Source organism: Rosa chinensis, chromosome 6 (genome assembly GCF_002994745.2).
Source record: "Rosa chinensis cultivar Old Blush chromosome 6, RchiOBHm-V2, whole genome shotgun sequence".
Lineage (NCBI taxonomy): Eukaryota > Viridiplantae > Streptophyta > Magnoliopsida > Rosales > Rosaceae > Rosa > Rosa chinensis.
In genome coordinates this window covers 8,828,885-8,971,713 of record NC_037093.1, presented here as the reverse complement: position 1 = coordinate 8,971,713, position 142,829 = coordinate 8,828,885, and the positions used below count along the sequence as shown (strand labels likewise).

At 39.8% G+C, this 142,829-nt stretch overlaps 11 protein-coding genes and 1 long non-coding RNA gene across 18 annotated transcripts; 8 read left to right on the top strand and 4 right to left on the bottom strand.

Moving 5' to 3' along the window:
- Positions 1-11,666: 11,666 nt before the first annotated feature.
- On the bottom strand, positions 11,667-15,030 carry LOC112172366 (adenylyl-sulfate kinase 3). 2 transcript variants are annotated; one of them, XM_024309677.2, is made up of 8 exons: positions 14,445-15,030; positions 14,213-14,353; positions 13,871-14,020; positions 13,667-13,785; positions 13,487-13,571; positions 12,709-12,755; positions 12,090-12,198; positions 11,667-12,005 (listed from the first exon to the last, which is right to left on the bottom strand). In XM_024309677.2, the coding sequence occupies exons 1-7, from the start codon at positions 14,659-14,661 to the stop codon at positions 12,100-12,102; spliced, it is 858 nt and encodes a 285-aa protein (XP_024165445.1). In that variant the 5' UTR covers positions 14,662-15,030; the 3' UTR covers positions 11,667-12,005; positions 12,090-12,099. The 2 variants fall into 2 exon arrangements, with proteins under 2 accessions (XP_024165445.1, XP_040365755.1); XM_040509821.1 differs by having other exon boundaries at positions 11,667-12,198; positions 14,445-15,027.
- Positions 15,031-34,083: 19,053 nt separating this feature from the next.
- Positions 34,084-36,909, top strand: LOC121050141. 2 transcript variants are annotated; one of them, XR_005802097.1, is made up of 5 exons: positions 34,084-34,358; positions 35,108-35,213; positions 35,359-35,458; positions 36,260-36,338; positions 36,529-36,909. It is a non-coding gene; the product is annotated as an uncharacterized LOC121050141 (long non-coding RNA). The 2 variants fall into 2 exon arrangements; XR_005802096.1 differs by having other exon boundaries at positions 34,087-34,358; positions 36,260-36,909.
- Positions 36,910-52,597: 15,688 nt separating this feature from the next.
- Positions 52,598-57,584, top strand: LOC112172674 (DNA polymerase kappa). The gene is made up of 14 exons (XM_024310112.2): positions 52,598-52,749; positions 52,920-53,092; positions 53,175-53,348; positions 53,458-53,581; positions 53,669-53,769; positions 53,886-53,972; positions 54,461-54,556; positions 54,714-54,834; positions 55,040-55,168; positions 55,674-55,765; positions 55,933-56,044; positions 56,454-56,785; positions 56,948-57,279; positions 57,363-57,584. Exons 1-14 carry the CDS (start codon positions 52,671-52,673, stop codon positions 57,481-57,483), a joined length of 2,073 nt encoding a protein of 690 aa, XP_024165880.1. The 5' UTR covers positions 52,598-52,670; the 3' UTR covers positions 57,484-57,584.
- A 494-nt stretch (positions 57,585-58,078) lies between these two features.
- Positions 58,079-59,465, top strand: LOC112174276. Its single transcript, XM_024312017.2, has 2 exons — positions 58,079-58,635; positions 58,901-59,465. Exons 1-2 carry the CDS (start codon positions 58,147-58,149, stop codon positions 59,069-59,071), a joined length of 660 nt encoding a protein of 219 aa, XP_024167785.1. The 5' UTR covers positions 58,079-58,146; the 3' UTR covers positions 59,072-59,465.
- Positions 59,466-59,510: 45 nt separating this feature from the next.
- LOC112174275 (mitochondrial outer membrane protein porin 2) lies at positions 59,511-61,576 on the bottom strand. 2 transcript variants are annotated; one of them, XM_024312014.2, is made up of 6 exons: positions 61,427-61,576; positions 61,271-61,335; positions 61,079-61,189; positions 60,868-60,957; positions 60,187-60,395; positions 59,511-60,056 (listed from the first exon to the last, which is right to left on the bottom strand). In XM_024312014.2, exons 1-6 carry the CDS (start codon positions 61,506-61,508, stop codon positions 59,750-59,752), a joined length of 864 nt encoding a protein of 287 aa, XP_024167782.1. In that variant the 5' UTR covers positions 61,509-61,576; the 3' UTR covers positions 59,511-59,749. The 2 variants fall into 2 exon arrangements, with proteins under 2 accessions (XP_024167782.1, XP_024167784.1); XM_024312016.2 differs by having other exon boundaries at positions 59,863-60,003.
- An 18,485-nt stretch (positions 61,577-80,061) lies between these two features.
- On the top strand, positions 80,062-81,660 carry LOC112170762. Its single transcript, XM_024308068.1, has one exon. It carries the CDS (start codon positions 80,062-80,064, stop codon positions 81,658-81,660), a length of 1,599 nt encoding a protein of 532 aa, XP_024163836.1.
- Positions 81,661-91,824: 10,164 nt separating this feature from the next.
- LOC112174097 (eukaryotic translation initiation factor 3 subunit A) lies at positions 91,825-94,664 on the top strand. Its single transcript, XM_024311797.2, has 4 exons — positions 91,825-91,997; positions 92,473-92,752; positions 93,515-93,578; positions 93,843-94,664. The coding sequence occupies exons 1-4, from the start codon at positions 91,930-91,932 to the stop codon at positions 94,427-94,429; spliced, it is 999 nt and encodes a 332-aa protein (XP_024167565.2). The 5' UTR covers positions 91,825-91,929; the 3' UTR covers positions 94,430-94,664.
- A 559-nt stretch (positions 94,665-95,223) lies between these two features.
- LOC112172147 (interferon-related developmental regulator 1) lies at positions 95,224-99,097 on the top strand. Of its 3 annotated transcripts, none has more exons than XM_024309361.2 (14): positions 95,224-95,441; positions 95,538-95,878; positions 95,993-96,116; positions 96,206-96,286; positions 96,696-96,885; positions 96,975-97,085; positions 97,296-97,405; positions 97,519-97,777; positions 97,878-97,955; positions 98,050-98,100; positions 98,190-98,279; positions 98,472-98,552; positions 98,658-98,720; positions 98,870-99,097. In XM_024309361.2, the coding sequence occupies exons 2-14, from the start codon at positions 95,794-95,796 to the stop codon at positions 98,894-98,896; spliced, it is 1,350 nt and encodes a 449-aa protein (XP_024165129.1). In that variant the 5' UTR covers positions 95,224-95,441; positions 95,538-95,793; the 3' UTR covers positions 98,897-99,097. The 3 variants fall into 3 exon arrangements, with proteins under 3 accessions (XP_024165129.1, XP_024165128.1, XP_024165126.1); XM_024309360.2 differs by having other exon boundaries at positions 95,225-95,441; positions 95,543-95,878; positions 95,990-96,116; XM_024309358.2 differs by having other exon boundaries at positions 95,225-95,441; positions 95,990-96,116.
- Positions 99,098-100,590: 1,493 nt separating this feature from the next.
- On the bottom strand, positions 100,591-101,904 carry LOC112173814 (eukaryotic peptide chain release factor subunit 1-3). Its single transcript, XM_024311495.2, has one exon. It carries the CDS (start codon positions 101,902-101,904, stop codon positions 100,591-100,593), a length of 1,314 nt encoding a protein of 437 aa, XP_024167263.1.
- Positions 101,905-105,689: 3,785 nt separating this feature from the next.
- On the top strand, positions 105,690-107,228 carry LOC112170761 (F-box/LRR-repeat protein At3g59190-like). The gene has a single exon (XM_024308067.1). The coding sequence runs from the start codon at positions 105,690-105,692 to the stop codon at positions 107,226-107,228; it is 1,539 nt and encodes a 512-aa protein (XP_024163835.1).
- Positions 107,229-108,173: 945 nt separating this feature from the next.
- LOC112172510 (dual-specificity RNA methyltransferase RlmN) lies at positions 108,174-110,891 on the bottom strand. The gene is made up of 7 exons (XM_024309881.2): positions 110,514-110,891; positions 110,310-110,420; positions 110,092-110,226; positions 109,879-109,983; positions 108,979-109,148; positions 108,768-108,867; positions 108,174-108,674 (listed from the first exon to the last, which is right to left on the bottom strand). The coding sequence occupies exons 1-7, from the start codon at positions 110,787-110,789 to the stop codon at positions 108,438-108,440; spliced, it is 1,134 nt and encodes a 377-aa protein (XP_024165649.1). The 5' UTR covers positions 110,790-110,891; the 3' UTR covers positions 108,174-108,437.
- Positions 110,892-123,965: 13,074 nt separating this feature from the next.
- On the top strand, positions 123,966-128,828 carry LOC112170161. Of its 2 annotated transcripts, none has more exons than XM_040507580.1 (7): positions 123,966-124,158; positions 124,239-124,368; positions 125,514-127,236; positions 127,320-127,403; positions 127,500-127,627; positions 127,707-127,952; positions 128,021-128,162. In XM_040507580.1, exons 3-7 carry the CDS (start codon positions 126,735-126,737, stop codon positions 128,033-128,035), a joined length of 975 nt encoding a protein of 324 aa, XP_040363514.1. In that variant the 5' UTR covers positions 123,966-124,158; positions 124,239-124,368; positions 125,514-126,734; the 3' UTR covers positions 128,036-128,162. The 2 variants fall into 2 exon arrangements, with proteins under 2 accessions (XP_040363514.1, XP_024163110.1); XM_024307342.2 differs by having other exon boundaries at positions 123,969-124,158; positions 128,036-128,828.
- The last annotated feature ends 14,001 nt before the right edge of the window (positions 128,829-142,829 follow it).

Here is a 142,829-nt window from a genome sequence, read left to right as displayed (position 1 = left end):
TTTTGCCTCTTCTTTATTTTTTATTAGAAAGGTTGCAAGCTATGTAACCAAAAAGAAAGGTTGCAAGCTATGTTGTCCTTCAAAATTTTTCTCTTCATTCTCTTTCAATATGAATCTACCTATTTCATGAGATACCCTGTTGCATTTTTTACGTTTGTCCTGACATCAGCAGCTTCGCATTCGTCTAGAATGAATCATGCTTGATAGAGTCAGCATGCTTTGGTTTTCCCCACTATGTAGAAGGTTGCAATTTCTTTCTTTCCACTAGGGCCAACAGATGTAAGCAAACTAGCTATAGGTCTTGCGAGTTACGACAGTAGTAATTTTTTTCTTTTCTTAGAGAAATCGATCAAACCTCGATTGTTTTATTTTTTCGGGGGAGGGAAGGGGGGGGGTGAAATTGTCACCCTATTTTTGCAAACCACACCCTTCTCTTCCCTTTAACCTGGAGGCATAGCATTCCAAGAGTTTATCCAATGTACTTAAGTGACATCAAAGAATGGGTTTGTAAATGGGAAATGAAACTAAAAAGCATATTGTCTTTATATTCTCTTAAATTCCTTACAGCGTAAATGCAAAGTTAACTAACGGATCTAGTATTTTCATATTGTTGCTTTTCGACTATGTTCTTTACTTATCTACTATGGGTCTCCCTCATTGATTTGTATTGTGAAGAAGGGACTAAACTGGAGGCCACTAGCATAGAATCGAGAGTTCAACTCCCAAGTGGGGACTTGGAAAGATGGGTCTAGACTGTAGACGGATGGGTCTAGACGGATCCAGAGTTGTTGCTGGATTGTGATAAGATTTTGTTCCTTCCTTGGTTTATAGTTTTTTTTTTTTTTTTAATTTATTTATTTATAAACTTGAATTATAAAAAGGAAAAGCATGTATATTAGAATGTCATACAATAATGTTGCATACTGTATCACACAAAACTAACTAGCCCGCTAGTGCATCACACAAAGAAATAAGCAAGGTCGATAGGAAGCCAGGTTCTTCACAATAGACATCAGTTGACGTTGACGAATCATAGTCATAATGTCATCCTCAGTAATAAGTACCCTCAGCTTGATAAACATATCCCGTTCCAGCCTGAAGAAGTTTTGGTACCCTGCTTTCTCTGTGTCCAGCCATAGCTTGAGAATCTGGATATTCATTAGCCCAGTGCTCTAGCCTGAAGAAGGTTTGGTACCCGGCTTTGCATATGTCCAACCATAGCATGAGTATTTGGATACATATTGCTAGGCCTCATCATTTAGCCCTTCAGCCCTAAACCCGCCCTACCCGACTCTTGCATTAGGGCGGGTCGGCCTTACCCTTTCTCAAATAGGGTAGGGTAAGGGTCATGCAAATGAAACTCGGCCCTACCCTACGGTCCTACCCGTTTGAGCCTGTTAGGGCCAAGCCCGGCCCGACCCTTTAAGCCCTAATAATTTTCTATTTTTTTCTATTTTTTAAATATGTTTCTCTTTAGTCTATAACATACAACTTATCTATTTTTTGTAATTGATTTCCTAGCTTTATTTTCTTTAATTTTTGTTTCCTTTGTTAAACAACAATTAATTTTGGAAGATTTAGAGAGATAGTTAATTGAAGCGGAAATTACTGGTCACACCCTATACTTTGGGTGCGTCGACAGTTTAGTCAATAACATCTTAATTTTAACAGATAACTCTCCAGACATTCAAATTTCACACAATTTGATCCAAAATGACCATTTTACCCCTCACTTCCTTTTTTTTTTGTTCTTTTTTCTGCTTCTCTCTCACTCTGTCTCTTCTCTCGCCAACTCACTGAGCCTCCCCAGTCATCCCGCCGCCAACTTGACGCCGTGGAAGCTCGATCCGACCATTCCATCCTCCATCAGTCCCCCTGTTCCGGCAAAGACACGCCACTCCTCCCTAGATCAGAGCCGGCCAGCCCTCCCTCTCTCTCCTCCAATTCCACTTCGCCCCTCTCGCTCTACCCCTCCAAACCCTAAAATCCCTCCCCACCGGCACCAAGATCCAGACACTCCCCTCCGGCAGCTCTTTCGTCGTCACCTCACCGCCTTCTGGCTGCAGACTCTCGCTCAACGGCGTCAGGGTCACAACCGCCACCTCACCTATCTACGACGACTAGTTCCTTATCATTTTCGGAGTCGAGGACTTATTCGACCCGAGTTTCTATGCTCCCGCCTCGACCAGAATTCTGATCGCGGATCCGATGTCCGGGTCGCTTCGTCGAACGGTACAAGTACGATCGGGTTTCGAACCCTGAAAATCGTACCCGGAACTGCCCGAGGAGGCCGATTGTAGTTACTATCTCAAGACTAGGATTTGTGGGTGCGGCTCGAGGTGTCGGTACAATCACCCCCGTGATCGTATTGCGGTAAATTCTTGTTAAATTACCCTTTTTTTTTCACTGGTTCAATTGCATCTGTTTAAGGCCTGATTAGATTGTTTTCGCCTGATTCTGAATGTGCTTGTTTGGTTTTCTGTTCTATTTTGGTTTGATCTTGTCTGTTAGTATGCAGATTTGATGACGTTTGCTTGTGATATTGATGTAATTTGATCACTGGTTCATTGGATTTTTAACTCATTGTGGGAGAAATGCTTTGAGTTTTTGGGGTTTTTTCTAGGGTGGTTAATAAGATATGTGTTGTTGATGGTTTCGTTTCTTGATCTGCAGCTCATGGGGTTCAAGAACCCTCCGAGTTCGTTGACCGCCTTTACTCCAGTTGACCAGGCGGTGGAGAATCCTCTACTGGACCCGTCGATCTTTCTACGACACTCGTTGATGGGTATCATGAGCATGTCGAAATGCATCTTGGTAAGATGGTTGCCGAGAGAGAGAGAGAGAGAGAGAGAGAGAGAGAGAGAGAGAGAGAGAGAGAGAGAGAGAGAGAGGAGACAGAGTGAGAGAGAAGCAGAAAAAATAACCAAAGAAAAAAAAAATTTAAAAAGTGAGGGGTAAAATGGTCATTTTAGACCAAATTGTGTGAAATTTGAATGTCTGGGCAGTTATCTGTTAAAATTAAGATGTTATGGACTAAACTGTCGACGCATCTAAAGTATAGGGTGTGACCAGTAATTTCCCCTTGATTGAATATAACCATCTTAACTAATATTTATAAATGTTATAACTTATAAGTTAATTCCAATATATATATTTATATTAAATATGATCAACAAAAAATAATGAGTCTTATATTACATATATAACCATTGAGCCACATTTTGAGATAAAAAATAAAAGTAATATATTTCTTTTTGTTAAACAAATTAAGACATTTTTAGGTCAATTTCGGCCCTATTTGGCCCTATTAGGAAGGCCGGCCCTTTCGGCCCTAGTGGCTCAGCTCTTTCGGGCAGGTAAGGGTTAGCTTATTTAAGCCCCGGCCCGACCCTATCTGGCCGTAAATTTTGTTGACTTTGACTAGGCCCCGCGCGGCCCTACCCTAAGCCCTAAAATTTAGGGTAGGGCCGGCCCTAGCCCGGCCCATGATGACCCCTACATACTGCCAGGTCCAGCCAGAATAGGATAGTGACCAGCATACTGTTGTGAATATTGATACATGTTGCCCCATTGCCATTTATGAAATTAGTGTAGGGGAGAATCCTATCGGGCCCAAATGAACAAGATGGGACAGGATTTTGCTGAGAGGCAGCAACAGGAACCAGGGAGGAGTGGTTTGGAATACAACCCACATTTGCCATCGTTGCAACGAGAGAGGCAGTTGCCCTTCCAAAAAGAGAATTGGGTAGTAACTCTCCTGGTTCTAGGGTAATGCCCTTGCTTGCTTTTGGGGATTTCATTCTATAATCTGTAAAAGTATTGCCATCTTGTATCGGATCCCCCACCAAGGCACCAAGCATACAGCCTGACACGCTTTCGAGATCTCCGGCCATATCGATTGGTATCAAATTCAAGTAAGCGAAAACCCAGGATCTTGAAATCCATGGTCTTGGAGTCCGGCGATAGACAATATTCAAATGTCACTACAGCACTACTCATCTTGTCCATATATGTATAGATAGAATCCTAAGAACCACAATCTTGTGTTAATATCATAAATTTGCTGAGAACAAAGCATATGATTCGACCTCCAAGATGGACAACACTGTACTTGTCTACTGGAAGAAATTCAGGAGGCAACTGAACTTGAAATTCAGGAGGAAGAACAAGGAGAGATGCAATATGTGTCCAAGAATAGTCATTTTTGGACATAAGATGGACTCCTATGGTTAAATTGCGGATCTAGTCACTGGCATCATCACAGGCTTCATAACCAAACAAAATGTAGTTGTCGCAGTGGTCATGGTTTTTCAACACTAAAGCTCTGCCAAGGGAGCACGGACAGGGTGTATCGGATTGTTTTGTCCAGCCTCTTGAAGGATAGGCTGCATCAAAGTGGTGTGTGCAGGTATTCGAAGTGGATATAAGGATGGTGGTCTCCACAGTTGCATGAAAGATATCGAAAAATCACGGCCAATTTTTAAGCTCATCAAATGGAGGCTGCGGCAGAGGTCATGACCATGTTTGCTCGGTAAAGTCGAATACCTAAAAAGCCGGTATGTACACCAGCTTTTGGTCTTAGGGCCTTTATGGGGGAATCTTAAAGCATAGAGTTTACCATCCGGCAGAATCATCATCATGGTTTAGAATTTCCCCGTTCTCTTGAGTTTGGGGTTCAGATCCAGACTTGCATCGGTCTAAAACTCAAAAATCTCTTTAGAAACTTGAATGCCTTCCAGACTCCAAAGGTCCTCCGAGAAGTACCAGCCGCCGCCACTGCAGCCTGGTTTATATGGGAGTTTAAGATCCGGGCCGGTGTAAACCACTTGCCATAGTAATGTTTCCAGCTTAGGTTTAGGGTTAGGGTAGGATGAACTGGATGAAATTGAAGAAGAACAAGTAATAAGATGGCTCAAATTGATGGATTGAACCATCCTTTCGTGTCGATTTATCGGTCTTCTTTACCTAGAAACACATGTATAGGCTGGGCATCTCCTTTAACCTGCTGCTACCTCCTGCCGCAATCGGAATCTTACTCTTCACATCCATGCCTTTCTTGTCCATATATGTTATAGCTACGTTTGGGGACTCCCGATTTCTGTTGCTGCTCCGCGTTTCGTATGATCTTTTTTATGATAGAGATCTAGGTTACAAACTCTATTATATGAAAGAGCTATTGCAGATCAGCACGAATTCAGTTTTTTCATTCTGGGTAGGTTCTTTTTTAGTCAAAGCTTAATGGCAGTTGTAAATGTAAATTTGTTAAAATAACGGCTTTTTTCTAGCAACTTTATATATATGGCGAATCATTATGTGTTACCATGTTGGGATTATTAATAAAAGGGTTTTATCCATTTACCTTAATTCTAGGAATCTCTTTCCCACTACCCTATTATTTTTTTTAATTTTCTTTTACTCAAAACACTCTAAGGAGGTATTCCTTAATACTCAATTAAAACTTTTTTTTTTAGTTTATTTTTTAGACTATTTTACCCTCACCTTTTTGTTACAATGAGAGAGAGAGAGAAGAGACTTCGTTGGAGTCTCATCACCGGCTGCCGGATTCCGGCCAACTTTCGCCAAAATCAGGTCACTGGCCGCTCCCCAAAGAGGTCGTCAGAGATCTCATAGGTCGCTGGAAATGTTTATTGCTCCCAAATAGACCTATATCACCCCCAATAGACCTTTATTGCCCCCCAATAAAGGGACAATAAACCTCTATTACTCCCCAATAGACCTCTATTGGAGGGCAATAGAAGTTTATGAAACCTTCCTGAAAGTCTCCAAAGAGGTTGTCGGAGATCTTATATGGGGTCGGAGAGTTTTATTGCCCCCCCCCCCCCCCAATAGACTTTTCGGTTGTCAGAACGAGAACTAATCTCTCTAAAATTAGACAAATAAAACTTTGATTAAGAAAAAACACGAGAAAATTAAATCAATTCAAAACATTTATTGCCCTCCAATAGACATTTAACAGACTTCTATTACCCCCAACAGACCTTTATTACTTCCTATTCTTTTCCACATAATATTATTAGTCAGCAATAATGTTGAATGAGTTTTATATTAGCTAAAACTATATTCAAACAGATGCAATTCCTCTTCTCAAAATAATATATATATATATATATAATAAATAACAACAAGGAATTGCCAAAAAACCAGGACAATGATTCTGATTCCGATCCAACACTATGACGCACTCTTCCTCCAATTCAACTCCTCTGGCGACACCAGCACGAGCAACAACGAAGGCCAGACCAGCACGAGCAACTACACTAGCGACAGTAAAGCTGAAGGCCCAGACCACCGCCGTCCCCACAACAACCAGCTCTACTACACCGTTGGCATGACCAAGCTAGATCCTCGTTGTCGAACACACCATTAAGTTCTTCGCCCTCGTCGCCAGGCTCTCCTCACCATCTCCTCCGCCTGCAATACCCTAAAGAGAGAGAGAAGAAGAAATTGGGCGCTGGCAGAGAGAGGGAGGAGAGAGAGAGAAGAAGAGATCGACACTGGAAAGGAGAGAGAAGAAGAGGTCGGCGCCGGAAAAGTAAAGAGAAGAAGAGGTCGGCCCCAGGAAGGAGAGAGAAGAAGGAGTTGGCGCCGGCAGAGAGAGAGAGAGAGAAGAAGAAGAAGTCGGCACAGAGAGAGGGAGGAGAGAGAGCAAGTGAGTGGCAATTTGTAAATTTTAACTTGATAGAACCCAAAATCGTCATTTAACTGTTAAATTGGGTTAGTGGGAATAAAAATCTCTTAGTGGTGTAAGTGGGCTAAATTTATCTCATTTTGGTGCTATGGGTCAAGGACCCTTAATAAAATGATACCGTCTCTAAAGAATGCCTCCAAAAATTAAAATTTTTGCTTGGATGCTCATTAGAAACAGATTGAATACCTTCGTATTATCCTTTTTGCCTAACTGGCATTGAAAATATAGATCGTCTGTTTTTTTTTTTTAAGGGGGCTAGTGCGGCTGCCCTCAAGCCTTGATTAATGAAACTGCAGAATACAAAGGGGGGGGGGACATAGAGCCTAAACCCCAAATTACAATAAACATCGGAAGAACATCTTGAAATAATACCAGAAGTCTCCACAAAATCTATGTATTCTAGCAAGCACCAATTAGCAAAGAGTGCACGATTGGCTACTCTATATGCTTTGACAAAGCGGTGACATACCGGAAAGATAACTATATCACGAAAAAGAATCATTACAAATAATACAACTTTCCCACTATGTTGCCGCACGGAAACAAATCTGGCGATACGTCGTTTCATCCTGCCACTAGGAGGTTGCAACCATTTGACCAAACAAACAGTTCGTTGCCCCCGCTAGGGCAAACAAGGCACACCGAGTGTGCATACCGGGACAAATCCCACATCACCCTACCCAAAAAAGGTAGGGACTTATTACTGGCATAGAGCCACTTCTTACTATAATTAAGTAAAATAAAACAAAACATAAAAATAAAATGGGACAAGGGGCACAGCCCAGGCCCAACTTTCACCAAGCCCAATCCAAGAAAGGTAGTAGGTGCAGCACCACGTCCATCTACGTTGCTCTCTTGTCCTCCCACCACCGGCCGCAACACCAGATCAGAAAACTCCCACCACAAGCAGCGGCACCCAAATAGGAAAAATCTGTCTGACCCAGCCACTCTGCGCTGCGCTCTTGTCCTCCCACCACCGGCCGCAGCACCGAGATCGGAAAAAGCCCACCACCGGCCGCAGCACACAAATCGGAAACAGCCATCTGACCCAGTCACTCTCCTCCACAGATCGTCACCATAACAACCAACCCGATTCAGAAAGCTCCGACCCAATTTGGAGATCTCAGAACCCGATCTCGCTTCCACACCTTCGATCCCACCAGACGGCCTAGTCTCCAATCGACCCTGCTCTGAACCGAGATGGAGTGACACCAGCGTTGCCGGAATTCCACCTAACCACCAATTCCCATTACTGACAAGGGCACCACGCAAACTAGACTGCGAAGCCAACACCATGCCGCCTACACTCCTACTAGGCCGGCTACAACGCTACCAACAACCTGACACAAGGTCCACTCTAGCCCGTCCGACGACGCCGCCGCAAGGGCGTGCCGTCGGACCGGGCATACATTTTTAACGGGAAGGTTTTGAGAGAAAAGGTTTTTCTTTAGGTTTTTCTTTCCTCTCAGTCTTTAGATTGTCTGCTTATGCAATGTGAATTTGCTCATTCAGTTTGGAATTTGGCAATGTCTTCTTCGCCTATTCCTACAGCTTATTCTAGTTCTTTTTTAGCTTGGATTTCTTCTCTGTTTCAAAATCCTAGTATAAACGATGAAGCTATTATTACCTTATCTATTTGGAGCTCGAGAAATATGGTAATCTTTCAGCAATTAACTCCTTCCCTAAGTCAAACCTTTTATGGGATTGCTATGTTAGGAGTGAACTACTGTAAGGCTAACGCTAAATCGTGTAATTCCAAAGTTTTCAAACATTTCCACATTAAATGGAATCCTCCTGATACTAATACAATTAAGATCAATTTTGATGGCTCTGTTAGACAGGGACATGGTTCTATAGGTTTTGTGTTCAGAGATTCAGCTGCTTCAAAAAAGATCGGAGAAGTTTTTGTTTTAGTTACTGAGGCTACAACTTCGAGATATGCTCTCCATGCGGCTTAATTTTACAACTATCAAAGAGTATTTGTGGAAGGTGACTCTAAACTTTTGATCGATTGTCTTTTGAGGAGAACTGCAGTTCCATGGAGAATCAGATCTTTGATCACAAAAATTCAGAAAATAGCTTCTTCCTATGCTTATGTTCGGTGGTAAACCTTGTTGCCGATAAACTAGCAAACTATAATCTAAGAAATTGAAATGTTGCAGTGTGGCATAATTGCCTCTCTTTTTCTGTGTCCCTAGCGTTGCACTTGGATCAGCTGGAATAACTAGGAGTTTCTTGTTGTAGGTTTCGTTCTGTTTTTTCTTTTTGTCATAAAAAAATAAAATAAAATAAATGTGTCTGCCATATTGCAAATAAGGTTTACAAATTCCCATTTACATTTCTGTGCACTTTTTTTTTTCCCTGCGTGCTTGTAGTTGTGAATGATAAGTAAATAAATTAGACTAGTGTTATTGCTGGTCCCTTCTTGGCCTGGTGGCCTTTGCTTTATTTGTGAAGACTACTAGGTCCAAGGATCGACTGGCATCACCAAACAACAAGAACCAAAACAAAACAACAACAGAAATTAGCTAATGAGGTATTCTAAAATACCTCTGTTTTTTACCCTAGCCTCCTTAAGATACCTTGTTTCATTCCCCAGGTTTAGACACAGAGATTTCTGTTCACACTGAGATTTAGTGTTTTTTACCCTAGCCTCCTTAAGATACCTTGTTTCATTCCCCAGGTTTAGACACTGAGATTTCTGTTCACACTGAGATTTAGGCTGACCCGGACATTAGCAGCTTCGTATTCGTCAAGATTCAAGAATGGATTGTGCTTGATAAAGTCGAGCTGCTTTGATTTTCGCCTTTAATATTTATTAGAATGTTGTAATTTATTTCGTTCCACTACGGCCAGCAGATGTAAGCAAACAAGTCTTATACTGTTCCCCAGAGGAATGCTTAATCTCAGGTTTGCTTCTTCATCAGAGAACGAACTTTGTATGCAGCAATCCGACATACCAGCCTAAACCAAAGAATGGTTCCAGTCTAAATATTTGATTGAATACAACGCACTGGAGAGACAATTTTTCTGTCTGTTGGTTTAGGCTTCATAAAATATTTTTTTGCATTTTGGTTCTCAGACAGCCTATAACAATATCACCTGATATTGTTGTTGGACTTGTTGCCGGTCACCATGTGGCTTGGTGGCTTTGAGTATCTCTTAAGTTCATCAGGTCACTGGTTCAACTCGCAGAGAGACAAAGAGAAGCCTGCATTGCATGCACTTAGTACCTCTGTTTTGTCATGCGTTTTTTACTCTAATCTTTTATAACCTATGCTTGTTACCTTTCGGGTTTGTCCAAGTTTCTCTTGCATTACCAATTCTTCTTACAACTGGTACGGAGACAACGAATGTAAGATGAAACCCTCTTTACCAAGAAATTCTCATTCTACCACACGGTTCCAAATATCATCGAACGAAGTAGAAAAATGAATTTAACAATGAAAGGGTTTAGAAACCTCTCCCTTATTAACTAACATTTGCTTTACACATTTTTGGGAATGAAATACGTTTTTGTGTACTTGTAGTCTGGAAGTTATAAGTAGTTCCCAAACCTTTCCCATGTTGGCCTGGTGGCTTTGCTTATATGTGAAATCCAGCTTTTCTTGACGCTATAATATCTAGTATACGTAGACCCTGTCGCCGGTCCCCATGTGGCTTGGTGGCTTTGATTAGCTCTCAAAGTCATCTGGTCACTAGTTCAACTGGCATAGAGAGAGAGAGAGAGAGAGAGAGAGAGTTCCAAGCAGAGAATCACAGTATGATCTATATTGATGAGGTATTCTAAAATACCTCTGTTTTGTTTTGTTTTGCTTCTTCTTTTCTTCTTTGGTGCTTTTAAAGCATAACAAAATTCAATAATTTGCTTCTGCTCCTCATCTCCCATTGCCAGTTGGTTATCAAGTAGACCAGCTCATTAGTAAAACGCTTCTCCAACTAATAGGCTACATTTTATTTTACCTATGCTTGTTCGGAAGACCCATCAAATTTGGATTGAAATAATACTTTTTTTTTCTTATGCCTGTCCTACCTCCGTTCTCTTTGTAACATTCTTTTCATTAAATAAATTTCACTCGCTTGGTCGAATTAAAAAAATAAAAAAATAAAAAATAAAAAATTTAACCTCAAACATGATTAGATTATTCGTCAATGTATGACTTTAGTATTAGTGAGAGAACACCACTAAATAACACGTTACATTTAATGTCGGTCACTCAACAAAATCCAACGCTATTTTAACAGTTCAAGCTCCACTAAGAAAATAAAAACGGCAAGTGCTCGACTTGAAACAAACACATCACACATTTACACATTAATGGATCGAGATTCGACTTCCTAATAACCTCCTGCATTCAACTTGTACTTGAAGTGGGATGAATCTTGCATCATATGCACAGGCTATACTGATTCAAACATAACTGATACAACTGGAGTTGGACAGAACTTCAGGACATTATATATATTCACACAGAGGTAAACCATCACCAGTCCCTTGGTAACCTATTGGCTTTGAGTTATACTCACAATGTCCATCAGGTCCAACCTTAGATTGGCACCATGATCTCTATTTCTCCAAAGGCAAAGGCTGGAATGAAAATGCAAAGATAAATGAGGTATTCTAAAATACCTCTGTTTTGATTCTTACTTCTTTTCTCTTTTCTTTTGTTTAATCAAGTTTTTTGCCCAGCAATTCAAGAAGATATATTCATATAAGAGCTACTCGGTATTGTGAAATAAGAAATACTTGTTACTGACGAAATTGCCATTCTAATATCCACAACATAGTTCCAAATAACATTAATAGAATCAGGAGAAGGAATTTAAGAACGGAAGGGTTTGGAATTTTTCCATTGCTAATTTGCTATACACACTACAGTAGTTGGCTACTTGGTGGAAGAAGAATAATGGAAGTAAGGAACTTAAGAGCAAGACATGAAAGTGATTGACCACTCAATTAAACAATGTTTGCAAGAGTTAGCATAAACTGTATGGAATGATTCGCAAACATGGACGTAAAAAGGTGCCAGAAAAGATCTACAAACTACTATTGATCCTTCAAGTTTGTAAAAAATCTCCAGTTTATTATTTACAACGAGGAGAATGTGGTTCCTAATAACATCAAAATAAATATAATAGGGCTACTTGCTGGACGAAGAATGAAGAGCAAAAGAAAGAGGAGGGATTAATTAATTAACCAGTTAATGCTGTCTGGATTGATACTGCAACAGTTCTCTCAGTTCTGGAAAGGCGCAAAAGCATGACATCCAATCAAACAAGTCATTTTTTTCTCCGTCTGTTAAGATCAACTCCAATAAGGACACCAGAAGCAAGACCCATGCTGCATACATCGTACTTGTGATGGTCAAAGGAAGCATACCAGAAACTTTTTAAGCCTGGAGGAACCCCTTCTCTTCTAAGTAAGAAATCACTTCTTCGGCCATCTCGCATGGGGACGCACATTCTCCTCCTGTATGCCTTAATGCTATCTATCAAAAGAATAAGGAGACAAATTGACATCAGAAAGATTGTCCTTTCATATCATAAATACAACACAGATATCAACCATAGCATATTATAGTTTACTACAGTATAGGAGGCCCAAAACTAATGTTCATGGTTATATCTGACATGTCACCCAAACATACCGTATACATTAATGTTTCAGTCCATTCTGCACCATATTCCTACAGAGACTTGTCATACAAATGCAGTTGAAATGATGCTTGCATGCAATTTAAAGTGAATAATATAAATGCTTCATATCTAAATCATGCAAAGCCTAAATATTGTATACAAAATGTCCAGCATTTTGGTTTGCATGCAGAAGTGCGAATTGGACTTCTGAGGAAAAAAGAAAAAAGAAAAAAAAAAGAAGCTGCAATTTTGCTGCAAATCCTTGGCTCCTTGCTGTAACATCACAAGACTATCAGAGGGCCATTGCCCTGTAGGTGTCCACTTGTGCAAATCTATTCTATTTTTCTCAAAATAAAACATACCTCACAATTTAGTGGCGACTCATATGGATCATCAATCCCAGTGAAACCTGCAGTTTCAGATAGACAGAACATAAGGAATAGCCCATTTTGAACTAAACTTCAAGTAAAAGAATATAAATCTGGAGGAAGATGCAGAAGGAGGGGGTTCCACATAGGATCCACAAAAGTATGTCTAAGTGACAGAAAATATAGCAATGTCTCTAACATTACGTCAACAAAAGGTAGAGACCAGGATTTGCACTTTGCAGTATATAACAAATGGATTACAATATATAAAAACAGTACTTCAGTGCAACACACTGATTGTATGTACATATCCTTATCAATGCTTGCTATTGCATATTTTGAAATGGTAAAATTTCCAGCATAATGGAGAAAACCTTACCAGCACGCAAGACTTTCCCTCAGCACATATTACATATCAATAGTCCTATAGTTTTCAACTTAAAATTGTCCAAGATATAAATCAGTGATGACTAATGAATAATCAGAGACACAGTCAAGGATCCATAATGATATTTCTAAATTTTCTAACTTCAAGAAATATGCATGTCAAAGAACAAATGAAGAAGTTCCAAACACCCACATCTACAGAGCTCCAGACAACAATAACAAAAAGTTAAGAATGTTGCAAAATGATTTTAAACATAGGTAATATATTCATTAACAAGATGCTGCTTGGATCTCACAGAAAGAATTAGAAAAGAAAAGATTGTTGTAGCAGTAGTACCATCCAAGCAGGTGGTTAAAGATTAATATACAAAGCCCATTTTAGTACCTTTGATCTTCCCTGCACGTGCAAGCTTATATAGTCCCTTGGGGTCTCTGGCCTCACAAACATGGAGTGGAATGTCCATGAACACCTATAACACAAGTGCTTCTATTAGTAATTTTATATTTCAGCAAATACATTAGATATATGGACAAAGTTTCGCAGTTAAAGCACCAACTAACCAACCTCAATAAACTCTCCAGCAGGCAATAATGCACGACAGGCATCACGATCCCTTCTATACGGAGAAATCAAGCTAGCAATACAAATGACTCCAGCATCGGCAAACAGCTTTGCCACCTCCCCTGAATAAAATCAAAGCCAGATGCTTTCCTAAGTTACTAAATATTAACGGAAAAAAGAGGGTATACAATGACACATTACACATACCAATCCTCCTTATGTTCTCTGCACGGTCTTCTGCTTTAAAACCAAGGTCACGATTCAAGCCATGCCTGACATTGTCCCCATCTAGAACATAAGCCAGCTTTCCCCTGCGGTACAAGATCCCACTCAAAGCACAAGCCACAGTGCTCTTCCCTATCAAACAACATTTGCAACACACATAATTAGCAGGTAATCAATGGATTATATCATCCTAAATTCACAGTTTTGATAGCATATAGCATATCAAAATCCACTTATTTACACGATTTCGCTTCTCCTCCAATTAACATGCTCCTCATCTATATGGATCGTGAAACTTTTAAAAAATTTAATCAAGAAACTAACCTGATCCACTAAGCCCAGTGATCCATATAACACACCCTTTTTGTTTCAGCATATTTTCCCTATCTTCTTTCTTCACCGAGCACTGGTGCCACTGAATGTTGGTCGAATTTCCAATCGAAGACAACAAGCTCCCATTTTTATCTATTCCATCAATTAAAATTCAAAACTTTACAAAACCCAAATTCAAATAAAGAAAGAAAAAAAAAATAAAACCGCAGAATTCAAAAACTACCTGAATCCCCAGCGTGCCCATTCAAATTCACGGTTCTCGAACCCTCCACATCCATCGCCTTTATCACAAACAAACCCTTCTTCGTCTTCAAGCTATCTCCACAACCGCCGCCGCCGCGAAAGTTCACAAAACCCAGCTTCGAACAAGACGACGACGTTTCGAGCCCTGTGCTCAGCGCAGGCGAGGAAGATGCCCATTGCAACCTGCTGGCATTCATATCTCATAAAACCCAATTCCACAACAATTCCAATAGGGGTGGAAAGAATGACCCAAAAGGATATATATAGATTGGGTTTTTTTGGGAATTTATGTTTTTTGGAGGGAGGAAGAGGAATGGGTGTGTGGCGGTGAGAAAGTTTCGGGGTGTCGGTTCGGAACGGCGTCGTAGAGTGGGAAAAACCAACGGTCACATTCCTCCTTTCAAATAAATAGCTAACATGGGACTTCTGTGAATGGTGCAGATTCCCAGGGATGTCGTGGAAGCGACGTCGTCTGGGCTTGGATGAATAATAAGTGCAAATTTTTTGGGGGTTGGTTTTCTCGTGTTTATTTGATTGATTTCTTGCCTTAGGGACCAAACCACGAAAAATTTATTTCCTTGCGTATGATGGGGTATGGTGATTGATTCTTTCTTTATGAAGAAAACACTGATTAAAATGAGATCTTGGATCATGAATACGGGTTTATCTTTCACAATTTTAGATTATTATTTTTTTTCGATATTTTTGGGATACAAATTTTAGACTATTCAATTATAATTGCATCCATTTCGTTAGCCATGATTTAATAATTGTAATTATTGAATGGTCCCATTAGAGAAAAAGCAAAGTGCAATGCTTTCCAATTTTTCCAAAGTTGTCATGTTGAGATAACTTGACAAAATGGTTTCCCCTTTAGCCCTCTTTAGCTAGTTGGTTCATTACACTTGCCAATTCATCCCAATTCTTAAAGTCAGAGTCAATTGAGATATTGACATGACAAAATGGTTTCCCCTTTAGCCCTAGTTTAGTTAGTTGGTTCATTACACATGCCTAAGCTAAATGAGTAAATTTCACTTTCATATATGTGTGCTTCCACCTAATAATCCACATTTGTTTTGATTGGCTGAGCAAGTGTGGAAAGAAATGTTGATGAGTTTAACATGCAAAAAGATGACTAATAATTTGGTCTAGTGAGGAGTTACATTGGTTAAAGGATTGCTTTACATTGTCATACCACTACTGAGTCATTATAATGTAACAACAAAACCAACCAGACAAATGATGAAGGCTGTTCTTGTGTATATCCAGAGCAACAACCAAAAGAGTTAGAATTAGGCCTTGTCACTATGAGGCGTACGTCATTAGTGATATAGGTGATGTATGATTGTATAAATGCAAAATATGATCGGGTTGGAATCAAGTAAGGATTGTAAATGATCAATTTCTTCGTATGCATTTCATAACTTAGATAAAGGTTAGATGCAACCTTAGTCCTCTAAAATGAGACTGCCATCTTTCAAAAAAAACTATAGGCTAGTCAGAGGCAAAATCCTAAAAATGAAGTGTTACCTTCACACCATGACCATGAAATGAAATTTATACTTTATCAATGCACAAATTGTTAACACATACATTTCTACTAATCCCCATTATTCTTTATACCTAAGGGTTAATGTGTTGTGCCAAACATAACTTGTTTATATTCGTATACTGCTTGCATTGGCGCCTGGAATGATTTGTTCTCAAGTGATGCGATAAAAAACAAAAAAAATTGTACAATTACTTTTCAAATACATATTAGAACAACTAATCATTGCATCCATGCAATAGTTTGTTTTAAGTTTTAACGTTTCAAGTTTAAGTCTTGCATGTCACAAATTGTGTCAAATATGTGGGGTCCTCCCCCACATAAAAGAAAGGGCTAAATACTAGTTAGTACCATGTGGTTTAGGTCCAAAATCAATTCAGTCTCTGGGCTTCTAATTTCATCAAAAACACCCCTGCACTTTCAATTTTGATCTAATAGGTCCAATTCATTAATATTTTGTTATGAGTTTAAGTTATAGTTGGATTATTTGGTAAAAAAAATATTTATTTTTAAGTAGGACTCACTCCTAAATTGACTATGCAAGCCACCTCGACACCACATCATAAAACATAGACCATATATGAGCCACGTTAACAAGTTAAATAACTTCAATTATTGGAAAACTAACAAATTGGACGTATTATATCAAAATTGAAAGTGCAGGGGTGTTTTTGATGAAATTAGAAGTTCAGGGACTTAATTGATTTTGGACCCAAACTACAGGGTAGTAATCAGTAGGGTTAATTACATATAAGTGTATCTTTGAATGTTTTTTTAGCCATAAGGCCACCAACAAGTTTTTTCCCTCATAAGGCCACTAGATTAAAAAAAGTGTTATATTTTAGATATTAAAAACCAACATATTTACATAAATGCCACTAGAGTAAAAAGTCAACAATCATTCTCTCTCTCCTCTCCGGCAAGGTCTCCGGCCAACTCTAGCAGGTCTCCAGTCGACCTCCGGCGAGTCTCCGGCCGACCTCCGGCTAACTCCGGCGAGTCTCCGGCCGACCTCCAGCGACTACAAAAGGCTACTGTCACTAACACCAAAAGCTACTGTCGCCAGCAATAAAAGCTACTATGGTGAGATTTCCGGCAACCTCCGGCGAGGTCACAAAAGCTACTATTACCAATAAAATCTACTATCATTAGTAACAAAAGCTACTCCGGTGAGTTTCCCACGATGTCACAAAAGCTACTGTCACCAGTAACAAAAGCTACACTCTCTAAAACCAAAAGTTACTGTCACAAACACCAAAAGCTACGCTCACCAGCAATAAACGCTACAGTCACCAACACCAGAAAGCTACACTCACCAGTAAGAAAATCTACTCTCACATCACCAAAACTTACTCTCATCAACGCCAAAAGCAATAATCAAATAGAACAAAAGCTACTTTCAGAGACTGAGAAAGCTATTATCAGAGACTTAAGAAAACTACGACAATATAAAGGATACAATAAAAATAAAATGCTACTGGAATCGAGAAAAGAAAACATATTCAATGTTACAAAACGTATGCAGGGTTCAACAATAATGTAACTATATAAAAAGCTACTTCCATACTTGTAAAAAGCCACTATTATAGTTGTAAAAATCTATTACAATAGTTGTATAAAGCTATTGTCAATGTTGTAATGCTACTGTAATTTTTCAATGGTGACGCTCTAAACCCATAGGCATAATTTTGCCCCTTCATCACGAAACTTCATTTCAAACATTTCTTGATTAGCTGAACGATCTCTTGGTCAATGGAGGCTTCAATATTCAAATTCACATGATTTTCGAAATCTACTACTACAAATGCAAAGGGAAGAATTCTGCAAGAATAAAGATACAACAAAATATTAGTATTTGAAATGAAATTAAAAACGGCAATGTATTACTATGTCGCAAACATGACACGCTTTATCAACTAGATAATTAAAAATAAGTAATCTAAATAGCAACGGCCATAGGTACAGAAAGCTACTATAACACAAATACAAATCTATTGGACCAGTTCTAAAAAGCTATAGGTACAGAAAGCTATTATAAAATATGTACAAAGCTACTGCACCAATGAGAAAATGCTACTAACATAAGTACAGAAAACTACTATAGTACATGTACAAAGCTACTGCTAGGGATATTAATTGTAACAAAAACCAGTTGATTATCCATGTTAATAGTGAAACACAAATCTCAAACAAGAAATGCTAGTGATAAGAAATCACAACAGGAAAAAAAAAACTGAATTTCATACAAAATCTTAATTTTCCAATTTGATAAGGTATTGACATAAAACAACTTAAAATCAATCAAAATGAAAATATAAAAGCTACTGACATCAACTTTAAAATATACTAACATAGGTATAGAAAGCTACAATCACTGTAATGGAAAACCACTAGAATAGTTACAGAGAGCTGCTAATTTGAAAATAGAAGCTACTGACATCAGCTTGAAAAAATAATAACATAGACACAAAAAGCTACTATCACTATATTGAAAAACCACTAAACAATTATAAGGAGCTACTAACTTGAAATAATGAAAATGAAAATAGAAGCTACTGACATCATGCTGAAAAGATACTAACATAGACATAAAAAGATACTATCACGATGTTAAAAAGCCGCTATAACAGTTATAGAGGATTACTGTATACTATCACTATACTTAAACCAAGACATTCTCTTCAGGCATCTAGAGATATCCATAGGATTTCCCATGTACAAAGTAAGCCATAAATTCCCCTCATTACAACAAACTAATGGTTCATAAAATTAGACCTAAAACAGGACCAACAAGAATACAAAAAACTACGAACAGTAACAAACTAGAAAAACTCAAATCAATATTCCAATCCTACTTTTCCTGAGGTTACGAAGCACAAAAAGTTTGATAATACACACTAACCATCCATACATAAAAACGCGGTAAACAAAAAGATTAATTAGGTTTTTAACTAAGCAAACAGAGCAATCAATCTATCAACCAGAACCTTACAACAATATAAATCTTGAGCTAACTTTAACTGATTGGTAAATTAGCTAAGCGTAAAATGAAAATATACCTTGAATCTCCGCTAGGTCTCATAAGGCCGAGCTCAACTACCGCCTCGAGGCGATGGAACGTTTTGTTTCGGTCATAGAGATCCTCGAAACCTATCTCCGGTGAAGGATCTGAGAGCAGCAAGAACTATATGTCTCACCTCTTCTCTGTTCATAAATTTCACCAAGATGCAATTGCAGTCACCTCCAATCTGTAATTGCAGCGATCACCAAGGAACATGGAGACGACGGAGCCGAGGAGCACAAGGAAGTAAGGCGAGTCGGCGTAAGGAAGCTCGTCGAACAACCAGGGGGGAGTAGTTGAGGCCTCGCCATCGCCATTAGAGGATAAGAGGAGAGGTTGGGATAAGACTCTGGCTCCGGCAAGAAAGAGAGAGAGAGAGAGAGAGAGAGAGAGAGAGAGAGAAGAAGACAGATAGATCTGTAAAAGAGATAGGTCTGTAATGTAAAGCCGGATGGAATTGGGTTTGTTAGGTGAGAGGGTAAAATTGTCAAAAAATAAATAATTTGGATATGCAAATGGCCTTATATGTACAAAAAACATTAGGTAGCTTTATAGCTAATTAAAGTTTTAAAATGACACTTGTGAGTAATTTTCTATAATCAGTATTTAGCCCTAAAAGAAATGAAACATTAAATTCTTGAGTAGTCTACTTCTCCTTAATTAAAGGAGTAGTCCCATAAATTCATAAGGGATTTACTTGTCTATGAATCGTTTTGTTTCTTTTCTTTTAACAAAAAGAAATAAATTACAAAATATAATCTCTAAAATAACCCAACATCATTTTTTTTTTTTGAAATAAAATAACCCAACATCATTAATTGGTCAAAGTTAAAAGTCAAAGAAACTTGATTAATAAAAATGGAACTAAATCTTCTAAATATCACCAAAAGCAATAACCACATCAGTATTAATTAAGCAAATAAGGGTTAAAGGTTAAATTTTAATAATTCGAGTTTATCCTTTGCTTAGTTAAGGTATAACAAACAGGTAATATAATATATATAAATGGCATGCAAGTCAATTAGTGAGAAAAACTCGCACACCGTTGCCCGTGACACTCTATGGGCCTAATATCAAAACCCTCCACTAGTTGTACTTTCAAGCTCTCACCCAGCCTGATTGTGTTGCTTTTCCTCCTCTTCACATTGGAGCGGGGCATTGGCTATTTGAGTATTTCCTCACTTTATTGTGCCCTTTGGTTCTTTTTTCAGTTTTTTCCTTTTCTTTTTAACTGTAAAACTGAAGTAGAAGATGTATATATCAGTAGTTACTTGACTACCACAAGGTTTGGTACCATCACCAGATCCCGCAGGACTTCCCATATGCCATATCTGGGACCAGATCCAGTACCCACCATGTCAGTGCTTCCAATGGGCGACACTTTGGGTGACGAAGGCCTCAGACCTGCCAAATAGAGCTCATCTAAGTACACACCAGAACCTGCTATAGCCACAAAGGGATGAACTGCATCCCACATCGAATAAAGGGGAAATGCATTTCCCATACTAAGATACATAAGTCAAACTCAACCACCTTCAAAAGGTAATAACTTCTCCTTCATTATTATTATTCTATCAAATTACCAATAGAACATAACTTTATCATCGAAGAGGGATACCTCTAAGACGGTTTATACCTCTGACATTTGTGTATTTCTCCCTGACAGGGTTTCCGAGTTATCTTGGTAACCGCTGGTTGGTATAGCATTCTGTCTGACGACCTCAGAAAAGTCAACGGAAACATTGGCGCCGTCTGTGAGAAACGACTAACTCTACCCAATCAATGGCTAGGCAAGCAGAGGCAGCGAACGCAGGCAAAAGCGTTGCTCGGGCACTAGTATCCTGTCCCGGCGCTTCCATGTTTGAGATACCTAGCACTAGAATTGAAACTCACGGACTAGGAGCCTTGGACTCGGTGACAGGCAACCCATCACTAGTCCCAGATCCTTTAACCTCAGTTTCAGAAATTAAAGCCATGTGCGCAGACGCCATCATCCCCAGGGTAGCTATGACGAACTAATGGCCACCGCTATCCGGCACACACAAGCAAAGTTTGAAACATACTGGGATAACGTGAAACAAGAAAGAAAAAGAAATACAACCACTCCGGCCCTGGTGGCAAGGGACAAACCCAAAATGAGGGAGTGGAGCTAAGACGAGGTCCGGACACCCTATCCAGCAAGTAAGCGAGGCAAGGAGTCCTCGTCCAAGTCTAACGAATACTCAAATAAGTCATACCACCGAGAAGAAAGTCACAACAGCAGTATCCCAAGACCACACAACCACCCAGGTATAAAGTATTCACTGTTATGAACGCTTCGTATGAGAACAGGGTTGAGATACCCAGGCCGCCACCACAAAAATTTTTGAAGAGTAAACTTACCCAGCAAGACACAAGGAGGTTCTGAAGTTTTCACGCTGGACACAATACCAACCTCTGTATGGCTTTGAAAAATACTATTGAGTCACTCATCCAGAATGGCAAACTCCAAAGGTACTTGCCCACTAAAGAGGTAGGTGCTATTGATATATATGGCCAGATTCTCACGATCCACAATATGGGACCAAAAGACCTACAACCCCAAGGAAAGAAGCGGGGTACACGATCCGGCCACGCCAAGGTATTCAACTTCCATAAACCGAGAAAGGAGGGCAATGTATCCCGGTGAAAGTCAATCACTTTCCTAGAAGAGGAGGAAGGGAACCTTAAAATGCCTCACAATGACCCTTTCCTCATCACTCTTCAAATGGATCACTACATCACTTCCCGAGTACTGGTAGATGTCAGTGCGTCAGTCAACGTACTATTTTGTGAAGCATACAAAGTATTGAATAGAGGACGATCAAAGTTGTCACAAGATAACCAGCCTCTAATTAGTTTCTCCAGGGATATCGTTTAGCCATTGGGATTTGACTATCTGTGAATCATGGTGGGGGAAAGCCCAAACTGCTCAACCATTAAAACATAATTCATTGTGGTCGACTGCATTTCATCTTACAACGCTATCCTGGGCCGCCCAGCATTGTGGCGCCTTAAGACTTTCATGGCTAGCCATATGCTAATGATGAAAGTTCCAACCCCAGTAGGAGTAGCAATGATCAGGGGAGACAGGCTATAGCAAGGCAATATTATGCATTAACGGTTTCCCAGGGCAAGGGAAAAACTAAAATGCTATCTGTAATAGCGGAGCCCTCGCCTTTTAACAGATACGAGGACCCTAGGGACGACACTGATATGACGAAGAGCACCCTGGTGCCGTAGAGGATATTGAGGAGGTTGTTCTATCAAAAGAGTACCCGAATAGAACCGTCTGGATCAGTACCAAGTTGACTCAGTCAGTCCGGGATAGCCTTATCTAGTTTCTACGAGCCAACTCATCCTCCTTCGCTTGGTCTTACGAGGACATTCCCGGGATCCCTACAGACATAGCCATGCACAATCTTAGTATCATCCCTTTGTCGAACAGGTAAGACCAAAGAGCAGAGCTTTCAACCAAGACAAGTACAAGGCCATCCAAGCGGAAGTGAAGAAGCTTAAGGCCATCAGATTCATCAAGGAAGTAACATACCCACACTGGCTAGCCAACGTAGTCATATTACCCAAAAAGACAATGGAATCTTCGGGTATGTGTGTCGATTACATAAACCTCAACCAAGCGTTCCCCAAGGACATTTTCCTATTTCCAAGAATCGACCAGCTCATAGATTCCACATCTAGGTACCGTTTACTCAGCTTCATTGATGCTTTTAGTAGGTATAATCAAACAAGGATGAATCTCGCACATGAGGAACACACCTTCTTCACTACTGATAAAGGCCTTTACTGTTATCAGGTCATGCCCTTTAGACAAAAAAAATGTTGGACCACGTATCAAAGACTCGTCAACTCTATGTTTGTAGATGTCATCAGTACCATTATGGAGGTATACGTGGACGAAATGCTAGTCAAGAGTCTCACCACTGACGATCATGTCACAAACCTGGCAATCGTTTTCACCATCATCCTACGCAACGGTATGCGCATGAACCCTAAGAAGTGCATCTTTAGGGTCAAAATAGGGAAGTTCCTTGGCTATATCATCAGGAACAGGTACATCGAGGAGAATCCCGAGAAGGTACAGGAAATTCTAGACATGACATCCCCCATCCTTCGCAACTAGGTACAATCCCTTACAAGTAGGATTGGTGCCCTTTCACGATTTGCCACGAGACTCACAAACAAGTGTGCACCTTTCTTTAAATTGCTGAAGACACAGCACATCGAGTACATCGCCTGAACCGTAGAGCACGAGGCAGCATTCTTGGGTATCAAGGCCTACTTGGCCGCGATACCATTATTATCAAAACCTATTCCCAATGAAATGTTGTACATCTACCTAGCTGCATCTGCGACGACTGTCAGGTCAGCACTCATCAGAAGGGACCCCAACTGTGAGTACCTAGTGTACTATGCAGGCAAGGGCTACACAGGCACAGAATTACGGTACCAGACATAGAGAAGATTACCTTGGCCCTCCTTATCTCAGCCAGAAAACTTAAGCATAGTTTCAGGCACACTTAATCACAGTCTTCACCAACCACCCTTTAAGGCAGGTACTTCAAAAGCCTGAGACCTCGGACAAGCTTGTTAAATGGGCCATCAAATTAGGAGAATTCAATATTCACTACAAGCCCCGGACAACCATCAAGGGCCAGGCAGCAGCGAATTTCATTTTCGAGTTAATCCCTACCCTGGATGTTCCAGCTTAGACCCCGCATAACCCACCGGCTTCAAGCCCCCAACCATCAAGCACCTGGCAGCTCTATGTGGATGGAGTATCAAATAAAAGGACAAGCGGAGCAGATATTTTGCTCATTAGCCCTAACGACCAAATCTACGAATACTCCTTAAAATTTCCATTCAAGGCATCCAACAATGCAATTGAGTATGAGGCACTTATCGTGAGGCTGCAGGTGGCTCGGGAAGTAGGTGTCCAGCACCTCAACATCTTTAGCAACTCCTAGTTAGTCGTAAATCAGGTTAACGGGGACTTTGAGGCCAAGGAGTCCCAAATGTCATCTTACTAGGCCCTGGCCAAGGCATTAGTGCAGCGGTTCACCACATTCATAATTACTCAGGTATCGAGAGCAAAGAATACTAAGGCAAACGTTCTTGCCAAGCTCGCAACAACTCCACCAAGTACTGCCTACGGGACCATGAAGGTGGAAATATTGGACAAGTCGAGCACTTCAAAAACAGTATCCAAGATATTCGCCATCGAGACCACCGAATCATGGATGGATCCAATACTCAAATACATGATCGATCGCCTAACCCCGAAGGACAAAGTCGAGGCTAGGAGGTTACAACCTAGGTCAGGCCGATACACAATCATGAATGGTAAATTGTACAAGAAGGGTCATAACTTCCCCAATATCAAGTGCGTCACAAAGGAAGAGAACCACAGGATCTTCAAGGACATCTATGGAGGTGTGTGTGGTAACCACGGAAGGGCACGATCTCTAGCGCACAAGGCCTTATGCGCCGAGTACTTTTGGTTGACTATGTTAGCGTTGGCTGAAGTTGTATCCAGTTCTTGCCATAAATGCCAGATGTACGCTAACATCCCTAAGGCAAGGCCTATTGCTCTCTCCATTCTACTTGCACCTTAGCCTTTCTGCCAGTTGAGACTGGACCTCATCAGTAAGCTCCCTACAGCAGTAGGACAGTTTAAGTACACCATTGTAGTGGTGGACTACCAAACTAAGTGGGTCGAGGCAAAACCCCTAGTGGCTATCACGATAGACAAAGTCAAAAACTTCTTGTGGAGGAATATCTACAGTCGATTTGGAGTTCCAGACACTATCGTCATGAACAATGGGGCACAATTTGATAATGATGAACTACGGGCATACATTGAGAACATGGACACCAAGATCTTGTATGCCTCACCAGGACATCCACAAATAAATGTCCAGGTGGAGGCTGTCAACAAAATAATCAAGAAAATTCTAAAAAAGAAACTGGAGGATGCCAAAGGACTTTAGGCCTCCAAGCTCCCGAAAAAGTTGAGAGCCATCAGGACAACAACAATAGAAGCCACCGGTGAGACACCTTTCTACAAGGCTTTGAGCACAAAGGCAGTACTCCCTATCGAGACAATTATACAAAGTGGAAGAGTCGAATACTTTGATGAGGGTACTAACACCGAAGGTCACCAACTGGACATAGACTTACTTGCGGAGCGTCGGGATGTGGTGCACATGCATAACCTGACAAACAAGAGGAGAATAACCCGCTACTATGATGCCAAGGTTCAGTCCCGTACACTTAAATTGGGGGACTAGGTCATGAAACAAGTATACCCGGAACCAAGGGGATTGGACGCTTCCTGGGCAGGTCCCTATGAAATCATTGAGGAAGTCGGCCCAGCCACTTTCTACATCCAGGACATGGACGGAGTTAGGTCCCGGCACCCTTGGAATTAATACTCAGTGTCTAAGGTACTATTACAAGTAGCTCCCAGAGCATCTTACCCTACCTTTTCTATCATCTAGCTATGGCAAGCTATCCATCGGATACTTATTTTGTATGGGCCACCATGTGGTATTTGAATGGAAAAATGAATTATTTAGACTATTGCTTACATTTACCTTAGCCACTAGGCATCCCAGATACCATCGGCTATAGTTTTAACTACTTTATTCCAGTAATAAGTACTTAAACATAAAAGGGCAACAAGGTGTAATTGGAAGCAATTTTAATCCCTTTCAACATTCCCATTCAAGTAACAAAAAATTACAGTAATCAACAAAAGCCCGGACTCCCAGGCAAAGGAAATAATTGAAGAGATACCCCAATATCAGCTCAAGGCTATTGTTCAAAATATGGGTAAACACTAAAAAAATAATAATAGTAATAAAAAACAACAACAACAAAGAAAAAATCCTACTCCCAGGCCTCGGTGTGACTCCTGGAGGCATCACCTTTAGCTGCAGCCATTTGGGCTTCATGTTCTTTTTTCTTTTTTTCCAACAACCCCCATTAGAACTTGCCTTCATCCATGTACTCGGTTGCCACCCATTCCCGGTACTTTGTATCACCGCCTTATCCTGGGCAACTATGAGCATGTCTTCCAACTCTGGGGAGCCTTTATACTCCATGATAGCCTCCTAGCGGTCCACGGGAAGACGACCCTCCAAGTACTCCGCCTTGGCTCTCTAGGAGTTGGCTTTCTCCTCTGCTTCCCGAAGAGATTCCAGCTCTTTCTTTAGCCTCTCAACTGTCCCCTCCAGCTCCAAGATCTACTTCTTCATCTCTTCCAGCTCACCCACCTTGGAGGTGAAGGAGTCAACCTTTTATCTCAGGGAGTCCTGCTCCCTCTCCAATTTTTACCTTCCTTTTCATGAAAATACTTCACCTACCCAGACAAGCTGCTTACCTCTTCCTTCAAGTTCATATCTTTTTCACTGGCGTCGATTACGTAAACATTGTATAGTGCTTGTGATATTATCATTAGTAACAGAGGTACGCAAAATTATAAGAGGATGTGAAAATGTGCATATGCGCATCATCGACTCCTACGCTAGACGACGATTCTGTTGGGAAGTATTATCTTTTGCCCGTACCCGATCCAATCAATATCCTTCAGATCCTCGAGCATCGAGCACACAAACTTTTCATCTTCGACCCATACTCATCCAATAGCTACTTAATCGTTTTCTTGGAGATGAGGGGGATAGCAGGACATAGCATACCCAACGATTAAGATAGCTCCGAGATCATATGGTGACTCTTTTGTTGCTTCTTTGAGCCGAAAGGTACCGAAAACATCCTTGCCTGTGTAGGTCACTTCCTCCTTGTTGCCACTCCGATTGAGGTAGTGGTAGTGCCTTTTCCTCTTATCTCTACAATGCATCCCCTCCTCACTCCCCAGGGACCCGTTGAAGCTTGAAGCTAGTTGTTGCCGCCTTTCCCTTATCCCGGTCCATCATCGTAACCACGGTACTCGGACTTTTGCCCCTCTTCACAATGGGAGCATTAGGATCCGGGTCCCCATACCCTTCATCGGGAATCTCCAACATGATTTCTTTGATTTATCGCTTGGTATTCTTCAAGGCCAGATCAACAGCGATGCGGAGGGAATCCTCCCCTTCGTTGATCAGTGCATCCATCAGCTTCTCATCTTGCATCATGTCCACGAGTTTTCCTTTCCGGGGTTTCCTCTTGGGTATTTTAACTGCAAACAAGTTTCTGTTAGCAAAAAAAAAAAATTATATGGCTAGCTCACTGGGTACTCTTCCTATCCCTAACTTGTCAAGTATAAAGAACTAGATGAATCTATAAGAACTCCAATCCTCGGGATTTCTCCTCTTAGCATACACTCTGGCTATCATCATCCTCTCCACTTCGGATAAACTATAGGATAGATCCCCGTTAGCTTGGAACATTCCTGTAAGGTTGTACTTCCTGTTCTTTATCTGCCACCACCCCTCAGCAAGGAAGACTTTGTTCCTTCACTTCTTACTTTGAGAATTGGGCAAGTCAGTTACCAGTGGCTCATAGTCCTCGGCAATAAAACTAACAGTACCATGGCTCAAAGCCTTCTGCGAGTACACCACTCGATACACGGCTCTGAACTCGTTGATTGATGGCCACCCCATATTGCATAGGTCCCATATCATAATCATGGTTAGCATCTATCACCTGTCTCCACATATTTGGAGTCAACTATCCCAGCGACAAGTTCAACATCCGTAGGAGGTACTGCATGCACCTTGGCAATGGTAAGGACAACCCTTGATGCAGCTGATTCTCATGGAAAGCCATCCACCCAGGGGGTGGGTTCGCTGCCAGATCACCGGGACCTAACGGCCTCAACTCCACCTCGTGGGGTATTCCCCATCTACGCCTCATGGATGTTATCTCCTTCATTGTCATACTCCTCACTGGTTCATTGCAGACAGTCCCGTCCACTAGGGTGTATCGGGGTTTGGGCAAGCCTTCGGGTATTGCAACCGTAACCTTATCTCCCCCCCCCCCCTAAGATCCCGAACTCTCTCCACTCTTGGAACCACTTCTGCTCTCAGTACTCACCATACCACTACCAGAAGATACAATATCTTTACCCCTCGAACTCCCCTGTGTAACTATCCTTTCCAAGTATCGATCTATGTCTAATTCAGCCTGCCTTACAGCGGCTTGGTGAGAAGATCCCGCACCCCCAACCTCAGTGTTTGTTCCTGATTCCATTCTAGCCTACAAACACTATCCCGTTGAATTATGCACCGATATTTGAAATCAGAAACAAAGGGCATAGGAGTCAGCCTAAATATCAAGATCGAGGGCTTTACTAAAGTTCGGATCACTCCCCGCTTCAACTTTAAACCCAGAATCCCCAAAAGGAACCCAGAAACCCCAATAAAACCAGAAATCAAGTGAAACCTAAATCGCTATCTAAAACATAGACAAATCCTATTCGAACTTGTTTACCAAATCAAACCTTATCATTGTATAATGCAAAAACAGCAAACACAACAAAGCTAGTACCTAAACCCAGAAACATAAAAACATGTATAGAGACTCATCAAGAAGGGAAGACAGAAACACATACCTAACTAGCACGCTTTGATGATTGCGCTTCCTTTCGTACACCACCTCTCCTAACTCCTGCGACCACACTAGTTAGACACAAACCACGGGTTTGCATAGAAAAGAAGCTAAGAAACAAAGGCAAGAATGACAGAGATGAAAGCAATAGCAAAGAGGAAACACACTATTCTCTTTCTCTCTTAAATTCAAGGAGGGTAAAATCATAACCATTGAAGCTTAAAAGCCCCCAACCGTCAAATTGGGACACATGTCCCACGCACCCTTTCCACTCCTATTACACGAACAGTCAAACAACTGAAAAGATGCGCATTTATTACCACCTCGATAACCGACGCACCACGTGGCTCACATACACACCAAGTGTTAAGCCATCAGGTACAAAAGACTCAAACCCTCATCCAACCCCATCAGGTACAAGAGGTTCAAGCCTTCATTTCAACCCCATACGGGCATAAGAGGCTCAAGCCTCATCAAACCCCATCAGGTACAAGAGGCTCAAGCCCTCATCCAACCTCATCGGGTACAAGAGGCTCAAGCCCTCATCCAACCACATCGAGCACAAGAGGCTCAAACCCTCATCCACCCCATCAGGTATAAGAGGCTCAAGCCTTCATTTTACCCACCGGGTACATATCACTGTAGCTTAGCTACCTGTAGTGACTCGATCAAGATATTCCTTCATCGGGAACTTAGGGAACTCCATATGGGCACAGTATCTACCAAACCTTGTGCCAGAACTTATCAAGTCCCTACCCAAGAAACATCTTAAATAGGAACTTGGGGGACTTGTACATACCAGCAGTTACTTGACTGCCACAAGGTTTGTTACCATCACCAGACCCCGCAAGACTTCCCATATGCCATATCTGGGACCAGGTCCAGTACCCACCATGTTGGTGCCCCCAATGGGCGACACTTTGGGTGACGAAGGCCTCGGGCCTACCGAGTAGAGCTCATCTAAGTATACATCAGAACCTGCTATAAATACAAAGGGATGAACTACATCCCACATCGAATAAAGGGGAAATGTCTTTCCCATACTGAGGTACATAACTCAGACTCAACCACCTTCAAAGGGTAATAACTTTTCCTTCATTACTATTATTCTATCAAATTACCAATAGAACCCAACTTTATCATCGAAGAGGGATAAACCGTCTGGTACGGTTTATACCTCTGACATTTGTGTATTTCTCCTTGACAGGGTCTCAGAGTTGTCTTGGTATCCGCTGGTTGGTATAGCATTCTGTCTGACGACGCAGGAGAAATCAACAGAAACAGAAGACTTAATAGTCTCTCTTTCGTGATTGAAAGATTATGAGTTAATTATTTACCAAAATATATATATATATATATATATATATATATATATATATATTAGTTAACTAAAACATGGCCGGAAGATGTAATAAATCAAGCTGGAAGCATTAATTCCATGTTAAAGTGTGCTTGCTTTGTGTCTTCTGATTCTTTTCCTATGTTCCAAATTTGTTCGAGTGGTACGCTGTGAGCACGATTGCCCAAAGGTTGCATGAGCACCTGAACAGATGAGCTCAGTGGATGGCAACCATATGTGGCGCTCTGGGTTTGCCCAGTTCCTTCATGGGCTTGGTGTGGACGCTTACGAGCCCACTAGGGTATCTTCTCTGCCTTCTGACATCTCCAGCGTCACCACTGGACACTACCACTCTCTTGCCGTCACTTCCCAATGTTATCTTTGGGTCTGGGGCCGAGATCGTGAAACCTAGCTCGGCCGCAGAGGTCCTGCTTGGAAGTAAAGCTACACCAACACATCAACTTTTCATTTTCAGACGCAAATCTATCTAAATATGTACATAACAGAAAAAAGTAACTCAAAATTATGCTCTCCTTCAAGTGGCTGGTGTGAAGTTGATATTTACAGAACAATTAAAATATCGCATTCAGAATAGAAGAAATAAACTTTTGCACTAGTAACAGAGATACACTTGAGCAGAATATCATCCTGAAGTAGAATTCTATAAATTCTCTGATGGTAAAAGAAGAATATAGTGTATTCAAATTACAGAATGAGTTAAAGCACCAACATAATTGTAAGTTATTTATAACAGCAACTGTATATTCCAACCATAGTTGTAAACCCATCGAAACTGTTTGATTCAATCTCAAGTTTGGTAATTTTGAGATAAAATAAGCCGAGAAATGCTAGTAGATGCTATTTCAATGGGAACTTGATGAGTCGATCCGCTTACACGAGAAAGTCAAATTAAGTTCCGTTAGCCTCATCTAAAACCCACAAATCAGTACAATGTACCTGCCATTGGAATCGGTCAAAATGACCTTGGGTAAGCTTCCTTCTCCTTCTGTAACCTTCTCCTTCCGTAACCTTCACTCCAGAGGTAGCACTCTCTTTGTATGAAGTATGAACTGGCCATAGCAATGACAGGCGACGTTTGAAAACAGTACCTGATTAATTTTGAAGTGTTGTGTACGTGAATATTACAGGTTTGGTGAGTGGGGCAATGACAGAAGAATTAACAGACTGATTGAATCGGCGAAGGTTTGGTGGAGTGAGGGTAGGGGGTGAAATGTGCATAGAAGCCACCGCCAATTTTTTTGATGGAGTTTCACTCCCTCCATTTATTATCTTTGCTACTGCTAACTAGACTCTATGGGTGCGCCACAACCCGCCAAAACCCAAAGCATCCAAAATGGAAGTAAATTCGGATATTTTTTTGAGTGGTTCTCCATTTATATCTGCTAGATCAAATTATTATTAACCCCATTTTGAGGCCCAATATAACAGGTTGACCTGATAAGAATATTATTATTATTATTATTTTTTTTAAGAAAATGATAAGCTTGTGTTTTGGGAGGAATATGAGACAGGGAGAACCTTCTTTTTTGTCATTTGACTGAAGACGGCTAGTATCCACAAGGGGTGATAAACAAGTGGCATAACCTGCATCAAAAAAAAAAAAATGCGGCATAACAGGCATATATCCGTGGTGGAATAGTCCCACAGCAAGCTTGCAGGTCGCACACAATAACTTTGACAGTGACAAGACCAGATCAAAAAGTCCATGATCTCCGACCTCAAAGCTCATTCCACTTGGCCTATTAGATGTTTTTTTTTTTAATTTTTTTTTTATGACATATTAGATATTGTTTGCACACGTATAAGTTTCCGACCCCTCTATATAATCCCAAACCTTTCTTTTTTATGCATCTATCTCTGACAAAAAAACTTGTTTTTTCGATCTCTTTCTATTAAGCCCTTATCCAAAAGTCCATGGCTGATTTCCGCCATCAATGGCCATCCTTGGTCTTACCGCCTGAACGTGATAATATCTTCGTCATATTCAACATTGTTCTAGTAGACTTTGCAAGACAAACAGCCCCCTCCACCTTCGCCATTTTCACTTTCATCGTTCCAATACTCCTCACCTTTATCGAGATCAGATTCCCAGCAGCCGGAATACTGTCTTCTCCATTTGAAACCCACCATACCACGTTCATGGTAGCCATGCTCAGCTTACTTGGCTTCTGTTGCTTTGCCATTGGAGCTACTCTAAACTTATTCCCAACTCACGCTAGAAAACTTTGCATGGCTATGAAGTTAACAGCTTCACTCTCAGTGGCTTCACTTGTTTCTCTTCTGCTTCCCAAGCCGTGGGACCACGTGCCGTACTTGACCTACTTCTTGTATAATACACGCCGGTGTCTAGGGTTGGTCATAAATATATTTTTGGCTTATTACCACCACGTTGCGAGTGGATTTGTGCGTACCTTACGCGCGCATCAACAGCAGTTGAGAAGAATGCGCCCACTGTTGCCGCTGACAGTCAATCAGCCCAATGTGTCCAACCAGCCAATTGTGAATCATGGATCGATCACGGAAGTCAGAACCCTCCACTAATTGTTCTTTCGGGCTTTGTTGTGCCCTTTGGTATTTCTTTTTTACCGTAAAGCAGAAGTATGTTAAAGGAAAAACATATTTTGTGCCTTCGTCAAAAGACTGACGGAGAGGAAATTAAGGAATTAACGATTACCATCAATCAGCACAATTATAGATCAATCAGCATTCAATGTATTTAATGTAATTAATATTTCCGTTGTAATTCTATCCCTATATAAAGGGACTATGAAATGAAATGAGTAGACCAATTCCAATTGTCATTTTACTTTAACACGTTATCAGCACGCTCAGTGCTAATAACCAAGAAGAAAACTTAATTTTCTAGTTTCTTTCTTCTTCGCGTCGAAAAAGCCAAAACCCCTAGAAGAAAAAAAAGAACTTTTTCTTCCTTCTTCCTGCCGCCACCAACTAAAAAAAAAAAATTTCAGATCGACCTTGCATCAGACCCGGTCTCAGAAACCAAAACCCATCCTTGCAACCCTCCACAGCCGGCCTCATCCTTCCCGGCCACCTGCGCAGCCCTCCCCATTGTTAAAAAAAAAAAAAATTCAGCCCGGCCAAGACTGGCCCCATCCTCGCTGCCACCTCCCACCAGCTGCTGCGCTGAGCACCATTACATCCCCGGTCTGCAAGCTAGCCTCACAACCCGCCCGCGTCTACACTGCAACAGCAGCACTCTACCTCCAGTTTCCGGCATCGCTGCCTCTAGCCCAGCGCCACCGGCCCCACAGAACCTTCTTCCGCCCTGCACCGCCGGAGCCCGCACGACCTGCAAGCCACCTGCAACACGCTGCCCAGTGCCCCCACATCACCAGCAGCAACCGGATCTGCAGCCCAGCGCCTCGTCCCTCTGCACGCTCCCCAGCGCTTCTGTCCCTTCTGCTGCCAGCCCACATGCACAGCAACACCTCAGCCCAGCCTCCGCCCACTTTTGTCAAAAAACCAGAAGGAAGAAACAGAGAAAAGAAAGAAGGAAAAGACGCGGAGGAGGAAAAAGAAAGGAAAAAAAAAAAAGACTGACCCGGCCAAAGAAAAGATTGGGCCCAAAAAAAAAAAAACAGCAACAGGCCTTGCTGCCCAGACAAAAAAAAAAAAAACAGGCCTGCAACCCAGAGAAAAAAAAGAAGAGAAAAGCAAAGAAAAAAATACAAGGCCTCCTGGCCCACTGCTGAAAAGAGAAAGGGAGAAACCTTAAGTACAAAAACATCGCTACGCACACCTGCATCAACACTCGCGTGTGCTAGGATCGTTTTGTTTTCTCGCAATCAAGTATGTTTTCTTTATTTTGTTTTTATGATTTTAATCAAGCATGTGAATTTTTTTTTTTTTTTTAAGGGAAATGATGGAAAATGTCACATTAGAGTGTGAAATGATAAAAAGGTCACCTAGTTTTCCACTTGATAAAAAGATCCATTATAAATTGTTAGTAATATTAATTTAGTCTTTATGAATAATGAAGTAATGTTAAAAAAGGTCAGTTTTAATTTTTTTGATTCCCATTCTACCCGTAGAACCTAATACACGTTTATAACCGTGCATTCAAAATATGAGAGAGAGAGAAAATCTCTTTTGATCAGATCGATTTGATCGGAGATTCTCTCTCCAAGTTTCTCTCTCCGCCGCAGCTTCCGATTGCGTTTGGTCTCTCTACGATGATCCCATCCTCCAAGTCTCCCTTCAAATCTAACAGTAGCCGATCACCGCCGCGCTTTCCAAGTTCTTCTCCGACGTCCTCCTCAGAACCTCGCCATCGACGTCAGAGACTTCGAGGCTCCGAAACGGCGCAGTTTCGGAGGTTATTCGCTGTATCAGAGTAGAGATTTGGCTTATCAGATTAGAAATTAGGCGATTGTTCATAGCGGCTTTGATTTTGGAATTGAGCTTTGGATGAAACGATTATAGGACTGTTTATGCTATTTTCATTTTTTCTGGATTTGATCCAGAATTATCAAACTCGTGATTTCGATCTAGAATTGTCATGAATTTCTCAAGTATAAATTATAGGTTTATCTATCCACGGTTTTGATCTGTGATTAATTTTGATGTTGAATTTGATAGAAGTTTAGGAATTATGAAATAGGTTAGTTTTTCTTTTCTTCAATTGATGTTCTTTATAGAAATTGTTGTTATTCTTTTGATTGATATAAACTCTGTTGAAATTAGACGATAGATATAGTTCATTGATTATGTTGATTTAGTTGCTACTGAACATTGGAAAAGAATCGGATTGAGATACTAGACAATAATGGAATGTAGAAAGTAGGGAGAATTGAATTTGAGGATAGATGCAATAAGTATTGTAATCATTTGTTTTTCATTTTTGTTAACCTAGTTGTGAAATGAGCCTAAGGGCCTTCTCAGGTCTTAGGTCTCAGGTCTTAAGTTCACTGGTTAGTGAACCAGTGAGAGAATCCATTCTCCAGGTCGAACTCAATACTTCTGCAAAAACTGAGATTTATTACTTGTGTAACTTAAAAAATGAGGTCTTGTTATGTTGTCATGGTCCTGTGATAGATTCTCAAATTTTTATATGTATGCTTGCAGTTCTACTTTCAAAATGGTCGTCCACCACCTAATGGACTTAATAAACAACGTCTTTCCAGAATTGATGAGCTTTTCAGCAGTCATATGAATGGATTGCAAATGCAAGGTAAGATGTGTATCTGATTTGTTATTATGCAGATAAAAGAAACAAAACCTCTCTTTCTATTCTTTGCCAATGCACTTTCCAGAGATTAAGGAATATAAGTTCATTTTTAGTAAGGGGTTTATATTACTTTTTTTTGCTTATGCAGAATTTAAGACGGTTACAAAGGAAGTATGCAAGCTACCAACATTTTTATCTTCTTATCTCTTTAGAGAGATAGATACTGGCTGCAGTGGAATAGTGGCTAGGTATGCAGTTAATGTAATTTAGCATACTAGATACAGGACCTAGTTATTGGGGGATCTGAACTCTACAAATTGAGAAAAAAAAATCTATGAAATGATTGTTCTCATGTGTTTCATATGTGGTCATTATGTACTGCAATTTTGTATGTCCATGTCTATGTATATATATATATATGTGTGTGTGTGTGTGTGTGTGTGTGTGTGTGTGTGTGTGTGTGTTTGTGTGTGTGTGTAGCACTATCTACCCTATCTAGATATAACATTATGTTTTATAGTATAAAATCAATAAGACCATCTATTACTAGATAGCCTATTTTCTGCTAACTTTAAATTGGTTCAGTGCTAAATATTATGTTGCAACAAAGACATGAGATCATTGCAGTGCTCTCTAAACAATATTAGACTAGATATGCAAGAAGGTAAAACCTCTATAACATCTTGTAATATATTTGAGTAGACTCCGACTATAATACAGTTAAGCGTTGATGACTGAACAACTTTGCTTCTTTCACTTTGTGTTATTGTCTTTCAAGAAACTGCTGGTGTTGACATGTTTTCCTAAGTAATTGACAACATACGTCTCATATCCATTACATTTACCAGACTTAAAAGCAAGGATGCAGACAGACTTAGAGATTTCTTTGAGCTGTACTGCACTAGAAATGCAATACAATTATTCTTTTGAACTTATATAGAAACCACTTGTTTACATATATAATTTGTTTCATTGATCGTCACACACATGCAAATAATTGTTTGTTTCAAATCATGGTTTGTGGCTCTTTTACCACATTTCTGTGATAGAAATGCAGATTGTACGCACCAGCCTTGTGCTTGATCAAGGTTTGGAAAATTAAAAGTTGAAAGAAGCAGGGATGTGAAGGTTCAGACTCTTATCTACATTTTCTTGACAAGTTTATCTCTACTCTTTACTGAAGGAAATTGTCCCATTACTTGGTTTTTGAGAAAACTCATCATATCTTATTCCACCATGTAGTACACGTGTATTCCTAAAATTTGCTTTGGTGAATTGAAGTGTTATATTATATGGTCTTTGTTTGTGTTTGTGGTAGAAATTGATGATTTCAGTGGCTTTGGATAGTGATGAGACAATGTTCATGTTTAGAGAAGCCAAGACGTCCTTATGAGAAGGAACATTCGGATGTTGAGCTGAAGCTTGTTGGAGAATATGGGCTTCGGCACAAGAGGGACTTGTGGAGGGTCCAGTATGCTTTGAGCCGCATCCGTAATGCTGCTAGGGAACTTCTTACTTTGGACTAGAAAAATCCTCGCCGTATCTTTAGACCCAGTTGTGGTTATGTTTTATTTGGTTTAATGTGCTTATGGGAGGTTGTCCTAATTGAAAAAAGTGTTGTGGTTGTACTTTGACTAAAATCACTTGAAATCTTCCTGGAATCACAATAAAATCTTCTTACTAATGTTTTGAGCATACAGTTTTGTCTTATGCTTGAATTCATGATAGCTAAATTTATAAGCTATTGATTTTCCTTATTCACACTTAAGATTGTCAATTGTAGCAAGGGTAAACAAGGGTCTTTCCCGCAGAGGACTAAGGTTATAACTACTCAAAACAATGTCACAAAAGTGACCACTGTTCCTAGCGAACAGCAGTCGAAAATCTAATTAAAAACCTAATTTAAACTACTTAGAAAATTACGAAAATTTACAGGGATGTACTAGACACAAAGGGCGTCCAGCACACAAAATTTGGTGATTTTTGGATATTTTTTACTATAAAAATAAAATACATAAAGACAGAGAACAGAAAGAAAAACGAAACTGAAACAGATTTGAGATTGGTTGATATCAAGAGAATAAAGCTAGCTAGGGAAGATGCATCCACCCCCGACAATCACACACAAGACAATTTTTTCAATCCTAATTCAATTAATCTAGATGAAGATGCTCAGGTTGGCTCGGTACGCTTGAACACAACCTATTACCCTTTCTTACTTCGTACGCTAGGCAGGAAGTGCTCTACACCTAGACTATTCCCTAACAATGCAACCTAAAGGTACGCTTATTAGATTAAACATGCAGAGATCATTAAGGTCTAAAAGAGTTTGAGACATCACTAGGCATCGCAATAAACTTAGCGTCTTGCTAAACCTAGGACTTAGTTTACTTGATAGTGAAAACTAACAATTGCTTCTCTAGAAGGTTTGAGGAGTCCAGCTATTGACACAGGCATCAAACAATCAAAGCATTAGAACCCTAACATGCATACTAAGCGTGCACTCAAAGCATACAAGCAAGAATTCATCAATGGAAAAGTAGTAAATAAAAGTCTCATCTTGGATTAACAGAAAATAACATCAAAAATCAAATCATATTGTAGTTCATGTCTAGGGGCTTCAAGCAGCCCCCTAACTAATAAAAACTATCTAAACATAGAAGAAATAAAACTAACTAAAGAAGGGGAGGAAGAAGAAGAGGGCCAGAGCTGCTGCGGATTGATCCCTTTTATATGCTTAGAGGTTAGGAAATCCAAAACCTAAAAGAATTTAGGGTTCACGTGCTTAGGTGGAGTTTTCCTATTGGCGTTTGATGACTCATTCAAACCATTCACATCATGCCATTTGTCCATCATAAGTCGGAATATGAAGCAGAAACTCGTCCTCGGGCTTCTTGGTGTGATTTGGGCCTCGAAACATAAATTCCCGTCCAACCTCAGATTCACGCGCAGCCTGACCTTCTTGTACTAAATCGGCCATAACTTCCTTTAGAAAAATGATATTGATGAGCCGTAAAAATATTTGGATACTAGACATCCAAGGATTTCCACCAATATAAAGATCATTCTCTGGATCGTTCTGAGCTGGTCTCAGTGCTCTGTCGAAGTTAACTGATCTGCACAGGCAGATTTCCCGATTTTGCTTTTCAATCCCTCTTTTACTTCTTTTCTTCTTCTTTACTCCAAGACACCTATAAAACAAATAAACAAAGTAAATAACTAGAATATACACTAAACTAACAAAGAAAGTATGGAGATTAACGCTATTAATATCGCATAAATATGCTCTTATCAATTCATTTTGTCCAAAAAATACATGTGAAGTTCAATTGCAAATTTGCAGCACATGTCACAGACCAAGTCACTGTCAATCCCTGACCAAGTAACTGTTAACCTCAAGTTACCAGCAAAGTCACGGACCATGTCACTGTCAATCTCTGACCAAGTCAGTGTTAACCTCAAGTCACCGGCAAAGTTACTAGCCACGCCACTATTAACCTCAAGTCACTGGCCATGTCACAATCATGAACATGTCACTGTTAATTACATGTCACTAACTAAGTAACTGACCATGTCACTAACCAAGTAACTGTCAGTAGCCAAGTCACAAGTTAATAGCCAAGTCACTGTTAATCACATGTCACTAACTAAGTAACTGTCAGTAGCCAAGTCACTGTTAATCACATGTCACTAACCAAGTAACTGTCAATAGCCAAGTCACTGTTAATCACATGTCACTAACTAAGTAACTGACCATGTCACTAACCAAGTAACTGTCAGTAGCCAAGTCACAAGTTAATAGCCAAGTCACTGTTAATCACATGTCACTAACCAAGTAACTGACCATGTCACTAACCAAGTAACTGTCAGTAGCCAAGTCACAAGTTAATAGCCAAGTCACTGTTAATCACATGTCATTAACTAAGTAACTGACCATGTCACTAACCAAGTAACTGTCAGTAGCCAAGTCACTGACAGTTACTTGAGGTTAACAATGATTTGGCCAGTGACCTCACTTACTAGGAATTTGGCTTAGCCAATGACTTTATTAGCCAGTGACTTGGTCAATGATATGTGTATAACAGTGACGTGGTCAACATGCAATGTGACTTGGTTAGTGACTTAGTTAGTGACGTGTATTACAGTGGCATAACCTAGAAGAAAGCTGTCATCAGTAAATTAAAAGGCATATTGCTTGTAAAGATTAAGAAATCCTCCGTATGGGGACCAAGAATAAGAAATCATTGCCTTCAAACGAATGGTTCATAAACCTTAATGAGAATGACTATAGTGCATAGAGCACATGTAGCATAGACCATTATAAAACTTACATCATTGTACAAATCTTTCAACAAAGCTTCAAGGATAAAAAAAGTGAGATTGCACGGGACGAATATAATCTAGATGCCCGAGAAGAGTAAAAAGACATCTATGCATCTTGTAGTTCCAAACTTTAATCTTGTAATCGTCCCCTGCGAAAACCCAACACAGATCAATTAAAACCTGAACTGTACCATCTACAAGTGAATGATCTTCTATAAAAACAAAATACAGAATTGCAGCATTCAATTAACCATCTAAAAACCATAATAGTTCCTATATATCAACGTGTGATTGAAAGGCTAGCTTTCGTTATATAAAGACAGATACAGAGTTGATCAGTATATCAACTGATGTAGAAAATCTATACATGTAGACCGTCAAGAAATGAAACTATAAGCTTGGTGCAAGTTATAATCAAGTGTCGTCAACAGAGGTCTTATACAACATCATTGCTCTCCAGGATATAGGACAGAGGATCACACAACAAAACCAACTTTTTCTTAAAAGTATAATGTAGTAGATACTGTAAGAAATGCCTATTTGGTTTGATTGAAGTAATACATTGTTCAATAATCTATCGCTAGCTCGAGCAATAGGCTAGGTTGTGGAAGAAATCTAGTTCCATGGAGAACAATGCTTTCTTCTTTGCTGTGGAGCCTCTAAAAGTATTGCATTGGTAGGGTACTAGGGCATTAATGATGACTAATTTAATAGTATGATTATGACATGATTCGTAAGTCACTGCATCTATGGCTCTTCAACTGTCCTAGTTCATTTATATACACGTATATCATTCATTTATATATATATGTATGCCACAATATTCGATCAGTCACAGTCACACGCAGATACCCAAACAGATAGTTCCATATATAGATAAACTATACAATTTAAAGACTAAATTAGTACTTTTGTTGCAGATTTCATAAACTCAATGAGATCCCAGCAAGCAACAAGACATGAGATTCTAAACATTACATAAATGCTTCATCGGTAATCAACATGTATCAAACAAAAGCCTAATAAAAATCCATTCACTTGCACTCTAATCACCCAACTGCACCAAATTTGTAGAAAGCTCAATTATCCAAATCAACTACGCAACACACAAAGCTTCAACCCAACTCTCTAAACACAAAAATTAAGAAATCAAAACAGTAAACAATGGTGTTAGTGTTGAAAATACAAACCTTCCATCGGCTGAGGACTTCGACCAAATCCGTATGCAGCACCAGCACCTCTTCATCCTCTTGCTGAAAGCACAGAGACACAGTCAGAGCTCTGATAGAGCAAAAAAAAACCTAACCCTATCCTACTACTCAATCATAACCTTAGCAAATCGGTACTCTTCAAGTGAGCGAATCACAAAATTGAAGGCATTTTGAGAGCGAATGGGAGGACCGGAACCCTAAGTGATCAGTCATGGATCTAAGGCCGGAGCTGTAGCTATCAGAACAGTCGCCAGTGCCTAGTCCTTGTATTGAAGCAAAGGCAAGTACGCTGATAAGTCGTACGAGCACGACATCATCAAGCTTTGCCGGTACGGCGAGAATTTGACTTTTTTGAAGGGGTAGCTGTGGCCGTTGAGCACCAAAATCGGAGCTCCAATGGATCTGACGTTCCAAACCTTGATCGATTTGTCGACGAAGACGGTGGCGATGACGCAGTCGTCGTACTTGTTCGAATCGCAAGAGAGGATCTCGAACTCGTGCACCGGGATGATGATGGTGGATCTAGGCTCACGCACATCCAAGACGCGTGCGGTATAGTCACCGGAGGCGGAGTAGACGCAGTAGGAGTGCTCCTTGAAGGTGCGGACGGAGGCGGGGTAGAGATAGAGAGAGAGATTGGTTAGGGTCGAGAGTGTTCAGACGAGATTGGATAACGGGAGGGAGAGAGAGCTGCCAGTGGCATCTTTGGTAATTACATTTAATTTTAGTGGCAGGTTATTAAGAGGTGACCTTAATTATCATGGGGACATTTGTGTTATCTGAATTATAATAAAGCACTTCAAAATGACCTCTTTTATTATTAGCCCTTTTTTTTAAGCATGCTTTATACCTTATTGTTTATACATTTATTACATTTTGTTATTGAACATATTTAGTTAGATAATTTTGAACATTTAAAGTATGACTTGTTATTTACGCTTTATATGATTATCTTTAAGCATGATTATATATTTTATTGTTTATATTTTGTTATATATTAATTATGCAATTTTGAAGCATGTTTTGTGAATTATTTACGTTTATATAATTATTCCTAAGCATGCCTTTATATTATGCTATCGTTTGTATTTTATTTTACGCATGATATATTATTACAATTATTATGTGTAACATATATATTTGTGATTTTGAGCATGCCATATAGTTTATTTAATATATGCTATGTTTTTATTATTTATTACGTGCTATGATTATTACTTGTTTAGAATGCTATACAAAAAGAATTGCGTTTTGCCATGATAATGAAAGTTCATGCGCATTATAAATACACCATTACTGTGATAAAGTATTGTCACATAGCATCGAAAAAATGTGACCATTACGAATCTTGGTCTTGAAATCTAATTCATATTTTTGGAAAATAATTCACGTGGATGTCTTTATGATTGCGTAATTTATATCTTCCCTTTTGTTTTATGTAGATGGCTGATCCAACTCGACTTGAGTTTGACATTTTGGACTAAGAAGGACTTGAGTACCATTGTTGGGTTTCCGATATGGAAACTGCCTTTGTGGCAAAAGACTACACTGCCACCATTACTGACCCCAAAGATGATGAACTATCTAATAAGGTGAAAGCAGATGCCTTAATGTTTTTGAGGCGACATATTGATCCTAGCCTACGCTGGGAGTACCTTCAGTTGAAGACACCCAAAGCACTGTGGGATGCCCTTAAAGGACGTTTTGGGAACATTCACGATACTTTGCTCCCAGGACTGGCTGTTCGGTGGAATGGAATCCGCTTGCTTGACTATAAAAAGGTCAATGACTTCAACAAGGATATGTTGCTCTTAAAAGCACGTCTCAATTTCTGTGGAAGGGAAATCACAAAAGATGATATATGATCTACAAGACTCTTACCACCTTTCCTAATTCAACTTTTATACTAGCGAATCAATATCAGTTGGATTATGACAACAAAAGAATCACAACCTTCAATAAGTTGATAAGCCTACTGCAAGTGGCTGAGAAACAAAATGAGATTCTCTTGAATAATAATGCCAGGCCCACTGGGACAAAGAAAATTCCCGAGGCTAATTATGGCAAAATGAAAGGTGGAAATAACTCCAATGCAAGGGGGTTTAGACGTGTTGATCCCTACCCACATAGCAACAATCCACCACATGGAAAGGGACATGGGGATCGTGGAAACAAGATGCAAAAAGAAAGAGTTGACAATGAACCATGCTATAGGTGTGGATTCATTGGGCATTGGTACAAGAACTGCCAAGCAAACAACAGAGTAGCAGCAAATTACAAGAGGTATAGAGAGTCTAAAGAACAAGAGGCTGACTATATGGAAGAAGGAGGTCATGACTTAGACGTCAACCTTACAATTGCAGACTTCAATGGCAAAGAGGAACTTGCTAAGTCAATGGATGCTCTCAATCTTGACTGATCTGTTTTTATTTTCCAAAGACAGTTGTGAAGGCATAATGCCTCACTTTTAATTAGACTATTGTTTGGTCTTAAAGTTTATTTTCAATCATGGATTGATCAATAAGATTTCTGAACAAGACTTTGATTTGATTATCGTTGGCTTATTAATAAATTTCGAATTTTATTTTGAAGCACTAAATTTATTCAAATTTATTTTCTATACACATATTTACATGGTTCGAAATAGCACTATAAAGATGTAAAGCAATACATCTAGAAAAAAGGAAAAATTATTAGAATGAAAATAATACCATTCTACACAAATAGAAATACTCTAAAGAATATGAGTTATATTTTCTAAATACCTCCCATTTATTTGTAGGAATGAATGGAGGAGAACTTGAGTGCTTATGTGGTGACCCGAGATAGGGGTCCCACAGCGCCGCGACCCCAAGCCAATGAGAAACCGACACGTCGCTAACGACATCCCGATAACTCATCAACCCGAAATCACAAGGCCTTTTGAGTTTAGGTTGTTGGTTTACAAAACACTTTCTTGGACAAATGTCTCAAAACATTCTAGCAACCGAACAACAAATTTTCAAAAGCGGAATTTGAAATGGGCTAAGAGTTTTGGGCTTGCAATCGGAGCCCAATTTGGAGAATAAAACAATTCACTAAATAACTACAAGCATGGGAGACGCGCCCCAGGGTTACGGGTCTCCCGGAATTTGTGTAAGCGAGTAGGAAATAAATAAATAAATAAATAAATAAATAAGTGACTTCAAAATCCGATAATAGACCCGAAACCGTACTTTGGTAAAGACAAAGAGGAATGCGCCAAGCCGGACCATGTGCCTCTCCTATACGCTTCCCGACCACATGCTCAAAACCTGCACACTGTTGTAGGGGTGAGCTTTCGTCCTCGCATGCCCAGTAAGGGCCGACCCAACCATGCTAGGTTTGAAAATAATAATATACTTGAAAATATTTACTACATAATATTGTGCACGTTTATCGAAAATACTTTTAAAAATAGGCAACCACAAACATTTATTTCTTTTATAAAGCATATGCAGTATGCTTCACACAATTTGGAGCTCCGAGATACTTACCTGCCGGCCAATATAAATCAAATCGGTGACCGACCTGGTTCGTCATCCTTCGAGAACCGGCCAACTACTCTGTAGTACTTCCGACTACAAGTAGCGAAAGTGTCCATTTCCTGGCCCTGAGTCTCCTATGACTGGTTCACTGTCTGTACTCACTCTTCCTCGACAAACATAGGAGCATGGCCCCCTCCGGAGGTTCACGGTTATCGACACCGTGGGATTCCTAGGAATCTACGCGTCTAGGTCCCATTCACTTTCAGGTCACAAGTATAAACATACAAGGGTACATTATCTCAACATGCAAGTCTAGCCTCGGTTTTCGCAATTAGCAATTATCAGTTCTGAAAACACATGTATCACGAGGCATCGACTAATGAACAACCCAAAAACGTACTTGCAGGCAACATATTAATATACTAGAGCATTCCACATATAGAAAAGCCTCTAACAAGGAAGGGACAGCTCACCCTACATGGAATTGGAGTGCTCGCACAAACTTAGTTTCGTTTCCGACTTTCAATACTCCTTCCAATTTCATGGGCACACGCTCGAGTCCTTTATAATAAAAATTAAACCAATAAGTAACTTGACATCATTAACTTAATCAATCGAGCACCCAAGGCATTCACTTAATTTCTTTAAAGTCCATTGAATTAACCTTTAACAAATAAAACTATTAACCATTCCCAAATAGTTCAAATGATACGGCTTTTGAACTATTTAGGATATGGTGATTATGCTTCTTTCCATAGTATAGTCCGCATTAATTATTCGATGCCATTGTCTAGCATTTCTTTCTTGAGCAACAAATATATTTACCATTCCTAAATAATCCAAGTGATATTACATTTGAATCATTTAGGATATGGTCATTATACTTGGCACTTTGACCTTTATTTGTTTAGTGTTTTACTTTAAGGAAACAAACGATAATTATCATTCCCAAATAACTTCGTCACACTTTAAGTCATTCCGGGATATGATAAGATTAGGATTGTTCCAACTGTAACTTGTCTAATTAATTTTTAACTTGAACAAACACAATCCTCCATTCTCAATCGCCAATTTCTTTAAGTATTTGGCCAAACCACCGATTTCATCCTCAAGTGACATTTCAACATTCTGTACCAAATTCATCTTTTTAATTCACAAAATCACTTCTTGTTTTCACTATAACCACAACCTCAATCAGTACAAACAACACATGCCAAAAACATATCCAAATACCCAAACCCTTACCATTCTTCTTTTCCAGCTTGGAAATTAAATCGTCACTGCTGCAATCCATCGTTCACCACTGTTTTAACACCTATCGAGCATAACAAAATTAACAACCCATCTCTTCACCAACACTTCTATTCAAAACAGAACCTATGAGTACTCCTTACCCTTTTTCAGTCTCAATGAAAACTGACACACTAGCTTCTTCCTTTCCAAAACTCCAGAAATGCAGAAATCCATAAACCTCACGTAATTCAAATAAACGACAGAATTATGATCCTTAACTCAATTCTTAACCAAATTCATATGCAAGACAGAGTTCATGGTCCTTACCTCCATCCATTCTCTATGAACTGACCCAATAGTTCCTCTTCTCCAGAACTCCAAAAACGCAGAACTTAACAATCCTCATACTCCAAATTAAACAACAAGTTAGTAGGGCTCACTCTACTCAAACCAGAAGCTCCAGCTAAGAGAAATCAGGAAATTAGCTAATCGAGAAGACCTAACGTTTCCGGCGACTGTGAGCGACGGAGCTACGGTGGTCCACACACCAGCAGTAGCTCAGGTCGGAATCGGGGGTTCAAAATTTGGGGTGCTTGGGAGGTCGTGAAGCGAGGATTGTATCCATGTGAGTGTTATAGCTCGATTCAGACCGAAAATTGAAGAACAAAGAACCGCAGATCCTCGTCTCCGGCGATGGCTCTTACAGTGGTCTTCCGGCGTCGGTTGGGGAAGTTGCTTTTGGGTTTTGATCTCCGTAGTCCACTGAGTTGAGCGGTGATGGTGGTGTGGCAAGGTGGTAGCCGGGATTCGAAAGGAGGTAGCGATAGTGGCGTCGTGGTTCGGAGGATCGCAGGTGGAGGCCGGAGTCTATGCATGTCGATGGTGAGGCTTGGGCTTGGGTCGGATTTGGATGCTGGATCGATTAGGGGTAGCCGTGTGGTGAGATGGTGGCCGGACGCTGTGTTTCCGGTGGTTGCAGAAGGAAGATGAGAAAGAGATGGGTCGGGGAGAGAGAAGAGAGGTACGGCCGAGAGGGGAAGATAGAGTTTGGAGATTTTGGGGTCTCACAATCCCTTTTATTCATAGCCCATACGAAAAGTCCGTTTTGCCCTTGCGATGAATTACGGAATTCTCCTTGCTGATTCCTTTCGGTTTTGGGTTCATAGCTTTTCTTTCACTGGTTTTTCGTCGGAAACTTTCTAAGTTAGTTCTCGACCTCGTCCTAAACCTAAAACTCGATTTCGTTAGAACTAAAAATTAAAATCGTCACTACAAGTCTACAACTCAATTCGCCTTCCTTTCAAATTTGCTTCAATGAACTTTAGTAACCTTCTAGGCCCATATGAAAGAAATCTCGGCCCAAACCTAAATCATAAGGCCCAATAAGTGGTCTTGACACCAAAAACTATTTCCAAAGTCAATTCCTTAACTTGTATCACCTTGCGAAAATCTTATTGGCGAAAAAAAATTAGCTTTTAAAATTAAACAAAATTTTCGGGGGCTCACAGCTTAGATGATAGTGGGACTACCCACACAATATTAAGAAATAGGCAATTATTCATTGAACTAATAGCCTATAATTCGTCTGTGACTACGATGATTGGATTATCACAACTAATAAAAGGGCGAGGAGTTGCCAAATTTTTGCTGCCTAATGGCACAACATTTAAAGTCACAGACGCTCTATATGCACCAAGAGCTAATCGAACCTTGTTAAAGTTTCAAAGCTATTTGTGCCAATGGTTATCATGTGAAAACACACCGTGAAAATGGAACTGAATACCTTGATATTACATCTAATGATTGTGGAAGGAAATGCATCTTAGAGAAACTTATGAGTCAATCTAGTGGAATGTACCTCCCTACGATTCGGATTATTGAATCCTATATTGTCACCAACAATGAAATGTGGGACACTGACTCATACAGGCTTTTGCATGACCGCCTATGGCACTGAGGTAGTAACATGATGATCCGTATTTTTAAAGAACTCACACGGGCATCCCTTCTTTCGAGCGAAAAATGGGAGAAAAATCCGCCACACTGCAAGGTGTCGGTTCTAGTATTGCTCAAATGCAGTCATTGCCTTCTGAAGGACCAGAAGCACTACCTCTCTCCCATTATGCCTCATTGACTATTTCAAAGGCACATCACTCGTTTTGCAAAGCCTGCTCTTTAGCAAAAACAGGATCGAGACCTTCCTATGCTAAAGGTACAAAACAAAACATTCCATTCTTACAAAGGATACAAAGAAATGTCTGTGGATCTATCCATCCAGAATGCGGACCATTCAAGTACTTTATGGTTCTGGTGGATGCTTCGACAATCTGGTCACATGTCGTTTTATTGTCCACAAGAAATGCTGCAATACTCCTAGCACAGATTATACGTTTAAGGGCTCACCACCCTGATCACCCTATCAAGTCTATAAGGCTTAATAATGCTAGAGAGTTTACATCAAAAGCATTTGATGATTATTGCATATCTATTTGGATTGATGTAGAGCATCCTATACCTTATGTGCATATACAAAATGGTCTCGCAGAAGCCACCATCAAAAGGCTACAGATGGTGGCTAGCCTTTTGACGGTGGCTAGGGCATTGGTTATGCGCACCAACCTGCCTATATCTGCATGGGGTTATGCAATATTGCACACAGCTTTACTTATTTGTTTCAGACCCACAACTAGCCAACCATTTTCTGCGTACCAGTTGGTAACTAGATATGAGCCTGACATTTCATACTTACGCATATTTGGTTGAGCAGTATATGTGCCTATTGCGCTCCCACAACGCACTACAATGGGTCCTCAGAGATGATTAAGTATTTATGTTGGATACGAATCCCCAACAATTATCTGCTAATTGGAACCCTTGACAGGTGATCTCTTTACCGCTAGATTTGCGGATTGTCACTTTAATGAGACAGTCTTCTCGTCGTTAGGGGGAGATAGGAAAAAGGATTTTCCAAGGGAACGACAGGAATTGTCGTGGTTTGTCCCCAATCTGTCTCATTTTGATCCCCACACTTCACAAAGTGAAAGTGAAAGTGAAAAGAATAATCGATCTTCAGAACGTAGCAGATTCGATGCCTGATGCATTTACTGATATCGTAAAAGTGACGAGATCACATAGACCAGCTGCAAATGTGCCTGCAAGGTTAGAAGTCCCCAACAAGGGGCACAGTGCCGCAGATAGAGGCACTGCAACCACACTTAGTGGAGGTGTGGTTGAGGCCGTGGCTCCCCAAGGAAGAGAGGGAGGTCACTTGGTTCGAATGACACTCACCTAAGGAAGAAGAGGGTGAGTAAGGCACAAACCAATCATCAATGTATAGAATCCCTCTCATGAGATTGTCTCTGATTATAGTTATGTCCATGAATCAATACTGGAAGACGCTCCGATGTTTGAAATGATTCCAGAGAACAAAGAAATCTCAAAGGATTATGAGAGTGCTTATGAGTTGATAGAAAGATCTTCCATACACATTGATGATATATACTGTTGCTCAAGGAATCATAGAGCACGATGATATCGAACCACGCTTTGTTGAAAAATGTCAACAAAGAGCAGATTGGCCTCAATGGAAAGAATCAATCCAGGTAGAATTAGATTCTCTGACAAAGAGACAAGTATTTGGTCAGATAGTGCTAACCCTACCAAGTGTAAAGCCTGTAGGACATAAAAGAGTCTTTGTCAGAAAGCGTAATGAGAATAATGAAGTCCTGAGGTACAAGGCTCGCCTTGTGGCGCAAGGTTTCTCACAACGCTCTGGAATTGACTACGAGGAGACATACTCTCCCGTAATGGACATTATAACGTTCCGCTACTTAGTTAGCTTAGTAATTTCTGAAGGACTGGAAATGCAGCTCATGGATGTGGTTATTGCATATCTCTATGGGAATCTAGATTCAGAGATATACATGAAAAGTGCCTGATGGCCTTGCATTACCCAAGTCAATTGACTCTAAACCACAAAGTGCGTTTGCAATTAAGTTGAAACACTCACTTTACGGATTGAACAATCCGAGCGGATGTGGTATACCCGTCTAAGTGAGTACTTGATTGGAAAGGGATATAAGAACGATGAAGTATGCCCCTGCGTATTCATAAAGAAAACAAGTTCCGGATTTGCAATTGTAGCTGTATATGTCGATGATATGAACATAATAGGTACTCTTGATGAAATAAGAGAAACCGCGAGCTACTTGAAATCCGAATTTGAGATGAAGGATCTTAGGAAAACTCAATTCTATCTAGGCCTTGAACTAGAACACCGAGTTTGTGGAATACTAATCTACCAGTCTGCGTATGTCCAAAAGTCAGGCGATATAACATGGACAAAACGCATCCTGCTAGCACTCCCATGATCGGTCGAAGCTTGGATGCAAGGAAAGATCCATTTCGTCCAAAGGAAGATGACGAAGAGGTGTTGGGAGCTAAAATTCCCTATCTAAGTGCAATAGGCGCATTATTGTACCTAGCCTAATGTACTCGACTAGACATTGCATTCTCAATGAACTTGTTAGCTAGAGTTAGCTCAGCGCTAACGCAGCGTCACTGGAATAGTATTAAGAACATTTTCGATACCTAAAAGGAACCATTGCCTTGGGATTGTTCTTTCCCTACAGAAAGACAAGAGGGACCGCATATGGAACTGCAATCCCTAAAGGAAACGTTGATGGCGAAAACGCCACTCACTACACAAAAACGCCAAACTACGTTTTGGTCGGTTTTGCTGATACTGTATACGTTTCTGACCCACATAAAGATCGTTCCCAAACTGGTTATGTATTTACCAATGGGAACACAGCGATATCTTGGAGATATACCAAGCAAACCCTTGTGGCTACCTCCTCGAACCACTCAGAGATCATTGCTCTACTTGAGATGGTTCGTGAGTGTATATGGTTAAGAGGTATCATTACACATATTCGAGGGACTAGTGGTTTGAGTTCTACCACTGAAGAGCCTACTTGCATTTATGAAGATAATGCAGCTTGCATCGAACAGATAAAGCTAAGATATATCAAGGGGATAATACAAAACACATATGGCCAAAATTTTCCCACAATCAGCAACAACAAACCCTCCTCAAGATTCGAGTGAATCAAGTAAGGTCTGAGGAGAATGTGGCAGATTTGTTCACCAAATCACTACCTAAGGCCATAGTTGAGAAACATGTGAAAAGCATAGGAATGCGAAGACTTTCCAAGCTCACTTGATTAATGTAAAGATCAGGGGGAGGTGTAGACGTCAGGGGGAGTCTAACACACACATGTCATTCTCAAATGTAGAAGGTGCGTTGTGCTCTTTTCCTTCAACCAAGTTTTATTTTTGTCCCACATAGTTTTTATTGTTACTTGGCAAGATTTTTAGTGAGGCAACAACTTATGCACCATTTCGTCTTTGACTTGGCACAAGGGGGAATGTTAAAGGAAAAACATATTATATGCCTTCTTCAAAGCGACTGACGGAGAGGGAATCAAGGAATCAGTGATTACCATCAATCAGCACAATTATAGATCAATCAGCATTCAATGTATTTAATGTAATTAATATTTCCGTTGTAATTCTATCCTTATATAAAGGGACTATGAAATGAAATGAGTAGACCAATTCCAATTGTCATTTTACTTTAACAAAGTAGACGATTATGATCAGTCTAATGGTGTATGACTATTATGAGTCTCTCATTCGTTATTGGAAGATTATGATTTAATTATTAGCTAAAAAACAATATTACGAGTTAACTAAAACAAGGCCAATTGATGTAATATAATAAGTCGGAAGCATTCCATGTTGAAGTGTGCTTGCTTTGTGTCTTCTGATTCTTTTTCTATGTTCTAAATATGTTCAAGTGGTAAGCTATTATGTCTGTATGAGAGGCCTAAAGCATAACTTATACCTGAACAATTCATTTGCTATGTATCTTTCAAATAACAAAATGATTTTGTTTGAAATGGAGAGGCCTAAAGCATTACTTATACCTAAACAGTTCATTTGTTATATGTCTTTCAAATAACAAAATGATTTTGTTTGAAATGATGATTTAGAAAATGGATGCTTTAAATTATAACACAACATTATGTAATGAAAAATATCGAGTTTGGATAGAGTACAAACTTTGAGTTTGGCTAACTGTAATGTTGTTCACTGGATCAGACCTGGCCCAATATTATCAATGACCTGGCGTGAAAGCCCAGGGTCAATCTGAGAAATCTGTAGCATTTATCAACAAGAAGAAGAAGAACACAAACTTAGACCATATGAACAGAGTGCAGATTATTCCCAATATACTACCATTGAACTGATTCTCTATGGAGGCATCTTCATCTTCTTGCAAACCTGCCATGCCTGTTACGGTGACTGAGCAAAACAACAACGGACGGGTGTCAGACGAGACGTAAAGCGATGGAGAGTGCTAGCTAGTGTTTGCTCCATTCTATTTAGTTTTGAATTAGAGTTAGTAATTGGGTCAAGTCAAGTTCATTCAGTGTTCAATTAGAGTCAGTTCAGTAGTTAGATCAAGTGAGGTTTCTCCGTCCTCTACATATCCGTATTTGATTTTGTAATGGGTCATGTTCTAGGATTTGATATGCTTGTCGTTTGTAATCGATTTTGACCACAAAATCATATGAAATTTCTATTTACATTCAATTTATATTTTCTTTCCCTCAATTATATGCAATTTGTGTTTAGTATTTCCTCAATCTGGATTTAGACGCTGTTTTTGTGGTGGCTTTCGAAATCTGCCACGTCGAAACCCATCCACATGCAATCACGGTAATCAATTGCAAGAAGGTAAGCTAGCTCCGGGTTCTCTCCCTCACCCCATCAAATTCAATTTGTCTGTGTGTCCGATTTCTCATCTTTTTATAGATCAAAATGCATCAATTGTGTTTTTTTTTTTTTTGGTTGAACAACCAATCATGTCAATTTTTTTTTTTTTTTTAATTTTCTGGTCTGAACCAATCATTTCACTTCGGCTCCAATTAATATGTAAAATACGAATTTTTTTTTCTCATTTTCAAGTATTGTTGTGGACCTCTGATTACAGGTCATTGGGCCAGCCCAATTCTAAATTCAATTCATTTTTGCTTACAAGTTACAACCCCATTCTAGTCAGTATTCACATTTCCCTCTTCTTCTTCCAGGTTCAGATTTTGGAGCGAAAAAGATTCCACATGGCCAATTCAGAAACCGCCGGCGACGCCGCTCGGCCGTGGCAGTCCTACACCACCGTCTACACCAATGCCAAAGCCGGTACGTATTTAATCTTCTCGGTCCACTATCACAACCAAAAATGGTTGAAAAACTCTACCTTTGTCTCCAAAAATTAGGGTTTGAAATCGAATTCCACGAAATGGAATCTAATTCCCATATCTGACTGATCACTAATCGAGTCTTGTTCCATTGAAATTCGAAATTTTCAGGTATGGAAGGCGTGGATAAAGAGAAGGTTCAGAGAGTAGTGTATGAAATGAGCAAAGGGTCGGAGTATTTTAAGAACGAGGAGCGCAAGGAGGCTTTGATTAAGGAGAAGATAGAGAACATGCGTGCTCGGGGTGCAAAGCTCACCGCCGCAGATTTGGCTCACTATCAGAAGGTAGATATTCAATGTCCACCGATTTTGTTTTGTGATTTGGGAAAATTGGGATTGGTTTTTATGGTAAAGGTGGTGAGTTTAGGTTGCTGATAAGAGAGTTGTGGAGTTAGAAGCAATGCGTGACCTGTCGAGGGTTTGGATACATGTGGATATGGATGCTTTCTATGCAGCTGTTGAGACTTTAAGTGAGCCGTCGTTGAAGGGAAAGCCCATGGCTGTTGGTGGTATGTCTATGATCTCGACTGCTAATTATGAGGTACAAATTAATACCTTTGTGCGATCAAAATTGGATGTCATATTGGAAACTGTTGTCTTATGTTTACCTTACGAGTGCATATTGGGAATGTGGTTTGGCCGCTTTGTAGGCAAGGAGATTTGGGGTTCGAGCTGCAATGCCTGGCTTCATTGCTCGTAAATTATGTCCGGAGTTAGTTTTTGTTCCAACAGATTTCAAGAAGTACACTTATTACAGTGATTTAACTAGAAAAGGTAGGTCTTGTGTTTAAATGCAGATCTTTAGTGAATACTCTTTTTGGCAACTGCTTATCTCTAATTGTAACTTCCTGTTTTTCTTAGTGTTTCGGAAGTATGATCCTAACTTCCTGGCTGCTAGTTTAGACGAAGCGTACCTTGATGTTACTGAGGTTTGCAAAGAAAAGGGCACTACTGGGGAAGAAGTGAGTATATATGGCCTAGACATGTGATATCACATTGCTTATACCCTACTTGGATTCACATTGCCCTTTGTAAAGTGTGGTGTTAAATCTCATTTGTAAACTTACCCTCCTTGAAGATTGCCAAAGAACTCAGAGATGGTGTTAATGAAGAGACTGGTCTAACATGTAGCGCTGGAGTAGCACCAAACCGTCTACTTGCTAAGGTATTCTGAAAAAAATTGTTGAATAATATTACGTTGATATGCATCAGCATATTGTCAATGTGGCATACTAGTTCAGTTCTCTTTACTGACAAAAAATATGTGGAAGGTTATCTCATGTTGTCCAGTTGAGTATATGATGTCAATTTAAATGCAAGTTCCCATTATTAGGGGACAATAAATTTCACGCATGATGAAAAAGATAGAGAAATTCTGCTTGTTTTGAGAGTTAGCTACTGGTAACTGACGTTTGCAAAGAGAAGGGCACTATTGATGAAAAAATACACATATATAACTGTCAATTGCCTCGATCTATGATATCACATTGCTTTACTTGTTTAGCAGTGACATTGAACTTTTTTCTTTACTTTTCATGTTTAGGGGTTAGATATTATCAGTACTTTTTTTTTTTTTTTTGGGGCTAAAACTATCTGTGCAAAATTTGATTGAGACGATTTGTTGAGAAAACCTCTTCATATTATATTCCTCAGGTTTGTTCAGATATAAACAAGCCGAATGGACAGTTTATTTTACCAAGCAATCGAATGGCTGTGATGACATTTATATCCTCACTTCCTGTACGAAAGGTATATCTAACTTTTATGCATCATTGCAGCATAAATATTACCACTTCGATCTTTACTTGAACAATAATGTTTTCCAGAATAGCACATTTATATTCCGTTGAAGTCGGTTATACAGTATACATTTTGAAAAAAATGCTGAATGCAAAGTCTTATACAGATTGGGGGGATTGGAAAAGTCACCGAACATATTTTAAGGGATGCTCTTGGAATTAGTACTTGCGAGGAGATTCTGCAAAAGAGCAGTTATATCTGTGCACTATTTTCTCATTCTACGGCAGGTTTTCATTATACCATTCATCTCTTTATAATTATATATATATAAACTTGTCCAAGTATATTGTACTCACCAACCTTAGACCTGTTATATATCTAATTTTCTGCCTCCTTCCTTCGTATCTCTTCATGAGTTCACCTTTGAAAATACCACAGTAGTTCCTTTGCATATCCTATGATTGTAGCTCATTGTCTGCCCTTCCATTGCAGATTTTTTCCTCTCTGTGGGACTTGCCATCGGGAGGACAGGTACTCCTGAAGTCAGATTGAGGAAAAGTATAAGTAACGAGAGGACATTTTCAGCCACAGGGGATGAAACATTTCTCTATTGTAAATTAGGTATATACTTGTATGATCCTATGCTATGTTTGTTACTTTATCGTCAATGTGATCTCATGTTCTCTTGATTTTCACCTTCTAGAATTGGAGATTACCTGTATGTAATTTATAAGTAGATTAATTATATGCATTATTATGCTATAAATTCTGGGCCTAATCCTATCCTCACTAAAGAATGTATCATCTGCTGATTTATTCTTCACCAGATTCCCAGAGTATATATTCCAAGATCTGTGGTTGACTGTCTCAAAGTTCTAATGTATTCAATTGGGAAGAAAAATAATGTTGAATTTAGTGTTAGTAATCAAATCTTGAGCTCAGACCAAAGAAAAAATAAAAGAAAATCAAGTCTTGGGCTGAACTCTACCTAGCCTTAGCCCTATGCCACACGTATGTAATGAAATTTATGTTCATAGTATTTGGATTATAGCTTATACATGTGTGCTTTTGATATTCAAAATATTGAGAATTAATTGAATAACAGAGGTGTATTTTATGCCTGCAGCTGAGATCGCAGAGATGCTATCTACTGACTTGCAAAAGGAGGGCCTTTTTGGGCGTACATTGACTCTTAAACTCAAAACCGCATCTTTTGAGGTACTTCTGAAGTTCTGATGCTTTACTCCAGTATTTATCCCACTGATAGGGCTACTTTAACATAATATGTGCACAATTTTGTAAGCTTTGACTCCTCTTTTCATTTTTAGGTGCCATCATTGATTTGATTTTTATGCTGCAAAGTCTAATGAGTTTACAATTGATAGGTTCGCACCAGAGCTGTGACTTCTCAAAAATATGTATGCTCGACTGAGGATATATTGAAGCATGCTTCCAAGTTGCTTAAAGCTGAACTTCCTGTTTCTATAAGGCTGATAGGTAGAGTATTCTGAATTACATGTAGGCAGAGTAGTTCTCTTATTTTTGCATGCTTAACATTAGATTCACGCCAAGCCATTTGATTGCCAAACACCCTTGCATTCATTCTGAAACTTGAAAATCGAACGGCTCAAACATAAATTTGTATGTTATGTCACCTTTTGCTATGCTTATGAGACAAATTCTTATGTATAAGCATGCAAGCAAGTTTAAATTTATTATAACTTCACTCAGGCGACCTATCAATGATCAAACTTGAGGATTTGCAATTTTTCATATCAACCCTCTCCGCATTTGCTCATTCTGGATTTCAATCATCCCTATCCATATAATGATTGTATTTTAAGAGTGCCTAACTCGATATTATGGCTAAGAGTATAACAAAAGTTATGTTGTCATCTTTTATCAGGTTTGCGGGTGTCTCATTTTGATGAAGAAAAGGGTGGTCCATCAGATCCCACACAAAAATCTCTCACCGACTATCTTTTATCAGGAGATGCTTCAAGGAAAACTATGGGTGATCAAATCTCCTTGGACTCGGACAATATTGATCATCGCTTCATACACGGTGAAGAATGCTGTTTATTTATAGAAACCCATGAAACATATCCATGTGATCATGGAGATTCTTTAGATGGCAATGCTTGTTCAAATGCTGATGACCGTAAGTCTATTTTGGTCAACACTTCTGAAGAAAAGGAAAAACATGATGAATCCAGGGGTAATGCAAGTGCTGAAAAGGTATGTATCTTGACAAAGGCATGCTAATGATTGATTTTCTACCAATATTTAAGAGAAGCAAGAGACATCACTCAGTTCCCTAAAAATTAAAAAAGCAATTATAGTTTTAACTTTTAAGGTGCATGACTCATTCACTATGCATGGAACTTTTCACATGTTCAGATGAATTCAAATGACATACAGACTGGGGAAAATGTACAAAACAGAGTTTCACCATTGTTGAGAGTAGGTTATTCTTTTCATGGGAACTCCGAGGGCAGTAGCATAGAAAGAGCAAATAGTGCAACTAGCAGTCTTCAGGATTTTCCAATTCCTTCATCTCATCAGGAAGAGTTGCTTTTGTGGGTGGATGACTACAAGTGCTCGATATGTGGAATAGAAGTGCCACCAGATTTTGTTGAAGAACGGCAAGAACACTTTGATTTTCATCTTGCCGAGAAGCTTCAAAACGATGAATCTGGCATTAACCTAAGAACTTCCATGCCAAAGCAGAGGTACATTGCATTTTCATTTGGTGCTATTAGTATTTGGTTATACGAATTGAACCTATGTGATCTAATGGATTTGTATTTCTCAGAACTGTAAACAAGAATCACGATTTGAGCAGAAGGAAACACAAAAAGCATAAATCATCTCCAAAAGAAAGCAAACACATACCTATTGATGTGTTCTTTGTTAAGAGCAGTCAGAACTTCTAAGACTCTATTTTATTTGTTACCGTCTTGTATACATATCTGTAAATAACTAAATATGTGAGAATGTGATTTTGTTTGTAATAATGGATTATTTATGCTTAATAAAGTTGTATTTCTTTAATTTGAACACTATTGTTAATACTTTAGAGCATCTCTATCAGACTAGCTAAATTCAATTTTTAGCTATATATAACTATTTTAAAAGCAAAAATCAACTCCAATAGACTAGTTATAGTCAAGTTAAATTTAACTTTAGCTAAAATGGCTAGCTATATTTAGTTAGAGAATCTTGCATAGCTAAAGCAAAAATTATATTTCTCTCTCCTCTTTTGTCCACATATCAGTTTACGATTCGATAAAATTTAGTATATTATTTATAAATAGCTATTACCGCTGGAGTAACATTGTTAAATTGGTTATATTTCACATCTTTAGCTAAATTTAACTAAAAAGTAATTCATACTGTTGGAGATGCTCTAAGGGGTCAAATGGTCATGACCCAGCTACACATGCAAGTTAGTGGTATTGCCACGTGGACTTATCTAAACAGTGGATCTGTGATTAGTTTTGAAGTGTCCCAGCAAAAGCATACCTCTTTATGCTTCTGAATCCGCGTCCTTCCTCAAGTGTTCCACTTTACAAGAAAACCCAGATAAGGAGGCAAAAATGGAACTAGCCTCAATGGCTGCAAGTTCCAACTTCTCCATACTGAACCCCAGAAACCCATATAGAACCCAAATTGCTTCTTCATCACTGCACCCATCAATCCAGAATAGCACCACCCCAGTTCAGAATAAAAAGGAGGATAGCATTGAAGTTACTATGCCAACCATGTCTGAGATATTGGACTCATCGAGGTCCCAGAAGCTTGACCTTAAGCTTCAAACTCTAGGACCCTTTTTCAGAATCACAGCCAAAAGCTTGGAAACAGAGAAAGAGCTCGGCAGGGCTGAGGGGTTCATAAGGGTATGGCTAAGCGGGAGAATTCTTCACTTGGATTCAATCAAGTTGCGAAGAGAGACGATTGGAATGGAGAAGTCAATCTTTGGCATTGGTTTGTTCATTGGAGCTGTTGCAATTAGACATGGCTATGATTGTGGTTGCGACAAAGCTGAGTTGCTGGCTATCAATGACTCTGACAAATACCATCACAAGGTTATTATTCTTTGGCTTTGTTATCGTGGTTCTCTAGTATATGAAAACTATAGCCTAGTCTGATTTAGAGGACAGGTAGTCTATGGTTGAGGTTGGTTTCTCAGAGCTAAAGCTTCTTTTGAGAAGTAGTTTCTGAAAGGTTTTTGGTTGGTGTTTTGACTTGTGAGTATAAGATGTTTGATTAACTTGCATTCAAGTCTGCATTTCCACAGGACTGCTTTGTTTGTTGCTGAATCTGAACTTGGCTGTGGTTTTTTGTTTTCAGCTTGTTAGGTTCTATTCAAGAATTGGATTCAAAGCTGTGTATGAAGTAACTGGTTCAACATTTGGGGACCTTGCCCACATGTTGGTCTGGGGAGGAGTTGGGACAAGAATGGATGCCAAAGTTGAAGCACTTCTGATAAAATGGTGCAGCAGGTTCAAATCTCGACAGTGATTTGACTATCATCCATTGATTGAATGTTTCTAATGACCAAAATCCATCAATTTTTGTGCTGGAGATCTGAGAATAGAAAGCAATTTTCTGGTGCTGGTGCATCCATCTAAAGCAGAAGCACTGCTTTAGACTTCTGGCTTCTGTGTAGCTTAACTAGGTGAGAAGATATTCATGTTTCAATAGGTGATTTCTCTTTATTTAATTCTAGAATGAAACTACAAAGAAATTGTATAGTGCAAGACTGCAGGTTGAACCCAAGATACTTAGACCAAAAATGAGGGTACAAGTAGTTCCAAGCCATTAGATAAAATCTGATGGAAGATGTAACAATAGTTGATAGTTGATTCATTGTAAGTGAAGTTCTCTTTCATATAAAAGGGTTTACAATTGTGGGGTCGAAATTCCTCTTCTGGGAAGTTTCAGCTACTAGGCCACTAGATCATACAAATTGCATTCATTGACAGTAGTAAAGTGAATGTCTACAACTTTCTCAATTATATCAAGAGTAGGAAAGCTGATGAATCGTCAACTTTTTCATCTTACAAATTCATCTAGAACTAAGTATTTGTATCTGTGACAACATCTAATGACCTCATATCTCATAGCAAGCAACAAGATATCAGTTAGGAACTAAGATTTCCATTAGTGGCATGTACATGTCGCCAATTTAGAAAGTTTTCAGAGATCAATAGCAAGTTCCAGACCAATTTTAGGACTCCTGTCAACTGCCTTGGTGTTGAACTCTCCAGAGATAGACAAGCATGACTTGGGTCTGAAATTGTACCTTAGGTTAGTTCTTAACCTCCCTCGATCATCGAGTCTAGCCTTCACTGCTGTATGACTATCAACAGCACATGATCCTCCAACGGTTAAGGTGCTTCTCTTTGTTGAGAGTTCTTGAGTGAACTGTACCACTGCTGCATTCCTCTTCTCTGGATCAAGATAATGAACATATGATGCATTTAGCAAGTCACCTTTGTTTTCCCTAAAATTTTCACAAATAGCTTATTATTGTTGAGAGTTGATAGTACATGTAGTTCATCAAAACTTCATATCCATCTTTGTAGTTGTAGTTTTGAAAAACGTGATGGTAGTTTCAAAATGAAAAGACCTACAGAATTATTGAAGCATTGCAATTGAGACCCTTCATGTTAATGCCTGCGCTGCACTTGGAGAAACATCTAGAAGTAGTCATGAACTCTGCCTCCATGCCAAGGGCAACACTTGAAGAACCAACAGCAGCTGAAAATTTGATTGCAGGATACTGGTTCAGAGAAACAGACATGGCTAGAGCAGCATATTCTCGGAGACATTGAAATTTGAGCTGAAATCGAGATGGACTAGTTACTGGTCTATTGCCACTGTTCTCAAGCAGGATCAGAAAAGGGTTACTGGTCTAATTTGATAAAAGTCTTGTGACAGAACTTATCCTCACAAAATCGGCCTATTGGAAAAGGGGTTCTCAGGCCCTTATACACTTACACATTCCAACGGTACCCTGGTGATGATGCAGGACTATACTAACACTCAGGTTCTTACAGGAAGAAGTCCTAAATTGGAACTAAAATTTTTACTCTATTTGAACATTCTCATTACTAGTTGGAATCAGCCAACGTATGATAGGTTTTTAAAAGTTGTTCATGTCACTGGTAAACCTATGCATCCTTAAATGTAATAAGATATGGAATGAGATGATGAGTATATGTGATCTTTCTTCCAATATGATACTACCCTACTACTTTTGACAACCTTTTGGACAGGTAAGGTAATGAAGCAACAAGTGAGGTCAGTTATACCTTGCTAGATTTGTAATCAGGGAAGCTCAATGAAGCTGTAGTCTTTGTGCCTGAAAGAAACTTCTCACTTACAGTGAAGTTTGCTGCAATCTGTCATGTCAAGAAGACATGAATAAGAATGCTGCACACAATTAAAGACTGCAGAGCTTTAACTTCTGAGCTAACACTAACACTGTAAAAGAATATTAATTCATAATAGAGACAAACCCACTTTTAAATCCTTGTCAACTCCAACTCTAAAGGTTGCATTTTTATATGGGTATGCTCCTACCACACCTGCAGTTGTGTGTCTTCCATTACTTGCAATGGTTGAAGTAAGGTCCTGCAAAATGAATTCAACCCAGAAATTACTCAATTTTGATTTAATCCTTAAGAGGGTGTGAGATCAATTATAAGAACATACCAGTAGATCTTTGTGGGTTGTGAAGCTAAATATCTGGCCTCTGTAGTAACCCTTTGTAAGCAACTCTACACAACCAGATAATTCAGCTTAGGACATGCCCATGAACAAAAGGAAAAGCAAAATGGGTCATATATTTCTAGGTAAAGAACTGGTAACCTGTAGATTTGTGAGCAAACTCGGAGAAAAATAGAGGTTGCTTGTGATTGTGCTTGTGTTTTTTATGATTAGACTTGCCCATAAATCCTTTGCGGAGACACCAATGGAGCCTTAGCAGAGAGACGACCCTAGGGAAACTGATCTAATACAATTTTGTTGACGAACCATGGAGACTTGGTCTATATAATATAGTTTTGTTAAGGTTGGTATTTCCCTTGCAACTTAAGTTTGATCAGAGTCAACAAGTCAAAGTCAAACTCTGACATTGTGCCCCTCATGCTTTTTCTCCTCGTCTTGTCCGCCTTAGTCTAATTTTTTTGTACATTTGTAAGTTTTAGTTGTTAAATTAGAAAAATGATGTTAACGGAAAGGTCAATCTACCGTCTGAAATGAGTTAACATTTTTTCGCAACTATTGGAACATATTGTTAGGGAAATTAATCCCTCCGCCACGCAAGTGTTAGAACTAGAGATAGAAAGAAGAAATAACCAAGTCAAGATGACAACAAGATTTAACGAAGTTCGGCCAATATCCTTGCCTACGTCCTCGGAGAGTTTCACCTTCACTAATGAGAGAATTACCCAAGTACAAGATTACACCGCTCAAGTTTATGCCCAACCCAAGCCCTTGTATCCAATAGGATACCCCTTGTACACCCTCTCTCAACTTAGAAGATCACTCTACCCCAAGAGTTATTCACACTCTTGAACACAACTCACTCACTACTGGAATTCTATTCATAGACATCACATCATTTAAATCGGTCAGACTTGCACATGATGTAAAAAATTCAGTTAACATCGTTTTAGAAAAATACCGATTTAAATGTATACCATTAACATCGGTTCTTAAAATGACCGGTGTTAAAAGTTTTGTTTTAAAATTTGTGGGAACCTCATTTTTGGTGGACGTGCTAACTGTTTTAGTGAATTCAAGGACCCGGGTACTAAAACTTAAAATTTTCACACTTAGAAAAAAAAAAAAAGCACCCGGCCCGACCCCAAAACTAAAACACAAACCCTAAGCGGCTAAGCTCAGTGTCGACTCTGAACCTCCATTCTGAACCCATACTCGAGGTCCTCCCAAAACTCAACCCTAAGCTCAGTCGAACTCGCGGCCATTGTTACCCTCGTCGATCGCCTCCTTCATCCAATCCTTCATCTTATGCGCCTCCCACTACGACGATGACGTTCGCTGCTGCCCTCCCCCTGCCAAACCCAGAATGTCGAGGGCGACCAAGCATTGTGCTCGAAGGAGGACAAGGACATCATCCAGGCTTTTCTAAAAGGCGTCGTTCCGTCTTAGTCTCTCGAATCGAAGCTCGGCGACTGCAAGAAATCGGCAGCGATATGCCCACGCGTTTCCATAACAAGTTTCGGATTTTATCGAGGTTCATGTTGGACATGATCTTCATTAGAAGCCCTTAAAGAGTTAAGGGAAACCGCTGAACACTTGAAATCCGAGTTTGAGATGAAGGATTTTGGGAGAACACGATTATGTCTCGGTTTGGAACTTGAGCATCGTGTTGATAGATGCTTAGGCATTTTGACAAAGTCAAGCCTTCAATCACCCCTATGATCGTCCGTAGTCTTGATCCTGAAAATGATCTTCTCCGTCCAAAGGATGATGACGAAGATGTGCTAGAGGCAAAAGTTTCATACTTAAGTACAATAGGCGCATTATTGTACTCACCCCAATGCACAAGACCAGACATCTCATATGTTCTGAACTTGTTAGCTAGATATAACTTTGCGCCAACGCGATGCCATTGGATTGGTGTAATATATATCCTTCGATACTTGAGATGTACGATTGATATAGGTTTGTTATACCCCTACAGAGAGACGATAGATTCGGACCCATCACACACCAGGAACGCCGCCAACACTGGCCTACGTCCACTATCCCCATCCCAAAACGACATGTGTTTTGGAAGGTTTTGCTGATATTAGGTATCTCTCTGACCCACACAAAGGTCATTCACAGACTGGTTAAGTGTTCACCATGGGTAAAGACCGTGATATCTTGGAGGTCTACAGAACAAACCCTAGTCGCTATATCTTCGTACAATGTAGAAATCATTGCTCTTCACAAAGTGGTTCGTGAATGTATATAGATTGGATCCATAAGTACGCATGTTCGAACAATTATGGTTTAAAGTCTACCACAGATGAGCCTACGAGCATTTAGGATAATGTTGCTTGTTTTGAACAAATGAATCAAGGCTATATCAAAAGCGACAACATCAAGGATAATTAGCAACAACAGACTCTCCTCAAGATCAAAGTGAACTAGGTTCAATCTGAGGACAGTGTGGCAAACTTGCTCACTAAGTCATTGCCCAACTTCCACTTTCGAGAAACATGTTGGTAGCATCATTTGCGGAAGTTATCCGAACTCCCATGACCGTAGTCATCAGGGGGAGATGCAGACATCAGGGGGAGATGTCTACATGTATAGTACTCTCGAAACATGAAGGGTGTGTTGTGCTCTTTTTCCCCTTCGACCGAGGTTATTTTTGTCCCACTGGGTTTTTGTTACTCGGCAAGGTTTTTAATGAGGCAACGAGAGGAGCACCACGTTTGGGCGACACAAGGGGGAGCGTTTAAGTAAATCCAGAATATGTGTCTGGCTCAAACTCTAGGTTACTTAACCTAGTTGTAATAGGGTTTTGAATTAGAGATATTTCGGAGATATTCATAGATATCCGATTAATTGTACGATTATCTTTCCTTGTACAACTCTGATTCTATGTCTTGTATCCTCTATATAAAGAGGCCACTATTATCAATGAAAGCATAACTCGATTCTCTCCCAATTCAGTTTTCCTTAAACAGTTAAAGAACTTAAATTTTCTTGAGTCGCAATTGAATCTTATTCTGCTAAACTTAAGACATTGAAAAGACAGTAGCATGATAAAACCGCCCACGCTACATGCCGCAAGAGTACTCTACCGCAAACATGGATAGATGAGCTTGTCATTACTGTACCTAAACCCTAATCTAAGATAATGAGACCAAAAGTTAGATCCGAGATCATCGCACACTGCTATAGGACCTTTGCCCTAGTACCATGGTTAGCAAACCATCGCCCATAAAAGCCGTTGCCGTAAAACCTTCGCAAGGAAGAACCTTGCACACCAAGTGGAAATTCTCTGGGACATTCAAATCAAACTCGAATGGAACTGTAGATCTTGAAGCGTGCATGGTATCAGGCCTATAGGCCTCGTTTTAATCATGAATATAAGATTGCTTTACGAGATCCTATTACAAGTGTTATGGAGGTTTTTGAGGCCAATTCTCACAAATGGCGCATGGAATCACTGAGCTAGGTTTGTATGCATATAACAATGTAGATTACATTAATCTCTCCTTCGGGATAGAGGGTGGGACTTGTTCCCTACATCGTTTGCCTCCAAGGAGCTAATATCGCCTAATCCCTTATTCATTAAAAAAAAAAAACATCCTTTTGTTTCTGGTGGTGAACATATCAAAAAAATTCTCATGTTTTACGCCCTTTGTAATTTATATATTATTTACCTGATATGCTGGTTTGCTTGTCGGCCAGAAAGACCTTGTGAATGCCTTATGACTTTTAGTTAATAGTACCATTATTTCCTTGATATGCTGGTCTTTCTGGCTTGCCGGCCAGAAAGACCTTGTGAATGCCTTATGACTTTTAGTTAATAGTACCATATTTGTCTTACAGGTTGGTGATTTGAGGAGGAACACCCGGAGCTTGTACTTACTGAGAAGGAATTGGAGGCATTATACGTCCGCAGCCTAGATAAGGTTGAGCCCAGGAGTTTTAGCCTCAACCTATTAGCTAGGGCAATGATCTATCAATCCTACAAGTAAGTATAAAGGCATATGTTAAAGTTTTGTACATGAGGCTAGGGGTCATCATTTGGCCCTTCAGCCCTAAGCCCGACCCGGCCCGACCCTTTCTAAAATAGGGTAGGGTATGGGCCATGAAAATGAAGCCCGGTCCATTTGAGCCCTTTAGGGCCAAGCCCGGCCAGGCCCTTTAAGCCCTAATAATTTTTTTTCTTTCTATTTTTTAATTATGTTTCTCTTTTTTCTATAATATGCAATTTATCTCTTTCTTTGTAATTGATTTCATAAGTTTTGTTTTCTTTCATTTCTATTTTCTTTGTTACACAACAATTAATATTGGGAGATTTATACAGATAGTTAATTGAATATAACCACCTTAACTAATATTAATAAATGTTATAAGTTAATTCCTATATATATATATATATATATATATTAAATATGATCAATAAAAAACAATGAGTCTTTTATTACCTATTTATACCATTAAGCCATATTTTGAGAAGAAAAAAATAATGTATTTTTTTTTTTTGTTAAACAAAATAAGGCCCTTTTCAGCCCATTTCGGCCCTAATTGGAAGGCCGGCCCGACCCGGCCCTAACAGATCGGACTTTTCGGGTGGGTAAGGGTTAGTATATTCAAGCCCTGGCCCGACCCTACCCGGCTCTAAATTTTGTTGACTTTGACTAGGCTCAGCCAGGCCCGACCCTAAGCCCTAAAATTTAGGGTAGGGCTGGCCCTAGCCCGACCCATAATGACCGGCCAGAGACCTCGGAGTCATTTTACTAATGATGACTCTTGTCCAAATTGTCCTCAAGGAAGAGAGACTTTCTCACTTGTATCTGGAACTCCTTCACTATACCTGGTTATGTCAGGAGAACTTCCAACATGGACTGGGGAGGATGGCTCATGGCTCATCTGCATTGCTCAGCAAACTGTGAACCTGGATTCCATTGGAATATTCTATGTCTTCATACGCTACTTTATCACATGTTTTTGATTATGGATTCCAACTCCCTTCTAATTCTTGTTCATTTATCTCTAATACTGCTAATGAATGGTTCAATGCTCAGGCCATTTGGTGAGTTACCTAGAACCTATTATGCTTAACCAGAAAAGACCTTCTCCCAGTGAGTATAATTAGATGTGGATGGTACAACTTCCATCTCTATATGCGGTTACTATAATTAGTATAATCTGCCATCTTCTTGGGGTATTGATCTAAGTTAAATTACTTTATGTATGAATATCTTTGTCTGCATTGTGCTTACTTAATTCTTATCCTAGGGGTTGTCTGAAATACAACATCTACAATAAATTGATTTTGCTAATGCAATTGTATTACATTGTTTTGCAGGGCATGCATGGCAACTATGGTATTTTGTATTATGGATTAGTGCTCTTGGTGAGGAGACTCCTAATTGCGAGCAGTAGTAATTCAGGCGATGGTGTATCACCCTCTTAATTTAGACATTCTGGCACTTGTTCTAGTGCTTCTGCTGGTAAATGTTCCCCCCTTTTTTTTTTTTTTGGACCTGCTTAATGTTGTTAGTGAAACATATATACAAATGGACAGCAGAGTAGAAATTTACATTTCAGTGTTGATGATCACAGTGGAATGTTATAAATATATCTTCGTTGACCCTTTTCTCTCCTTTTCCATATTTTTCTGCATCTATATGAAGTTGAATTGGAGAAGCAGGTTGAGTTGATTGAACTGGGGTTATTTTGTAATCTATTCATTATATTTGATCAATAAACCTAGCAGAAGCTACCTGGAACGCAGTGAATTTCTTTTGTTCGAATTTTTATATCTTGTGCAACTGAGGGTGTTATATGGAATTACAAAAAGGATTCGTACGTAACTGAACTTACACACAACTATGAAACTGATTCACTTTCAAAATGGATATGCCTATTTGTGCATAGAAAAATGTTACGTGAATCACTTTTTTGGATACCATAACTGAACTTATATACACAAAAAATGAAATTTATTCACTGGCAATGTGGATATGTACATACATAATGTTGCCTCTCTTCAGTTTTATTTATGCTTAAAACACTAAGCATGCATGCTTATTTGAATTCAACTTATTTCCAAAAGCTAAGGAATGACAAACTCGTTTATTGAGGAAACATAGATAATGACTAATCGAGTCCTACATGTTTTCCTTAGCTCAAGAACTTAGTGTCGAACACACATATTTTGCCTAAAAAGTTGCAAATAGTTCTTGAACATTGGAAGGCCTGTGACATTGGATTTCCACTCCACATTAGCTGGGAAAATTGATGGTTAGTTCTTTCTGTAGAAAGACCGCCATCGAAGAACACATAGTCAATAGGATTGTCACATAGGTCATACTCTTTCGATCTCTGGCCCCTTTCCTCCACAGTTAAGGGCTCTGTATGGACCACTTCCACAGCATACCTTCTTCGGTTCCTTGAAACCTTCAAAGGTTTAAGTCACATAAAGAACATTAATATATAAAACAGCTTAGTTTAGTCTGGAGCAAAACAATAGATGATCCAAATGTTGTCTGTACCGTATTTTGGTGGGTTATTCAATTTGTTTGGCTCCAATTTTGTTGCAGCTGGTCAACAGTCTCTTTTCTTGCGCGGGCGTGCCAGCACCGTTCGGGTGCGGTCGTCGGGGGTGTCCCTTGACCTGACTTCTTTCAAGAGATTGTGGACGAGGAGAGCACCAACCTCGTCGTGGGATTCTTTGTGCCTCGTGGTGAGGACTTTTGCTGAGCTTCTTGAAAATCACAATCGATACTCGATGTTGTAGATCGAGCAGAGCGAGAACCACTGGGAAGTGAGGAGAACTTGCTAAAGCGTGACTTTAGCTTGGCTGGGTTGCTAGGGCGTTACCCTTGCTTGGCTGGTTCTGTAACCGTTGTGGTCGCGGCACTACCGTCGGCTCCCGAGGAGACTAGGACCGAAGTAAGTTGACAGAGGGTTTGGTGGCATTGAAAGTCGGCTTCTGGGAAGACTAGGACTAGGAGTGTGATCACCGGTAAGAGAAAGAGAAGGAGAGGAGTTGCTCCCCTCCCCCTCCCCCCGAGTTAAATTCTTTCTCTGGCGGGCTGTTTCCAATGCTCTGGCTACAAACTTTAATCGTCATCGAAGACATTTGGCTGCTTCTCCTCTGTGTCGTATCTGTAACTCTCATCCGGAACACTCAGAACATGCTTTGCTTCTGTGCCCCTGGGTTCTACAATCTTTGGTTTGCTCGTCCTCTGTCTTATCGAGTTAGTGTGCAGACAATTACAACTTTTGATCATTGATTGCTGACTATTCTTGATTATCAGACTTTTAGTGCAGATGCTCACTTTAGCTCTCATGTTCCCTTCTTATTCTGGTACATATGGAAGGCTAGATGCAATTGTGTTTTTAAACACGTCCCTCCAGAGCCTATTTATGTTGGTTCTCAAGCCTTTGCTGCATTTACGGAGTACCTAATGATCAGGCACGGAACTAGAGGGGGCTGGGTTGTGCTGCAGCCCACCCATTTTTTTTTTAAAAGAATTTCAAGCTAGACAAGAAATAAGGAGATCAGAAATTTTAAACATTGACCATTAATTCCTTCTTCAAATGCTCACAACCCGAAATTAAAAAGTCTGAATGGAGTGATTCCACTTAAACTAGAAAATACACTCATAGAGCTTTCCATCCATATAAAGTAGGTCCCCCAATTTCCACTTAAGTGAAAATGGTAGCTTGTCAAATTTGATCAACTGTTCTGCAAACTGTTGCAGACCTATAGTCACTCAAACAGCTATTTCTCCAAATCCAAAAGATTGAAAAGGATGAAACCACCTGGACCAGAAACTAGACACATTTCCCCTTCTTCCCATAAAGTTTCACAATCCAATTAAATCTGAGTAGAAAACTATAGGCCTGCAAATTCACCGTTCTATTATGCAGATTCTGCTGTAAGCTGATTCTGATATTGGTGTACTTGGTTAGCTATTGTGTAAGCTAAAGGGCACAAAATTAAAAACTGTTTCTCAAGAATATGTGAGATATGCAGGTCTAAGCCTGCAAATTTTAAGCTTCATATTCCCGCTGGTTTAGGAACTATAGCATTCCAAAGTCAATCGACAGTAATTTTTTCTGTTCTGACTCTCCAGTATTCCAATCAATATTTCATAAGTTTTACGATTCCAAATGAAAAATCCTTTTACAGGAAAACACTAGACATAGAGAAATACAATCCCACAAAATTTCAGAGCTTATGCTTGTTAAGGGTAAAAAGGGAAAGTTACTCGTATTAAGTAAATGTAGAAGTATAAAGTAGAAAACAAGTCTGATATATGGTGTGCAAGGTTGTATTTTTCTGCATCAATATACGAAGCTCTCTCTCTTTTCTGGATTTTTGATCATCTTCTTCAATCTTCCTTACAATTCTATCATGGTATCAAGAGCTAGGTCGATCGGTGACCTAGTTTCTCTCAAGAATTGAAGAGTTTTCTAGCTTAGTTCTTCAACATCCTTCTTCGTCAAGTTGCAGTGCTCAAGCCAATTGGGTTTAGATAAGTGAAATCTTCGTCAATTTGATTCAAGTTCAAATTGTTGAAATTCAAGGTTGTTTTCCTTCATTGAAGCTTTGGATTTATATGACTTTTGTTCGTAATCAATTTCTGAAGCTCAAAGTAGTTGCATCAGTGACAAGTTGAAATCTTGATCTGTTTACAAACCCTAGATATTTGGAAATTTTAGTTCAGAGCTTCTTACTGTAATGATTTGGGGTTTCTCGAATTGATTGTGATCGAAGTATGATTTCTATGCTTGATTGATTGTTGACAAAGAAATTTGGAAGAAGTATATTGTTTGAGTACTGTAGTCAAGAAGATTGATGAAATGGTGGTCTGAATTTGCTAGTAGTTTAAAGCTTATGTTCTACACAATTGTTGTGAAGCCTTGTTCTCTGAATAGTGATTTCTTGGACAAATAATTGCAGCATAGTTGAACTTTTGAGTACATTTGAACAGAAGTGAAAGTCAGGAAGCTTTTCCGTTGGCAATATTGTTTTCGACGGGTGGTTGGAGTTTTGTTTCTACTATATGGAATTCAATTCTTTGCTCTTGCTAGAAATGGTTATTGTCCAAAATTGAAAGTTGGTAAAGAATTAGTTGTTGTTGCTAGGAGAAGACTATGCAGAATGGATAGTGTTTGGTGTCACTAGGTTCAGTAGTATTTGCGTGATTTCTGCAATTGTATTGGATAAGCTGAAGTGTCTGGTACAGTTGGGTTCAGAAGTAGTTGGGTGATTCTGCATTTGGTTTCTTGTGAAGAAGAATCCAGTACTACAAGGATCATGAATAGTAATCAGTTGGACAGTTATCTCCTTTCCAACTTCTCCAATATCATCACTTTTCAGCTAGATGACACTAATAACATAGCTTGGCAATTTATGCTCGAGTCAATGTTGGTAGGGTGTGATCTATTGGGATATATTGATGGGTCTATCCCTTGTCCTTCACGATACAAAGTTGCACAAGAGGCTGGAATTACCCCTGAGCTTACACAAGAGTATAAGGACTGGAGGAAGCATGACTCTGCTGTAATGGCTCTACTGGCTGGTACTTTGTCATCTTCAGCTCTTTCATTCATTGTTGGGAGTAAAACCTCAAAAGAAGTTTGGTATTCCCTTGAAGATAGATATGCTAAAGTTCAAAGCTTTTGAGCTAAAGACATCCATGCAGAAAATCCGGAAAGGTAATGATAGTATTGACAAGTATATGGAACGCTTTAAAACTGTTCGGGACCAACTCTTTGTAGCTGGAATTCTTATTCCCGATGATGAAATAGTGAGTTTGATCTTGAATGGGCTACCTGCTGAATATGAAACTATCAGATTGATCATTCCTACTAAGGAATCATCTACATCTCTACCAGAACTTCGTACACTACTCTTAGATGTTGAAGCTGATCTTGATCGAGAACGTACAAAAGTTTATTACCTCTGCTCCAATTACTTTAACAGCTGCAAGAAACCAAGACTCTCTTGATCAAGAACAAAAGATCATTGCCTCTGCTCCAATGACTTTAATAGCTACAAGAAACCAAGACTGTTAGCTTTCTAAATCCCATCATGTCAGTGCACATACTCAAGGATTGTACAACTTGGTTCTCACAAGATATTTTCATCCAAGGAATCAAGGTAAAGGCAGTGGCAGGTACCATCATAACTTTTCTCATGGACCATATCGAAATTATAATTGCTATGCATATAGGAAGTTAGATGTTGGTTCTGTGCAATCTAGAGGATTTATTAATCATTGTGGAAACTCAAAGTGCTACAACACTGGTGGTATTTCCAACAATCTTGGCTCTGCAAAGTCCAAAGACTTGAGGAATTCAAATGGTTGTCATGATTATGATTTTTCTGGTGGAGTTCGTCATCAGAGTGTTTCTTTCCCTGGTGATAATTGTCAAATATGCTCACAATTGGGTCATATTGCTAAAACTTGTCCCCAAAGATTTGCTCCTAGGCAAGTTGTTGCTGTTGGTTTTTCTTTACAATGTCAGATTTGCTTCAAGAGGGGTCACAGTGTTGCAGAATGTTTTCATAGGCATCACTATGATTTTCAATTACCATCTTCTTCAAAACTTCAAGCTAAGGCTGCTTCCTTCTCCTCTCAACCAAGTATATGACTGCATTGGCCACATGACAATGCTTCTCAGTTACTGCCGCTCATTCCTCCTGGCTGAAGCAAGAATCTTCACTTCTATTATAATCACAACATTTTGTTACTATTGCAATCTGATGTTAGTTTCCTACCATCAGCTTGAGGGGGATGTTAAGGGTAAAAAGGGAAAGTTACTTGTATTAAGTATAAAGTAGAAAACAAGTCTGATATATGGTGTGCAAGGTTGTATTTTTCTGCATCAATATACGAAGCTCTCTCTCTTTTTTGGGTTTTTGATCATCTTCTTCAATCTTCCTTGCAATTCTATCAATGCTCTCCTGAGGTGAGAAATATAGGTCTCCAAAGTTGATTGATATTTCTGACATAAAACTGCTTAGCATGAAATAAAAAAAAAAAAACTTGAGGAAGAACTTGGCAACCTGAGATTTAGCCCCCCTCAATTTAATTTTCTGGTTCCGTCCCTACTAATGATACCTCCCAATTTGTCTCCTCATCGCAATCTGCAACATCATTCAACTTCTTCTCAAGTAACCCACTGGAAAGCTTCTCCTCCTGGATCTTTCAAGATAAATACCGATGCGGCTTGGGACTTGTCTTCTCTTCGATGTGGTATATCAGCCATTGCTCGTGACTCAAATGGTTCCTTCATAGGAGGTCTGTCAAAAAGTGATTCTGCTCTGCAGAAGCCTCGGCTCTTTAGCTTGGTCTCAGCCTATCCTCTTCCATGTCTCTTTCTTCTTTTCAGCTGGAATCGGACTGTTTGGCTTTGATTTATACTCTTTTAAATCCTCTGTTGGCGGTTGATTGGACTGCTTCGCACCTTGTGTTAAGGATTCGAGCTCGAGTTTCTCTCTTCAACCGTGTAAACTGGCTTTGGACCAGTAGAAAAGCTAATGCTGCTGCAGACTATGCAGCTTCTATGGCTTCGCACAGGGTGTACCCGGAAGATTGGTCTTCCAATCCCCCTCCCTCCCTAATGCGCATTCTCCTTTTTGATGCTGCAGGTCCTCCCCCTTGATTCTGTTCAGTTGCTGGGTTCTTCTGTTAGCTAGTTTCATGTTTTGTCTGCTGTTTGTTTTGTTCTTTTGAGCTTAATTTGTCTCTGTTTCTTTGTATTTGTATCATTACAACCAAAAAAAAAAAAAAACAATCAAAATCAAAATCATTTACCTTCGGACCTCCCGCTCTGTTTCAGTTGTGTTTCTATTAATAATTATATCATAATAAATTGATGGAGGAGTAATAAGTCTCTACATTTAGCATGCAGTACTTCAGAGGGCCAGTGATTCCATTAGTTTGATAACGTTTATATTTTTTTTATTGCAATCCCCACGTTGCAAAATCAGACAAGTTATGGATTTAATGAAAATTATCTCAATTTTGAATAACAATATTATTAACTGCCAACGTAAATGATCCTTAGTGTGGAATTTTCTGGAACGTTCCAGCCTATTAGTGTGCTCAGTTTTGTATTGTTTTCTTTGTTCTTCTCAAAGGCTTGGCTTGGTTTGGTCCTCCAGCCTTTTGTAATACTTTTTTTTCATCTAATAAATCTTCAAGGTAGGACAAGGAGCTGGTCCTGACCTTGCTTTCTTAAACAAAACAAAAAAAATCTGCCAACGTAAATGATTAATTGAGAAATATAAAAGGTTCATGTCTTCATCATTTCATGCTTCCACTTATGACTGATGCAAAGAACCTTTCCTTTAAGTAGCTAGACGCCTTGAACGCTGCTTAGGAGTCTAAATTCGAAGCTCTTGGCTGCAGCCTCTCTTTCTTCTTCATTTCTTTTTGTGGTCGGATTAGAATGTTACACAAACATATGCATGTCCAGTATAATGGATTTCTGTCGGCAAAAATCTCCTATATATGATTATACTTCTACCAATGAAATTTCGTCGGTTAAAGGATTTTGGCATGGAGAATTAGTCGTATAAAGAATTCTAAAAACGAATTTTCGTTGGCAAATATATTCCCATTATTAAACTGAAAACTCTTTTTTTTTTTTTAAATGTAACATGCATCGGGAAAGGTCATTCATTGGAATTCTGGCCTACATTTTTGTATATACAGAACATGCGTTAAATTACAAGTGAAAAACAGGAACTCAAGCGAGATTCAAGCAATCTTTACCGGCAAGATTGAGCTACTTCTAAAGAAATATTCAAAGAAACTTCGAAAAAGGAAAATAAGAAAACTTCTAGCAGATTCAAAAGATGTCTCTTCAAATAACTTAATCCTAGTACTGTAATACGTTGACCTTGCGAGACATCTTGGATATACAATATCAAAGAGGAATATAAACAGAGCATGTACAAACCGTAAAAATATGATGGGAAAAGAATTGAAATCTCATATTGTTCTTATTGCTTGCTTCTTGGCTTGAGAAGCTAAATTATAATGTTACTGTTTTTTACTATTGGAATTTTGGCCGGCTAGTTCCATGTTCAGAAACACAGAAACCGCAGTTGCTTGACAAGTAGTTCTGGCTATTCGAGAACGTTAAACACTACTGGACTGGGCACTTGGATACCACATAGACTATAATCAGTATAATCAATTTTGTACTAGGATTATTAGTGGGATGCAGCCTTTAATTAGCATATATGTTCTTACCGCTCCTCACTAGCTACACTAGTATTCACGAGAAATTGTTCACTACAACATCCGCTGTATAATACGTACATATACAGTCTCTTATTAACGAGAGATCACGTGACTAGCACGTGAAAGACTGGATGTGCGAGGTTGGTAGAACACGTATTGTTGAAGCATGTTAATTTTATTATGTGACTTCACTATTTTACTAATGTGTTCATTACAACAACGGTCGGATAATCACACATATCGATAAGATAATGTGGTTTACTGAATACTCGCTAACTCTTGACCATTTTTAGCTAGTTAGGGGAAGAGCAAAACTGAGCTCCGGCAGAGTAAACTTAATTATCTCATTGCACTCGAAAGCACTTAATCGGTATGTTTGTCGTGATCCTTGGTAATGATGCAGGACTCGGGCCAGTAAAGGTACTCCAACATCACTACATTAGAAATTATATAATCTGTACAACGAAGTGGAAGAAACAATACTTGAACACAGGAATGTGGAACTTACATCTATTTCCATCCCCACTTGATAGTAAATATAAAAATATATATATACATAGAACTCAGTTTTTGAAATTTATCTGTTCATTTCCATACTCATTCTTAATATGTAAATGTGACCTAAGTATTTTGAATGGAATCCGATAAGAAAAAATAAATGGAATCGGAATTTATTTTTCCATTTGCACTCATGAGATTGTTGGTGCCAAAGGTCTTTACAGCAATTTACTCGGTCATTTAAATTGTTGTGTGCAGTGGAAAGAAAATAGTGATTCTAATTGGACGTCCAAATTTGATATTTGAACCTCCAACTTTTTTCAATTATTAATAGACTTTGTGAAGTTATATGAAAAGACAAATAAGGACATAGAGTGAAAAATGGAAAAATAAATAAATACTCTTCTTACCTACTCCAACCAAATATAACATTCAATTAAATTGTTTTTTTTTTTTTTTTCGAAATTTTCTTTCTTTTTGAGTAAAATAAGGTCAGCCCTTTATTGAAATTGAAAGCTTACAACGAAACGATGCCAAAAAGCATTAAGAAAGAAACAAACAGTATGAAAGAAAAAGGATGTGAACATTGCATCAGAAATAAAAAATGCAAGAGCAACTAAATCGAAATGCATCGCTGATTTTACACTACGGATTGCAGTCATGTAGTGATTTGAGTAGTCAGTGGTTTGACTACCCATGCAACTCCAACGCACAAATTGACAAAATTCAATTTGGCACCGGAATGAGGCCAGGGCACTCTCCCACCTAAAGATCGAGGGTGTCAGAACATGGCCATGTTGGCAAATGATCTTTCACGAACATGTACCATAAATTTAGGTCTCGAATCGAATACCAGTAACGCCCAGGAGCCCCAAGCCATTCTAGCATTTGACCAACAGCCCAACAAAGATAGTAGGTCACAGTCCAAATCCAAAACCCTCCTGAATCCCAGATTCGGATCCTGTTACAGACGCCACCCGCATCCCAGATCCGGATCCAGATGCATAGCCGGCTCCGGGTTAGAAACAACGGACTCCCATTCGATTTCCATCTCCAGGAACACCGCCGGCTCAATCCCACACTGATCGCTCCCTCACGATGTAGAGACCAAGATGAACAGTAAACCACCTTCAGCCAGCCATGGTGAACAACAGCCAGAACACCACCACTGTCCCATGCGCCCCCCCACAACATCCTCCTTCACCGGATCTATGTCAGCAACGATCTGCACTGACAATCCACAACATCTCCATTGCACAAACTTCAGAAGCCCCAGGGATTGACCATCGCTGCTAAAGTCCTCTGCTCAAGCAATTAAAATAAACACCCCACCACCACCACTACGTACGGAAAGCGACGAGAATAGAGAGAAATAGGCCGAAACCTCCATGAAGATCGATGGAGCAGGTATTGGAGCGGCGAACCCGAAGGAACACCGAAATTCAAACCCTAGCGGAGCTAGGTCTTATCTCTGAAATTTCCTTATATTGCCTAATAGTTTTATAATTTACCTGAAACAATTAAGTAAAAATTATAATTTCTATACATAACCCATCATTTAATACAAAAGTAAATTCAAAACAATCTGATTTGAAATTTTCTTAAACTAAATTAATTGAAGATTATAATATAGTTATTACCCGATCTTCCAACCCAAAACCCCTGAAATTCTTCTTAGCAAATTCAAAGGGATTCAGACGACATATCAAGACCGAGAACCAATCCTCTGATTAATTTTGGTGGAGAAGAGACATACTCATAAGAGAGCAATATCATGTGATTTTGATTCATTCTTTTTCTCATGGTTGAAGATAGATATAAAAAGTAGAGTAACAGATTGTTGTATATATCTCATGGTCAAGGGCGTTTTGGTAAAAATAAGGTGATCTACTTAGCTTTTAAGTATTCTAAAAAGTAAATTAGAGGTGTACTAAGTAAAGGATCGGAGGTCCAAATAGCAAATTTTGATGTCCAACTAGAACCAGCCAAAAGAAAAAGAAAAAGAAAAAGAAAAAAAGTTGAATAAACCCTGGAGCGAACAGAGGGGGCCTAGGGTCTTGCCATATTCGATACGAGGGAAGTGGTAGGCATGGAAGTGCCAATCCTTGGCACCAACTTAGTGAAATGGATCGAGTTCCCTATTCCTTCTTCTAACGCCGCCACCCCCACCGCCGATGCTGATACTTGTGTGACCTAAAATCACAAACCGGGGCTAAGTTGAGCAATAGGTGCTCAGATTTGGTTGGATTTACATCGAGCTTTATTAGTTAGAATCCTAAGCTTGCCTTGCAAACTTTACTCCTTTGTAACTTTTGTTCACTCATCTCTAATGCTGCTAATGAATGGTTGAGTTCAAGCTTGCCTTGCAAACTTTACTCCCTTGTAACTTTTGTTCACTTATATCTCTAATGTTGCTAATGAATGGTTCAATGCCCAGGCTAAATCACAACACAGTAATTTTCACAAAGTTGAAGATCCGTGTTATGGAGGTTTCTAAGCCCAATTCTCACAAATGTCGCACCACGCATGGAATCATTTAAACAACGAAAAGATCGACTAAACCCTCGAAATGAGCTAGGTTTGTATGTAAGAACCTAATTGGACATATCATCTAATAATAAAGTCTACACAATAATTATATGTGATGTCTTTCAAATAAATCAAAGGATCATATATGCAGTAAATCAGTGGCTATAATGTTGTGATTGATGTTATAGATTATGAGCCTAATAATATGTCTTAAAGGATATGAAATCAAGTGACTTAACCACTAAGGAGGTGCATATGGTAAGTGATAAATTATCTTTGATGGGTGGGTTCTATCACATGGCACCTATATAAGTCAAGGTCCCTGTTCTCCCAATTCTACCGGTTCACCTGTAATCTCGCCCCATTGAGAGATAGAACAAATCGCTGTTGGCATGGAGAGAACAGAAGACTTTGTCTTACCGAATCCTTGCTTGAAGACGATGGACTCCATAGGTATTCATTCTATCTACGAACATTTATAGTCATTCAAAATGTTTTGTACTTGTATGTATCTCTATCTCTATGCAGATTATGACATGTTCATATTTATTTTTATGATCTAATAGTGGTATTAGAGCCACTCTGCATATATAGAGATCGGTTGAAGTTTTGGTTGGTCCTTAAAAGAAAAAAAAATGATGTCTCTCTCTCTCTATCTCTCATTTTGGGATTTTTTGTATAAACAAAACAAAAGGAAAATTTGGAATAAAGTAAAATAAAATAAAACAAAACAATACTTGGGACCTGTGCTTTTTAACTCAAGCGGTGCGTTTTGTTCTATTAGAATCAATATGAATCATCCTTATTCTTCCGCTGCACATATGGGTTTTCACAAACCCAGTTTTGGGGGTTTTTCTTTCGGGTGTTCATGCTTCTTATTTACTCAAATCAAGGAGTTTACATACTCTTATCACATGCGAGCCCATATCATGTCTATTTTGCTGTTTCCATGCTTATACCCATCCATACTTCATGCTTCTATGTACATGCATTAACCTTTCCTTTGTTTCTGGTGGTGAACAGATTAAAAAAATTCTCATGTTTTATGCCCTTTATATATTTATATATTATTTCCTTGAAATGCTGGTTTGTTTGCTTGCTGGCCAGAAAGACCTTGTGAATGCCTTATGACTTTTAGTTAGTAGTACCATTTTTGTCTTACAGGTTGGTGATTTGAGGAGGACCCACCCTGAGCTTGAACCTACTGAGAAGGAATCGGAGGCATTATACTTCTGAAGCATAGATGAGCCTGAGCCCAGGAGTTTTAGCCTCAACCTATTAGCTAGGGCGATGATCTATCAATCCTACAAGTAAGTATTCTTCCTTTCATATGTTAAAGTTTTGTACATGAGGCCAAGTTTTGCAAAGCTTAATTGTTAGTTTGATTATTTGATTTGATTGTCATGTACTGGTACCACGTATGTTATCAGGCATCAGGCTTGGATTATCAAGTATGTGCAAAGTTCCGTAGGCATTGTGACTTTTAAGCTAACTGGAATTTTATGAGTGATTGAAAAAAAAAATACAAAAAACAAAACAAAACAGAGAGAGAGAGTGAGAGACAACAAACGTGGGGAAGCTCTTCTTCTTTTAGGTATTGTTGACGGATAATACTTGGGAGCGAAACCACATACGTTTGAGACTTGCATTAACGTCTGCATGCATGGCTTCGTGTATTTCTCATTCTTGAAAAACATGCTCAATATTGGTACACCATATAAACATCATATTTCAATGGATGAGTGAGAAAGAGAGAGAGAGACACAGAGAGAGAGAGAGAGAGGAAAAGATGTTGAAACCCAGCTGCAGCTCCAACTTTTCTCCCCGCACACTACTTCGAGGTCAAGGACAGCCAGGGAACAACCCGTACTTTTGATCTCGTCGATGCGCCTCCGATCCGATCTACCAAACCCATCTGCAAACCAATCCCAGCGCCTCCGATCTGATCCGATCTACCAAACCCATCTGCAAACCAATCTATCTCTCTCTCAATCGCTCCCATCCCCTCAGATCCGACCTTTTGTACGCCGAGTCGCCGACGCCGAGCACCAACAGCCGGAACTTCTCATCCGGTCCTTCCTTCAACGGCGACATCTCCTCCACGTGGAGCCTTCTCCTCCGACGCAGCAAAGCCACTCCTCGCCGGACTCTGCCATTGAACTGAACAAATGGGCTATCAGGACAACATGAATCACGCAAGGAAGCTCTCCTTGCATCGGTGATGGTCCGTGGGTTTTGATGAAATGGAACGAGAAACGGTCAGAACAAAGCTTATCATAGTCAGGTCAGTTTTCAGAAAATCTTGATTCAATTTCGTATTCTATTATTTGATGATCACAAGAACTCTAGTTGCATTCCCGGCGTGCGCATAGGCTAGTGTAGATGGTGACCGGATGAAATTTATTTTTCTTGGATGTTTTTCGTGTTCTCTGCAATTGCAACTGAAGGCATTTGTACTGCTGGGAGCATTGGGAAAACTTGAATATTTGTGTATTCAAGCATCAGATGGCTGTTTGCCCCTGGGCATTCTTGGGAGGCCTGGACATGGCCTCTGCGCCTCCTCCAACAGCCCCAAAATCACGCACTTTTGCATCTATCCTCGCTAACTCAACAGAGGCTGCTATATCTCTTAGCCAACTACCATCTCCGGTTGTTCGTGGGGATAAAATTTATGTCAAGATCAATGAATCCTTATATCAGGAGCAATTAAAGCAATTCAAAACCAATCTTATTGGTCGTCTTCTTCTTCATAAGGGTTCTAAACCTCTTAAGGCTGATGCCCTAAAAGGGTTGCTTGCTGCTCTCTGGCAGCCCTCAAAGCCATGGCGTCTTGTACCTCTCGGTAAAGGCTACTTTGACATTCATTTTGCCACAGAAGAGGATCTCCGTAGGGTATGGAGTGGAGGTACTTGTACTCTTCCTGATGGAATTTTTCGCCTAACTCAGTGGAAACCGGACTTTGTACCAGGAGATACCTTTCCTCAAACTCATGCTCAAATTTGGGTTCGGATTTATGGGCTGAGTCAAGATTATTGGCACCAACAACATCTTATGGAAATCGCTCGGGGTGTCGGAACTCCATTGCAAATTGATAAAGCCACAAGGGAAAGGCAATTCGGGTACTTTGCTCGAGTCTTGATTGATGTGGATCTTGCAGGCGACTTACCACCTACTTTGATGGTTGAGCGGGAAACTCATTGTTTTCCGATTGAAGTGGTCTATGAGAATGTGTGTACTCATTGTGGGAGGGTTGGTCACATGGTTGATCAATGCAGGTTCTTGAAGAGCTCTAACAAAGAGCAAAATGCTCAAGAACAAAAGGTTGTTAAAAAGCCTTCTCGCATTGGGCGTCAAGAGTATCGTCCCAAGACGGCTGTAAACAATGTTTCTGAGCAAAATTTGGACACTACCCCTCAGGTGCAACACTCCCCTGAGGTTGCAAACCATGATCAGATTACTAAATTTGCAGAAGATGTTCTCACTGAGGCCGTTGACCAGGAACTGGATTGTATTGCAGATCTAGTCATTAATGAACCCATAGTCAACAAGATGCCTGAAAGTTGTAAAGGCAACATGACTCCTCTTATCAATAAGAATAAAATTGCCATCCTTGCAAGCAAGGAAACTGAAGCAGTGGTTGACATTATTCCTAATGAATTTGCTCTAGTTGTTGGAACAACTATTTTGGAGGACCCTACGGTTCATATTACTGATGAGGATGATGAAGTTGACAGTGATAATGAAATGTGTGATGATGAGGTGAACTCCAATATGGAGCAAAAGATTTCCAGTGCCCAGCCAACCAACCCCCTTTCTTCACATAGTGGTCAGAGTTGGCATGATATGGTGGAAGAGGAAAATCTGATTGATCTGGTAGATTTACCTACGGGTGCTCCCCCAGGATTTGAACATGTTGCAACTTTAGCCAAGGATGTCTCATTAATTACTGGTCAAGGAGTTAATGAAAATACAGAAAATGGTTTCACACCGGTTCTCTCTAAGTCTCAACAGAAAAAACAAAGACGACAAGCTACTCAAGCTCTTGCTCGTGAAACTCCTTATCCAAAGAGGGACAGAACAAAGAATAAAAAGTACAATCAATGAAGGTTCTTTACTGGAATATTAGGGGAATAGGAAACAATGACTCCCAATCCGAGCTTTCTAATATTTGCCATATTCACAAACCAGATCTTGTTTGCATTGCTGATCCAAAGATAAAGTTCACCTCAATTTCAGCAGTTTTTTGGTCTTCTTTGAATTTGGATCTTATTGCAACTAATGATTGTGGAGCGGCCCTTCCAAATATTTGGCTGTTGAAGGGTTTTCATATCCCTAATCCGACGATTATTTCCAACTCCGAACAGCAGGTTACAATTCAGGTTCCTTTTGATAATGATCCCAGTCAACTTTCTTTTGTATATGCTTCTACCTCTTATATCAAACGCAGGGATTTATGGCAAGATCTTAATGCTTTTCGTCCTCAAACGTCTATCCCATGGTAATTGGGGACTTCAACGCTGTGTTAGGAGCCCACGAAAAATTAGGAGGCCCATCTCCTTCTCGCCTCTCCTGTGCAGATTTTCAAAGTATGTCAGATACTTGTGATTTTGTTCATCTAGATACTTCTGGTTTGTTCTTTACTTGGTCAAATGGTTGGAGCACCCGTGGACATGTTGAGCTTCGTTTGGACAGATGTCTTTGTGATACCACTTGGTTTGAAGCTTGGCCTTTTACTAGTTGTGTTGCTCTTCCCCGTGTTGTTTCTGATCATTCTCCATTGATTTTCTCTGCTTCAAAACTCTCCCCAAGTGGTCCCAAGCCTTTCAGGTTTCAGTCTATGTGGTTGCAGCATCCAAATTTTCATGCAGTAGTGTCTAATTGTTGGAATTCCTTTCAACTTTGTGGCTGCCCAATGTTTGTTACTGTGCAGAAATTAAAGGCTTTGAAACATTGTTTGCGTGATTGGAACAAAGCGGTTTTCGGTAATGTCCATCAAAAGGTTGCTGCTGCTCGTGAAAATTTAGTCACCATTCAACAAGATATCGCGACCCGTGGCATGACTGATCAAAGGTTTGAGGATGAGATTGCTGCAAAGTCTGCAGTCTTAGATGCTCTGAGGATGCAAGAAACTTATTGGAAAGATAGAGCTCGGGTTAAGTGGTTTACTGATGGGGATCGAAGTACATCTTTTTTCCATACTTATGCCAAGGTTCGTGCAGCCAAGAGTCAAATGTCTTCTATCCGTGTGGGGGAGAGGATACTTACTGACCCTTCAGACATTGCAGCACATAATGTGGCTTTTTATCAGAATCTCTATGATATTTCCTCCCCTTCTACAAATGTGGATGAGGTTTGTTCAGTTATTCCATCTCTAGTGACTGACGATGAAAATGTGGTGCTATCTGCAATTCCTACATCAGAGGAAATTAGAAGTGCAGTTTTTCTATGGATGGTTCTAGTGCTCCTGGGCCTGATGGTTTTTCAGGGTCTTTTTATCAAGCTTGTTGGGATATTGTTGGTTCTGATGTGGTGGCATGTGTTCGTCAATTTTTTCTTCAAAACTGGATCCTCCCCAACATGAATTGCAATTTTTTAGTTCTCATTCCAAAAGTCCCAAATGCTCAGCTTATTACTCAGTTTCGCCCAATTGCCTTAGCCAATTTTCTCTTCAAGATTATACCTAAGATTTTGGCTTCTCGCTTGGGGTCTATTGCTACACGTATAATTTCTCCTCAGCAATCAGCTTTTTTGCCTGGTAGGCGAATTAATCATTGTATTGGTATGGTTTCGGAATGCTTTAACTTATTGGACCGAAAATAGCAAAGGCGTTTGACACTCTAAATTGGGATTTTCTCCTCCGAGTTTTAAGTAATTTTGGGTTCTCTCCCACTTTCACTAGTTGGGTCAGCTCTATTCTTCACTTAGCAAGACTATCTCTTTTAATCAATAGCTCTCCTCAAGGTTTCTTTACGTGTTCTCGTGGTGTTAGACAAGGAGATCCTCTTTCTCCACTTTTATTCTGTCTTGCAGAGGAGGCTCTTAGCCGGGGCCTTCACTTACTTCTCCAAACCCGTCAATTGAAGCCAATATCTTTTCCCAGGAAATGCACTGCACCGTCTCATGTGTTATATGCAGATGACCTCATGGTGTTTTGTCGTGGGGACAAAAACTCTCTTAAACGGCTGCGTGGGTTTTTTGACCGTTATAGTGCAGCTTCAGGGCAATTCATTAATGCGGAGAAAAGTACTTTCTATCTTGGAGCTAGGTCTCGTCACAGGAAAGGTACAGTTCAACGTATATTGGGTTTTCATGCAGGGCGCCTACCTTTTATTTATCTGGGAGTTCCTATTTTTTGTGGAAAACCCCGCAGCTGCCATCTCCAAGTTATTGCCGATAGAGCTAAGTCAAGGTTAATGGGTTGGCAGGGGAGGCTTCTTTCTATGGCTGGGCGTACTCAACTTGTGCAATCTATTTTTCAAAGTATGCTTCTTCATAGTTTTTCAGTGTATCAATGGCCTGCATACCTTGTGAAGAAGTTATCTTCATGGGCGCGTAATTTTATATGGTCTGGAAATATTGAGACTCGGAAAATTGTCACTGTTACATGGACTCAAGTTTGTGCTCCGAAAAAAGAGGGCGGGGTTGGTATTCGTGACCTGGCAACTCTTAATTCTGCGGCTGTTTTAAGGTTTGCATGGAACTCTTTCACTTCTTTGAACCAATGGGGGGATTATATGCGAACTCGTTACCCTATATTATCTAGTTCCAAAGTGAGCTACCGCAAATCCTCAATCTGGCCAGGTTTCCGCTCTATTGCCCTTCATATCACCCACAATTGTCGTTGGATTATTGGAGATGGCCGTTCAGTGTCCTTTTGGAAAGATAAATGGCTTCAAGATCCAATTTTGGAAATTTTGGGTTTTTTCGACTGGTCAGGATTCAGTGATCTACGTGTGGCAGATTTCATCTCAGATCATTCTTGGCAGTTTCCCTCTTTTTTCCTAGATACCTTTCCAGACTTGTACAGAAAAATTTCTGATATTTGTCTCCCTTTAGACACAGAACCTGATATGCTCATTTGGGAGTCTACAGCCTCTGGAGAGTTATCTTTCACTTATTCTTATAACTTGCTTAGACGACACTTTATTTTGAGAGACTGGGCCTCTACTATTTGGCATTCCTTCATTCCTCAATGATTTTCTTTCTTGGCTTGGAGGATTCTCTTAGATCGCTTGCCCACTGATGATCGGCTGAAAAGAGGTGGGATTCTGATTGTGTCCATCTGCCAATTATGCAACAGTTCGGCAGAGTCAGCTTTACACTTATTTTTACACTGTCCTTTTTCCCAACATCCTTGGGGATGGCTGGCAACTCAGTTTGGAACCTCATTTCCTGCTTTTGACTCACTGTTGGATTTTTGGGTTGGCTTTTGTCACAAGGGTTTTTCCCCTCAGCTTTATAATTTGTGGTTGGCAGCTGGATTGCTTACTTTCATGGAAATTTGGAAGGCGCGAAATAGACTCAGGTTTGATAATCGTTCTCCTATTTTTTCTACACTGTGTTGTTCAATTATGGCATGGATTCGGCAATTTGGTTCTCTTGTTCCTGGTTACTACAAAGGCGTCCTTGATTCCCGACTTCTTTCTTCCCTTGGGGTGTGCCCCAAGCCCCGTAAAGCGCCCAAGATTCAACGTGTCCTATGGCATCCCCCCCCTCCCTCCTTGGGTTAAAGTTAACACTGATGGTATGGCGAAAGGTAATCCTGGTCCTGCAGCTTGTGGAGGAGTTTTTCGCGATGCTTCTGGGGTTTATTTAGGGAGTTTTTGCCAACCTCTGGGTTGCAATTCTTCCTTTTATGCTGAACTTTATGCTATTATTGTGTCTATTGAAGTTGCTTTCACTAGAGGTTGGACTACTCTGTGGTTGGAAAGTGATTCTATTAGTGTTTTAGCATCTCTCTCCTCCAATTCTTTCTCTCCTCCATGGGACTTGAGAGTTAGATGGCAAAACTGCCTGAAGAACATTCAGCAAATGCAATTTCGTAGAACTCATATTTTTAGGGAAGGGAATGCAGCAGCAGATAAGATGGCAAACTTAGGTGTTTCAAAACACTCATTTACCTGGTATCCTAGCCCTCCTGCAGAGCTTCACAGGTACTTGCAGGCTGATTTTTTGGGACTCCCAAATTATCGCTTCACAGGTTGCTGAGATGATTATGTTGGTTTGTCTTTCTTGCCCGCACCTTCTCAGAGGCTTTTATTCCCAGGAATTCGTGCGCAAAGTTAGCTTCATAAGCATCTACATGCAGGCGCAAGAGAAATTCTAGCATATTTCGAGTGTCAAGTTTTCACTTATGGGGCTGATTTTTTCTTCTTTTAGATTTGTTCATGAGGGGGAAGTTTCCCTCTCTTCTCTTGCGCTGTTAATTTTGTTTTCTCTCTTGGATGATGTATTTTTCTTCTTTATTATTAATAAATTGAGTTGGGGGACGGGCGGTGAGTTCTCAGAGTGGGGCAGACCCTTCACCTTCGGGTTTGAGGGTGGGACAAGTGCCCTGCATTGTCTGCCTCCGAGGAACTAATATCGCCTAATCCCTTTCTCCTTAAAAAAAAAAAAAAAAAAAAAAAGAGTTCAATTTATTTTAAAAAAATAAATAAATAAATAAATAAATAAATGGATGAGTTCAATACATTAGCAGTGTCGGTTAAGTACTCTTTGAGAGGCTTGGACAAATTACCCACCTCTAGCGAGGTTTGGGGAGAAAGTACGTACGTGGTTCTTATATTTTGTAATTTTGTGCTATAATTAGGGTCGGGTTACATAGTAAAACTATGTATGAAAGGATTATCTTGTAAACAGTTAGAATTAGGGTAAGCTTATTACAATCCTTGGACACGATGGAATAGACCGAGAAATTCCTAATTAATCCTTCTTGGACACACGTCTTTGTTCTCCTAATCCTTTGATTCCTATCTGTTATCAAACTAGTTGTTCCTAATCATTCTTGAATTCCTAATCCTATTCCATCGGTTGAGATTCAAGTATTCCTATATATGCATAACGTTCGTTGCAAAGAAACATCGAGATTCAGATAGATTTTCCTTAGTTGATTTCATTCTAAAGTTAAACACACAGGTATTTCTTTAGAAGATACCCCGTTAGCTAGCTGCTGCTGTTGTTTTGCTTCGGTTCTTGTTATTTGGCGATGCCGGTGAGCCAGTCGATCCTTGGACCTAGTAGTCTGCAGTCTCCAAAAACAAAGGAAAGGCCACCAGGCCAAGAAGGGAGCAGCAATCATTCATGTGTAAAGCTACAAGCACACAGACATGTAATTATTCCCTAAAATCTTCTTCTTCTTTTTTGAATAAAATTCCCTAAAATCTTAAAGCTTTGCAAATATATAGCAGACAGTATTATTGACCCAAAAACACACCACATCTATTTACCTGAGAGCTAGAAAGCACAAAGAGTATAAAGAATGAACAAAACAGAGGTATTTTAGAATACCTTATAATATTATGTTCCTATTTTCCTTCTCTTCTGGAATTTGAGGGTTTCTCAAAACCAACAGGCCGCATAGTGACCAGCGGTACGTTTAACCGTGTTTTAATTTATAAGAAATATAGGGAAAACAACAAAGGAGTGAACTTCATTAATGAAATATTTCAAGATCTATTTTCATATATCTGAGTTTCGTTCTAGCATTTATATTAGTCAATGTAAATTCATGCAAGTGATGCAACCATCATTTCGAATTTCCGACCAATTTCTGTAATATGTTTGATAAACCATCATTTCTATAATTTGCCATCTTCTTGGGGTGTTGATCTACTAGAGTTATAATAATTCTTGTATGTATATCTTTGTCTGCATTGTGCGTGCTTAATTCTTAACCTAGGCGTTGTCCGAAAGACAGCTAGCATCTACAATAAATTGATTTTGCTGATGCAATTGTATTAGCAAGTGATGAAGAATTTAGGCGTTGTCCGAAAGACAGCTAGCATCTACAAAAATTGATTTTGCTGATGCAATTGTATTAGTATCGTTTGCGATTGTATTAGCAAGTGATGAAGAATTTAGGTGTTGTCCGAAAGACAGCTAGCATCTACAAAAATTGATTTTGCTGATGCAATTGTATTAGTATCGTTTGCAATTGTATTAGCAAGTGATGAAGAATTTAGGCGTTGTCCGAAAGACAGCTAGCATCTACAAAAATTGATTTGCTGATGCAATTGTATTAGTATCGTTTGCAATTGATTTAGCAAGTGATGCAGAATTTAGGCGTTCTCCGAAAGACAGCTAGCATCTACAAAAATTGATTTTGCTGATGCAATTGTATTAGTATCGTTTGCGATTTAGTATCGTTTGCAATTGATTTAGCAAGTGATGAAGAATGTAGGCGTTGTCCGAAACAACGCTAGCATCTACAAAAATTGATTTTGCTGATGCAATTGTATTAGTATCGTTTGCGATTTAGTATCGTTTGCAATTGTATTAGCAAGTGATGCAGAATTTAGGCGTTCTCCGAAAGACAGCTAGCATCTACAAAAATTGATTTTGCTGATGCAATTGTATTAGTATCGTTTGCAATTGTATTAGCAAGTGATGAAGAATTTAGGAACTTCATCTAGTTTCTCTTTCCTCATTTTACTGTTCTGGTCTGCTGGATCTCGATATTATCTTTTGTTGTCTTGAACCTCTATGTCTGTGTAAACATCCATCGGCCATCACATCCCCGCAGTTTTTATCCGCAGATCTTGACCTTTAAATTCTAAATCTTTTGCGCCCTCCCTTGTTCTTTGCAGATCAAAGGTCTATTCTTTAATATGTTTTTGTTTTTCAATTACGTCCAAGAAGAGACTTTCTCACACTTTGTGGTTGACATTCTTATTTCTGTGGCAATTTTTTTCTCTCCATGGATTCGTTCATCCAAGATTTCATGCACTTAATAAGTTATTCATGCCTATATTTCTTTGTTAACAACAATTGTGCAAGTGGATGTATTGCCACAGTCTAGTTTCTCTTTCCTCATTTTACTGTTCTGGTCTGCTGGATCTCAATATTATCTTTTGTTGTCTTGAACCTCTATGTCTGTGTAAACATCCATCGGCCATCACATCCCCCGCAGTTTTTATCCGCAGATCTTGACCTTTAAATTCTAAATCTTTTGCGCCCTCTCTTGTTCTTTGCAGATCAAAGGTCTATTCTTTAATATGTTTTTGTTTTTCAATTACGTCCAAGAAGAGACTTTCTCACACTTTGTGGTTGACATTCTTATTTCTGTGGCAATTTTTTTCTTACTCCATGGATTCGTTCATCCAAGATTTCATGCACTTAATAAGTTATTCATGCCTATATTTCTTTGTTAACAACAATTGTGCAAGTGGATGTATTGCCACAGTCTAGTCTGACAACAAACATTGAAACATTTTCCCATTTCTTAGCTTATGAGTCAAAAGATTTATGCTTTTGTGCCCGAGTTCTGACAAAGGAATCTATTATCTGCTGATTTATTCGTCACCAGTTTCCCAGAGTATATATTGCAAGATCTGTGGTTGACTATCACAAAGTTCTAATGCATTCAATTGGAGTATGGAAAAAAAAAAAATGTTGTAATGAACTCTACCTAGCCTTAGCCCTATGCCAAACGTATGTAATGAACTCTTCATTCTAAATGCTTATGTTCATAATATTTGGATCATAGTTAGTGAAAAAAGGGACGCGTCTAATTCGACAAAAAGACGTACATATGTATTATTCGGTTTACTTTATCTAACGATACGGTCAAATATTTGGTAAAAAAAAAACGTGATACGACAAATTTTTATGTCTGAATTATACGTGTATAATTCGGCCAGTAGTAAAAAAAAGAACGGAATAAAAAATACGGATATATAGAACACTATTTTTTTAAAGCTTTTGATATGTTTATGAGACGATTTGTTATATATAAGCATGTAAGCAAGTCTAAATTTATTATAATTATTCACTCAGACGGCCTATCAATGATCAAATCCAGATGAGGATTTGCAATTTTTCATGTCAACCTTCTCGGCACTCACTCATCCTGCATTGCAATCATGCCTTTCCAATCCAAAATGTTACCACCGATTTGACAGCCACATCGATTAATTAACATAAAGACAAAGCAGACTATGAAATGAGAGAGAATTCGATTTGACAACCACATCGATTTGCCCTAATTTTTTTTCTTCTACTTTTCCATACACAAACACAAACACAATTACATAAAGAAGTAAACCGTAGATCAATGAGAGACCAAGTTCAAGATCTGGGCCCTCAAGCTTATTAACATATTGTAAACCACACAGATCCCTAAGATGAAAGCAAACACAATGAACATAAAAAGAAATAAACCAAGGATCGGATCCCTAAGAAACATATTTGGGCCTCAAGCTTCAGGCCTGTCCTTGAGGAACAGTGGGGCACCACCATTCCTTAGGAGACGGCAGCCTTTGAAGCGGATCTTGGCTGGAGCTACATCGGGAACCACCTTCTTGTCCTTTGGAGGGCGTGGATCGATCTTCACCTGGTCAACGGCGTCCTAATGATTCGCCAGCTCAGCCTTCTTCTTCTTTTCATCATTTATTGTGTGCACACTTCCCTTTGTATTTTCCACTAGTCAGTAGTCACAAATCCCACGCGTTGCTGCGGGTTTATTTTGTTCATGAATTTTATACATAATAAAGTGGCAATTACAATAGGAAGATCCTTGTTTTCAATTGGATATATCTAAAATCAAGGAGTATATATAAAATCTATTAACTGCAAAATAGTCATAATGCAATTGGAAAAAGACAAACGAAAAAAAAAAGTACCATAACAATTTTCCATCCAGTATCATTATTTTCTCTTTGTAATCTTAGAAAATTCTTTTTAATGTTCGACGTCAGGAGTTACACTTTTTAACTTCTTCCAACTTGTCTGCCATGATGCTTAAACTTGACTAACTAAATGATTCTTCCTCCGATGTCAAAGGAATTTAATCCGTTCTTGATATCAACTAATTATACGATGCTCTTTCAAAGATTTATGGGTTATTATCATAAATGGTACCTGAACTATACCTCAATCTTATCGATGGTACCTGAACTTCAATTTTGATCACAACCAGTACCCGAACTTATCGATTTTATTTTAAATGGTACCTAGAGCCACCTCCGGTCACTATTCCGACTAAAAATGGCATGGGAGGCAATCATAGTGATAATTTTTGATGATTTCAAGGATTGCAATCATATATAGTGATGATTTTTTGGTAATAGACTTGCCTTGAACTTTTTTTTTTTTTTTAGATTTGGCTTTTTTGGCCGGAATAGTTACCGAATGTGGCCTTAGATACCATTTAAAATGAAATCGAAAAGTTCGGGTACTGGTTGTGATCAAAATTGAAGTTCAGGTACCATCGATAAAATAGAAGATAAGTTCAGGTACCATTTGTGATAATAACCCAAGATTTATATATGCAAGGTATAACAGTTCTTTCAGAGCGAATGTATACCTTCGACTTCCTGAGAACAAAATTTTTCGAAAGCTAGCACTCTCACTCCAAAATATTTGTCATTGAAAGTTATTTATAATTTTTCTAGTTTTCAAAGTAATAGATTACCAATTACCTTTGTTTCTCATCAGAGACAGCGTTGGTTGCTTTCATTAACTCGTAAACTCTTGAGGCTAAACCCTTGATTACAATAAGCATCTAGAGAACGGCTTGAAATGATATCAGGAGTCTCTACCAAATAAACGTATTGAACCAAGCACCAACCAGCAAAGAGTGCCTTATTAGCTACTTGATTTGCTTTGACATAACGGTGACATAAAGGAAAAATAATTTGATGTAATCCGAGGATATAAAAATCCGAGGATACTTAGTTTCACTCTACGACTAGAAGGTTGCAATAATTTGATGAAGGAACTCACCACCACTAAAATGATAAATTCAGCTCTATCGTTGAACAAATTTTGACAAGAAAAACTTCATTTGAAAATTTCAACAATCTTTGCATGCCAAGTATTATTGCATATATTTGCAATATATTTCTTAACCTCTACTCTACTCCCAAGCATTTGAAGAATTTTCTTTTTAATTCAAAAATAATAATTTAAACCAACAACAAAAATAAAAAGGAAAAAGAAAATTAAAATTAATTCTAAATTAATTTTTTTAACCAAAATAAAAAATAATAGATAAAAGAAATTTGACGTGGCGAGGAGCATGATTCTAATGAAATTCCAGACCTGGCCCCCAATACCCCCGAGAGTCTCCAACAACAACAACAACAACAACAACAATTGAGGCAAAGCAACCGTAAGACAAAAGACTCTATCCATTGGTTCCAGCTCCCCAACTCGATGTCCCGACGAGACAGTCGCGATTCTGATTCCAGACGACACCGTTCCAGGTTCGACAGGGAACCCAGGTATTTCAATTCTCTCTCTCTTTCTCTTATACTTTTATGTGAATCAAATTATGGGACTTGATGCATTGAGATAGTGAGTGAGTGCTTCAAAAGCTGTAGAATTATCTTGAATACCATTCTTATATGAGAACAAATCAATAATGTGGAACATTGGCTATTTATCTTTTGTTGGTTTCCAATAACAAACAGTCTCAAACTGTGTAGAAAGATGTGAGTTCAGGCATGTGAATCTGTTTTTTCTTGTTGGATTTGACAAATAAGAATGTGAACTTTATTGGGTAATCAATCAAATTTCAAATTTACGGTTATTTGGTTGAAAGATTGAAGCTTTCTTCGAGTTAAGAAAGCGGTGAAAGGGCATTTTCCATGTTAGTGATGCTCTCATTTAAGTAGATAAGCCTGGTTGTGATCAGATAAGAATGGATGATTTTGAAGTAGGATGTGCTAGCTAATGACTGTCACTGCTTGATTGTAGTCCCAAGAGGTATAGGAGGGATGAGCAAGACAACAAAGATAGAGTCTTCGAGAAGAGTAATTTGGAGGATGCAAAGAAGACTGACCAGGAGGTCCAGGATCAAAAGCAGTGCCACAGGCTGCAAGATGCATTGCCGCTCGAGTCCCCATTAGGATCCGATGCCAAGGTGGAAAGTGGGGCTCCCAGGAAGGAGTCTGATACGAAACCCAGTGGACATCAAGAGCTAGCCAAAAACTCCTCTGACGCAACTGAAGCACCCCGGTCTCGATCTTATTTTCAGGTGCTGGATATGTTTATGAATCTCTTCAACTTATTAGCCTTTTGTCTGCAGAATGTGTAGGTGATGTTTTCTGATTGTTTCTAGCTTCATGGTCTAAGTCTTATAACATTGTCGGGTAACTAATGTGGACTTAGTATTCATGCTATAGGAACTGCCATAAGGGCTCATCCTTTAACTTCCAACTTTCAGTTTATACCTTCCTTGGTTTGTTATATTGGGATACTTATAAGTTGTTTACTATCTCTAGGTTTAATAATTATGCAGTAGCATGTTGTATAAGTGAAAGTTGTTGCTTTATGTCTAATGATGTGATATCAACTCTTGCAGAAAGTAGACAATATATCGGAGTGGGGATGGTGTTAACTTCTACAGTAAAAGTAGCATCTTCCCTATTAGATGAGCTATCGAAAATGCACCTGAAATCCCTGAAGTTTTATTTTCTTCTTTGTCTCCTTGTTACAAAATTTACAGTATTGCTTTAAAAGGAAGCTATCTGATCCATGATTTCTTCCAGTGGATTAAGTTTGATTTGAAATACTCTTAAAAGTCATAAGAACTTAGTATTCATTGACAAGGGTCCAGAACTAATTGTCACCTTGATCTGAAATTTCTCAGCTACGAACCTGTGTTTCTATAGAGTTTACTTACTTGGTTGCCGTGTATGCAAACCTTTTGTATGGGCTGTTGTAGTGGGGTCCTTAATCTCCCCCATATTCCTTCAAGGGCCTAACAATATTAGGCTTGCCTGTGCATGTCTTATAGAAGCATGATGAGCGTGGTGGTGCCGGGCAAGCTGTTCGAAGCTCTGGTCGTGGTTCAACTTCTGGTAAGATTCCTTATATGCCACCATTACATTTAACATATTAAAGTCTAAAACCCTACTTCCAGAAACATAATAAAAAGAAGGAATTTTTCTTTTATGCTTCTGTTATGTTAGTTTATTTTTCAGTTGTGAACTTAAATATCGTGCCTTGGTAGCCTGGTGGGTTAGTGGTGTCTCACTCCTCCCATCAGCTCTAGGGTTCCAATTGCATTGTCATGGTGAATATCATAAAAGATAGCCTGATTTACATATACTGCTCTATTTTAGAACATGGACGCCGGAGGGATTCAAAGGATCACCATGATGATAAGACAGTGAGCAAAACAACTAATGATTCACGGCTAAGAAATGAGAAACCTAATGGTGATGAAAGCAGGACCTGGCGTCATGATCGTCACTCAGAAATGGAGGCTGATCTACCAGCTGCAAGGAAAAGACCCGCTTTCAGGGAGAAGAAAGTTCCACTGGAGTCTGAAAATACTGAAAAACCAGCAGTAGAGACTGCAAAGTCAAGCCATCCTGACCGTTCGATGGAAGGAAGTAGAAAGAAGGAGGAAAGAGGTGACAACCGACGCCACTTTGATAGATCTGAGAAGCAATTTGGAGGGGACAGGGTGCGTTACAAGGGAGAAGCGCAGAGAGGTGCCTTTCCTTCGAGAGAAAGGTACACCAATGGTGGTGCTGGCCGCAACTATAGGGGAAGAGATAGATTTGGTGAGAGGCAAGGGTATCATTCTACTGGTGGTCGTGTTGAGAAATGGGGACATGATTTATATCATGAGGCTAATAGGAGTCCAACACCAAAAAATGAAGAGGATCAAATTGCGAAGGTAGAAGCACTTTTGGCTTCATAGGGTTGCAAATGCGTGCAGATGCACTAGGTAGAAACACTTTTGGCTTCCCAGAAACTGATAACAGTTTTCTATCGTGTCTTTGGGTGTCTCTTGGATTCATAACAAATGCAAATTACTTTTGATATGAGGTTTTCTAACTACTATGTTTTATAAGTTGAACCTTCTGTTCTTTTTAATTGGTTGGACTTGTAAAAATGTGTTCATATGTTCTTATGGAATGGCCGAGTTTTTCATCTCCACTATCTTCAATCAACGATCTGGAAAAAGGTGAAAAGCTGGGTTCAGAAATAGTATGTTGCACTCAAAAGTTCTTTAAGATTCAACCTCAATCGAGCCCTGTTTCTCAAAGTTACGACCAGTGGATGGCACTAATTTCTCTTAGAGTCGCATAGAAGCTCGTTTGAACCGAGTGAAGTGCAAGAAATTATATGCTATACTCGATGCACTGCCACTATATAGAAACCGATGGTCTCAACTTGAATATTTTTACGCTATTATATCTCTCCAAATCCTTATAAATATATCAAATTGGAAACATTAAACCATAAACTCTTTGCGATCACTTTAATACACTATCGAGTCATCGATATAGTATAGTGAATACACAATCATATTTCTCTATGACAAGGCTTTGATGTAGCGAAAGAGCCAAACCAAACATTAACATTGCCGAAGACAAACAACTATTGGGTCAGGACTAAATTGTCAAAACAAAAGTACACAGGGACTCGATTCACTATTAAGGTTAATTTGAGGATCAAACGTAAAATAGTGACAACCTATTTATATCTTCAGAGACATTCAAAACCAGCAAAACTTTGCAAGAACACAAATGTGGAAGAAGACGAATAGTACCACAGAGATGACGCGCGCCATGACATCAGCAGCACAGAGCTTCACATTGTGTGAGTTAGAGCTTCCTGGTGAGAAGGTCAAACCTTCGCTGACCAATTGAACCCCAACAGAGGAGGAGGTCAGGTGGGTTTTGGACATGGATTCCGTGATCGTCCAGGTAAAGATTTATGGAAATTTGAATTGGGTTTTTGATTTCCGATTTTGTTAAGTTTTGGGTTTGCTTGTGAGATTCGTAAAGTTTGATCCTTTTCAGTGTAGGATTAGGAAATACAAAAGAGAACATATTTAAGGTGGGATCTGGATGAGACCTAAGCAATAACAATGTTGGAGTGGTTTCAATTTGAGGAGGAGCTTCGTCGTCGTAGTGAGGTGATCGGAGCGATTCGTATGGACAAGAGAGGGCTGGTGGATTTTAAATTAGAGTTTTGCAAGAATCAATTTGGTTGTGTTGTGAATTAGGATTTTTTTTTGCAATTTGAATTGGGGAATTAGTTGGAAGAGTTAGGATAATGAGTAGGCGTCGCGGGTTTTCGAACATGAGAGCAAAAGGAAGTCTTCATCCTCCAAATGCCATGAGGAAAAAAGGCAAACAAAGTAATTTTCTTTATCCTTAACTGGTTGTTTGCAAATTTTGTATGTGGCCTCTGGTCCATTATAGCTTAATTTGAAGTGCAAACTTTCTTACGTTTTTCTGCATTGTAATAGAAGCTGGAGGAAGAACTGTTGCTGATGAGTATGAGGATGAGTTACCGGAAAAACTGACTCAGGTTCCTCGTCCCTGCCCCTCGGGGCCAATTTCTACTTACTTAGTAGAAGGGTTATATGAGAAAAGGTAATGTCTTTGTGTAATTCTCGAACTTGGTATATTGGAATTTTACTAGGCACCATGTGTTGATGGGTTTCTTTGTTTTGTCAATGAAGGGGAGATAAGCGAGAGGAGACACTAACCTTTATGATTGAAGGCTTAAATAGAAACCTAAGCAAAAACTTGCTGGAAGAGAAGTAAGCAAGTTTATTTTACTTTCAGAGAAATTTAATAAAGTTGTTTATTTTTTTTAGCCAAGTTGTTGCATGTTTAGCCAAATGCTCATGTAATACTATGCATAAGAGATTGATTCTTGTACTTTTGTTTTTCTTTTCTGCATGCATCGTAAAAGGAAAAGTTAAGTACCAGAATCAATCTGATCTAGATTTCCCTATTGATGCAGTTACAATATACTGCACTGAATGCCTGTATATTTCTGTAGTACTTTAGAATCCACGGACCATGTATAGAAGATTGACATAGACTGATCTAGACTATATAGAAGATTGTCAAGAGAGCTCATTATGATGTGTTTTTATTTGTATTTAATATTGCAGCGATGTAATATTGACAAAATAATATTGACAGATATTTTGTTTTCTTCAGGTTTGCTACCTTTCTATACAGATGCTTGAACTCTGTGAAGAAAGGTTCTACCAAGGAGGTGAATAATTCATTTCATGTGATAGGCTTGCTGGCAACAATAGTTGGTTGTGAAGATAAACTCTCTGAAATATATAGAGAGTTGCTTCCTGTACTTTCCGAAGCTCTGAAATCTGGGTCCACAACAATAAAGGTAGCTTAACTAATTTTTTGGTTCGTAGTTTTTATTCAGAGGATTTCTCAGGACGTATGAATCTTAGACAAAAGGGTGTTTTCATGCAGATATTGGATTGCTTGGCTATTGTTGCTTTCTTTGGTGCAACCAATCCAGATGAAACAGAGAGTGCCATGCATATTATATGGGAGTACCTCAATCCCGAGTCAGGTTATGATGTATGTGTTTCTTTGGCTATGCTTGTGTTTCTTCTTTGGTTCAAATTTTACCAAATTCAGCAGTAGTTACAACAAACTTTTACTTCTCCAGTTTACTTGTCACTATTAATTTTTTGAAGTATTCATAATACTTTATACTTGTGGCTCCTATTGTTACTACCTTTGTACCTTATAATTTGTTTCTAAAGTAGTTTTTGTTTTAACCATTAGGTCAACACAAAAAATAATTCAGCGGAGTTACTAGTTGCCGCAGTATATGCTTGGTTGTTTCTTCTTTCAAGCATGGAGGGATTTAGACTCAGCTACACCTACTGGAAAGGGTAAAGTGCATCTCCAAATTATGTAGAATGTCTGTGAATTGCAAGCTTATGTTTAATAAACAATCTTTCATACTTGAAGGGGTCCTATATAACAATTATACATATTGATACAGGGCCATTTCATACTTCGCAAATTTACTAGATCACGACAACAAATTAGTATGTGGAGCAGCTAGTGAAGCATTAGCTTTAATTTTTGAAACTGGCTCTCTTGAAAAGTTCTGGAATGAAGAAAATGGTTCAAGCCCCAGTTATTCACAAATGCAACAATCACTTGGAGCCCATCTTTTAAAGAAAGTTAAATGTGCTTACAAAAATCTACGAACTGAGAATAATGCAGACAAAATCCGCAATGTTGTAAGATATTTTGAGGTAACAGTCAATCTTTTACCTAAGAGTACATTATTATAGAATTACTTGTGTACTTTATCGTTTGTGGAAGTTAAATTTATGAACTGTTTTTCTTTATCAGAGTTCTCATGTCCTGGCAGAATCTTTAGTGGTCAAAGGGAAAGTACTAACGTTGTCATCATGGTATCAAATAATTCAGGTAAGCTACATGTTCCATATTTCTGTATGATTACTTGATACGACTTTGCAGATTTTGAAGTTTCTGATCAATATCTGATACTCTATTATAACAGCTGCAGTTTTTGAAGAGGTTTCTAGCTGATGGATTTAAAAAACATATGGAGGTTAGTTTTTACCCTATTATCAGTATTATGTTCTTACTGATTTTCTCAGCGAGTTTAAGGCCAATTAACAACTTTCATTGTGGTAACAGGAAAATGAGAAGCTTCAGAATTTGTTCGAATTCGATCCTCGTAAAAGCAAGAATTTAGGTCCAGAGTTGTATGTGGCTACTACTGATAAGGTTGGTCATCTTTAACTTTCGCATTACTTCTACTTGATATATCTTGATGTTGTATTCAAAGTCAAATATATAAAGCGGTTGGCTGCATCTGGTGTTTACCCCTTGTGAAGATGTATAGAGCACCATGTTTCTATGTCTTGTACTCAATTTGAGGCTTGATTATTTGTTCTGTCTGTTATACTAAATTTACAGATCTATGTGCGCTTCTTTATGCCTGAAGAAAGAGATCAATACATGCTAACGAAGGAACAAAGAAAGAAAGACAGGCTTCGGGTATGCCGACAAACTGTGCATGATGTGTTTACAATTTAAAAAGTAGTCCGACTCTTTACCAAACTGCACCATTTGCACTAACATCCATGTCTGTATTATGTGCAGAGGAGCTCCATTGTAGACAAAGCCAAGACACAATTGATGACAAAACATCGTTTGTTGTCAAAGGTAATCCTCTTATGTCACAGCTTTTCATGTTCAACAGATGACTTGTGCTTGGGTTAATTAAAATCTTCCCCCTTTCTCACCAAAATGTTGGAGTACATTTGTTTTATTTGCTCCCGACTCTTATAATTCCATGATGCTTCTCTGTGCAGGAACTAAAAAGCTGCGACTATGATTGAATATGAAAGTGAACAACAACCGAGATCACCTGACTAGCACTTTACGGAGAACAAGAACACCGGAAGTGTAGTTTTATTTAGGGTGGCTTCGTTTAGATCCTATGTTGTATTCTAGAAATCGTTCATTTTTTTTTTTAATTTTGTAAATCAATTAACTATGGTTTTCATATTCATGGTGTCTGAATTTTCGCTTATTCTATAGCTATACAACCTCTTTTCAAAAGGGATTGTTGAGTGTAATTTCTGAAGTTAAAAATGCAAGCAGATCTTTACTGCACATAAAGGAAACTTCTTACAGGAGAACTGTTATTGTGAGACAAGTTACCAGTTACTGTGAGAGAGGACAGGAGAACTTAAATTTAACCCAAGGGGAAAATATATTGTCACCACAAGCACATTTCCAGACTTGTGGATGGTACTCGTTTTCTTCCAATTCCATTGCCCGGACTGATACTTGAACTGGCATGCAAGGTTCGCACTGATTACATTTTGAGTAACAAGTCGAAGGGAAAGACCCTCTCCTTTTCTTTTTGAAAATCCCTTTAGATGGCCCGTGTGGTGTTGGCATCCCAATGGCCTACATATAAAGAAACTAGTATATATTCATATTGTCTCCAGAAAAATGAAGAGCAAACAGGCACGTTAAAGTTAATGTTTGATCAGTGAAGAGTGTGGGAACAACTCGCCGGTGAAGGCGAGGGAGAGCTTGTGAAGTCGCACGAGTGAACCGAGCCAGAACAGATGAGCATGGAGATAAAGAGGACCACAATTAGTGTTCTATCATTAGCTTGTCGTTGCATTTTCATTTTCAGTTTTGACTATGAATGAAAGTTTTAGGAGAGCAGGAGAAAATTCTCTTCACAAATCCATTATATGCTTGTGTGTGAATGCAAACACTTTGCCTTTGTATACAGCAAAATAAAGTTGAAGATTTTGAACTGGTCTGACCAAGAAGCTGGAAAGAGAGTATGTGATGTTGCAGGGTGGTTTAAACTTTGCTGTAACATTTAGAAGTAGTCAAGATGCTCCACACGTGTTAGTTCAGATAGAATGTGATCGATCACCTTCCTTGAGTTGCAGTGTAGCACGTGCACGTATCACATATGACATTATAATTTTCCAGTCATACTATTCTACCTTGACATGTTCAAGTAAAGGTATCCAAGTGATTTATGTACATCATAGAAAGCAATACCCAGAATTCCAGAAATGGAAGGGAGAAAAAAGACGAAACCAATGTTTCTTCTGCTCATAATATACTAATTTAACAGGTTTAAATCAAGTCATTTGTTTTAAATGATTGAGTGAACTGAAGGGCAGCAAAGCTACAAGTAAATTGCTGCTTAAATTCATAAGAAAACCACCATGCATAATACTAGAACTAAAGCACTGCCCATTATTTAAGTCCGGCTACATCTAATACAGTATGCAGTTTGATAAGTACCAAATAAGCAAATCCACCACGTATAATACTTTAATTAAGAGCAAATCCACAATTGGTGACTCGAAAGGTCCTCCTTCCATGTAGTCGACCCGTCTAGCCCCTTGGATAATGATCCAGATGAAATCACCTCATCAAGCTTTTCAGGATCAGATAATGGAGCCTCCTTGATCAAGCCTGATAAACTTTTGAGCGCAACTGCAACTGCGCGCGCACCTTCCTGCACCTGCACTGGGGAAGAGATGATTGATTGCTATTCAGAATCATCATAAACTTCACCATCGTCAGAAAACTCATCTAAAGACCTCATGTCAAGCTGGTACCGGAGAATTCCTCCAATCCCTCCAAAGCCTCGGCAGAACTGTGACCCCTCTTGTGATTTGTTGGTCACAAACTCAAGAGAACACCCAAACCGCCTGTACTCATTAGCAAACCACTCCAATAGTGACATCTTGTCCTGAACCTCTAATTCTGCATTGGTCTCAGCATCACGAAAGTTGCTCTGATTGTTCTCCTGCTCCTTGTTCAAATGCTTCACAATGATCTCCCCAGTACTGCTATGTTTTAGCTCATACCTATTGATGTCCAGACTTTCCCACACAATAAGTATCTCAACAGCGCCCATCTCCAAAGCTTTGAGTGTGTCATCTACACCAAAAACATACTTGCCAGTATCCTGACTAATCTCCTCAAAGTATTTTCCAATCAACTTCTTCTCCTGTATGAACTTCACATTGGACAGGATCTCTACTGACAATTCAATAGCCTGATTAAAGCCATTCTCTCCTCCATAAGAAACGTCCACCACATTCAGAATCTTGGCCTGCAGACGAGGATCAAACATATCTGACTGACTAAGCTCAGTTTTGAAGTCAGCTGATCCAGCAAGTATTAATCCTGAAACATTAGGCTGGCTGGAGGCAGGATTAATATAAAACTGTGTGGCAAGCTCTGCTGTCTTCCTAACATAGTTGTGACGCTTCTCCATTCGAAGACGAGCAAAACGAAGAGCTGACTGTCCTCCTCTTCCGTGTTTCTTTGGCAGGTCAACACTAAATTTATGAAGCACCTCTCTTGTGTTGCCACTTAGTGTCCCAAAAAGAGTTCCATTACCATCCATGACAATGAAACCAAATTTGTCATCAGATTCCAAGAGTTCATTCAGAGCTTCAATATGGAACTTGTTATCACAGAGGTAAAGAGACGCATTAATAGGCCTGAAAGGCTCAATAGCAACTGTCTTCTTTTTTTCCTTGCCATCATCAGTAACAATTGTTCCTGTATATAGAGCAAGCCCATTTGGAGGAACCTTATTGTAACGCTTGAGCCGCTCCTGAGCAGACGTAATGGCCCCTAGAACGGATTGACGATTCACCCTACTCTTAATATTTGAAGCAGTTCCAAACTCTTCGCCAAGCATCTTAGTAACACGAGATATTTGATCACGGGGAGGGATGATAAGAGAAATCATGCTGGTGACATTACCCCTTGCAGCTTCAAGTTCCTTGATCTGCTTCTTAATCTTCCATATCTCAATGTTCTTATCAGTCTCCGGACCATCCGACATTTTGAGAATTACAGCAACAGCTGAAACCACAATAGATGCCTGATGGAGAACACACGCAGCTCTGAGAGTTGAGAGAGGATGATATTTAAGAATTGCAGAGCAGAGCAGATTGGAGCAGGTAAGTAAATGATTTTTTTCACTTTTTTGGGGTATTTGAAGAATGAGGAGAAACACTAATTTATAACAGAACAGTATCTAAAAGGAAACCACAAATCCTAAAACATAAAGAAAAGCAAATCCTTTCTCTGAAAGGAAAGCGACAAATCCTAAGCATAGGTAAACCAAAAATCCTAAAACATAAAAGGAAAGCAAATCCTTTTCCGTAGGAATCTCTTATGCATGTCACTTATTCTTGCTAGGAAAATAATACGTCCATGTCTGTATTATGTGCAGAGGAGCTCTATTATAGAAAATCCAAGACACAATTGATGACAAAACATCGTCTGTTGTCGAAGTTAATCCACTTATGTCATAGTTTTTCCTTTTTAAACAGTCAAATTCTGCACTTCTGCTTGTGGTTGATAAAAATCTCCCCCCTTTGTCACCAAAATGTCAGTACATTTGTTGTATTTGCTCCTGACTCTTGTAATTCCATGATGATTTTCTGTGCAGGAACTGAAGAGCTGCGACTATGACTGATTTAGAAAGTGAACAAAAATCGAGATCAGCTGACTAGCACTTACAGAGAACATGAACACCGGAAGTCTAGTTTCATTTGGCTTCGTTTAGACTCCTACATTGTATTCTAGAAATCATTCATATTTTTCAATTTTTGTAATTCAATTTTACTCTTGTAGTTAAATTAATAACTAAGGTTTTCATATTCATGGTCTGAAAATAGATAAACAACCTCTCTTTAGAAGGGATTGTTGAGTGTAATTTCTGAAGTTAAAAATGCAAGCAGACCTTTACTGCACATAATGGAAACTTATTACAGGAGACCTGTTATTGTGAGATAAGTTAACAGTTACTGTGAGAGAGGGACAGGAGAACTTCTCACGGCATAACAGTAAAACTAAATTTAACCTAAGGGGAAAATATATTATCACCACAAGCACATTTCCAGACTAGTGGATAGTACTCGTTTTCTTCCAATTCCATTGCCCGGACTGATACTTGAACTGGCATGCAAGGCTCGCACTGATTACATTTTGAGTAACAAGTCGCAGGGAAAGACCCTCTCCTTTTCTTTTTGAAAATCCCTTTAGATGGCTCGTGGGGTGTTGGCATCCCAAGGGCCTACAGATAAAGAAACTAGTATTCATATTTTCTTTAGAATTAAAATGAAGAGCAAAGGGCAATGTTAGAGTTAATGTTTGATTAGTGAAGAGTGTGGGAACAACTCACCGGTGAAGGCGAAGGAGAGCTTGAGAAGTCGCACGAGTGAACCGAGCCAGAACAGATGAGCAAGGCGAGAAAGAGGACCAAAATTAGTGTTCTACTATTCGCTTCTCGATGCATTTTCATTTTCAGTTTTGACTGTGAATGATAGCTTTGCTTTTCTCCTCACAAATCCATTATATGCTTGTGTATGAATGTAAACACTTTGCCTTTGTTTACAGCAAAATAAAGTTGAAGATTTTGAACTGGTCTGACCAAGAAGCTGGAAAGATAGTATGTGATGTTGCAGGGTGGTTTATACTTTGCTGTAACATTTAGAAGTAGTCAAGATGCTCCACACGTGTTAGTTCAGATAGAATGTGATCCCCTTCCTTGAGTTGCAGTGTAGCATGTGCACACATGACAGCATAATTTTCCAGTCATACTATTCTACCTTGACATGTTCAAGTAAAGGTATCCAAAGGGATTCATGAGGACTGTTTTCTGCTTACCATATAAGTCATCAAAGTGGTAACATGAGTTCTCAAAGTAGTAAATATTTCATAAAACAAGACAAGTATGAAAAATGTTAACGTATCATAGTTTTACCCCACTATTATTATCAATATTATGATTCTTCAGTTCAAAACATAAAAAATAGTTAGCCATATCAGTTGTATCAAAATCAAATTTAAAGCTTCTTGTCAGTCGGAACTACAAAATCGTCTAAAATATTCTACGCTTTTGTCCATATCGTGCTTGCGGGTACATAATAAAGGTCGTGACTAATATCCAAATGTAACTAGTCCTTTTTTTCTTCATTTTCTGGGTAATCAAACAAAAAACAGTAAATTATACTAGACGGCAGACACATTATGTATGTGAGAATTACTATTTTTTAAAATAGGGAGTGAACATTTTCTCATGGAATTGGGTAGCTCTTTGAGTTTTTTCTACGTACCTATCTTTCACACTTTCACTATTATTTTTTTTTTCTGTTTATTTTGTAATTTGACTATATTATTCCTATCTATTTCATGAGTACTAAATTTTTTTAATATTTCAGAAATATTTTGATATATTTTTTTCTTCAGTTTTGGTATACAACCTCTTTTCTATTAAATATTGTATAGATTAGAACACTGGTGTTTTTTTTTTAATCTTTAAAAGTAAATCTTAAGGAAATTTTTTTTAGAGGAATGATAAAGTTTTATTCAACATTTCACCTTAATTATCTATAGTCAATTATGTGGTTTATAATTGTGCCTTCAAATTCTTCCATCATTGATATCCAAAAGAAAATTGATTTATATATGGGCAAACGGTTCAACATTTTGTTAAACAGGCAGCGCCTCTGAACAAAAGAAGCCTTTCTTTTTTTAGCATCCTAAAATACAGTTTTTAAGGTCAAGTTTTTGTAGGGTAACTTTTTCAAAAATAAAAATAGTAAAATTTGTAGGGTAGAAAATTGCAAAATAAAAATTAGTTTTGTTACTAAAGAGGGACAAAACTGATACTCATAGCTTGACTTAAGAGTTTTAAGTACGTTGGCCATTATGCTAGGCATCTTAGGATCTTGATTGGCCTTGAAGTGTTTACGTTCAAACGTGTTCATGGATGAGCAGGTTTCTGTAAAACTGGAATTTGAAGCCTGCCCTGTTTAATTGATTTGTGACTTTTTTTTTTTTTTTTTTGAGAAGAAGGAAGGAATTACATTTACAAACCATTTAGATAGGTAATTGTGGACATTCTCAGTTATGACTTTACCAGCCTTTGGAGTGTCTACATCGAAGTCTTCCCCTGTTGTTAACGTTGTGGTTGCTATCTTTTCACTTAGGTTGTTATCTTTGTGATGTTCATCTATTGTGTTGGTGAAAGTGCAGTGAGACAAGAAGCGAGGACTTTTTTTTTCTCGCTTGTTCTCTACAGTCATATGTACATATATATTACCCTACAAAATGTGTTCAGGCAGCATATATTTAGTTAGGTTCTCGGTTTTGTTTTTTGCTTTCCAATTTTAGGGTAGAGGTTTAATCAAGATCCTAGGATAATGGCCAATCAATTCGAATGGGCATGCATGCCTACGCCTACAGCAATTTCGAAACTAGTTTGGGATTCCAAAAAGCAAGGCCCAAGTCCCAAAATCAGTAATCAATCTCAGATAACCGGAACTCCAATGGCACAGGACGTCGATCGGAATACGTCGGGAAAATTGGGTTTAAGGATCAGCGGGAGTTTCAATTTCTTTTATTCTTTTATTTTTATTTTTTTCTTTTGCTTTTCTTTTTGGAATATCTTTCCTTTTACTACCATAGTTACCTTGTTCATATTGGATTTGGACGGCTCGTATATAGGCTTATAAAAGGCTACTCTCCTCTCTTGGGTTTGCGAGATTGCCAAGTTTCTTGTCGTCTTCGGCTCCCTTTAGATTTGAAAGATAAAGCCAAAAAGAACCGCAGCTTATCATGAACTGCAAGCGAATCGAGTCAACCAGATTTTGCGATCTTCCAGATGAAGTGCTGGAACACATTCTTTCCTTCCTTACCATTGAAGACCTCGCTCGAGTCGGTTGTGTTTCGAAAAGATACAGCAAGCTTCATCCATCAACTCAGTCATTAAGTTTAGATGAATCCACTGATGCAAGTATTTTCACATGTGACCAGCGGAAACGACTATTGGGTTCCTGGGAGAGGGTCTTGATTCGACGTGGATGTAATAAGCTACAATGCTTTCGGTTTTCTTGGTGCTATCATGATCACGATGAAGGCAAACCAGAAAGCTGCTGCCCCAAGGACCTGAATTCGTGGATGGTCAAGTTTATCGACAATGTGGTAAGGTGTAATGTTGAAGAGCTTCATCTTAAGATAAACCAACGTATTACACAGGCAGCATACGTGGAATTTCCTGTTGGTCGTTGCAAATCGTTAAAGCATCTATCTGTCAAGGGCATGAAAACAAATATTAAAACACCCCTTAGCTCCGCTTCTTTTTCTAATCTCGAACGCTTGGAGTTGACACTAGTTTGTATACCAGATGAGGGGATTTTCAAATGGATCTCACATTCTTGCAAATGCATCAAGGAATTACGGTTGGAAGACTTATATGGTTTTCAGAATAAGAGTGCTACCATTGAAAGCCCATCTTTGAAATCGTTTACTTTTATTTTGAATAAGGATTATAATTTATCCAATTACAATCTCTATGTCACCTGTGAGAAACTTGAAGACGCATGCATCCTTTTGGGGAAGCCGTGCTCCACAGGTAAATACGGTGGAGCGCTATTATTTTCTGCACCAAGTCTTAAAAATTTGAAATGGACTGGACACGTGATGATGTTCCAAAACTTGAGCGAAGTCATGAGTTTAGAAAAAGCTGAGATTGAGCTAGATCCCGGGGTGAAGTTTGACGATGTATTCAATCTGTTTCATGGTATTCGAAGTGTTAAAGTTCTGGATTTATCCGAAAGGACCATGAAGTGTCTGTGCGAGGGAGATTTAACGGCAGAACAACTACAACTACATAATGTTTGTTGTTTAAGAATTCGTGGTTTAAGCTTAATGGATGACGATGTCCACGCTATGGTCTCCCTTTTAAAAAGAATGCCAAACTTGGCTACTTTGCGCATAGAGGCTGGCCGGACTGGAAGCAGATATAGATCATCATCTTATGGCAATATGTCAATCTGGGAGTTGCAAAAGCTTGCTTTACATAACCTAAAGGAGGTGACAATACAGCTTTCCAGTGGAAATAATGGAATCAGCTTTACACAATATCTCCTCCATCACGGTCTACAATTGCAGAAAATGGTCATCTATTATTTACCGGAGCAATCTTATGAAGTCAGAAGGCACAAATGGCCAAGGACTACGAATGCTAAAGTTGTCTTTCACGTGCGAGAAGATAAATATGAGAGCATAGATAATGTGTTTGATTTGCTTGATAGGGATGTTTATCCATCGGAACAAATATTGATTCAGAGATATGATCCCATCGCTAAAGTCTAAGGATTATCAGAAATTTGTTCTTTCTTTTCATAATAGCGATTGGTCGGGTTTTCCCAACTATCATATCTGTTAGTTTTCTTATTAGTTGGATTGCTGTTTGTTTCGGCGGAATAAGGTTTATATCCCTCCTGCTATAGTGGGCTTTTGAATGCTTAATATTCATATTATGTATGTTTTCCCCATGTCCGTTTGGTTTTAATGATTGTTGTTCTCCTGCAATATGTCAATAAAGGGGGTGTATATGAGTTTAGCTTTCTGTTTTTTACCAGTCTTTACTGAATGACTAGCTTCGATTTTGTTAGATTCTGGCATGTGGTTGCATGATACTATGCTTTAAAAAGGATGAGTGATCACAATTTTAACAAATTCCATTTATGTGGTTAATGTTAACCACTAGAGGATAAAAGTGTGTTTTCTGATAAGATCTACTGTCTCTGTTTTTGTTTTACGACTGTTGATGTCTCATGCTTCACCTTTTGGTGTCATATATATGGTTGCAGGCTCTATCAGTTTTTGAATTTGCAGAAGGTAAGCTGCTGCAGTTTTCCAGCATGCTCAAGCGTGACTAATGTGAAATAGCATATTTTTGTACTAGGACCAGTCATTACCACACTTTATGTGCATTGATAAAGATATGGAACTTTTCAAGCATATGGGTGTTCCACAAGTCTTGTGCAGTCTCTTGAAGGAGAACCTGATTTCCTTGGAGCGGTTTATATAGAACAGAAATCTTTTTTTGTTTCCATGTTAGAGTATACTTGTCTAAAGATTTGCCTGTTTCATATCTGCATTTGTTTTCCGTGACCAATTACATTATACAAAAGAAATCCCTTCATCAATAGCTACTACCATTGATAAAGTAAACTTGGACCCATAAGTAACGAGTCTGAGTGAACAAATAATGGAGTTGAAAAACATTTTTTCTAGAATTTATGAGGTTCAGTGTGAGTGAATTTCTAGAAATTTGCAAAATCAAAATTAGTTTTGTTACTACAACTTAAAGATCCAGAGTTCTCTGAGCTTGAAGGGGAAAATGGAAAACCCAATGAAGATTTCAAACTGGTGGGATAATAATATTACAACAGAGATGTTACTTCTGCGGCCAACAAAAATGATAGAATAAATTACAAAGTTCCCAAGTTACAGGTGGAGTGATCATTGTCTGCAGAGCAGTGCTAATTACTTTGACCGGCATTATCCCTTAGAGATCTATCTGACCTGAAGATCTTCTATATCAGTTAGAGGGTCACTTGACCTCTTATTGGGTAGGTTCACCACCAACTGACCACACGCTCCACTTATGTCCTGACCCATTTCCTTGCGAACGGTTGTTCGGATGCCATACGTACCTCTTAGAATCTTCTGAAAAACAGATACTTTTTCTTCGGCAGTGGTTTTGAATTTGCTCAGACTACCAATTGGGTTAAAAGGTATTAAATTAATTACCTGTTTGACAGAAAACCACAAATGTCAAGGTTATTTTGACATGGAATCTACGGATACAGAGGGGAGACAACACAAAAATGGATAGGAACTCACCACTTGAAATGTATCTAGCAATTTCCCAAGCTGGTGCGCATGTTCTTCTTCATCGTTCACTCCGTCAAGCATTATGTATTCAATGAAAATTTTCTGCTGACTGAAGATTAAGGCAAATGGTGAGATTCTCTATGCATCTAAAGAGGATAGTTGAACTGTAGCAGTAAAGAAAGGAAAGTGGATAAAAACATGAGGTCAAACAGAAGTTTACCTGTTCTTTTGATATTGTTGCAGTGAATCCATAAGTTTTACTAAGGGAAAGGCCCGAGCTGCAGGCATTATCTGACAACGAATTTCTTGGACAGGTGCATGCAGTGAAACTGCTAAATTCAGTCCAGGGAGATCATTATGGAACTTGTTGATAGCATGAATAATACCAACCTACAAAAGATTAGATGCAAAAGCGATACACCAGTTAGCCAATGTTCCAGCACTCGTAAACCACTCCATTAAGACTACTGCAACTCGAATTCATCTCCCTTCAACTGAAGACTTTAGAGTACTGCATACTAAGATATTATTCACAATGTGACACATGAAAGGAAAATTAGGAAAGGTGGGCAGGGAAGGTATCATATCTTAATTCCCTTGTATGGAGCAACCCATTCATGTTAGCATCAAAAGTACTAGTGATGTGATCCCATCATCCCATCTATACATAAAAGGAAACTAATCTAGACACTGTCCCATTTTAGACGGGTATACTATTGGTCAACGAATTCTTAGAGAAAATATCATAACAAACAACAAGAAAAAACATTACCTTGATTATGCAATAAAAAAAGAACAGCATGAGAAAATTAAAAAACTTCACCATAATGTAAGACCTAGAGAAATGTAATGGTATTGTTCAGTGATATCTCTCAAAGCACTGCTGCATATGGAGGAAATCTCATTTTTCATGGACAATAGCATAAGATTATGATATCAAGATAACTCTGAACTTGAATGCGCATATCATCAGTGTCGTAATCTTCAACTAACCACTTTTATGTAAAGGTTTCCTCTTATTAAAGCGCCTTCAGTGATAGTTTTCTTATGAACCCATTGAATACTTATTCACAAAAAGCATAAGAAGTTGATAAAAATAACTGCACTTTGAAATGCCTACCGTTGACACTGTGATTCTCTTTGGCGACAGCTGAAATGGTAATCCAGTCATGACATGAATTGCTTCCACTAAGGCATTATAGTTGTTCAACGGTTCCCCCATTCCCTGAAAAAAAAAAAAAAACAACACACAGAACCAAAATGTCAAAATCTCCACTCACATTCATACAATCTCGAAACCAACAACTAAAACCAGCTGAGGAAAACCAATTACCATGAAAACAACATTGCGTATAGGCGAAATGCGAGAAGCATGAACCAACTGCTCCACAATCTCCCCAGAGGTCAAATTGCTCTTAAACCCCATACTCCCAGTGGCACAGAACGTGCAACCCATTTTACAACCAACCTAATTCACATCACCACAGCAATTCAAAACCATCCCAAATTTCACAACAAAACCTTAAAAAAAGCTCGAATCTTTTATACTACCTGAGACGACACGCACAAGGTGGACCTTGCGCCGCCGTGGTGGGACTTGCCATTGTGCTTCCCCAAGCTGCTATCGTACCTCATGATCACGGCCTCCACCAGAGCGCCATTCTAATCGAAACAAACCGCAATGTGTGTGAGAATCGAATCGAATCGAAGCTCATTCAGACATTTCATCGAACAGGTGGTGTGCGGAAAACAAACCTGGAGCTTGATGAGGAGCTTGGTGGTGAGGTGGTCGGAGGAGTCGGTGGCGGAGTGGACGGAGGAGGTTAGGGTTTTGAATTTGGAGTTGAGAAGAGGGTATGCGGCGGAGGGCAAGGAGGGGATTTGGTCGAGTTGGGCGGAGGGGTTTTGGATCACCTGCTTCCATATGTAGGGCATGAAGCTGGGCTTGATTCCGGAGTTTTCCAGCTCTGATTTCAGAGCTCCGGCGTCGAAAATTGACCGGAACGGCGTCGTTTTGCGAGGACTTTGCATGATTTTGGGCGTTTTGGGGGTTGCGGTGACGGAGGCGGATGAGTTATGACTTCGCTGTGAAATCCTATGCAAAGAGGGAAGACCACTTCTAAAAGGAAACGACGTCGTAACCGAGTCGAAGTAAATTTTTTGTTTTGGCACAAAAAAGAAAATCTTGTTTCTATAGAAAAAAAAAAAAAAAAAACCACATCTACTTGGAAAGTAAAGGTTTTTCCTATTGAATTTCATGTTCTTGATTGTCTGAGGACTGAGGCAATTGATTCGTTTGTCCGTGTTTTTGATTGGTAATAATTAATGTGATGGTAGCTATATAGTCATGTTGCTAATCAAAACTTACATACATATGTGATGCATGTTGTAATTTGCAAGTGCTAATCAAAACTTACTTATTGTAGATATGATGTTGTAATTTGCGAGTTGAACAGTTGGATGTCATGAAACATTAATCTGGCAGACAATGTAATCCGGTTTCATACAAATATACAAATTACAAAACATTTATAATCAAATTAACGTAACTACACTTGATTTGTAAACTTTTAATTTCACCTACATTAACAATCAATACACTAATCATGCTAATTATTAATTAACAATAAATTTCTACAAGAAATGATGATGGAACATTAGAAATCCGTTGGTGACACATCTACATCATCATTAATTTGATCAAATTTCATCAAACACCTTGTTTAGATTTTTTTTCTTGTTACCACATTATAGGTTTCACATGGACAGAAACATATCTTTTGAGGAACTTCGCACAAAAGGAACCCCGGCAGAAACACCATCTTCTTCCTCGTAGCTACACGAATGATTAAAGTCAAGTGCGGATCGCTGCTCTGATAATTCAGCAGTGACCAGAGGTTGGAACTCGGATCCTTTTTGACAATGAGACAAGCCTTCCAAGGTTAGGTCATGGCCACAACCGAGGAGACGGTAGCTACTTTTTGAATTGCTCTCCGAAAAGCATCTGTGCTTGTGTTTTGATCTTCGCTTCTTGATGGCATGGTATAGAAGGGGAAGCAACCCTTCCATACCTTGCTTTAATTTGATCAAAGGACTTGTATCTTCTTTTTTCCCTCCCGGTTCTCTAAAAATGAAATTGGTTAGGTGTATGTAATTTTTATCTCTGTGTTCTATTTTTGGTTGGTTGTTCTGTTTTTAGAGAGCCTAGCTAGCAGGAATTCTGGCTGTTGAGGGAAAGCTCTCAGTTTCAATGCTCCCGAATTGTTGTATGGATGTTATAACAACTCTTTTCTATATGTAGTTTATATAGATGGCAAGGGGAAAAGATATATAACAATGGGATTTTGTTCTTTGTACATCTGTCATTCCACACTCGAGTAATTCTTTCCAATAAGAAAACAGAGTGTGGCTATTGCAAATGCTAATATTTTCTACATTATATATATTTTAATCGTATCAATGGAGTCATTAGTTTTGAGATGTTGACCAAATTCGTTTTATTTATTGTTGTTTTAAAGGTTAATGTTATAGTGATCAAACTAATGACACTAAATTCTTGTCGCTTTCAAGTTTCGTTATGATAATCCATTTTGATCAGGTCATCGAATTTAGATCATATTCAAATGATCAGATTTGATTGGCCATCCCACAAACAAATAAATAGGGAGCTGTTGTAGGGAAACTGAATTTGAGAGGAATTTGCTGTGTATTCTCATTGATAATAGGGGCCTCTTTATATAGAGGATTACAATGCATAGAATCTCAATCATACAAGGAAAGTAATTCTACATTGATTAGGATTCTAGATCCTTCTAATTAAATCCTATTACCACTAGGTCAAGTAACCTAGAGTTTGGGCTAAACACAAATTAGGTTTTCCTTGAACACTCCCCCTTGTGTTGCCCAAACGCGGTGCTTCTCTCGTTGCCTCATTAAAAACCTTGCCGAGTAACAAAAACCCAGTGGGACAAAAATAACCTCGGTCGAAGGGGAAAAAGAGCACAACACACCCTTCACGATTCGAGACGAACATGTAGACATCTCCCCCTGATGTCTGCGCCTCCCCCTGATGACTACGATCATGGGAGTTCAGATAACTTCCGCAAGCCAATTCTTGCCACATGTTTCTCGAACGTGGATTTGGGCAATGACTTAGTAAACAAGTCTGCCTCATTGTCCTCAGATCGAACCTGGTTCACTTTGATCTTGAGGAGCTTCTGTTGTTGCTGATTGTAGAAGAATTTAGGCGATATATGCTTGGTGTTGTCGCCTTTGATGTAGCCTTGCTTCATTTGTTCAATGCAAGCAGCATTATCCTCATAAATGCTCGTTGGCTCATCTGTGGTAGACTTCAAACCACAATTACTTCGAATATGCGTAACTATGGATCGAAGCCATATACATTCACGAACTGCTTCGTGAAGAGCAATAATCTCTACATGATTCGAAGAGGTGGCGACTAAGGTCTGCTTTGTAGACCTCCAAGATATCGCGGTTTTTCCCATGGTGAAAACATAACCAGTTTGGGAGCGACCTTTGTGTGGGTCAGAGAGGTACCCAGCATCAGCAAAACCTTCCAAGACACTTATATCGTTTTGGGATGGGGAGAGGGAACGCAGTCCACCATGTGTGGCGTCCCTGGCACTTGATGAGTCCGAATCCATCTTCTCTCTGAAGGGATAGAACAAGCCCATATCGATCGTACCACTTAGGTATCGAAAGATATCTTTAACACCAGTCCAATGGCGTCGTGTAGGCGCAGAGCTATATCTAGCTAGCAAGTTCACAGCGAATGAGATATCCGGTCTTGTGCATTGTGCTAAGTACAATAATGCGCCTATTGCACTTAGGTAGGGCACTTCTGCCTCTAGCACTTCTTCATCGTCATCTTTTGGACGAAATTGATCTTTCTTTGGATCAAGACTACGGACGACCATTGGGGTGCTTGAAGGCTTAATCTTATCAGTGTTGAAACGCCTAAGCATCTTTTGGGTATAAGCTGATTGATGAATCAAGATACCATCTCTACGGTGCTCAAGTTCTAAACCGAGGCAAAACCGTGTTTTCCCAAGATCTTTCATCTCAAACTCGGATTTCAAGTGTTCAGCGGTTTTCCTTAACTCTTTAAGGGTGCCAATTATGTTCATGTCATCGACATAAACCGCTACTATTGCAAATCCGGAACTTGTCCCTTTTATGAACACACATGGGCATAGTTCATTGTTGACATATCCCTTTCCAATCAAGTAGTCACTTAGACGGTTATACCACATCCGTCCGGATTGTTTCAATCCATATAGTGAGCGTTTCAATCTAATTGCAAACGCGCTCCGTGGTTTAGAGCCACTTGATTTGGGTAACTGAATTCCGTCTGGAATCTTCATGTATATCTCTGTATCTAGATCCCCATATAGATACGCAGTAACCACATCCATAAGCTGCATGTTCAGTTTTTCGGAAACTACCAAACTGACAAGGTAGCGGAACGTTATGACGTCCATTACGGGAGAATAGGTCTCCTCGTAGTCGATTCCAGGGCGTTGTGAGAAACCTTGCGCCACAAGGCGAGCTTTGTACCTTACAATCTCGTTTTTCTCATTACGCTTTCTAACGAATACCCATTTGTGACCAACTGGTTTGGTGTTGGGCGGTATTGGCATAACTGGTCCGAATACCTTTCTTTTCGCTAGAGAATCAAGTTCTGCCTGGATCGCATCTTTCCACTTTGGCCAATCGGCTCTACGTTGGCATTCATCAACGGAGCGTGGTTCGATGTCATCGGTCTCAATAATCTCACGCGCCACTGAATACGCGAATACATCATCAATGATGATGGAGTTTCTTTCCCACGTCCCATGTACACTAGTGTAATTAACAGAGATCTCTACGTTCTCAGGGATAGGTTTTGACATTGAGGCGTCCCCCAATGATGTCTCATGGACATAACCATAATCCGAAACATTCTCATGGGACGGATTTTGAGTATCGATGATCAGAGGATTTGTTTGTGTCTCATTCGCCTTCTTCCTAGGGCGAGTATCCTTCGAACCAATTGGTCTACCGCGCTTTCTTGCGGGACCTGCGGCCATAGATGCCACATCATTGCCATGTTGGGCAATGGCGCCATTTCCTGGTGTGACAGGAGTGACGTGATGTCCAGTATTTGAGACATCGATCCTTGCAGGCACGTTTGCAGCAGGTATGTGTGATCTCGTCACTTTGGCAACATCAGAAAACGCATCAGGCAGAGTGTCTGCTACGTTCTGGAGCTCGATTATTCTTCGCACTTCAAGTTCGGACTGTGCGGTACGGGGATCGAGATGAGACATAGTGGGGACAGACCACGACAATTCCTGTCGTTCCTGTTGAACATCTGTGTTCTTATCTCCCCCTAACGACGGGAAGACTGTCTCATCAAAGTGACAATCCGCAAATCTAGCGGTAAAGAGATCGCCTGTCAAGGGTTCAAGGTAGCGGACGATCGTTGGAGATTCATATCCAACATAAATGACCATTCGTCGTTGTGGACCCATCTTAGTACGCTGTGGCGGCGTAATGGGCACATAAATGGCACACCCAAAAATGCGTAAGTGCGAGATATCAGGCTCGTACCCAGTCACTAGCTGTAACGCAGAGTAAGATTGAGTGGCAGTGGGTCGTAGACGAATTAGCGTCGCTGCATGCAATATTGCATATCCCCAAGCAGAAACAGGGAGATTGGTGCGCATAACCAATGTCCGTGCTATCATCTGTAGTCGTTTGATAGCGGCTTCTGCGAGACCGTTTTGGGTATGAACATGGGGAACTGGATGCTCTACATCAATCCCCAGTGACATGCAATAGTCATCGAATGTTTTCGATGTAAACTCCCCAGCATTATCAAGTCGAATTGACTTAATAGGATGGTCAGGGTAGTGAGCCCATAGACGGATAATCTGGGCGAGGAGTTTAGCATAAGCAGCATTTCGAGTGGACAGTAGTGCGACATGTGACCAGCGTGTCGATGCATCAACCAATACCATAAAGTATTTAAAAGGTCCGCATGGTGGTTGAATTGGTCCACAGATATCCCCTTGGATCCTCTGTAAGAACGGAATGAGTATTTTGGGATCCTTTGCGTAGGACGGTCTCGGTCCTAATTTCCCGAAGGAACAGGCTTTGCAGAAAGAGCGAGAGGCCTTAGAAGCAACCAATGAGGATTTTGGTTGGGCCTGAGCGTCTGTAGCGCTATTAGAAGCAAAGTGTGTGATTACATCTCCCATTATGGCGTTAGAGCCATGGAAATTGGTGTGTGTGGCGTCATGGCCATTAGGAGGAACAACCATGGCGTTATGCTCATGGTTGGCGCCATTAATGGCGTCACCACATGGGACTTGGGCGGCCCTATGGCGCCCCAAGACGGCTGCAGCTCCAGATGCTGCAATTGTCGCGGTCTTGCTAAGTCCTGGAATCAATTTTCGATTCTTGCTTCTTCTCACTCTAAAGAATGGATGTCCGTGTGAAGTCTTTAGTATACGGAGCATCATATCACGACCAGGGTGTCCTAGTCGGTCATGCCAAAACCAATATGTGTCTGAATCCAAGAGATCTTCTCTTATGACATTATTGGATTCAATAGGTCGAATTGTAGTGACATAAAGTCCACTAGATTGACACATAAGCTTCTCTAAGATGCGCTTTCTTCCGCAATCATTAGAGGTAATGCAAAGGAATTCTATTCCGTTCTCACTATGCGTTTCAGCATGGAATCCGTTGGCTCTAATATCTTTAAAGCTTAATAAGGTTTGATTCGCCTTAGGAGCGTAGAGAGCTTCAGTGACTTTAATCAAGGTGCCATTGGGCAAAAGGAATTGGGCCATTCCATGTCCTTGAACTAAACTTGATGGCCCAGCCATCGTAGTCACAGATGAATATGTAGGCAACATCTCCAAGAATAATTGCCTATGTCGTAGAATGGTGTGCGTAGTCGCACTATCCGCAAGACATTGAAGTTCATCCATTCCTAAAAGAAAAGCTCGTAATTAAAAGGAGTCATAAAGAAAAGAACTCAACTTTTATTAATAAGCCAAACGGAATTACATCATCGTTTCTTTAACCAAATGAAATCTAATCCAATAAACTAGTTAATGCAAAACAATGGTAGTCGTCTAACTCCTTTCGGTAATTCCAATGTAAATGTGACCAGTTGAGTAGAGAGATGTCGGTGGAGCGAGGCTCACTTAAGTACCACTGATCTCAAAACTTTCCTAGACATCACACTTACATTGTATACGCCTACTTTGAAAAAAGACTAATAGCATTGGCATCTACTACAAAAATAATATGGCAATTGCCTACATCTCTTGGAAATAGAAAGACTTAATCAAAATCGCCAGTTTCTGGGTCTTGATCCTTGTAGTCTTCCACCCTTAGATCGAGATCTCCATCTTGACCTTCTTGTTCCATGTAATGTGCCTCCCTTGCTTCACGATACATCTTGTATGCGTTTGCAACATTCTGGGATGCAGTACACTTCTTTGCCCAATGTCCACTTAATCCACATCTGAGACAAGCATCTTTATGGTCAGATTCCCTTGATCGAGGCGCTCTGGGGGGGTTTTGTAGACGGTTATTGCCTTTGGTGGCGTTACCACCATAACCGGAGGCTTGGCCTCTCTCTCTCTTTACACGTTTACCTCCACGGTTCCGTGTACGCCTATCTTGGCGATTTCCTTCCTCTTTAGGGCGAGAATATGGACCAGAACGTCCAGAATTATCCCTACTCTTAGGGTTTCGCTCCTTGCGTCCTCCCTTGGGGGCGCGACTGTAATTAGACTCCGGAATTGACTTGGTTCCCACGGGTCTAGAGTTATAGTTCTTCACAAGTATGTTGTCGTGCTTTTCAGCTACGTTCATGGCGCCAATTAGCTCATGAAATCTTGTGATGCGTCTAGCATTGACATCAATTCGATAGTTTTTGGCTATCATCAATGCAGAGACGGGGAAGGTGGAGAGAGTCTTCTCGATCAACATCGTATCAGTGATGTTCTGCCCACAGAATTCCATCATAGACTTGATACGAAGTGCTTCTGAATTGTAGTCAAGTACAGACTTGAAATCACAGAAGCGGAGGCTATGCCATCTCACTTCTAAGTCTGGAAGCAGGGAATCACGGACGTTGCCAAAACGCTGCTCGAGTTCCACCCATAGTTTTCTTGGGTCTTCCTCATTGAGGTACTCATTTTGGAGCGCGTCATTCATGTGCCTTGTCATGAGAATGATGGCTTTAGCTTCATTCGCCTCTCTCGTAGCTCTATTTGCTTCAAAAGCAGCAGCTTGTTGAGGAGTACGTACGTCCTGACTTGGCTCTTGGATCGTACTTAGGATCCCATCAGCCTTAAGATGCTGGCGCACATCACGGACCCACTTGTGGTATCCTGCGCCTGTTGTCTCTAGTGGAGCGAAGCTCAACTTGTTCAGGTTATTCATCCTGAAAAAACAACAAGAAAATAGGGTTAGTTTCGGAGCGAATAAGGCTACCACGAAAAACTATATAATTTCTGAGCGTAGTCGCTTCCAAGAAATTAGGGATTTTTCTGAGCGTAGTCGCTTCCAAGAAAATCCGATTCCAAGAGGGGTTTTGGATTAGATCGAAACGACGATGTATGTGGTCGATCGTTTTCTTCTCAACAAACTCTAAGTTTGGAGGTCTCTACAAGCTCCAAGCTTGGAGTGAGCACGAACCCCCACAGTTCGGCTATTGGTCTCCCCTATGAAGAAGAAAAGGGGGGTAGAAGAAGGGATGTTGGAAGTCCCCGAGAAAAGAAGAAAATAATGAAAAACTTCAAAAACGGGAACTTTTAGAAAAGTTTACCTTGAAGAATAGCCGGAAATTTTGACCGGAAAAGTCCTTTGATGGTGGCAGGAAAAATGGTCGTCGGAGGTCGCCGGAAAAGTGGCCGGAAACTGGTGGCCGGAGGTCGCCGGAAAAGTGGCCGGAAACTGGTGGCCGGAGGTGGTGGCCGGAGCTAGGCAGGTTGGTGCAGGGCTGCTGCGGAGGTGTGCGGGGCTGTTGCAGGGCTCGTGCAGGGCTGCTGCAGGGCCTGTGCAGGGCCTGTCGGCAGGTGCTGCGCAGGGGTCCGGCAGGTGTCGGCAGGTGCTTGCAGGGGCTTCGGCAGATGCGCGCAGGCACTCTGCAGGGCTCGGCAGATGCTTGCAGGGGCTTCGGCAGATGCGCGCAGGGGCTTCGGCAGATGCGCGCAGGAACTCGGCAGGGCTCGGCAGATGCTTGCAGGGGCTTCGGCAGATGCGCGCAGGGGCTTCGATATGTGGGGCGGTGGTTGCAGGATCTTGAGGGCTACGAATTAGGGTTTCAGGGTTAGAGTCTCGTGCTGATAACGTGTTGTAGGGAAACTGAATTTGAGAGGAATTTGCTGTGTATTCTCATTGATAATAGGGGCCTCTTTATATAGAGGATTACAATGCATAGAATCTCAATCATACAAGGAAAGTAATTCTACATTGATTAGGATTCTAGATCCTTCTAATTAAATCATATTACCACTAGGTCAAGTAATCTAGAGTTTGGGCTAAACACAAATTAGGTTTTCCTTGAACAGGAGCCTAATTCTTTTTTTAACAAAATTATCACAATTAAAGTCGGTGGAATACTAGAATTACACATAACAAAACATCATTGTGATACCTGTTACTTAAGTAATCCTTCCTTTCTTTTTTGGAGAATAAGTAATCCTTCCTTTCTAGTTATGAAGATCGTAAAAGTTCATGGACCCTGAACAAAATCCCTTCTATCATTTTGTTTGCGCACACATTTATTATGACTTAACATACTTAATTAGATCAGTGTAATCCTCCCATAAAATTGTATAAATTTCAAGAATCAGACAGTAGAGACAATCCAGATCATAATCTACAATTGATTTTTATTGTTTAATTACGTTCAAAGGTTCGAATCCACCGACATTACAAAACAAAAACAGATCATATGCTACAATACATCTTCGACAAGAAATGAACTTCTAGTGGCAACCCCATCATTGATCATGATGAAGCTCCACCTTTGAACCCATTCTTCCTGCCTAAAACCAAAACACAAAAAAATCAATGAAATTTTGGGATCTCATAATTCACTTGCATGTACTTCCTACGTACTAGCTGCTTGGTAAGGATAGAAATCCTTCTTTGATCCTCCAGGCAAGGAAGCCGCAGCTGCAGAAGCACCACTTTCTTCCTTGTAGCTCCGGGAATAAGCAAAATGAAGCTCCGATCGCTGCTCGAACAAGTCAGCAGTGGCCGGAGCTGGGAACTCGGATCGCGTCCGGCAATGAGATGAACCCTCTAAGGAGTCATTGCCACTGGTAGTGAGGAGATGGTAGCTCCGGTTGGAGTTGCTCCCGGTCCCGGAAAATGACCTAAACTTGTGCTGAGGCCTTTGCTTCTTGATGGCGTGGAGAAGATAAGGAATCAAACCCTCCATACTCTTTGCCTTGAACTTTGAACTTTGTCTTGTGGAAAATTATTGAGCTTTGGATATCAACGTGTGACACAAAGTCGTTAAGAAGTAAATACTTATATACTAGTACGTATAGCTGAGCTGCGCAGCCAAATCCAAAGGGACGTGAGGTGGAAACCAAGTGAGGCAAGTAATGCACGGTGGAATGACGATCAGACCCTTTGAATATGGGGAAGGATTCAGGATTGGGTGTTTGATGGGGACATGGGGGTAATCGGGTTTTGGGTCTCCATGTTTGACAATGATGTCATGAGTGTCGTGACACATTACGTTTGGGTGGAGATTGAGATGGCTTTGAAGGTTTTGACTGGATGATGCCCGATTTAGGCGGCTATGCGCGTCAATGTTTATTAAGATTTCAATGGCACTAGCAGTTATAATATAGGCTTCTTTGACCAATAGAAGGGGGAGTAGTTGTTCTGAGAAATAGTATTCAGTATTGGGTACTGGGGAATTTATTTTTGGATTATTATCACAAATGGTATCTGAACTTATCTTCTATTTTATTGATGGTACCTGAACTTCAATTTTGATCACAACCAGTACCCGAACTTCTCGATTTCATTTTAAATGGTACCTAAGGCCACCTTCGGTCACTATTCCGGTCAAAAAAGTCAAATCTAAAAAAAAAAAACAAATTCAAGGCAAGTCTATTACAAAAAAATCATCACTATATATGATTGCAACTCTTGAAATCATCAAAAATCATCACTATGATTGCCTCCCATGCAGTTTTTAGTCGGAATAGTGACCGGAGGTGGCTCTGGGTACCATTTAAAATGAAATCGAAAAGTTCGGGTACTGATTATGATCAAAATTGAAGTTCAGGTACCATTGATAAGATTGAGGTATAGTTAAGGTATCATTTGTGATAATAACCCTTTATTTTTTTTTAGAGAAACGAGAGGAGGACTAGCTCATCGCCCTTTCTCAAAATTTTATTAATAGAAAAAAAATACAAGCGGGATGCAGGACGCAGTTAAAGTCAACCCCAAACAAAGATACAAGAACAAATGTAAAACCAAACAAACAAAGAACCTTCTAGAAAAGTCCATGCAAGTAGCTAAGAGAACAAATGAAACAAGGTCAAAATTACCTAGAACAAAACAGATGTCCATGATGAACTTGGGAACATAATTAAGAGAATCTATACGTAGGCCTTGATGAGAGGTCATGTTGCCTCTGAAAATCACCTCGGCCTATACAGCCGAGGGATCAAGGAACAAATGTCCTTCTTGATGAATAGATGCGGAGCGTGCCAGCACACGGCCAGAAGGCCAAGTGTGCAACTGTAGGTGTAGTGGATGTAGATCTGACTTATCAAGCAATCGTTAGCCGAGGAAGGAACTTATTCTCGGCTGCGGTTCGATGCCTCTAGATTAAGGACTTGATGGCTGAAGGTCGGGTGAGTTAGGTGTGGTTGTGGGAGTATGAGTAAATATAAGATTAATAGATACTATGAATAACACGATTAAACAAGTAAAGCATAAAGACAATAAGGAGCAAATAAAAGATAATAGCAACGAAACTGAAAACTAGAATGGCTGCAAATTATTAACTGTTGTTTGAAGGAAAACAAAGAGAACAATTCAAAATCGATACTAGGCTACAAGAAAGATAAAGTAACTGAGATTGTAACTAGCAGAGCAAATAAACTAAAGTAACAGACGGAAATTCTACCTAAGCAAAAGGTAAAACGAAATAAGAAAGCTTGATGGCTTGAGTTTCTGGAGTTGTGTCTGTTTGTCTTCTGTCGATGCTTCTATTTATATCGGCTGCTTTATGACTTGAACTGATCTCTTGACTCTTTGAAGTTGAGTGGAATTCGGCCTCTTCTTGCCTCAGTGACTCTATCTTGATTCGACTTCAATACTTATCGTCGGCTGACTTGACGCTGGACTCTATCCGGATTGGCTTTGATGGACGTCATCAACGGCTGCAATTAATCTTGAAGTAGGCTATCTTGGATTGAATTCTCCTTATCGGCTGACATGAATTTCAAGTCGACTGAAATACTACTTGATCAAATTTCATCTTTATCGTTTATTGGCCTCTCTGACAATCGGCCATTAACCTTCTAAGTTGAGTTCGGATTGGAAACCAATTAGAGTATTGGCCAATGGGCTTTTAGACAATAAACCAATGACTACGAGCCGGCCGATAACCAATAACCTAGCTTCGTCTGACTCATCTTGGACTAACTGAAGTGTCCACTTATTCATCGGCCAACAATTCTAGCTACCGGCCCAAATTACTTGTAGAGCGGCTTATTGTAATCAGAAATGACTATGCACATTAGTTATGACCCAGTGGCCATGCAAATGTGGGTACAAACATTGCCCCCCCAAGTTTCTTAAGCGTCGGCGACATTCGCCGAGTGGTTGAGAAATTTGAGTCAACTTGGCCCCCAAATCGACTTCTGAAAACGTAGGTATATACATTCTTCATGACCTCCCTGACGGCTGGAACATACTTCCTTCATCAAATGAGGTTTCAGGACATCAACTTAAGCGTTACGCTCTCTCTCAATAATTTAACAAACCAAATGTATTGGCCGAATGAGATTTCAGAAAATCGGCTAATTTGGCGAACCAAATTTAATGGCCGATATCCAAGCTGATAAGTTGGCCGCTATACCTATGCTCTAGTACGTAAGTAAGCAGACAACTTGAGAAAATGATATTTGAATAGGGAAGGGAGCTGCTCGCTAGTAAGCCAAACCAAGTTAAGTAGGATAACACGGGAATATAACTTTTGGTGGCCAACAATTTAATAGATACATGGAAGTCAATGACTATTAATTTTCAAATCGGCCAACAGAAGAGCGAGTAGGCAAATCGGCTAACGAATGCCAACAATTAATTTACTCGAGTTTAGCCGATTGATAGAACTAGAGTTGGCCAACAAGTGAGAGTGAATCATGGAAGCCAACAAGTGAAAAATGCTAAGTATTAGCCAACAAACAAAAAAATATCACAAGAAAACCAATTTGTTGCTCTTGCTGGCCAACACATGAAAAAATCTCAAATTGGCTAAGTACAACAGAGTAAGCAAAATGGCTAGCAAAGGCCAATAAAGAACTCCATAAAGATCCTATTCGAGTAGCCGATAGTAAAACTCTAGTTGGCCATTAAATGAGTGGCTAGTGGGAGCCAACTGATGAAAAAAATGCCAAGAATTGGCCAACTCAAGTGAAGACATTACAAGAAAGCCAAGGTGTAGCTCATGTTGGCCAACACATGAAAAAGTTTCAAGTTTGCCAATAAGCAAGAAAATCTAAGTTTGGCCAACACAAGAGAGTAAGCCATCAAGGGAGACTATTTTCAAGTTGGCCAAAATGAGGGAGGGTAAGCCAACACATGAAAAATTTAAGTTGGCCAACAGAGAGAGAGGGTCAGCCAACACACAATATATTTAAGTTGGCCAAATGCATGAGGAAATTCAAGTCAGCTAACTCAAAATGAAAGTTGGTAGACAACTCAAAAGAAAGTGGCAGCCAAATGAAAATGAAAGTTGGTAGACAACTCAAAAGAAAGTGGCAGCCAAATGAAAGAATAGTCAGCCAACGCAATGAAAACTTGGCAGCCAACTCCCTTCGTCTTTCTTTCTCTTCTTTCGGGTTGGCTGTGCACCCATTTTTCTACGGGTCGACCCATTTGTGATTTTCACTTTTCCCTTTTATTATTCTTTCCCTTCTTATCATTTCAGCTCCTCACGACCACATGTTAACTCTTCCTTCTCTCTTTGACAAAAAAACACAAACCAAGCTTTGCTGTGGGTGGTCTTCAAGCTCCCACAGACCCATCTTCAAATCTATCAAATTTTCAACAAGTGAACTAGGCATGGAAGGAGTAGGTGATGAAATCAGCTATCATCATTACACGAAAGGTACGATCTTGAACTTTTTACTTGACATGGAGAACCAGAAAACTCAGATTTGCCAAATCTGATGAATATCTCTTCTGCAGATCTTGAACTCGGCATCTTATAGTCATCTATTCCATTGTTCTAAAGTTGAAATCAAGGCTGGGTATCTCGAATTTGAACAAATTCCACTCTAACGGAGCTGTATAATGACTGGGTAACCTTGAATTGCAGGTATAGCTCTTGCTTTTGAAATGCAATTTCGTATTTTGGGGTAGTTAGTTGTGCAATTATAGCATTCTGCACTTGTGTTCTTATTTTCCCAGAAATCTACAGTATATGCCATGAACTAAACTGACTGCAATTAAGCACTCGATGGGGACGTCTTTGAGCTACCCATAAAACTTGTCCTCTGCTTGTAATTGCTCTTCATCGGCCGATGTTTGTATTTTTTTTTTTTTTTTTTTTTTTTTTGAAAACTGGAATGCTGCAGTTCTTTCAAAATCCCAGGCCGATGTGGTTCATGTTGCCAGGCCGATGTGGCCGTGTGGTTCTTTCAATGCTGCAGTTTTTGAGTACCATGCAATTAATGTGTACTGCAGTTCTTTCAAATTCCCAGGCTTTAACTTGATGCAATTAACCAAACACCATTTTTTTATTATTTTGTTTTCTGACCTGTTTCTTTTTCAAAGGCCTGCAGCCATCAATCATGAATAGCATTAATTAATGAATAGCATTAATTGATAATTGTGGCCTCATATCCACTACAAATACCACTTCGTGTGTTGTGCAGCCATCAACCATTTTTTTTTTTTTTTTTTTTGGCTGCAATGGGTATCAATTAATTGTAATTACAATTATAATATGTGCAGCAATTATATGAGGCCCCAAGAAACCCACAGGTATAACATGGCCGTTAATCAACCATGTGCAATTATATTAGGGTGTCAATCATGTGCAGCAATTGTTGACAAGTTCCCTTTTTTTTTTTTATTCATCAAAGATGACTTTTGACTTTCATTTTTAATGACCCATAGTCAAATAATGTAGTTAGACACAACTTCATAATTATCATGAACCTATGAAGTATAATTAATGCCAATTTGTGAACATAGCATTATCTAAGTTTGCCCAGACTTGCTTTAATGCAATTAGTCACATACAAATTTTCTTTCCCATGTGCAATTGGCCATATATATATATATATATATATATATATATATATATATATATATCGAGAATGTCTTGGCTCATATGCATGTAATATGCTTTTGCCCCCCCAAGTTTCGTGGTTTTCGGTGAATAGCACCGAATAACTAGAAACTTGGTTTACGCTGAGAAACATGGTGTGCTAACCAATTATGCTCTATATCATGTAGGACTTGGTTGTCCAAGCAATGGCTTCGAAAGGGACCGGAGAAGATAATTATGAAGGCAAGCAAAAAAGTATCACCAAACGCTCATTTGCATTGGCGGAAGCACTAAGTCAAGCCACTGAAAAGAATGCCTCGGCCTTCATGAATAGAATAACACAACGAGTCCAGAATGAAGGTGGGGTACGTCAACTTGGCCCAAGTTTCCAAAGTGATATACCGGCTGATGTGGAAAAAATTTTGAGCCAGCATGAAGTGGATGATTCTAGCTATTTCAGTGAAGGAAAAGCATGGGGAGCATGGGGAACAAAACCAGGGAAATGGCCTGGTGAAACGGCCAACTGGATTCCATGGGTAGAACGAGTCGAGAAGCGATTTGGGGAAATATGGAAACGACTTGGGATCTATGACGCCATCAAGCTGTCCACCATTACTATTCCTTGTGACCGCTCCTTGCTGGCTGCCGCTATGTGTTTTTGGAGTTCACAAACAAACTCTCTGGAGCTTCAGTTTGGTGCACTTAGTCCGACCTTGATTGATATAGCGGCCATTATAGGCCTGCCGCCACATGGGCAAGTGGTGGACATTGTATTTGCAGAAGGAAAGTTTGACATTGATCTTGGTGGTGACCTAAGAGATCGAAGTAAGGGCAGACCAGCCGTTGCCAATTATAATACATGGATTGAGGTGTTTAACAGCGGCTTGGGAAATAAATCACTTGATAGTATTGGCAGTCCAGAAGAGAAAGAGGAAAACCAGCAGGAGACAATGGAAGTAACTCATGTAGAGCATGCTGCATTTCTTGCCTTTTGGATATGTAAGTACTTAGTGTGCACAACTTCTAAAAAAGTGAATGTGGAGTACTACAAGTTGGCTGAAGCATTAGCAAGTAAAGAAGTATAAGAGAGCGATCAGCCATTAGCTCTTGGTCCATTTGTGCTTGCCCACTTATACAGATGTCTTCACCATTGTGTGACCGAAGGACTGAATCCAAATTGGTCTGGGCCATTGTGGATTTTTCAGTTGTGGCTGCACACTTACTTTCCCACTTTCAGACAGCCGGGTTTAGCATTGGCCGTAGACACCACTCTTGGACAACAATTGGCTCCTCTTGATTTACTTCCTCATTCGGCAGAAGAGTGTTTTGAGGTGTTGTTCAAGTGTCCAGAGTTTTCTGCAGAACAGTTTGCCGTTTGTTTTAGTAGGAAGTATCCATCCTACCTTGCAATGGATATCAGCCAACACACCTCAGAAAGTGAGACGAGGTGGGAGACTGCGTGTTCAGCTTGGAAGAGTGCAATAGGTATGAGGGATCTCTTCTGGGGTGCCTTGTCTGGTAAAACACTCAAGTGTGGAGTGGAGTTATATTCACCATCCTACTTCAGTCGTCAGTTGGGATATTATCAAGCTATACCGGCTCCGGTGCCAGAATCGTCAAACCGATATAGTTCATTGCGAGCCGTTTTCTCCAACAAGGACGACATTGAGCAGAATAACAAGGCGTTTGTGTACAACATGAGCTTTCCCATGAAGACAAGAGTAGCAACTAGCAAGAGTTCCTCCCAGTTCAGAGAGTGGTGGGCGAAACGAGTAGGTAGCCGCTTTAAAGATGGGTTGGTGTCGGCTAGGCGATCGGCTTTTGCAGGAAATCCATGGGCACAAGAGAAGCCGAAAGCTGTAAGGCGTGGTAAAATAACAAGCAAGGTTGCTAGAGCAATCCCAACTATAAGTAAGTTGTTGCCCCCCCAAGTGTACTTTCATTTATGCACATGTTGTTAGTTTGTTCACTAACTTGGGGTTTGTTGATTGTAGGTGGCCAAGAATCTTTGAAGAAGTGTGCTAAAGGGAGCACAAAGAGAAAGGCCAACCATAGTGCGGCCACTGAGGCGGCCAAAGGTAAGCCGAAATCAATTTGAATTGCAGTCGGCCATTATGTAAGGAATTATGGCCGATGGCTAATGGCATTTCTGTTTTGTCTCCTTTGAATAACAGATGGTGCCACTTTGTCTTCAACGTCTCAATCTCCTCCAGCGAAACGACCGGCAACACAAGATGAGCAATCTTCTGAGAGCGAAGAACGATTGTGCGTGGCCAAACGAAGTTGCCTAGAGACATTCAAGGTATGACATAGCACCAGAGTGAAAAATTGGCTATTAACTTGAGCATAAATATGACATACTTTATATGATGAATTTGCAGAAGGCCAACGTACAAAATGCCATTCCTAGTGAAATAGAGGAATCCGTGGAACTAACCATTGATAAAGATGGCCAACCAAGTAGTGATGAACCTGTGGGAGAGATAATTTCTCTTGAAAGAATGGCTGAAAGCGAAGTTGTGACAATGAATATGGAAGAAACACTTGTGCTCACCCAAACTTCAACGCAAGCCAGTATTCCCTCCTCGTCGCTTAGTGAGCAACACCTGGTGTTGGCTAATGAACTAGTAAGTTTGCACCACCAAACATGTTTGTGATTACTTCCCTTCTATTATGCTAAAGAATTGATTCTTAGTGGCTGACATTGTAGGAAGGTAATCAAGGGTTTGAAGCCGAACTTCAGGCTTTCATGAGGGCATTTTCGGCCGATGCTCTAATCCAACCAGAATGCTGCTCGGCCATTTCGCAGTTACCAACCGCACACTTGACATCAAGGGAGGAAGTTGATGGGGCTCTAAAGGTGGTAAAGGAAGCGTTAGCGCAACCATTAAAAGAATTTGTGGAAACAAGCCAACTATCAAAAGTGAAAGTGGCCATGGATTTGTTACTTGGAGCCAAATACTTTGCCCCTCCCAAGGTAGCTCTCATTGGTGAGAAGCTAGAAGTGTTGACCCAACAAATATCCCGTGTAGCTGGTTCATACCAAGAAATAGAAAAAAGGAGACAACAAATCTTGGCTTGTGAGCAAATGAAGAAAGCCTTGGTTCCCGAGTTTGGGTGGTGTATGGAACAAAAACGGGTTGTGGAGTCTCTTGAAGGCAAGATAAATGAGTTGGAAAGACAATTGGCATCCTTGAAACAAGAGAGACAAGAAGTGGGGGAAAAGCTCCTTCAAAGGAGTAAGCAGTGTTTCCAAAGCCAAGGACAACTGAAGAAGATAGAGGCCGATTTGAAAACTTCTGAGCCTAGGTGTATACAACTTGAGAGTGACCTTCAGGATACTAGTTGTACCTTGGGAGCTCTTAAAGCTTTATTAGCCGAGTAATGATGATTGATGTATGTGGCTTTTTTGTCGGCCATTGGCCGGTTTTTGTAAACATTTGAAAGTTATGGGCCGATGAAAAACTTAATTAATTATTTGCTTGCCGGTAGATTATCATAAACATCGTTGGGTCATGGATAGATAATATCTTGTAGTAGTAAATACAAGTGAAGTATAATGGTCAAGCAAACAAACTGGAAATCTGATAAAAATAATCTTTTCGGCTTAATTGCATTGGCCAGAATCAAGATGGCCTAAACATATATACAGTATAAACTAGTGGCCATCTTTTGGTTACACCATTATTCAGCAGCTCGCGCTTCCCACATTGTGGGATAATATTTCTTTAGGTATTGGCCATTAATGGGCATTGCGTGTCGTTCGCCATCTTTATCTCTCAAATGATATGCTCCTTTTCCAAGAACTTTGTCAATAATAAACGGACCCTCCCAATTTGGTGACCATTTTCCAAATCTGGGATCCTTCGTGCCGATGGGTAACACTGCTTTCCAAACCAACTCGCCTTCCTCAAAACTCTTGTATCTGGTCTTTTTATTGTAAGCACGAGCGACTGCCTTCTTTTGAGTTTGAAGACGATCATGTGCATCCATCCGCGCCTGGTCAAGATCTTCTAGTTCTTGCAACATTGCCTGACTATATTCGTCGGCTGTGAGATTATTTTGCACTGCGACTCTCAATGATCTGACTGTCATTTCCATCGGTAAAATTGCATCATGTCCATAAGTTAGAGCAAAGGGAGTTGTCCCTGTAGCCGAGCGTTTGGAGGTCCGATAAGCCCATAAAGTTTCTGATAGAAGATTGTGCCAATCACGCGGATTTTCCTGAATCATCTTTTCCACAATTTGGATGAGGACCTTGTTGGTAGCCTCAGCCTGTCCATTAGCTTGAGCATAATAGGGTGTTGACTGCTGCATTGTAATCTTATACTCGGCCATTCGTTCAATGACGGCTTCTGCTATGAACACCGATCCTCGATCAGTCGTTATAGTTTCTGGGATGCCGAAGCGATGAATGATTTGCTGTTCAATGAATCTGATCACTTCGGCACTACTTATGGAGGTGAATGGAACGGCTTCAACCCATTTTGTAAAGTAGTCTGTGGCTACCAGTATCCATCTGTGCTGTTTGGAAGATGGGGGAGAGATTTGGCCAATTATGTCCATTGCCCAGCCCCGAAAAGGCCATGGCTTCACTATTGGATTCATGGGGAAAGCAGGAACTCTCTGAATGGACCCGTGAAGTTGGCAAGGAGCACAACCTCGAGCATACTCAATACAGTCTTTAAGAATAGTTGGCCAGTAGTAGCCATGTCTCCTAATTAACCATCTCATTTTTATCCCAGCCTGGTGTGCTCCGCAAATACCCTCATGAACTTCAGCCATTACTAACTGGGCTTCTTCTGAGCCGAGGCAACGAAGAAGAAGGTCATCATCAGGATTTTTCCTTAGCAGTTCACCATTTTTAATTGTGAACTTGCTAGACAACATTCTAATTTTTCGGCTCCCACCGCCATCAGTTTTCATCAAAAGGTGTTGGATTATGTGAAATCTCCAATCACCAAGTGGCACATCTAACTCAAAGACATCGGCTGGCATACCTCTCTCGGCCAAAGATGGCAACGATTTTCTTTCAATTATGATGATTTTGTTAGTTTGGCCTACTGGAATGCTGACGCCAGAAGCAATTTGAGCCATTTCATTCGCTTCACGATTGAGTTCTCGCGGAAGATGGTGAAATTCCACATCATGAAAACAACTAAGCAGTTGTTGTGCGGCGGCATAATAAGTGGCCAATGAGAGATTTGAACATCTAAAAACCTGGAGCATTTGATTGATGACTAATAGGGAGTCCCCAAACACCTTAACTCTTGTTGCTCCAAGTTCCTCTAATACTTCCAGGCCAATTATTAAGGCTTCATATTCAGCCTGGTTGTTTGTGCAGTTAAAGTCCAGTTTGAAGGCATATTGATGCTTTTGGCCGGTTGGAGATTCAATCACTATTCCTGCCCCGGCGGAGTCACTAGTGCTTGAGCCATCAAAATATAGTAGCCAAGGCTCGTGGTACATCTGGCCGACTTGTGCAGTATCTATTTCAACGTTCTCCATATCTTCAATTTCAACAGAAGGGTGGTCAGCAAGAAATTGAGCCAATGCCTGGCCTTTGACTGACTTCTGGGCCACGTATTTGAAAGTAAATTCAGAAAGCGCCATTGTCCATTTTCCAATTCGGCCTTTGATGATCGGCCGAGTCAACATATATTTAATTAAATCCGTTTGTGAAATTATATGAACGACTGATGGTAACATATAATGTCGTAATTTAATCGCCGAAAAGTAGAGCACGAGGCATAGTTTTTCAATCGGCGAATATCTTATCTCAACTGGTGTGAGGATCCTGCTCAAATAATGGATGGCTTGCTCTTTTCCTTGATCATTGTCTTGAGCCAACATGCTCCCAATCGATTCAGCTGTGGCCGCTATGTAGAGCTTCAACGGCTTTCCTTTCTGTGGAGGTACTAACACTGGGGGTTGTGTTAAATACTTCTTGAGTTCGTCAAAAGCTTGTTGGTGCTCTGGCTCCCACTTGTATTCATCTCCAATTTTCAACTTAAGTAGAGAAGAGAAAGGCCGTAGTTTACCAGCCAAATTAGAGATGAATCGTCTAAGAAAATTAACCTGACCAAGGAATGATTGTAGCTGTTTTTTGTTAGAAGGAGCGGGTGCGTCGATAATGGCTTTAGCTTTATTTTTGTCGACTTCAATTCCTCGTTGGTGGATGAGAAAACCAAGAAAATTCCCCGCTGATACTCCGAAAACACACTTTTTGGGGTTCATTTTAAGTTTATGTTTTCGCATACGTTTGAATGTTTGTTCAAGATCGGCTAGATGTCCTGATCGGGTTTTGGATTTAACAACCACGTCATCTATGTACACCTCTACGGTTTTGCCAATTAAATCGTGAAAAATGGCATTCATGGCCCTCTGGTAAGTTGCTCCGGCATTCTTTAAGCCGAAAGGCATCACTACCCATTCAAAGGTTCCAACAAAGCCTGGGCACATGAAGGCGGTTTTATGGACATCCTCTTCGGCTACAAAAATTTGATTATAGCCGGCGTGACCATCCATGAAAGATAATATTTCATGTTTGGCCGCTCCATCAATTAAGAGATCGGCCATTGGCATAGGATACTCATCTTTTGGAGTTGCTAAATTTAAGTTTCTGAAGTCAACGCATACTCTCATCTTGCCATTTTTCTTTCTTACAGGTACAGCGTTGGAAACCCATTCCACATATCTAGCAGGTCTAATAAATTTAGCATGTAGTAATCGTTCAATTTCCTCTTTCATTTCAATTTGTACCTCGGCGGAACATCGCCGAGGAGCTTGTTTGTAAGGTTTACAATCATCTCTAAGAGGTAATACATGTTCTACTAAGCTTCTATCGAGCCCGGGCATTTCATGGTACTCCCATGCAAAACAATCCTTATATTCTCGTAATAAAGCCTCCATCGCTGCTCGCAGTTCTGGATCGAGAAGTCTACTGATAGAGATCAGCCGAGGGTTATCTTCATCTCCCAAGTTGATTTGGTCTACAGGATCTTGAGTTTCGGCTTCAGTATCTTCTAATTCGGCCGGGGCTGGGCCGATATCTTCCAACTGCAGTTCTTCTTCCTGTTGTTCTGTAATATATTCCATTAAGTTGATGGCCGAGTTAGACTTGGTAGTCCTGTCGGCCCAATAGGCCAGCAAACGTCCTAAAATAGATCGGACTGCGGCCTTTCTTTCTAGAGACCTTGGGTCTCTAGACATTGATATTGTCCTTGAAGAGGTCAACCAAGGTTGGATGCTCTGCATCTTGCAAAACATCCTCACTCCCTAGGTTGACAATTTTCTGGGCCGTAACTTGAGTAGGTCGGCCCTTGCTATCTCGTCCACTGAAAGTGAAATAACCAATATCGTCTTCATAAAACCTTGCTTCTACTACATTGGTGGATGCTTGAAATGGGTTATTGTTTGCTGGAATGACCTCAATTTTGTCGCCATGCCAGAAGATCAAAACTTGATGCAGGGAAGAAGGTACACACATGTTCTGGTGAATCCAATCGCGGCCAAGCAATGCATTGTAATGAGCAGATGAATCGACCACGAAGAAAGCCGTCATGTTTGTCTTTTCCCCCACTGTGACATCGAGGGGAGGATACCTCTTGGCCTACTCTTACCTCCAGAGAAGTTGCTCACTGTAATGTCTGAAGGGAGCAAATCGGATTCAGTCCTGCGTAATTTCTTCATGACGGCTGTAGGTAACACATTAACTGCTGCACCATTGTCCACCAAAACTTTCGTTATTGGATATCCCTCTATGTAAGCCGTGATGTATAACGGCTTCAAATGTTGAGCCATTTTGGCCGTTGGTTTTGTGAGTACCACACGGCCTTCTTCATCCTTCAATTGGGCATCGACTTCATCAATCTCAAATCGAGGTTGTCGATCGGCAACAAAGTCGCCGATCAGTTCATTTGACTGACCTGGTTGAGCTTTGAGTTCTGAAGGTAGGACATAAACCATGTTGATGTCCATTGTGTTACCTTCTCCTTTTCCAAAGGCGGCCTCGCCCTTATAAAATGGAGATAAGGTTTCTATGTCAAAAGCTGTGTCATCCCCAATGTCGTAATCGAGTCCATTCTCATTGTCATAGTCACCTTGTTCCTCTTCTTCCCCATAATCGACTTCCTCATCACCCTCGTCTCCATAATCGTCTTGCTTACCATTGTTCGTGGCAGCACCTTCTACCATTTCTTCATCCTTCAACTGCTGATTGAGACTGGCTTGTTCTTTCTTCAATTCTTCGATGGCCCCAGTTGTCAGCTTGGTGGATGCCTTCTCTGTCTCTGCTTGCCACTCGATTGCACGAGCCCGCAAGTATTTGGACAAATTATCTAGTAATTTGCTCTCGGCCGATGTGAATCCATAAATCTCAGCAGCTGGATGTTGTTTATGGTAGGTGCAGAGGTAAGTCAGGTCAGCATCAGAAATAGGTAAGTTATCAGTATTGGCTTCTAGCTTACAATTCTCCATCATTGCCTGATAACTGATTTTTAAGCCGATGCTAGAATCCTCAGTGATGAGGTATGACTCTGAAGACAGATCCTTTTCCAACATTTTCAACATCGCGCTTTCCTCCTCAGTTAGGCCATAAGTGGCCAATGCTGAATACATCCTATGATATTTTTTCATCATCCCCAGATCTTGATTTGAGAATGGTGGATCCTGTCCTCTCAGTACTCTTATGGTAGGGACTTTTCCATTTGGCGTCTTATCCACAGCCGCCTTCTGTACTTCCTTCTGTTGTTCAATATCCTTAGCTTTGGCATCGGCTTTCGCTTGCTCTTCAATTGCGAAGTCTTTCTTTTCTAAATAATTATCAAGTTCCCTTGCGAGCTGGACCTCTTCTGGCGTTATACCATAAGTTTCCTCAGCCGAGTGGCTTCTATGAAAACATCTAAGGAAATGAAGGTCGGCTTCTGAAACTGGAATTTGAGCGACTATATCCTTCTTTTGGATTCCTTTGCGATGTGCTTGATACAAAGCTTTTAAACCAGGTGTAATGAATCGGCTATGGAAACCCTGCCGAATCAGAGCATGATCGGCATCAGAATTTGCTACTATTGTATTGAGAATATAGTCTTGACTCCTTGGAAGCCCATAAATTGCAAGGGCTGAATGTTTCTGGTGAAACTTTCTCATTGTTTCTAATTCAGCCAACTTAAATGGAGGGTTGAGATGTTTGAAGACCTTAACCCCTCCTTCAGTAAATCGCAGATGGGGTAGCTTTGGGAAGCTAAGGACATTTTCAAAATGGTCACCGATGGTCTCAAGTTCCATAGGTTCTCCTGAATCCTTATGAAAATCCTCTCTTATTATAGGGGCTTCTTTGTTATCTGCTTCAGTAGAGCGTCTGACTTCCTGCCCTTCTGACCCTTGCTGCCTTGCAGCAGCCACTTCCCTTTGCATACGCCTCTTTTGAGTTTTTGTCAAAGGGGAAAATGGCTGATCTCTGGCCGCTCGGCCATACCACCTATTATCATGAGTAACTGGTGGCCGATATGTCCTATAAGGTCTTCGGCCTCTATTTCTAGCAAAGTAATCTTGGTCATAAAATCGATCATCTTGGTCAAAACCTGATCGTCGTCGGCCATTGAAACCATCAACAAAATTTCCCTCAAGATCATCATCTTCAAAAGTCAACCTTCTCCTCACCGAAAGTCGTCCGCTTTCGGCGTTTTCAGATTCCTTTATTCTCTTAAACACACTTTGGGAAGTTTGTTGTCCCTGATAATATCCCTTGGGACTGTGAGGGCCAAAGAGCTTAAGTACTTCATCCTCGGCCAAATTGGCCGTGGGAGTCCCCAATTCATTGCCAGCATGTTTCCCTCCTGAGTCTTTCTTCTTACTTTCTTCACAATTAGTTGAGGCTTTTAACCCAGGCTTTACCTGTTGATCAGTAGCTAACTCTTGGTTCTTGATCTGCAGAAGATTATTGAGGGTTACCTCACAGTTGCAACGGCTGCACAGAATCACAGCACTGGCTGGCGGTACTTTTGAAGTAGATGACGATGAGGTCTTCAAAGCCGGTGGCATTGTCATATCGTATGCATCCTCATCCTGACTATCATAAACTGGCTCCCTCCTCTGGTCACGAAACATATACCTCCTTCGGGCCCTAGGATCAGACAAGTTCATATTTGGCCAATTCCTCCTGTGGCCTCTTGGGAAGTTGACGTACACCATGTTGACTGGAAAAGGGTCGGTATCGACAAGCTGAGCTGGTTTGCTCGTCTCTGGAAACTTCAGCTTTCCTTTTTCGATGAGATCCTGCAAAGCATCACGGTAAACCACACAATTGTTAGTAGAATGCTTCCAAGAATTGTGAAATTTACAATAAGACTTATTTCTAGTTTCATCGGCCTTAGGTATAACATGGCCGTTTGGCAATTTAATTACTTTCTCAGCAAGAAGTTGATCAAAAATTATGTCAGCTTTTGTGATATCAAAAGTGTAAGTGCGGGTAGGTGTCAATCTTAAAGGTGTGCCATCTTTGGTATGGTAGGTTATCGGCTGAGGTTTATCCTTGATTGGGTTTGTTGGCTTTGCAAGGGCTTTACAAACCACTGGCTTGTTTACAAATAGTTCGGCAGCATTGATCTCGGCCGAATCTTCTTCCTCGACCTTTAAACCTTGGAAATTGGCCTCCACAGCATGAACAGTAGGGTTCTTATAATAAGTTCCCTTTGAGGCTGATCTGGCTTGAGTCTCTTCTCTAATGATTGCCTCATATCTAGCCACGCTAGTGGTTAATTCAAAGATGTCTCTAATATCAACTCCCTCATATTTCTTGCGCAACTCGTAATTTAGACCTTGTTGAGCTATCCGGACAAATTCTAGCTCCCCCAAATTAACTCTGCACTTGTTTCTTGCGGCCTTAAATCTATCCAAGAAATCTTGGGCCGACTCATGTGCTGCTTGATACATTTTTGCTAAATCAGCGATTGTGACTTCTGGTTCGGCTCTGTAGAATTGCTCATGGAAAGCTCTTTCCATGTCGGCCCAGTTTTGAATAGAATTAGGAGCCAAGTTGACATACCAAGCATGAGCAGGGCCGGTCAGTGAGTTCTCAAACCACTTCAACTTCAAATCATCATCTCTAGAATGCTCAGCACATCGCGCGGTGAACCGGGAAATATGTGCTATAGTTGATTGGTAATCATCTCCGCTGAATAAAGGAAAGTCAGGAAATTTGAATCCCCTCGGATAGTCTCTGTTTTCAACCCTTTCCGGATATGGTTTGGTGTATCTTGGCCTGGCCGTTCTTCTAGGAGCCGGCCCTACAGTTTCTTCACAGATTCTCCTTATTTCTTCGACTGTTAACCCATTCCTAGGTGGATTTTGTCCTCCTAAACCGTTGTTGTTATTTATCGGCTGTTGCACGTAATTATTGGCCATTCCAAATTGGGGTTGAGCTTGAAAAGGCTGTCCACCAATAGGAAACTGAGCTAGTGGCTGTGGAACATAAGCATGAGCTTGCTGCCATGGAGGTTGAAGTGCTTGGTTGAGTTGGCCTTGTTGATTTTGTATCAGCAAGGTTTGCAAAGTGTTCTGACCATTCACCATAGCCGCCATTGTTTGGTTCAGTTGCTCAAGAGATGTTTGCAATCCTCCGATTGATCGGTTAGTATTCTCTCCCAAAACAGTAGCTAACTGATCTACCAACGTTCTATTGTTGATTTCTCCTCGAGTAGCGAGTTCATTCGTCTGCAATTTAAAAACTTCATTCAATGCTTTGTACATATACTCGGCTGACACTCCGGCCGGACCTAAATAATCATCTTCCACAGTATCTCTAACTCTACCATCTCGTGCTGCATGGATGATAGCACCGGGAGTGGTTACACTATTCGAGGCACTCTGAAAAGCATTAAGTGGCAAGCCTCTAGACGGACTTTCAGTAGATTGCCTGGCCAAGGCTGCGTCAGCGGCTGCTCGTCTCATGTCTTCTTGCCTTGCAGCGGCGTCGGCTGCCGCTGCTTGTGTAGCCTCCTGTCTTGCAGCTAGTTCGGCTGCTGCAGTCTTTGCTGCCTCTTGAGCTCTACGTTCATCGGCTGATTGCTCTACCGACGAAGCGTCTGAGGTCCCATTCCCACTTGACTCAAGTGACATTCTGATTGGAGTAAGATCGAGCTTCGGCCGTGATGGACAAAAAGTTGAATTATGTCCTGACTCTCCACACCGAAGACACTTCTTTCCCCTGTTTACACTGTATGGGTTGTCTTGTTTTTGTTGACTAACCTCCTTCCCTTGCATTCAACCTTACTAAGAAAATAGTAATCTTGGGTCCCACTGGGCGTGCCAAAAGATGTTGCCTCTGAAAATCACCTCGGCCTATACAGCCGAGGGATCAAGGAACAAATGTCCTTCTTGATGAATAGATGCGGAGCGTGCCAGCACACGGCCAGAAGGCCAAGTGTGCAACTGTAGGTGTAGTGGATGTAGATCTGACTTATCAAGCAATCGTTAGCCGAGGAAGGAACTTATTCTCGGCTGCGGTTCGATGCCTCTAGATTAAGGACTTGATGGCTGAAGGTCGGGTGAGTTAGGTGTGGTTGTGGGAGTATGAGTAAATATAAGATTAATAGATACTATGAATAACACGATTAAACAAGTAAAGCATAAAGACAATAAGGAGCAAATAAAAGATAATAGCAACGAAACTGAAAACTAGAATGGCTGCAAATTATTAACTGTTGTTTGAAGGAAAACAAAGAGAACAATTCAAAATCGATACTAGGCTACAAGAAAGATAAAGTAACTGAGATTGTAACTAGCAGAGCAAATAAACTAAAGTAACAGACGGAAATTCTACCTAAGCAAAAGGTAAAACGAAATAAGAAAAGCTTGATGGCTTGAGTTTCTGGAGTTGTGTCTGTTTGTCTTCTGTCGATGCTTCTATTTATATCGGCTGCTTTATGACTTGAACTGATCTCTTGACTCTTTGAAGTTGAGTGGAATTCGGCCTCTTCTTGCCTCAGTGACTCTATCTTGATTCGACTTCAATACTTATCGTCGGCTGACTTGACGCTGGACTCTATCCGGATTGGCTTTGATGGACGTCATCAACGGCTGCAATTAATCTTGAAGTAGGCTATCTTGGATTGAATTCTCCTTATCGGCTGACATGAATTTCAAGTCGACTGAAATACTACTTGATCAAATTTCATCTTTATCGTTTATTGGCCTCTCTGACAATCGGCCATTAACCTTCTAAGTTGAGTTCGGATTGGAAACCAATTAGAGTATTGGCCAATGGGCTTTTAGACAATAAACCAATGACTACGAGCCGACCGATAACCAATAACCTAGCTTCGTCTGACTCATCTTGGACTAACTGAAGTGTCCACTTATTCATCGGCCAACAATTCTAGCTACCGGCCCAAATTACTTGTAGAGCGGCTTATTGTAATCAGAAATGACTATGCACATTAGTTATGACCCAGTGGCCATGCAAATGTGGGTACAAACAGGTCACTCCCAAAGGCGGCAACTAAGAATGAGGGCAGAGACAACCACATGCATGCTTTCTCCCGCATGAGATGCACCATAGTTAGCCCAAGTGTCAGCAGGAGCATTTCCTTCCCTGAATATATATGTGTGAAACATGCAGATGCAAAAGCTTTGCAAGAGCCAAACAGTTGGACCACTGAATACGGATCGAGCCGCCAAGGGACCAATTGTGGAGAAGCAAAATACCTTAAAACAATTGTCGAATCAGTTTCGACCCACACGTATTGCCATGCATTCAGGTTGGACAGCCTGATAGCTTCAATAAACGCTAACACCTCAGCATCAAGAGCACTAGGAACACGCACACGTGAAGCAAAGGCAAGAACAAATGCACCGTCACTGTTCAGTGCAATGCCACCAAAGCCTGCGTGATCCTGATGTCGAAAAGACCAATCGATATTGATCTTTACCCAAGGAAACGGAGGAGGCACCCACGTAACTTTGGAGCAGACGGCCGCAGCGGCGACAAATGCAAGAAGCCAAATATAGGAGCCCCAGATTGAGAATTTGACGGTGCAAAAACCAACCGAGCTGACTCCTTTAGAGTCAGTATTAGAAAGTGCATGAAGTCGTGCCAGTTAAACACACCTCCGTCATGCCGCAGACGGTTCCTCTCTGACCACATACACCACAAAACATTACAGACATTAATACGCCAAAGTAGCTTTGAAGAAGTAGCAAGATGTGATATATATAAACTCCAAAGTAGGCATGTCATGAAAGAGAACAATTGAGGGAATACAATGTTGAACATGTGAAAGCACCACTTCCAAACATCCAGCACAATTGCACAGCCCAAAAACAAATGTTGCCAATTATTGTTCCCAGCACCACAGAAGCTACACCGAGAACAAAGTGAAAAGTGAAAACCCCATCTTTTGAAGCCTCTCATGCGTAAGAATTCTCCTATGAAAAATCTTCCAAGAACAAATGCTCTTTTGGGTACTAGGGAATATGATCTCGTGCTTAAATGGAATTAACACTACTAGAAATATGGCCTATAGCCACAGCCCCAATAGGGACGAGCACCCATCTGTGGCTGTATAGTTACAATTTGTCCTAATTTGGGACGGTCAACTCTTAACTGAAGCTTTAATTGATTTAGGCACACCATCCGTCGCAGGGGATGATTTTTTAAAAAAGCCAGTGACAAAACCCACCTCGTCCGTCGCAAGGCAGGACACAATTGCAGATTTTCTCACTCGCGGGTCCCATAGTTAATGAACAAAAAACATAAACATAATTAAAATTATATATTTTTCAATTTTTTGTTTAATTAAATATGTTATCTGTCCGTGGCCAATTGTTTAGTCAATTATAATATAATTAAATTGTTATCTGTCCATCGCAAGGCAGTAGTGCAGTAAATTTTCTCACTCGCAGGTCCCATAATTAATTAATAAACAAAAAACAGAAACATAATTTTTTTTGGGTTTTAATTAAATATGTTATCTGTTCGTGGCCATTTAGTTACATCCTCTTTCTCTCTCTTCCATCCATCCTATTCAGTCTTCTCCTCCCCTCACTGCAATCGACGGGATCGCTGGCAATGGCAATCGCTGATCAACATCTTCCGATGTACCCCGCTCCACATCGCTACTTCAACTGACGATTTATTCATGTCCCAAGTTTCTGATCCAGATGACGCCGTGAAATAGAGGTCGATCTCTCTACTCGATCTATTGAAGCTTTTGTTGAATCTGTGCATATGGGGCGATCCCAAGAGACTCTAGTTTTTGTTTTTCTTTGTATCTACTTTGTTATGCTTTCTGATTATCTTAAATTTTAAATTTGGATTTGGATTTGATTTGCTTGCATAATCACTGGTGCAGAATGAAAAACCTTTTAATTAGCTGTTAGTGTTCTATACTCGTCTACTCTACTCATCTTCATCGCTCAGTCTCAGACTCTCTATACGACTGTAAGTTCACTTTGTAGAGCTTATTATTTTCAATTGTGTGCATCTTTCTTACTTTGTAACTTATAGGAAATATGATCGATGATGGTATTAGCTATGTATTGATTCATTACTGTGTTTTACAGCAAAGAGAAGCAGAAAAACGAACTCCTGATGTCGCTCTATTTGTTTTCCCTAACTTTCTTTTGTTTGCTCTGCAGTCGGTGTCTATTTGATTTGGAAACCTAATTTATTTTCGTTAGTGCTTTCATTTTGTTTCTGGTTTCAATGGCATTTTGCTCAAAAAATATTTTGTTATATATTTGCAGCTAACAACAGTAAGATAAGAAGTTTATAAGTTGATTTTCGCTAATGAACAAGTCAACAAGTTCGCATCGCCTAGTATGAATACTTACATCTCCGTATTTTTTATAAATTCTTTCCCTCCTTACTTTTTGCTAGCTGTTGGAGGAGGCTGAGGAGGGAATGGATCATTCTACTCTAATGTCCAAGCCTGAGATTCTTGTGCAGGTTATAATTTCCACAACTCAATTTATAAATTTTTTACAAGCAATGATAGGTTGGATATTCTGTTAAATGCTTTGGAGGGTTGAGAGCTAAATGCACTTTCTTCCTTTGGCATATGTGTATAAGTTCAGAAAAGTGTCAATAACTAATGTTGGAGGCAGTTATGAATCTGCAAGTCACCGGAACAGCGAACTTTTGAAATTTCTTGATACATTTGAACTGATTACTAGAGTTTGTATAGGATAACAGAGGAGACTCCTACTGCAATACATTTTGATATAATCAATATCTATCATGTTATAATTTTATCTCTAGCATAACTAATGTTATATATATATATATGTATGTATGTATATAAAGCTTTCATCCTCTATTGATGTCATTGTTGTATTTGGGCAAGACCAAATTTTATGGCAGACATATCCTATTAATTTGTGTTTCTTGGGTTTTTCTGTAGGATATTATTTGGGCAGAAGCACATCAGAAGAGTTTGTGTGACATTGGGCGTTTTCAGTAGAGCTGCAGGGAAAATTATTGTACTTAAATTTTTAATTTCCATTTGAGGATACTTTTACGCTTTTAAGTATAGGTATGGACTGCTAGTATTGGATTTGGTCAGCTGTACATACATTTTGGCAATGGTATAAAAACAAGTATATTTTTGCTTCAATACAAGAACTGTCGTAGAATGGGACCCACGAATAACAAACCAGAGTTGCAGATTTCTTCAAAACCAGATTCCAAAATTGGGTGGTAATCTGGCATTGAATGGTAACATTTAATAATATAAATAAAGCATAAGTCATTGTTCATTGTCAGAGAGTGCAGAGTCTAGCGCTTTTGGCAATGTACCCCGAATTGGCACGGACAGAGTTTGTGGTGGCTAATTGGTATAATTCCAAATGGAGTCTGTACAAATAGCGTCGGACACCATATTTGTAGCTAAAGACCAATAGCCACAGCCCTCTGTCCTCGACTCAATAGCCACAGATTAATGGTTGTGGCCATAGGCCTGTTTTCTAGTGGTGTAAAATTGTTCGATATAGTTTTATTTGAAATTTGAGCTACTAATGGTCCATATGAATTTGTAGCATCTAATGGCATGGCATGGCAAGTTGCAATACAGGTGGGTCGGAAGGTGATTGAAAAGGAAGAGTTGTCTTAGAGGCAATAATGATTGCTTTGGACGTGCTAATTAAGTTTTTGGCTTAGATGATTGACGATTAGTGGATGATCCTGTCATAACGAAAGAAATGGGATTTCTGATTGAACAAATTTTGAGACGAAACTGACTTCTAATTGACAAAAAAATTACTGAGTGTAAGCATTTCAGAGTTAAAAAACTTCTAACTGAAAATGATTATTTAGAGTGTGTTAATCACAGTCTAATCACGGAAACATAGAGACACAACCTACAAATCATTTTCAAGTTAGGTCGTCCATTGGTGTTAGGTTACAATGTATAAAGCCTACATGTAACTTGGAAAACTCGATACAGAATGTTGATATGGGATATTGCATAGAAATGGTATACAGTCCATTTTCTATATAAACCTGCTTG

Coding starts and splice junctions, on each gene's coding strand:
- LOC112172366 (XM_024309677.2), bottom strand. CDS start 14,661: ATGAATGCCAGCAGGTTGCAATGGGCATCTTCCTCGCCTGCGCTGAGC. Junction 13,786..13,870: donor AGAGAACATAAGGAGGATTG/GTATGTGTAATG, acceptor GATTTTATTCAG/GGGAGGTGGCAAAGCTGTTT. Junction 13,572..13,666: donor CTGCTGGAGAGTTTATTGAG/GTTGGTTAGTTG, acceptor CTTGTGTTATAG/GTGTTCATGGACATTCCACT.
- LOC112172674 (XM_024310112.2), top strand. CDS start 52,671: ATGGCCAATTCAGAAACCGCCGGCGACGCCGCTCGGCCGTGGCAGTCC. Junction 52,750..52,919: donor CTACACCAATGCCAAAGCCG/GTACGTATTTAA, acceptor CGAAATTTTCAG/GTATGGAAGGCGTGGATAAA. Junction 53,582..53,668: donor CAGTGATTTAACTAGAAAAG/GTAGGTCTTGTG, acceptor TGTTTTTCTTAG/TGTTTCGGAAGTATGATCCT.
- LOC112174276 (XM_024312017.2), top strand. CDS start 58,147: ATGGAACTAGCCTCAATGGCTGCAAGTTCCAACTTCTCCATACTGAAC. Junction 58,636..58,900: donor CTGACAAATACCATCACAAG/GTTATTATTCTT, acceptor TTTTGTTTTCAG/CTTGTTAGGTTCTATTCAAG.
- LOC112174275 (XM_024312014.2), bottom strand. CDS start 61,508: ATGGGCAAGTCTAATCATAAAAAACACAAGCACAATCACAAGCAACCT. Junction 61,336..61,426: donor GTTTGCTCACAAATCTACAG/GTTACCAGTTCT, acceptor CTGGTTGTGTAG/AGTTGCTTACAAAGGGTTAC. Junction 61,190..61,270: donor CAACCCACAAAGATCTACTG/GTATGTTCTTAT, acceptor TTCATTTTGCAG/GACCTTACTTCAACCATTGC.
- LOC112170762 (XM_024308068.1), top strand. CDS start 80,062: ATGGCTGTTTGCCCCTGGGCATTCTTGGGAGGCCTGGACATGGCCTCT.
- LOC112174097 (XM_024311797.2), top strand. CDS start 91,930: ATGTCCCGACGAGACAGTCGCGATTCTGATTCCAGACGACACCGTTCC. Junction 91,998..92,472: donor AGGTTCGACAGGGAACCCAG/GTATTTCAATTC, acceptor GCTTGATTGTAG/TCCCAAGAGGTATAGGAGGG. Junction 92,753..93,514: donor GGTCTCGATCTTATTTTCAG/GTGCTGGATATG, acceptor CATGTCTTATAG/AAGCATGATGAGCGTGGTGG.
- LOC112172147 (XM_024309360.2), top strand. CDS start 95,794: ATGAGTAGGCGTCGCGGGTTTTCGAACATGAGAGCAAAAGGAAGTCTT. Junction 96,287..96,695: donor AAAAACTTGCTGGAAGAGAA/GTAAGCAAGTTT, acceptor TGTTTTCTTCAG/GTTTGCTACCTTTCTATACA. Junction 97,956..98,049: donor CATGGTATCAAATAATTCAG/GTAAGCTACATG, acceptor CTATTATAACAG/CTGCAGTTTTTGAAGAGGTT.
- LOC112173814 (XM_024311495.2), bottom strand. CDS start 101,904: ATGTCGGATGGTCCGGAGACTGATAAGAACATTGAGATATGGAAGATT.
- LOC112170761 (XM_024308067.1), top strand. CDS start 105,690: ATGAACTGCAAGCGAATCGAGTCAACCAGATTTTGCGATCTTCCAGAT.
- LOC112172510 (XM_024309881.2), bottom strand. CDS start 110,789: ATGCAAAGTCCTCGCAAAACGACGCCGTTCCGGTCAATTTTCGACGCC. Junction 110,421..110,513: donor AGCTCCTCATCAAGCTCCAG/GTTTGTTTTCCG, acceptor TGTTTCGATTAG/AATGGCGCTCTGGTGGAGGC. Junction 110,227..110,309: donor CCTTGTGCGTGTCGTCTCAG/GTAGTATAAAAG, acceptor GATGTGAATTAG/GTTGGTTGTAAAATGGGTTG.
- LOC112170161 (XM_024307342.2), top strand. CDS start 126,735: ATGGATATCAGCCAACACACCTCAGAAAGTGAGACGAGGTGGGAGACT. Junction 127,237..127,319: donor TAGAGCAATCCCAACTATAA/GTAAGTTGTTGC, acceptor TGTTGATTGTAG/GTGGCCAAGAATCTTTGAAG. Junction 127,628..127,706: donor GTTGCCTAGAGACATTCAAG/GTATGACATAGC, acceptor ATGAATTTGCAG/AAGGCCAACGTACAAAATGC.